Source organism: Gordionus sp. m RMFG-2023, chromosome 4 (assembly GCF_954871325.1).
Source record: "Gordionus sp. m RMFG-2023 chromosome 4, tfGorSpeb1-WG-v2, whole genome shotgun sequence".
Taxonomy (NCBI): Eukaryota; Metazoa; Nematomorpha; class Gordioida; order Chordodea; family Parachordodidae; genus Gordionus; species Gordionus sp. m RMFG-2023.
Genome location: NC_088778.1, coordinates 32,802,469 through 32,946,647, shown reverse-complemented (window position 1 = coordinate 32,946,647; position 144,179 = coordinate 32,802,469). Strand labels below are relative to the sequence as shown.

The window sequence follows — 144,179 nt, the reverse complement described above, 5'->3', positions numbered from 1 at the left end:
ATCTATTTTATACTTCTTTATATTGACTCTAACTTTATGGCCCCATTGAAGTTTTGGCCTTCCTTCTTTACATTTGCCCTTCCAAACTCTCAACTTTATTTTGTAGTTCATAGGCCTTCTCATTGTGTACCCATACCACCTAAGTCTGTTTACCATTAACTTAGTCTTAATGGGCTATTATGAAATTTGGTCATTCATTTATATTTTAAATTTTTTTTATGCAGAGATGTGTTATGCAAGTGATAAAAAAAATAATATTTAAATTATATTGTATGTAAAAATGAAGGAATCCATACTTTAAGTTTGTAATACAATTATTATAATATTTTTAAAATGGAATAATGAAAGAAAGAATAAAAGAAAGAAGGAAAGAAAGAAAGAAAGAAAGAAAGAAAGAAAGAAAGAAAGAAAGAAAGAAAGAAAGAAAGAAAGAAAGAAAGAAAGAAAGAAAGAAAGAAAGAAAGAAAGAAAGAAAGAAAGAAAGAAAGAAAGAAAGAAAGAAAGAAAGAAAGAAAGAAAGAAAGAAAGAAAGAAAGAAAGAAAGAAAGAAAGAAAGAAAGAAAGAAAGAAAGAAAGAAATAAAGAAAAAAAGAAAGAAAGAAAGAAAGAAAGAAAGAAATTAAGAAAGAAAGAAAATTATCAAAATTTAATAAATCTATTTTTTTATTAACAAAAATTTCAAATTCAAGAATATTTAGGTACGTCTAATATACAAAGTGAATATATAATTTAAATATTAGCGTAATTAATAAACAAATATTTTGATATTTCCAAGTTAGTCATTTTCGAAAGGGGGAATCATGCTATACTTTGAATTTAATAATTTTACATTAATAATCCTTAGACCACATAACTATTCAGTTAAAAAAGTGAACATAAATTGAAGTTGTAATGTCATCGGCTGTATTAGATTCGTCTAAATTCCTTCCAATAGATGACTTCAATACATATACACTAAGTCTAACCTTTTATTCATATTTTACTCACATTTTGCGACGTTAATCTGCGGAATATTTTTTGAATCAATTATATTAGGCGCTTTTTTGAATTTTTAAAAGGATTTTATCTAGTCATAATTTTAAACTATATGTCCCTTTACCAAACCCTAATAAATTAAGAGCTAACGGAATTCTCAAGAATTTTAATTAATTTTAATTCATAATTTTTGCATAAGGTAAGGAACACATATCGAAATACAATTTTACAAAAATCAAGTCTCTAAAAAATTTTAATGCACGCTCTAAATGACTCAAATTTTATGTATTGTATACAAAGTTCTAGAGAATTATCAGATTACATCGAATTCTATCAGAACTTAATCATTAAGCTCTCTTTAAAAAATAATAAAATAGATATATCATAGCTAAGCATTCTATTTTAAATGAATATTTAATCATCTTTGAACCCATAGCAAATTAAATATAACATTCGCCTAAAATTTTTATTAAAGATAAAAATGCTACATTTTAAAGATTAAATCCATTTTTTAATTAGAATCAATTGATTTTGACAATATTCCTGAATTAGAAAGTAAAACAATATAAAACTTAATATTTTTATATGCACTTTTTGATATCACTATATAATCTCTAGTTTTGAAATATTTTTCTACATTAAAAACATATAATGTATATGCTAAATCCTTGTAAGCAACATTAAAAATAAGGCAATATAAGGCTGTTTGTATTGCCATAATCAAGACACTAATATATTGCAAATATATTTTAGCTTATTCTAAATATACTGGATAAATCATCTCCGATAAAATTAGAAATTTTAAATAATCCAATTTTTCCAGAAATATACAGTCTATATAGAATATTTACCATATAAATTACTTTTATAATAAATCTTTGAGATAATTTATAAATTTTTGCATTTTTTCACCCTAAGTTCAAATTATAAATTTGGATTAAAGGCAATATACAAATTGGTGAAAATATTATACATAGTAACTAAAGCATTACACATATTGCAAGATTTTTATTGTATGCAAGCTAAATGACAATTAGCAAATTGAAACCTTTCTTAAAATCTGCTTTTTTACCTATCTATTTTAGTCAGATCATCTAGACCAGGTAGGTATTTTTAATTTTAATATTATTAAACTTGAAAATTTATAAGATATCCTATAATAATAACTGTCTATAATAACAAATATAATATAGGATTTAAATAAATATTTTAAATTTTTTTATCTAAGATAATTTTAATTTCTAAAGTAACTGTAGTACTAATAACTCTACCCTATAAATTTCGGGTTAATCGTTCAACTCAAGGAATGTTCATTAGGAGAAAATTTTTTAAATGAATGAAATATATTTAAAATTAAACAAGTAACTGTAGTAAGAACCCTACCCTAAATTTCGGGTTAATCGTTCAACTCAAGGAATGTTCAATAGGAGAAAATTTTTTAATTGAATGAAATATATTTAAAATTAAACAAGTACCTAAAATAACGAGTATTAAAGGTTAGAGATATTTGGTTAAGGTTATTAATAGGTTTTAGAGTTAAGAGTTATTAGACATTTAAAATTGTATACAGCTCATATTGGCAATAAACAGATACAGGATATTATAGTTAGCGACTAAAACATTACACATCTATATTGCAAGATTATTATCGAAGTAATCAAGATAAATGGCAATTTGATAAATTTAAAGTTTTTTTAAATCTGCCTTACATATCTATTTTAGCCGTATATAGTCAACAAGGTATATAATTTTATTTTTTATATCATTATAACTTGTAAATAAATAAATATCCAATAATAATTGTCTGTTATAACGAATAAATATAGGATTTAAATAATCATTTAAAAAATTATCTTTTTAAAATAACTTTAATTTCAAAAGTAATTGTAATTATACCTACCCTTTAAATTTCAGGTTAATCGTTCAACTCAAGAAATGTTTAACTGGAGGAAATTTAATATTTGAATGAACTATATTTAAAATTACACAGGTAACTAATGTAAGGAGTATTAACAGTTAGAGATATTTGGTTATAGTGTTTAAAGGTTTGAGAGTTAGGTATAGATTGGGGTTTAACAAAAATTTAATCCTCTTCATTTATACTGACAGTTCAAGGGATTATGAATTAACGAATAGCTATTTATTTAAATCGGCTTATATTGCAACGATAATTTTCTCAAGTTGAAACATAATTAAATTTCAGACACTTCTTCTAATAACCTTGAGGCATTTAAAATTTATATACTGCTTATATTGGCAATAAACAGATAATACGATAAGATATTAAACTTACCGTCTATTGCAGCATTGCATTACAAGATTTTATCATGACCCGCACTAAATGACAATTTTAAAAATTTAATGAATACACTTTTACTCCATTTTAGACAAATCGATGAATCTCTAATTTCAATATTTATGCTATTATAACTAAGTTTATAAAATCCCAAAAAAATAAATGTCAATCACAAATTTATATAAGGTTTAATTAACATCAAATTCCACCCCCATCTCCCACTTTTGGATTTTTAATGGTTTATGTATTGGACGGATATGCACCGTTTTTAGTTCGAAGAACAAAATGGTGGCCAACTTCACAGCAGCTCCATGATTTTGAATTTAAAAATAAAAAGGGATTTAGGTCAATGTATGCCAGATATTGTTTCATTCGCAAAATTTCTGAAACTCCTCTGCCAAAAAAATTTTGAACCTATTTCAGCGACAATTTATTTATGAATTCCTGCGAACCTTGGGTCTTCAATTCATTAATAATTTTAACCCCGGGTATTTCTTACTGGATTGACTTTAATCTGTTTCAAAATCCTTCAGCCAGAATTAATTATTAAAAATTGGTACCACTATGGCCTTCTTGTGTTTGAAATATTTCATCAGGAGATATGGATAAAAAGAATGATATTTTGGTATATTCAACCACGGTTTTTGATATCTCTTATATTTTTCCAGGTGACAACTTAGTCATCTTTGGGTGATCTTATATAAAGAAACAGGACATATTTTTTAATACTTATCTTTAAAATAAAAGAAAACAAACTTTTGAAACACACATATTATTCCAAGGGTTTTTTTAGGCTTTCAGTTTTAATTTAAATTCCTTTTATATACAAATTATTTACTTTTAATGTAATAATGCAATTTATCAAGGAAAAAGCCAAGGTATTTTTTTAAAAATAATTAGATTTATATAAAATTATCTTTGAGAATGACGGCAAATAATCTAATGATATTTCAAAATTTTCAAGGCGCAAAATTTGAAAGCACGAGAAAAATAAAATATTTATGTGCGTGATATATAGAGATGATGGAAAATACAACAAGCTTTTGATCTATCAATTTTTAAAATTATTTAGAAACAGTAGAATTTTAATCTTAAGAAAAATCAAATTTTATAGGAGATATATTTCAAAAGTATACAGCTATTACATTGTTAATTTCGTTTAATGTTTTGAATTAAATACTCTTATTTTATTCTAATGTCATGTTTAAATAAGCTAATTATTTTTTAAATCAGAGTGTAATATAAAAAGGGTGTGTAGTTTTAATGATTTTGTATCTTGAAAATATATTATAAACGAGCTAACTAGAGATCATTAAGAAATTAACATAAATTTATCAGGGTAGGGATAAGGATTGGAATTAAGTTTTTTATAGATTAAAATTAACCATCTATTTGTAATTATTTTTGTGTATTTATAAAGGAATCATATATTTCTCTCTTTCAACTTTCGCAGTTTTTTTTTTATAAAAAAAATTAAAATTCTATTTTTATTTAATTTCCCCCCACCAACCCCCGTCAATAAAAATAAAAAATTCTAATATATACCATAATCATTTGTTTAATTTGTTTGTTTTTAAGTGGATGAAAAAATGTCAATCATTTTTAAAATATTAGCTTTCTTCCAATGAGGGGAATTGCACGAATTATATTATTTTACTCATTTATTTTTTTTAAAAACAATAAGCGACTTCGAGGAAACCAAGTAAATAATTTATTTTCTTTTATTAAATATAAAATTTTTTGTTCTGGAATTCTCTGTCTTATTTTTATTAAGCTCGACCTTTCTCAATGACACATAATATAATACTTAGCATTCTTTGAACACTAATCAGCTGATGATGCGCCATTTTAGATTCTTTTTATCTATTTATATTTTTCAAAATGGGGGTTTCATCAATCCATATAATCTACAAAAATACTTCATATTATTTACAGTAAGAAAATTTAACACAAATTTAGAAAAAGAATGTAATTTACAAATAAGAAAATTCATATTATAATTATAAATTGTATAAGCTGGAAGTACATAATTAACTAAATATCTTATATGAGGATCTTCTGATAAATGTAAAGCTTCTTGAAAAAAAAAATAATTCCATAACTTTGAATATTCTTCATAGGACTTCAATTAGTGTTTACATGGAATACCCGCCACCGATGTTATCTAAAAAATAAATGTACATTATAATAATATCTTCTAATATAGTATTGAATCTTGGTATTCTATATTGTGATTGAGGATAACAAATTTTATTTTGTTTTACCGCAAACCGGACTTATTTTTTTAAAATAAGTTTTCTTTTTGTTTTCTTTCGGTTCTATTATTTTTTTTTAAATTTTCCTTTTTTTACCTGTCCATTTTAGTCATACCATCTAAACCTGGTAAGTATTTTTAATTTTAATATTATTAAAACTTGAAAATTTATAAGATATCCTATAATAATAACTGACTGTCATAAAAAATAAAATATACGATATAAACAAATATTTTTTAAATATTTTTTAGAAAAACTATATTTTTAAGATAACTTTAATTTTAAAAGTTATTGTAGTAATATATATTTCGGGGTAATCGTTTAACTCATGGAATGTTCAACAGGAGAAAATTTATTATTAATTGAATGAAATATATTTAAAATTAAACAAATATACCTAAAGTAAGGGATATTAGTGCAGAGATATTTAGTTAGGGTTATATAAAGAGTTGAAGATAAGATTAGGGATATAGATTGAGGTTTAAAACTAATAATGACAAGTCAAGGGTTTATGAATAGGCTAATAGATAATTATCTATATCCGCTGCAGTTACGACAGTAATTTTCTTGAGATGGATCATAATCAGATCAGACACTTCTGCTAATAATTTAAGTCATTTAAAATTTATACACTGTTGATATTGATAATAACCAGATAAGAACAAGATATTATACTTAGCGACTTGCGTTGCATTAGAAGATTTTATCAATCAGTAAGCTATAATGCCAATTTTAAAATATTCATAACGTATAACAAATAGAGAATCTTTTATTCTTTTTAATGGAGATTTAAAATAAATTTTATCTTTTGATTTTTGAAATCAAATTTTAAACTTAAATTGCAACGTAAAGATATCCCCCAGATATTGCAATTTTTGTATTTTCCCTAAATTTGTACAATGTATAATTTTTTAACAATTCTATAAGATATTGCTCATATTAATTGATAGCAAGCTTAAAAAATAATTATTTCGGATAATTTTAATTAGAAACGAATGAAAAAATAAATAAATAAGAGAATGAGTTAATTATTCTATTAGAATTATGATCTATTTTTACTCACTCCCGACCCCTTTCATACGTTTGTAAGATATTAGATAACATTGTAGTTTTAAGTCGTTTTTATAATAAGTGTAGTTAGAACAATAATGAGAAAATCTAATGATCAAGGAATGGTTTATTATTATTAAATTTTGGTCATTCTTTTATATTTTATATTTCTTTTATGCAGATATGTGTTATGCAAGTGATAAAAAAAAATATTTAAATTATATTATAAATGAAAATGAAGGAATCCATACCTTAAGTTTATAATACATTTATTACAATATTTTTAGAATGGAATAATGAAAGAAAAAATAAATGAAAGAAATAATAAGAGAAAGAAAGAAAGAAAAAAAAAAGAAAGAAATAAATAAATAAATAAATAAATGAAATAAAGAAAAAAAGATAGAAAGAAAGAAATTAAGAATAAAAGAAAGAAATAAATAAAATTATCATATAATTTTACAAAAATTTTAAACTCAAGATTACTTAGGTATGTCTATATTCTGTAAAAAATAAAAATTATATATAAATGAATATATAATCTTAATATTAGCGTAATTAATAAACAATTATTTTGATATTTTCAAGTTAGTCTTATTTTCGAAAGGGGGAATCATGCTATACTATGATATGAATGTAAAAATTTTACATTAATAATCCTTAAACCACCTGACGATACAGTTATAAAAGTGAACTAAATTGAAGTTGTAATGTCACCGGCTCTATTATATTCGTCTAAATTCCTTCCAATACATGATTTCAATACATATATACTCAGTCTAACCGTTTGTTCATATTTTACGCACAATTTGGGACGTTAATATGCGGAATATTTTTGAATCATTTATATTAGGCGCTTTTTTGAATTTTTAAGAGGATTTTATTTTGTCATAATTTTATTCCAACAATATGTCCCTTTACCAAACATTAAGAAATTAAGAGATAAAGGATCTCAAGAATTTTATCTATTAATTTTAATTCATCATTTTTTAAGGTAAGGAACACATAGCGGAATATATTTTACAAAAATCAAGTCTCTAAAAAATTTTAATGCACGCTCTAAATGACTCAAATTTTATGGATTGTATACAAAGTCCTAGAGAATTATCAGACATAGAATTCTATCAGAGCTTAATCATTGAGCTCTCTATAAAAAATAATAAAATAGATATATCATAGCTAAGCATTCTATTTTAAATGAACATTTAATCATCTTTGAACCCATAGCAAATTAAAAAAAATTTTATTAAAATGCTACATTTTAAATTAAATCTATTTTTTAATTAGGATCAATTGATAGTAGTGCCATTCCATATTTAACAAGTAAAATAATATAAAACTAAAATATTTTATATTCACTTTATGATATCACCATTTAATCTCTAATTTTGAAATATTTTTCTATATTAAAAACTTATAATATAAATGTTACAGCCTTATAAGCAACATTAAAAATTTGTTAATATAAGGCGTTGTGTATTGTCGTAATCACACTAAAATATTGCAAATATATATGTTAGCTTATTCTAAATATACAGGATAATCTTCTCCGATAAAATTAGAAATTTTAAATAATCCAATTTTGACAGAAATGTACAGTCTATATAGAATATGTACCATATAAATCCATATAAATTTCAGGTATTTTTATAATAAATCTTTGGGTAATTTACAAATTTTTACATTTTTTCACACTAAGTTATTTTAATTTAGATTACAGGCAATACACATATCGATGATAATATTATACTTAATAACTAAAACATTTACACATAGTGCAAGAATTTCATCTTAATCTGCAAGCTAAATAACAATTTTAAAAGTAAAAGATTTCTTAAAATTTGCTTTTTACCTATCTATTTTAGTCATAAAAGGTAGCTATTTAAAAATTTTTATTATTATTAAAATTTTATAAGTTATCCTATAATAATAACTGTCTGTAATAATAAATAAAATAGAAAATAATTATTTTTTAAAAAAAATTATTTTTTTTATGATAACTTTAATTTCAAAAGTGATTTTAGTAATAACCTACCCTGTATATTTATCGGGTTAATCGTTTAAATCAAGGAATGTTCAACTGGAGAGTATTTATTAATTGAATGAAATATATTAGAAATTAAACAAATATGCCTAAGGTAAAGAGTATTATAGTTTAGAGATATATTGGTTAAGGTTTTATAAATTTGAGCGATTGGAGTTAGGGATATAGATTGAGGTTTATACTGACAGGTCAAGGGATTATGAATAGGCTAATAGATAATTATATCTACTGGTGTCACGACAGTAATTTTCTTGAGTTAAATCATAATCAAATTTCAGACACTTCTCCCTATAACACTGAGCCATTTAAAATTTCTATACTAGCGGGAATAAACTGATATGATTGGATATTTTACTTAGCGACTAATGCATAGGAATACAAGATATTATCAGGAACTGCAAGATAAATGGAAATAATACGATTATGGGGGTTTTTAAAAATAAAATATACTTTTACATATCCATTTTAGTTAACTGATTTGTATACGAATAGTTGGCTAAAATATTTATGCTATTATAACTAAGTTTTAAAAGTCTCAAAACAATAAATAACAATCACAGGGGTTTAATTAAGGTGCTTATAGCCGCCCCCCCTTCTACTTTTGGATTATAAAGGTTCATCTATTAGTTTGTAAACGAATTGTTGGCTTCAATTTATAATTAAGTTTAAAAAGTTTCAAAACAATAAATGTCAATCACAAATAAATATGGGGTTTAATTACCCCCCTCCCTTACTTTTGAATTTAAACTAAAAAGTATTTAGGTACAATAGGACATAATTTGTATCGTATTCCGTTTAATTCGTTAAATTATCGTTTTTTCCCGATATTAACCGTTAACATTTTTGCGCCTTAAAAATTTATAATGACTCGTCAACATGGTAGGTTTTTAATTTTTATATTATCATAACTTGTAACTTTATAAATATCATATAACAATAATTGTATGCTAACAAATAAATACAGGATTTAAATAATTATTTAAAAAATTTATATTTTTAAGATAACTTTAATTTCAAATCTAATTGAAATATGATGTTACATTGATAATTTTCTTGAGTAAGAATATAATCAAATTTCAGACTTTAAAAAAAACCCAAGCCTGGTCTGAATTATTTTAAAAAAACGCCCAAGCCGGGCCTGAAATATTTTAAAAAAACACCCAAGCCGAGCCTGAATTATTTTAAAAAAACACCCAATCCGCGTTATATTTTTAAAACAGCCTTATTTGAAATCCTTATTATTAGCTATAAAAATCAAAAATAAATATAATTTATTTTTAAAAAAGCCGGGCCGGGCCTAAAATTTTTTACAAAAAACAGAGTCGGGCCTAAAAAAATTTTAAAAAAACAAGCCATAAAAAATCTTTAAAAAACCGGGCCGTGCCTGCAAATGGTACTTAGGCAGGCCTCTGTTATTCTTCTTAAAAAAAGAGAATGTTCTCTCATTAGTTTACTAATAGGAAGAGTTTATAAACCCTTTTAATACATTGGGAATTCAATCTAAAATGTGTTTGAAATAATGCAGAGCATCCATATTTTTTGGGACTATATCAACCATTGTTAATCTTATAAACATAGTTATTAGCTAATAAGGCATCTAAGATACTTTAACATCTTCATAATATAAATCTAACAAATATTTTTTTTTCTATAACCATCTGAAAAAGGTTGAGAAGGCTTTTGTGGAAGTAATATTTGCAGATTAGTAAGTGCTGCATGATGAATTAAAAATTCATTTATTTGGGTTATAAATGTATCTGTATTTAAGATATACTCTTCTACTGATCCTATATTATGTTTTAAGATATGATTATATATCAACGTTTCATATGAGAATCAAATATTGAAACACATTAAATTCATTTAATTTTTTATAAAAGCAAATGAGTATTTTATAATATTTTTATAATTAATATACATTATTTAATTTGTAAATTTGTGAAATAATCATATTAAATTTTTTAAAAATATATTTTTTATTTTCCCAATTAGGCGGTGGCATTTAGGTATTACCAAAATTTCCATTTTTAACTCATTTTTGAATTTAAATATAAAATACGAATTCGTGAAAGAGAATATTGACATTTTAATCTTTCAGCAATCGGTGACTTACTATTGGTTAAATTAAATTTTACTTTAAAAATAAACTCAAATAACTCCACCGGAATTTCAGGGAATTTGACTTGTTATTATGTTTCCAACACAATAGCGTACCATATATTTTAAGGGTTCATATTATTAGTTTGCTAAGAATTAAATATGCCTAAAAAGTCATTTTAAAATAATATTTAGCGTTTTTATTAAAAGAAAATTAAATGGGAGTTCGGAAAAATTTAAGAAAGGTCTAATTCCGGTTATCGGGTTAGACCCGGTTTCACGGGTTTCTTTTCCAGGTTTGAAACTTAGAAGAAATAATATTTAACAAAAAGGTGGCCTATGTTTAAAATTATATATAAAATAAGATTAAATTCCGATGATAATTTTAATGGTATAAAAATTTAAATAATTTAATCCGAATCAATCCAGAACATAATCATTATAATTCATATCTTTTTAATATGGAAAAGTCATTTTCTTTATGGAAGATTTGATAACATTTATACTTAGTTGCTGCTATCTTTGACTAACCAATAAATTTTTAAAATTTTATTTAATGACCTCCGCAAACACGATAGAAGATGTATTACGAAGGTTAATGATGATGCTTACTATCAGGTCAACGTTTAGCAATTTTCTAAATGCCCACCAAATTTGCTAAATACCGACCAAAATTTATTAAAATGTAATAAGACCCTAATTATTTAATATGTTATAACGGAATCACGTGGTCGAGTCCGACCTTCTATATATCATGCCCCCAAGGACGGAACCATTAATTTAGATTAAGAAAAAAAACATAATCACTCCAGGGATTCGCTTACGACGCGTTTGTCGTCTAGTCAATAGAGGCTTTCCAAAAATCACGATTTTTGGAATATATATATTATAAATAATTTTGGTAGTGCCTATCCACATGAAAAATAAAACAAAATACAAATTTGATAGGTAATACCTTAAGGTAGGTAGTAAGCATCATTAACCGTATTACAACGAATATACATATGTTTTATAAGCACGTATCGGATTTTTCTTAAATTTATGGATTGTTGTCCTTACATCAACAATTTTGTTACTTTGCCTCATCAATCTGAATTCAAGGTTTAGCGCTGATTCGCGCTTACTATGGATTTAGGGGTAGACTACACTTTTTATTATAGTGAAATTAAAATTAATAATTGGACAACATTTAATCAATGTATGACCAATTTTAAAATATAATGTTTATCATTACTATTTGATTTTACATAATTCACATAATATTCTAATTATAATTTTTTTTTTAAATTAAAAAATAGATGGAATTAGCGATCTCCAATCAGCAAGATATTAAAGCAAAAATTAATAATTTTAGACTATTTTATTTCGGGGAACAATTGGAATTCTAGGTCAAAAAAAATGATTATTTATTGTATTTCGACCATTCAATATATGTCAAATATCAATATATAATATACAAATAATAATAAATAAAAATAAACTATAACCTATGTATTATATAAGGTTTTGGCTACGCTTGCTCTGATTATGTTTCAGTTTAAAAATTAAAAAAAAACATATTGGAAAAAAAAGAAGTTATAAAAGTAAATTCCTGCAGTGTCTGGCGGAAAAAAATAATCTTTGTTTCAGTCGCTGCTTCGGGACAAATAAAAAAAAAAAATCTTTAGGGACCAAGCTGGAAAATTATTTTATGAAGATCATCAATACGTGCCATGAAATTTGAATATATATATATATGTTAGTATCAATGTGTTATTTTTTATAACACTGAATCATTTTTTGAGCGAGTTTTTTTTTTAAAAAATTTAAAAATCTTATTTTACCGGAAATGCATTCCTTCATGTTTGGAATACCTACCCTCAGAATTTTAGACAATTTTTTTTTATTAACTTTTAAACTTAATTATAATTAATATTAGATTTATCCATATATTTATTTTATAAAAATTACAAATGACTCCAAAGGTTAACGGCAAAATTGTCCACAATTCTGCCGACAGGTATTCCAAATATGACGTCATACATTCCCGGTAAAATCAGATTTGATAAATTTAAAAAAAAACGCGCTCAAAAATGATTTAACGCTAACATATATAAATTTAAACTAACTTCCAAATGTTTGAATAGGATAGGTGTTTTATAGATTATAAAAACTTTAGGCAGACCCCGGATCTTGATAAAAAAAAATTTTTTAAAAAAATAAAAAGGTGCTCAGTCAAATAATTATTTTATTATTTTCCTACACTGCTGAATTATTTGTTAAGCGAATTTTATTTAAATTTAAATTTAAAAATTCTGATTTTGCCGAATATATCTAGTTTGTTGTAAAAATATAATATATAACCAGGGGGGGGGGCAGTAACGCAAATACTTGCATTCAAAATATTCTAAGTACAAAAATACTCTTATATTTTTAGTATTATATTTGAATTAAGAAAATTTATAATATTTATAAAAATTATTTTTGTATTTATTAACGATTTCCCAATTTTAGACTTTACCAAAATATAAAAATTTCCAGAATTGACATTATTTCAGAATGGAAAATTAGAAGAAATATATGTCTGGTTTGCATCAGTTTTAAAATAAAAACTATGAACCGCTTTAAGCGTAATGTGAACTAGTGTTGTTAAAGTAGCGTGCCAATCTTTTTTTCAGTCAGCGGTAGCTTTGGCTATCTACATAAACTCTCTACTAATTTAGAAAGTAGATTTTCTATAATAAATACACTGAGGAATTATTAAAAATATATTTATAATTAATAACATAAAATCGTAATCTCTTTAATTTATATTTTGCAAAATTTAAACTTTTATTTAAAAAATATGCATTATAAATCTAGTTTTCAAAATAATTAAAAAAAATTTAAAATGTCGATAATAGATAGATATTGTTATTAAAAATAATTTTGGTAGAGATCATTATTATAAAAATGTATAATCGAACCATTCATTAAATATCCTAAAAATAAATGTAATGTACAATTGTTTAATATTTTATATATAAGTAACTTATTTAAAATAACACATCAAACCAACAAAATCTTTTATTTCCCAAATATATATCAGTCAATTATATAATCATATGATCAAGAACAAAGAATGATAATTGTTATATATCACTTATTCGAAATCATTTTATAAACGTCTATATCTGTCAATTACCTATCAACAGATATAACAGATCATATCGACATATATAATTTCCCTGGAAAAATGATTGATAATATAGAATATTCTTTTCTTAAATTTGAATAAAAAAATTTTTATTTATAGATAAAAAACAAAAAATTAACACAGGAATTTATTTTTCGATGTAAGATGTGCCAGAAGGTATTGTATTACGATCAAAAAAGAAGCTCCCACTTGCGAAAACATTCAAAGATAATATATCAAACAAATTTAATTTCAATGTGCACCCTAAACCATAATCTTTAAAATAAAATTTTTTGAATTAAAACTATATCTAATAGTTTTTAAGCATGCATGAGTTTATATGAAAGTTAATTTTCTTGACCATATATTAATTGGACTGAATCCCATGTGAAACTTAATCTTTAGATAATGCTCTACCAAATCAGGATACCCTAGAACCAGATCAAAAACGACACTAACTATCGATGATTTTTATGAAATAAATAATATTACTGAAAATCTTCTAAACGTATTTTTTTTTAAAAAAAAATATTTCTTATATATATACAAAATATGTATATTATTTAAAATTATAGTAATATTTTTAATAAATAATTTTATTTGTAAATATTAGTGTTGTTAAACGGCTCGTTTTGAGCATATTTTTAAAAACGGCTAACTCAATATTTTAGCCAGAAAAATATCGCCTAAGACTTGAGATTTCTATAATATATGTATAGACCTTTGTTCCTTCTATAAGCAAAATCTTCAGGCTTGCGTAATATTTTTCTGGATGAAGTATTGAGTTAGTCGTTTTTAAAAATTGGTTCAAAACGAGCAGTTTACGACACTAGTAAAGATACCTAAAAATTATTTTAAGAAAAATTCTAAAGTAGCATAAGAGGATTTTTGATTAGGGCTAGCTAGTAGCTACTATGGGTTAGATGATAATTCATTCATAAAATATTTAAATACAAAATGCATAAATCACCTCAAATATCAAAAATACCAAACAAATTTAATTTTATTACGTAAAACCCGCCATCTAAATTAAGTTCACAATATTTTCCATACCTTAGGGATAAAAAATTTTTTTTTCCTCCACAGAATATAATGTGTCTTTTTATTAATCTTTCTTTACACATTGTAAATTGTTTGGATGAATCTAATATTCAAAAATAAGTGATATTTTATAAACAAATATTAGCAAGGGTTACATGTCAATTTGTAGAATAAAAAAAAATATTTAAAAATTGCAGCGTTTGCATGAACGGGGGGGGGGGGTAGGAACAGTATGCATCCATTTTTCTTGAGGAGGGTAAGGGGTAGGCTTGGGTTAAGATAAATAAAAAAAAAATTGGAGGGGGGGGGGGGTTATCTATTAAATTTTGAGATGAAATAGGACAAAATATATTGCTGTAAAAAATTAATACTTTTATGATAGACTTAATATAATACAATGATATTGCTGATCATAGACCAAATATATACATTACAAATTATGATAGACATTATTTTCCAAATAATACTTTCTGCTTCGGATTAATATATTGTAACATATTATGTGTTATATTATCAGTTACTAATGATTATATATATGGATATTTTATTATGTTTTATAATGTATGATGAGTATGAGTATAATAATTATGTACGATATGCATTTATCCACAATGGAGGAATAAAATGGCAGAAAGCCAATTGTATAATTCATTACCTAAAAAATAACTCTTTTATTAAAAAAAATGGACCCCCATATCCAAATAAATATGCATAATATTAATATGGGATATAAACCCAAACCATTATGTACTCTACTAAAAAGCGAAGTTAGCTTTAAATATATTGCTATATCAGTTGATTATTTCAGTAAATATATTGTAGCCATGCTTTTCAAGAATAAAACAGCAAAATCAGTATAACATTTTCATAATTCGTTATTTTGATCATATGGAAAGGCAAAAGTATCTTAATAAACCCGGACACAAGTTCCAAACGGAATTCGCCCTTAATTTCTACTTGATTAATGAAAAGGATAACTAGCAATGGAAAGTGTCTCATTTACAAAATTTAAAATATTTATAGATGTATAATAAAAGACACCTGGAAAGCAATGTAAACATGATATAAGAAATCTAGGGGTTTATGAAAGAAATTGTTAGCGTGCATTTGGAGAGAATGCGAATTGCAATAAAATTTATCAGGATAATTTTGAATGCGTGATAAATTTTAATTTATCATATCTAGATATTATATGTATTGTATTAAGTTATATTATATATTTTGTAATCTTTAAACACATTTATATATACATATTAAATACTATGAAAATATAAAGTATATATCTGATAAACATTTTTATAAAATGTATTTTAATAAATATAAATGTGAGTTGAGAAAAATTATAAAAGATCTGCCTATATTACAATATACGGTGCTTATAATGGTTCCAAAATTATAAACTAATATTTTATTATATGTTATTTTCAACACTTGATAGGTAAAGTAAAACAAAATAAAGTAAGTGGTCAAATTTTTGCAAACTTTGATATTTTAGACATTTTTTAATTTAATGCAAATATAAAAAATTCTTTTAAAGAGAATAAAGAATTAGTTTTTTGACATAAAAATCTGTTTGATACATCATGCAATATTCATAATTATATCCTTGGTTTAAATTTAAATATCAAATAACCGAAAAATAAAAATTTATATAATAAATGTCAATATAATCAAAAAATATTTTTTATAAATCATAAATGTCAGTATCGCTAAAAATATATTATTTAATCTAAGCAAGTTAGAAATAGATATCAGTCACTAAAATATTATGTTTAATCTATGCACTTCAGGCATAAATGTCAATATCACTAAAATTATTATAAATCTATATGTATGTTAGTTATAAATATCAGTATTACTAAATATGAGTAAATTTATTACGGGGTATAGTATTAAATTTTTTTTAAAATTTTAAGGAGCAGGGCAGAATCGAGCCCTGACTTTGCTTAAAATTTAACGGGACCAGCTGCGCCTGGCATGTTTTTAAAATAATTACATAGGGTCAGGTTGACAAAAAATTTACCCGGCAGGAACGAGCAAATTAAGAAAAAAAAATAAACGGTTCTCAAACGGATAGTCGTTTTTGCAGCTATCTAAATTATATTCTTTCATATAAAATAAAAAATATACTAAAGTTACTAGTAAGATGACTGAAACTCATAAGTTAGATATTTTAAAAGTAGTGGAATATATTTACCATAAAATCCGGTCCTTATATTCGGCATTAGTAAATGATTTAAAATTAAAATATTCCGAATTCCCATGGAATCAATATTCCATTCCAACAGCGTCTGCATGAGCGGGAGGGGTAGGAACAATTTGCATCCTATTTTTTAAAGGGGTCGGCCGCTTAGGATAAATTTTTTGGGGGGTTATCTATTAAATTTTGAGATAAAATAGGACAAAATTTATTGATGTAAAAATTAATAATTTTATTATAGAACTATTATAATACAATTCATCGACCAAATCTATATATTGCAAACAATTATACACATTGTTTTCCAAATAAAACTTTTTGCTATCCTTTTAAATTACATTTAGTTTAGATATTTCAGCAAGCTCATAAAGTTATAATAAATAATGAATTCATTGTAAATAATGGAGGATTTAATTGAATTTATAATCTAAAAAATAAATCCTTTATATTCACAAAATACGATAGTTGGTAGTAGAGATAGATTTATAAATTCTCTGAAAAGAGTATCATTATAATTAAAAAGGTGAAAATAATAATGGGGAAATATCGCCGCCGAAGGTGGCTGGATTTTTTAGTAGGGTAGGTAAAGGTTTTCGAAGGGGGTTTGCATACAGTAAAAATTCTGTCATGTAGACGCTGCATTCCAATACTAGATTATATAATATTATTTGTAATATTTTCTACATTCTTAATATTTTTATTTGTTTTAGTATTATTAATTAATAATTATAATTTAGGTTTGGATTAATTACAATATATTATTAATATTTTAAATGGCCACAAACGTTTGATAATTTAAATATCTTTGTTTTTCGATTTATTTTAAATCACATATGATCGATGCACGCTTATAAAACAAATGTTTATAGGCTTTTAATTTACTCACATAATACCAATTGCTTATTTAAACAAAAGTATTGCATTCAGGAATATATACCATATATAGCGAATTAACATTTATATTAATAAATATGGGAGAGATTGGAGGTATCAGCAGTGAAGCAGGAATTCCTCAGATATTAGTATTCAAGCCAACTATGGAAGAATTTAAGGATTTTAGTAAATATGTCAATTACATGGAAACTTGTGGGGCTCACAAGGCGGGTTTAGCAAAAGTAAAATTTGTATATAAATAGCCTCCTTTATTTGTATTAAATCATTATTTTGTCAATTTTATTTTATAAGCTATTCAATAAGTTGTCTAATTACTAATATGTAAAAATTAAGATTACATTTATTAAATTATAAATCTATGTCATATCCCTACTATCTTGCTACATTCTGAATTTATAAGTAATTTATGGCTTGCCAGATATTCTCTATGGTCAAATATATATTATTTCTCTTAAATAATTACTAAACAAAATAAAATTCTCCAAATTTAAATATTTAATTTTATATTAGCAATAAATCTGTACCATCAATATGGTGTTAAATTGTTCAGTACTATATAAAAATTTTAATATTCAAATTACAAACATAATAAATACATATTTTGTTGGGAGGATTGCCAAACCACCAGAATTAATAAAATATTATTATAGAAATTAGCATGGCCCAATTTGAGAATTTGGTTAACTTTTTCTTTTGCCAGCCTGCCTGTAATGACTTTTCTGTGAAGTAAATATCACAATTTTGTATGATTTAATATTGTACAATGTTCACACCAAAAATATTTTGCCCAGGTTGCCTGGCTCATCTAAGTTCTAGAAAAGGCTAAAAAAATTTTTATTCTATTTTCTGAAACCACAGAAAGCTTTAAAATTGTTAAACTAACTGTTCCATTCAATAAATTTCACAAAATTTTAAATTGTTCAATTTTAACATAGCATTTTCAGCCAGTGCCCAGCTGTTAGCCTTGCTTGCCATTGCAGTTAAATCTTAAAAAAATTATATATTAACTATTACTTTATTTTTCTATGATGCAATGATTTAATAAATCATGATAAGAATTAAAATCATCGATGCATAACTAATATTAATAAATATAACAATTTATATAATTTTAATATTCTTACCTTTACATCAATAATATAAATTATAAAGAAATTTGCAGTTTGAACAAGAACTACGAACCTTGAAAACCTGATAAAATATAGGATTCAGAACTTAGAACACTTCTTAATTTATAGGAACCTCCAGGATCCATTTGAAATCTATATACACCAGATTCTAACCCTTTTGTACCTTATGACAAATTTTGGAATCATAATTTTTTTAAATTGTTTATTTTGTTCATATAAAAAGCCAATTGATTTTTTTTTGGAACTCATATTTTATTACCGAATTTTTTATGTATAAGATGTTATATAAAATGTGAGCCTGCCAATCTATGATTTGTTTGAGGTAAAAATCAAAGATGCAAAAAGTGCACAACAACTTTAGGATCTAGTTTAAGATTTCTTTTGTTTCCATACTTTAATACATAAAAAAAATTAATAAAATAAATTGTTTGGAATATTTTATTACGCAATAATGTACCAAAGATCTCATATGGAATCATAGCTTAACTCTTTATATATGCACTTCTGAATAATTTATTTTTAAAAAAAGATTTTATTGTTTTTTTTCAGGCACAAAAATCTATATAAAATTTATTAAACCAACTATTTTTAAAGGGGATAATTTCATTGTTGATGGCCCATGGTGTCAGTGTCAGTAAAAAAAAACTGTATAAAGTATCTAGATACATGTTACTCTTTATCAGTGGTATTCGATTTAGTCACTCTCTCCTATAAATATTCCCTTCAGATCTATATCTAGAGAAACAACTTCTGACAGACATATAAGGAAATGGGTTAATTCTTTTAAGACTTCCCTTCAAATATTTTTGAAATCCTTTCATACAGAATTTTATTGAACTCGGTCCGATTTCTAAATTTATTTTGCATCAGATCCAACACGAACGGTCAAACAACGCGGGTATGAACCTTAAAAAAATAGTGCCGATATGGAGTTCTAAATACGGTCTTGATTCAGTTTCAAAAAACCCAGCCCTATAGAATACCGACTACTCCCTTAATTTCCATTTCATAAAAAAATGCTTAAAGCCCATTTAAGTGTTCATTCCTACCAATGCTAACCGGCTATTTCGCGCAGAATTATGGGTCCGCAAGTTGGTCCAATAATGGAACAGGGCTTATTTGGGGCAGGCTTGGGACCTATTATAACATTTTAAAATCGCCTTGCCGGTTCGGTTCAGGGATTCTATATTAATATTCCAGAGTCGCCTAGGAATTATGATATTTTTTTTCTTCGAAAGGATAAATGAATTATTCGACTGATTTAAAAAAAGATTTGACCATGGTAAAATTATTGATTTGAGATTTCTATTACAACCCCCCCCCCCACCACCCACCCCATTTTTGTTGCGTCATTTGGAGGGAGGGGGCGTACCCTGCGCTAAAGTCTTACTAAAAAATTTAGAAAACTGTTTTGCCCATTTTGGGATACACAATTGCTTTTACGTTCCATCAATGTTTGAAAATTTAAAATAAAAATGAGCCAACCTCGTTGGAGCTGGAAAGCTAACAGACTTCAACTGACACAAACTATAATTGGCATGAATATGTTATTGATTGACGTTTTAAAGAGTTGTTTAAATTGTGCTTGAAAAAAAATAACGACACATACACCTTTTTAAACGAAATTTTTTTTTGTACGCGACTAGGTTATACCACCACCCCAATGGAAACCCACGCTGAAAGACTACGAAGAATTCGAAGATTTGATTATCCCCACACCCATCTCTCAAATGGTTTCTGGAAAAAATGGGATTTACACCCAATTCAACATTCAAAAGAAACCCATGACTGTTAGGGAATTCAAGAAACTCGCCTTCACAGAAAAGTTTATACCTTCTTTAAATAATAATAATATTAATTTAGTAACTAAAACTCATAAACCAACTCAACGTTTCTGAACCTGTAAACCAAACTTGGACCGATTGGACAACCAATCACCCGGGGTATTTTTGAATTTGTTCGCAAATTTTGCCGTAAAAAAAGGAGCGTTAAAAATTCTCGAACCCAAAACGGTGGGAGGACGGAGGGCGGAGAGGTTAAGAATTTTTGGGAGAGATCAATAGCCGAACCCTAGGGAACTGGTTCATATTTAAGAATCAGAACCCCCTATTGGACATTAAAACTAATTTCGAAAAATATTCATAACTACAGCCATTTTTTTTTAGTTTAGATTATCAGAATTTCGCGGGATTTTGGCCCGAATCGGTTATTTTTTTATTTAAGGATTCCTATTAAATAGGAATACTAGAGTGAGGAAGGGAGGAGGGGGGGGGGTTAAATTTTTTTTTCCCTATAGCCAAATAGTTTTATCGAAAATAAATTTGGGTGATCACCGTTCCACTTCTATTTCGATATTCGCAAAAATAAATTATATGATTCGGTAACCACATTTTTGGGGGGAAATTTAGGAAAATATCGGATCGGCGGAAAAATTTAATAATAATTTTCCTTTAAATATGAGTGAAATATTTATTTCTAAAAAAATGATCATCGAATGACGCTTCTACGTCCCTCTTAGCCAATGAGGAAATTACCCCCCTAACAACACCCCATTCCCCACCGTTCTCCTCTCACTCCCCTAAAAAAAATTTAACTTCCTATTCCACGAAAATTATTTTAAGCCCTATTTGTAAAATTATATTTCCGGTTATAAAATAAATTATTATTGATTAATTGTCAAACATTTATTTCGTAAAAGTTGACAATTTTTTCGGGCAGTTTTTTTTTATCAAGAAATGGACATTAAAAAAAACTAGTGTTGTTAAACGGTTAACTCAATATTGTAGCTAGAAAAATATTGCCTACGCCCTCGAGATCTCATTAATGTTTCCTGGGAACCTTTGTTCCTTCTATGAGCAAAATCTTCAGTTAGGCTTGCTCAATATTTTTTCTGGATGAAATATTGAGTTTTAGTTTAACCACACTAGTAAAGACTAGTGTTGTTTTTTTCTTAATCCTTGGATCAAGTATACCGCAAACGTAATTAGGAAATGATTCCATAATTACAATGTAACTTTTACATTTTTCCAGCATTTTTGTAACGGCTCGATCTGAGCCGATTTTTAAAAGGGGCTAACTCAACATCATAGCCAGGAAAGTATCGCCTAAGCGTCGAGATTTCGCCAGTAGATGTTTCGATCCTATGTTCCATCTATGAGAGAAATCTTTAGACTTGCATAGTATTTTTCTGGATAATCGGCTCAATTTGAGCCGTTTAACAACACTAGGAAAAACTTATCAAAATGGTCAGAATTTAAATTAAATTGGAAGTATATAAATAGAACATTTGGTTAAGTATTTTTTAAAATTTTTTTTGTCAAGTTAGTTATATTAATAATTTAATTTTTCAATATTATTTATGTTTTTTTTTTGGAACATTTGACGTTTAAAATGTGTGCGATGACATCATCGTTCAAATTTTTTTTTTTATCGATTTACCAATGAACCTGTGATTGGTAAGGATGGGAAATAAAAAATGAAATCAGACATATAACCTATTTGCTTTGTATTAGATTTCGAAAAAACTGAGGAATAAATTATTTCCGCCGGCTGTAAAAAAATTTTTTTTTTGGCTAAATAATGGTGAACACATTATGAGGTGGGCTTAATTAATCGCCCTATAGGAACCACGCCAATGGAATTAGCGGAAGAAGCAAGAAATAGGGTGATTATTTAATGTGGATAAAAATATACTGACAATTATTTCCCGGTTATTGCCATTTCAATAGTAGTAGGTAAATTCTAGAAGAAAAAAACGATACTTTTACTCGATAATAAATTTATCGCAAATACAATAATTACCTTAAAAGCTAGAAAACTGGTGTCGTAAAGTGAAAGACAATTGATCAATAAGAAATGCCAGCCTCGACGCCCGAAAAGGCGCCTAGTCAGGAGAAATAATTTTAATCTGGGTTGTGTAAAACTAACATAAAATTTAAGGGCGAAGGGATCTACAATTCGCCACTAATCTTATTTTAAAATTATTTATATAATGTGTATTCCTATCATAATTGCAGGTTTAAAATTATCGTCACACTTGATTTGCTCAATGACAGGTTTAATCTAAAACACTTACGAATCCGGTAATGGATCACATCACATTATTCGATATTTGATATGATAATTCTCATATAATTCAGTGACCTGCAAGCACGGCCCGGGTACATGGGCCGGCCTGGCCGTATTTTAATTTTTTTAAATATACCCGCGCCGGGCCTTATATTTTTAATCGCCGTTATTAGCTATAAAAAAATCAAAAATAAATCCGGCCGGGCCTGAAAATATAAAACCCGGGCTAGCGGAAAAAAATCCGGGCCGGGCTGTGTAAATAGTACCTCTGCAGCTCTCCGATACAATTCATATGCTCGATAACTTAGATTTTAAAAATATATATTTGTATTTAAAACAACTTTCAAAATAAATATCGAAAGTTTTATTTTTTTTTAGTTTATTACAACCCAACTTTGTTTATCTTTTTTTTTTTGACTGTGCCAAAATTATCCATTTTTTTTTTGATTTACTGTTCCAAAAAATAATATCATAGCATTCATGAATTCTGCTGTTGCTTAATTCTTTTATTCTTAATTTCTTTCTTGATAGATATCTTGAGATCTTTTCCTATTTTCGGGAAAAAAAAATGTGGTAAGGACAAAAATTTTTTTTGGGATTGTTTAGTGGTGTTATTTGTTCCCCTTTTTATAATAAATAAATAAAAATATGATTATTTATTTTTATTTCTAAAAAAAAAACAATGCTCAGATATCGAACTCCCGCCTTTTCCGATTACGACGACTTGGAGCGCAAGTACTGGGCCAACGCCCCCTACAATAACGCCATATACGGGGCGGATGTTTCGGGCTCCCTCATGGATAATCCGGCGCACACGGAAGATTGGAACATCAACAAGCTCGGCACCATCCTCGATGACGTGGAAAGAGATTGCCAGGTCAGGATCGAGGGCGTCAATACGGCCTACCTTTATTTCGGTAAGAGTTTTCATTATCACTATTTTTTTGGCCAATGGAAAGAGTCTAAGGATGCTAGACGATGTTAGTGATAAATCACCTATCCTTTAGCTAGCTTCAAAAAAAATACGATTTAGCCAAGTTTTCATCCTCCACTCCCCACCAATTGTTGTCTCAATCATTCAAGCTGAGACTCGACTTGGAGGTTTAAATCATTTTTTTTGGACTAAAAGCTTGCCGCTAGTGTTAAAAAGTCATTTGGGTTGATTTTTAAAATTAGCCCGAATAAGGTTATAACCGAAATAATATTGTGTAAGTAAGGAGATTTTTCTCATAGCTGGCGGCGAGAACGGTTTGAACATCTATTTACTGAATCTTGAGGATTACATAATGTTATCTCGGGCTAAAATCTTAACCGGGCCGTTCTTTAAAAATCGACCCAAATCGGGCTTTTCGACAACACTACTTGCCGCGGTATTCGAATTGGCTCAGAGTTGGGATTTTAGCGAAACCATGAATCCTAAGAAAAATGAATAAAGAAACCTGGAAGGGAAGAGCCTTCCTAACATCTATCAAAAAAAAATTATAAGCAACATTTTTTCGATTCCTCTAGGAGAATAAAAGAGAAAAGAAAGTTGAACAATTTTGTATATTATATAAAAATGTAAAAAAAACAAACTACGAAATGGGAAGGAATGTGGAAGACTTCCTTCGCCTGGCACACCGAAGATATGGACCTTTACAGTGTCAACTACCTCCATTTTGGAATGCCCAAATCTTGGTACGCCGTGCCTCCCAAGTACGCCTCGCGGTTGCAAAGGCTGGCGGAAAATTATTTCACCGCCACGGCTAAGACCTGCAAAGCCTTCCTGCGCCACAAGATGACGCTCGTGAGCCCGCTCGTGCTCAAGAAATACGCCGTGCCTTTCAATAAAGTAAATTTATTTTCTTCTAATATTTCGCAGTCTGAATTTTTTTTTGTTCGGGGGTTATGACTACAATATCTTACTTTTGGGGTATCAATGGGGGCCCCATTGTTTTTTTTTGACAATTATATATTTAGATCATTCTCATATGCCAATAACTTGAGGTTCGTCATCTTTAAGTTGGCACTCGAATCGTATATTTTACGCCATCAATTATGCACATTGAATTAATTAGTTTTTTTATTCTCGGGTAACGGTCCATTTTAGACCGGTAAAAAATAAATAATTTTTTTTTGAAATATTGACCGACCACGGGGCCATTTAAACCGGTCAGTTATTACAGACATATAATTTTTTTTTATTGAATATGCAAATACTTTTTAAAGATAACCCAAGAACCGGGCGAGTTCATGATCACTTTTCCTTACGCCTACCATCAAGGTTATAACCACGGTTTTAACTGCGCAGAATCTACCAATTTCGCCTCCATCAGATGGATAGAGTATGGCAAACGGGCCACTTTAGTATGCTTATTTTATTTATTCACCAAAATTTATATTTTCTCCACCTTCCCCATTAATTTATTGTTTTCTTCAACTCCTCCCCCCAACCCTCACCTCCTTTTTCTATATTCTCTTCTAAGTTATTTTTCGCACCCCTTAGGAACATTCCCACATGGTTAGCCCGAAACGGAGCGTTAGCGTATTTTAATAATAAAATTATTTTTTTAAAAAATCTCTTCTCTTATTAAATTTTAAAAACGTCAATCTTGGAATATTCTGTGGGATCTAGGATTCGAGACAAAGTAAATTAATGATTTTTTTTTAAATCTGTTTTTATTTAACTATAATTATATTATAATACCTAGACTGACGATGTTTTCATAATAATACGTTCGAAAGCGTCGGCGAATGAAAATCAGCTGGACCCGCCATTTTTGGTAACCCATTCTCATGTTGAAAACTATTAAATTGATATCTTTGCTTCCTTAATATCTCGATGACCGGGCTATTCTTTAATAAAGTTTGCGTCAGATATAGGAGCAAATTGGTCTCTCGTTAAAATATTTTAAATAATGACATGGGTAAAAATTGCGTCCCCAGCTGTTTTCGTTGATGTACACTTTTAAATGAATGCATCGTCCTAGGTATTATTATATGATATTGTCCCATTCTCATTTATTTCGTCCGAAGGTTCTCGAAGCTGCCACCATTTTTGTTTTTTAAAAAATGGATAAAACCCCATTTTTTTTTTTGAGAAGGAAAAATCTCTTTTTTATTTGTGTTAGTGCGTGTATGTGTGCGAATACTCATTGACGCACTTATACCACCGCCCCCCCCCTTTTTAGAAACGATTATCAATAAAAAATTTTACTGGAACCAATGGTGTGGCCCATTCACTATATTCAATCGGAATAATAATCCCATACAGTTATTTAGCATTGTAACGTCCATAGATAAATGTATAGGTATATAGTCCGCAAAAGTATCTTGTAGATATTTGGCATCGGTATGCTTTCCCCGAACCCAAGAATTATAATCATAAATCATATTTTTTTAATGCGTGATACACACGTATGTCACCTTTCTTTTTGGAGGTAGATTGATGTCGAGACAGAATTTCAATCATAAAAATAAAATGATAAACATTTTTTTTTTTACTTTGAAAGAACCGATGTGAAACGAATAAAACGCCAAATTTTTTTAACTCATTATATCATGCGTTCTTTAAGTGTTCTTGCAGTTCCGACATGGTTCGCATAGGCATGGACTCATTCGTCAGAAAGTACCAGCCCGAGCGGTACGCCCTGTGGAAAGCCGGTCTAGACACCGGGCCCCACCCAGAGGACCAACCGGCTTACGACGCCTACATAGCCCAGCTTTACGCCGAAATTCTGCCCATGTTCCACGCCAAAATCGGTTATCTCGGTGGTCAAGCCGACGATAGGACAATCAAAGGTTTTTTTTTAAAAAATATATTTTTTTTAATGACGAAAATGAGAGAAAATTTAAATATATGTTAGCGTCAATGTAGTTATTTTTTTTTCCAACTTTAAATCATGTTTCTTGAGAGCGTTTCATTAGATTTGGAAATCCGATTTTGTCGGAAATGAATTCCAGCATGTTTGAGAATCCTAAGAATTTCAGACAATTTTTGCCACGAACCTTTTGAACTTGATTTAATTTATATTAGTTTTTCCGTAGATTATTTTAATGCAAATTATAAATGATTCAAAGGTTAATAACGGCTAAAATGTCTACAATTCAGGTGATAAATATTCGAAACATGGCTGGAATACATTTCTGGTCTAAAATTAGAATTTTTAAATTTGAAATAACGCGCTCAAAAATCGATTTTAAAAGTTGGGAATAACACATTGCCCGCTAACATGTACATAAAATAAAGGCCAAATTAATCGGTTAAAATTTTATTGCCGCTTTAAATGGTTAGGGGGTTGGGGAGGATGTGATATAAGAATCTAACCATCCTTTTTACACCTTGGCCTATAAGTTAAAATTCTAACATGCGGAAGATTTGATAGATATTTAGATTGAAAGTCTCCTAGAAACTAGTTTTTTTGAACTTTTTATTGGACTTGGTAAACGGTTTATGTGGGAGTTCCGGAGTGCTCAAGGCTTTATTAAAACAATGGCACGATAATATTTACTTAGACAGACCATACGTTCATTCACTCAAGATGCTCAACAAAGCATCGTTTAATACAAATCAGCTGCTGGCGCGCCATTTCGATTTCCCTTATTTTTTGAGAATTTTGGTATAAATTTAACACTATTAGCCCTTTTTTATGGACACAACATTTAAATGATCGAATTGTTTGTCTCGGTGGTTGATATTATGTTTGTTGCCTTGAACACGATCAGTTAAATTAACAAAAACAGCTGTTAAACACGGTATTGGATATCGCGGTGCACTCTTGAAACTATATTTGGCGGATGGGACCAGATTTCGCGCATTAATATAAATGCGAATTAAGATTGTCTATATGTAACGTTTTGCATATTTATGCACTTTTTGTATGTTAATTTTTTTTTAACGAAAATCGCCATTTAAAATAATAATAATAAATAATTATTACCCTGGGTAAGGAGAATTATTTTTTAAAAAAACAAGTGATAAAAGATTCATGATATGGAAGAAGAATCTATCATTTATTCACATTATCATATTCTTAATGTATCTGAAGATATTCTTAATGTATCTGAAGTATAATAAATGATAATGCTTTAATTAGAACCATTAATAATTAATATTATCTACCATATCTTATTTATGTCGTCTCAGTATAACGAATGAGATGAGAAAATTAAGGGTATGATCAATATACCCCATTTAGAACTAAGTAATAAGGGGGGATTAGATAGAGCTATTTTAAAATTAAAAACGATTTTAAGTATTATAAGATACAAGAATTACTTGGGTGCAAATTCATTTGTTTAGCATGTGTGAGCATCATACTAAAAAATTGTACATATATTTGAAAGACTTATTTTTTTTTAAAAAAAACAAACAAACTTATTATCGCGTTTAGAAAGTTTAGGACTTAACGGAGGGGACCTAAAGTTAACCCTCAAGCGGTCCAAGAGACACCCGTCTTGTCCGGAAGGCGCTCATAATACATGCTACGTAAGTCAAAATTTTTTATAATTTTTATTATCCAATAAAAAAGAGAAGAGAAATATTACATACGGCGAAATATTTTTCTCACTGTTAGTTCACCATATTTTGGTGACACTAAAATGACACGAAATATTATTGACATTAGAGTAAGTGACAGTAAATCTCTCAGCTCGAGACATTTTTTAAAAAAAGAAGATTGGACGTAGCCTTGAGTCTCAGAAAAAAAGTCTTGATGGCTGATAGGTTGATTCAAAAAAAGGGAAGCTAAAATGGGTTTTTATATTTTTTTAATTTTGCTTTGTTCTCATGGCTTATCAAGCCTTGTTTGGGGTCGGCGCAAGTTAGGTGATTGATATTAGAATTTCGCGGAAAAATAATTTTATTTAACCCAAAAAGGTATAGATATTTTTTTTTCCTCATTAAACTTATATATATATATATATATATATATACTATTCATTAATTTGTTTAAACTGAAAAGTATTATACTTAGCTAATGAGGAAGAAGGCGAAATGTTTCGAATTCTGTAATGCGATCAAACATGAGAAATATTATTGAATTTGGGAGGGGTAAGGAAGGCATTTATTGGCAAAAGTTAGGAGATTGTCCCATAATTTTTAATTGTTAAAGTCATTTGTTTGCGTTAGAAAACTGAACCGACTCCCTGGAAGACTTCTGAAGCCTACTCCCGAGTTTAGTAAAAACCCGTTTTTCTGTATATAATTTGTGAACTCGAGTCGTTTAATTTAAAATTTAAATCGAATAAAAAAATACCTAAAGAAATTTTGAATTTGAAAGCACCTTTTTTTTAACCAATCATGTTGCTTTGCCCACTTTCCCATATCTTATAATATTGGAAGGAAGCAAAAAGTAGATGTCCAAACTAGTGTCTAGCTGACTAAATATTTTACCCAGAAATAAATTGCATAAGCATTGGCAAACCTTTGTGCTATGCTATCTACGAGTAAAATCGTGAAGCGTATATGATGAAAAATATTGAACTTACGTTATCTTTAAAAAAATTGCCCAAATTGATCCATTTTCAGTGTTGCTAATTTTCTCGGTCGTAAAATTTACAACCCAATCTGAGCTGCTTTTACGTTTTTTTTATCTGCGTTTTGCAGAGTTGTTAAAGGATCCTGTATCTAGATATAAAAATGTGGTATCTGTATCTAGATAGATTTTTGATTAAAATCTGTATCTAGATATATTTTAACGATGTATCTGTATCTAGATCCATTTAAAAAGTATCTTTTAACTTTTGAAACGTTCAATTTTTACGCACTTTATAACGTTTTATTTTATACTTATTTCTTTTTTATCATGATTTAGTAAATAATTTTTTTTTCTCCAAATTACTAAAATAATAAAAATAAATAACTATTTAAATTAGAAATATTTTTTTGATAAATAATTATATAATATCTATATATATAAAGTCAGAAAAATATTGTTTCTTGACTAATTTGAATTCCCAAAATCAGAATTACTTTAGAAAATTTAATATTTGGCTAAATGAAAAATAATGATCTAAATCTGGCCTAATTTATCAAACCCGGTCCGGCCCGACCCGAATTTTCAGCTCGATCCCGAAATTATACAAATATAAGAGAGATTTAATTTTTTTTTATTGCCGATCCATTGGGACCGGACTCTCCCATTAAGGGAGAGAGGAGTCGGTTGACCTCCTATTGGACAAATATTTTTATTAGCTATCGATTGACACCTATATTGGTCATATATATTATTGTAGGGTCAAAAAAAAAGACAACTTTTGTAAATAAAATAACAATAAAATTTAAAATCACGTGAGGGCATCGCGATATATCGGTAAGGGCATGGCGCTGAGCTGCATAAATGTTCACTTAAAATATTCGGTGGCGATTCGCTAGTTCGATTCCAACTTCCGGGTGTTCTAGCACTTTCACTTTTTCGCGAAATATATATATAAAAAAAATGCGACATGAAATATTTTTAATATATCATTGGATGGATTTACCCAATAAGATTACTATTAGATTGAATAAATGTGATAGACATTTATTAGCAATTATATATATAAAATCGGCTCAGGAGTCAGCTGAGTTCAGAGTCGAATAAACTCGACTATTTAACAGCACTTAGAAAAGAGTTTGATTAAGAAATTGGTAAGTAAATCTCTGCGGTCTATATTTGCGGGCTAAGAATACGTCTAAAAATGTTGTTAGTGTTTTGTTTGGTGTTTTTGAGATATTTTTGGGATGAAGGGCATCCTTTAGCAAATGGTCTATGCATGTAAAAGTGGGGCTAATACACCACGCTAGCACTGTTTTTTTTTCACGATTTTAATAAATTTTACCAAAGCAACGTTTAGAAACGTCAAATAATGAAGAAACAAAATGGATGCTTTATTATATCGTCTGTGGTCTAGTCGGTTTGCGTTGATCACAGGTCCAATAGACCCACGTGATTCCGATTTAGAAAAATAAACGAGGTCTTATTATACTTTGGCGAAATGATCTATCGCTTATCGCCAGCTTAAACGCGGAGGGTTTAGTTAACCTGAAACTGCTATTACAATGAAGACGTATTCCTTGAGAGGCCATTTTTTTAGAAAAAAATAAAAATAAGAGAAAAACCAAGTGTAAATGATGTATATTCGATTTTTGAAATTTTTCAGCCGCCGGAATCTAGGAAGATAATTCCCGGGAAAAAAAATTCCCTATAAATATATATCCACGAAAAATAAAAATCCTCAAAAAAATCGATTCAGGGAGAATTATATTGTAAGAATCATTATTAGAGATTTTTTTTTCACTTCCGGCCAATTATTTTTCCGCCTCACCCTAATTACGAGCTTGAACATGACGGGTTTAATTAAGGTCCTTTAATGCGAGATTTAATTATTATATCTGATAACGTGTAAACGCGTGTCGAGGTACGGAAATAATGATATAAATCGAATATAAATATGAAGACCGTGGACAATCAAGATCTCAAATCGGGGTTCGGCCCCTCCTCCAAGCGGCAAAATGATGACCAAGAAGATGCGGGCGACATCGTCGCCAACGCCAAAAGTGAGGTTAAAAATAGGGTACCGAAATCGCCGACCAAAAGGAAGATGTTCGCGATCGATGGTGGCCATATTCCAACTGGGCAGATCGAATCCCGTGCTGGCGAAAAGGAAATCAAAGCTAAAAAGTTTTTATTTTGAGATTGTTTTTTTTTTTTAACCCAACCCTAACTCGCTAGAAATAATTTTGTACATTTTTACCGTCCAAGTTCCGTTAATAATTTTTTTTTTTAAAGGAAGGAAAGAAGTCTTAAATTTTTCCCAATTTCCTAAGATTTAAATAAAATAGCAAACCCTAGGCTCGACCCCAGGCCCATAAAAATATTTGGCGCCAATTGTCCGATCCTGTCCTGAGATCTTTTGGGGAGAAAGATTTATCCCGAAGGAGTTTCGTTTTTCTTCTTCTTGGAACCTTTGGATCATTTAGGATTATTTCTTCAATTTATGGTAGATGCTACAAGTGATGAAGCGGATTCTTGAAAGATGAACAAAATTGATTGATATCTTCTTTTAAATTCTTTTTGGTTGGCTTAAATAGATAATCATTTTTTAAAACTATTTTGTAAATGTAAATGTTGAATAAAAATTTCATATATAGGAAAGATAAATCTCCCGTTCCTGTCAGGCACGTGTGTTTTCCGGCCGAAAATTTTGTCGAAACGCCCGACCTTCCGCACGCGTTATCTAACAGCAGTAAAATAGTGTTTAGTAAACCCAAGTTAAAAGTCCCCAACGCGCCTGCGAAGCCGGACACCGGTAAAGAACGTTATTATTATTGCGCGCCAGCTGGTGTTTGCTGAACGGCTAACTCAATTATTTTGTCCAGAAAAAAAATATTACTACGCAAGCCTAAAGATTTTGCTCACAGATGGCACGTTAGGATTGAACATCTGTTGGCGAAATCTCGACGCTTAGGGCGATATTTTCTTGGCTATAATGTTGATTTGCCGGTTTTTACAAATCGGCTTAAATCGAGCCGTTTTAACAACACTAGTTGCAAATCGGTAAAATTACCGTTTGGCTTTAGCTACCATTTTTTAAAAAAAACTCTAACAGCTGTGCTTTTTCGATACTTTTAATTATTCCTCGTTTCGTAAATATTATATAAAAATGTAATTATAAATAACTTACTTATAATCCTGCAAAAAAAGAAGGAATATTTAGAAATTAAAGACAACACTAGTTGCAAATCGGTAAAATTACCGTTTGGCTTTAGCAACCATTTAAAAAAAAAAAACTCTAACAGCTGTGCTTTTTCGATACTTTTAATTATTCCCCGTTTCGTAAAATATTATATAAAAATGTAATTATAAATAACTTACTTATAATCCTAAAAAAAAAAGAAGGAATATTTTTAGAAATTGAAGAAAATAAGAACGCAGACGATAATATAATTTTCAAACGATAAATATCTTCTTCTTTTTTTTAGAAACTTATTCAAAATTTTGAAATCGACGGATGATTAATAAAAAAAAGACAACCTCGATTTAAACAAGGGACGCGTTACGTTTTTTAAGATAATATTTAAAAATTGCGGAAAAACGTGAGCGCTCAATTCGTGCGCGCTTATAAGAAATTTATTTATTTTTCTTATTATGATCGATCTTGTGGCGAGATTCTTTGTAAAAGATTAAAATGGTTTTTAAAAAAAAACTAGAATTTTTATGTGATAATATCAATGAGATAATCAACTTCTCAGCCTATTGGCGATTCCCAGGTTGGTCAGTTAGCTGTCCCTCTGATTTAATCGTTAGGAAATTTTGTAGCAAGGTTCCTGACATCAACCCACTTTAGGTGGTTTTTACATCCCGTCGAGGAGACGGTGATCCTGAGCCAGACCACAGGGAACCTTTTAGACCTCCAGCCCTGCAACGAACCTATCTCGTAAAGAATGATCTAGCTTATGCCCAATTGAGCGGTTAATCGCTAGATGTATTTTTTTAGTCTTCGAAGCAAAATTGAGGTATATTTGGATGTCGCAAATTCCCCCCCCCCTTTATATTTATACAGTATCAGTTTTAGGCATCAAGCATATTTTAAGAATATCCCTTAGTTTTACTAAAGATTTCTCTTCTCAATTAGGTGCACAGATACCATACATTATTGAATAGGTTTCGTGGTGACCTAGACTAGTTAGAAATGGGGAACGTTTTTGAACACCATTTTTTTTAATTCTAATCCTGTGTAGTTTTAATTCAATTTTTTAGTTCGATTGGTAATAAATACAACAACACTGTAAGTCGGTATAGAGTTTAAATAAGAATATTTCGGAGAATGGGGGGGGGGCGGGGGTGGAGGAATATTTTCCCTCTTTTTGAGTTTCTAGAGGTCTGCAATGGGCGGATTTTTAGACCACAAGCCCGCCCGTTAAATATTTTTATTGCTAGGATATTTTAGTAATTAAAAATGAAAGATGAAAAATCAAAAGCTTGGAAACCCGAAATAAAATGCGTTTCCGGTTTTTAGATATTTTACTTTATAAAAGGGCGCTTTGATTTCGGTTCCCGGAAATTCTGTTATTTCCGGTTCTTCTATTTGTTTCTAAGGAGTGCCTATTCCTTGTTAATTATAAGCAATTCAAATTTTTATTTATTCAATATACATATAAATCAATTGTACTCATGTTTTAGTTGAGATTCCTAGAAATTTTGAGAAAGTTTTGGTTTGGTTTTGATTTTTATATTTCATCCGGTTTCGTATCCCCATTTCCGGTAATATATATTTATTTATTGAACCCACTATTTAGAAAAAATCGAGTATAGTATGCCGGATATAACCAAATCCTACAAGCTTAGAGATGATGCCATTTTATACAGGGCCGCCACCCTGGCTCATCCCATCCTTTGGAAACCTTACTTTGAAAGGTTACAAATTAATTTTTTTTTAAAGATTATAATAGAAAACTGTCACAAAAATAACGATTCTTTATTGGGAATAAATAAAATTGTGAGTTATCCTTTTTTTAAAAAAAAAGTAACTGCACATGCGTATGTTTAAAACCCAATCAGTTCTCCTTTATGACATTTGTTAAAAAAAAGTATTTGTTATATAAAACATCTATCCCTTATCAATCAAAATAGCACTCCACCCGCTGACACACCCGACGAAATTCTCGAGGGAAAATTGGACGAAAGTAACAACGATATGGCGCAACTTCGACGGTTCAACACCTGGTTTGCCAGGGGAGGGGCCTGGTGTTCCATTTGTCAATTGCTTAAGCCCATGGATATCTCTAGGTATCACCAATTCAAGGAGACCTTAATCGCCGATGACGTTCTATCGAGCAGCTTCGGAGGACTCAATGCTTCGAGTGGCGGGAAAGTGAATGGTAATGATGGCAAAGTAGGTCTTTTCGCGGGACTCGGAGTCGCGCCTGACAAGGATTTTGGGAAAGTTATTTATCCAGTTATTTTTTTTAAATCGAATATATTATCATTGCATTTTTATTTTCCACCATTTTTTCTATTATAACATTTCGAAAACTTTAAAGTAATATCACTTTGAGTTTTTCAGGCAATTCTTTATTGTTAGAAATTCTTAAAGCAGAATGTCACATATATATAACTAATACACACATGTCGGGAAATTCCCGCAAAATCAATTCATACCCCAAATTTTCTCATTTATTTATTTTGTCATTTTACCGAAGGCCAAAAAGGAAATAGTGGTACGAGGCGAAACGCGATCTTCCGATCTTAAGTTCATGCTGGAAGAAGAGGAACATCCAGAACCTGCACCTAAAATATTGTCCGCAAATAACGCTGACGATAAAAATAAGGTTCCTTTAACCTCCCGCAACAGTTATTACGATACGGCGTTGCCCGATGACGGGAACAAGAATAATACCCATCCGCCAGATCGGGCCCCTATTTTATTACCGGAAGTTTGTTTCGACACCAGACAAATTCAAGATGGCGGCTGCCTGAGTGGTGAAGATGAGGCAGCAATCGCCGGAGCGGATCATTTCATCCACGAAAGAGGAATAACGAAGGCGGAGAATATTAAAGGAGAGGCAGACGATAAAAGGGAAGCAGACTATTTCAACAAAAAAGCCATTGAGGCGAAGGAAGGAGACGATCGTCTGCTGAAGTGTAGAATATGCGCCGTTTCTGTTCATGCTTGTAAGTTGCACTCTTCAAATTATTTTTAAAATAGTTTTAGTGAATTATGACAAATGGGGGGGGGGAATATTTGATTGGCATTATTTAAATTTATTCCCCCATCCATTAAATTCGCAACTTTTAAATTGTCATCTATTCCTAAATGCTGATTGAAAATGTTTACACCCCACCCCCCACCTAACAATCTTCACATATATTTCATTAAATTATAAATGATTGAAATAAAAATTTTATATTTTATCATTTTCAAGTTTGCTATGGCATCCAACTGTCCGCTCTACCTCAGGACCTTACTTTTTGGACTTGTCGCGCGTGCGCGTCTTTACCAAATAATCTTCCCTCGTGTAGCCTTTGCGGGTTGAGGGGCGGCGCCCTGACCTCTACTTTAGACGGGAATAGCTGGTGTCACGTGATTTGCGCCGTTACCCTCCCGGACGTATCTTTCGGTAAAGTGGCAGAACGCCAGGGGGTGCTCGTCGCTTTGAGCGCTTACGATCGCCTGTCGGCGGTAAAATTAATTAATCATTTTTTTAAAAACTATAATCTATAAAATCGAGAGTTATCAGGAAGATTTTTTTTTACAGGGGAAATGTGGAATAAAACAAATTTTTGCAGATAATATATTAAACTAATTCAATGTAATATTTTTTACTATACTTTACACGTGGAGTCATTTAGTTTACTTTTTATATTAATGCCGCCTCATTTATTATTATCACATGCCTGATGTATGATATAATATACAAATTTGGGTTAAAGATTCAACATTTCATAAGAAAGAAAGAAAAAGAAGGAAAGAAATTAATAAATAAAGAGAAAGAAAGATATATATACATATATATCAAATTAATTTTAAAAAAGTTCGATTTTCATCCTAAAATTTGCATACTATATCCATGGCACATGTAAACACCCTTTTTACTTAATTAATATCTTTCGCGGTTTATTAGCTGCTTGATTTATTATTTTATATCTCCATCATGGTTCTCGTCATCCCAGTTCGGGTCCATCAAACTGTGTTCCGGAGCTATGGGGAAAGTTGCTCCAGGGACAATTACCAGAATCGAGAAACTCTGTTGGTCTTAGATTCTAGTTCTGAATTTTTTTTTCTAGACTCTGTCTTCAGAACAAGTTATGGGTTTTAGCTAAAGAAAATTTTTTTAATTAATCTGTGACATTAATTTTTTTTAATTTAATTGAAACTATTTTTTTATTTTTTGAAAAAAATAGATGATTTATAGATTATTTAAAAAAAAAATTTTAACGGATGATTGAATGATTATTTTTATTCTTGCAAATAAATTCGGGATATAAATTGCCGGGGGCATTGGGATTCGTATTCCACCAATGACATATAATAATACCTAGAATGACGATGCATTCATAATAATGCATTTGGAAGCATCGTTGAATACAAATCAGCTGGACCCGCCATTTTGGTAACCCATATAGTAATTATTCTCATTGTTAAAATCTACTATTAAATTGATAACTTTGCTTCCTTATTATCTCGAAGATCCGGCAATTCTTTAATAAAGTTTGCGCCAGACATAGGGAATTGATTGGCCCCTCGTTTAAATTTTTTTAAATAATGATATGATGTAATCAAAATGGTGTCCCCAGCTGTTTTCATTCATCTACACTTTTAATGAACGCATCGTCAGTCTAGGTATTATTATTGTATGTCATCGATTTCCACGCAGCCCGTTTCTAACCCGGACCCGTAAACTCGACAAATTATTTTTTCTGGTTTAGATCCCTAAGACTAAAAGTCGTCATTCTTTTAGCAGTTTATTTAGGATCTTGCTCAGTTCCAGCTTTTTTTAAGGTTTCCTATCTTGTTAATTTTACAAAAAGTGTTCGCGGGAATTATTTGGGAACTAAATGAAATCAAGATTGTGGCGCGATATTTCTCTCTCTAGGCCAACCTCCATTTTGAATATACCCAAAAATTAATATATCCGGAGCGAACCAATTTATTCTTCAAAATCGATTACAATTTAGAAATTTTCGTAAATGAAAATATATTTTTTTTAAAAAAAATAACAATTTAGCCATGCTTCTTTTGCACCAACCAATGCTTTGATCAATCGAATTCGCATATTTCTTCTAACCCTTTTCCCGTTCCGCCCAAGAGCAAGGTTAAACACGAAGATTCTTTGAAACAACTCCCCGCTAAGCCCAAAAGAAAATATACTTTTATTAATAGAACCCCTAAGTCGGTTAGTTCCAAATCCTCCAAGCCGCCAAAAAATATCCATAATAATTCCGGGTTAACTACCACCGCCCATGCCCGCCAATTTAAAGATGGCGCCGTAGCGACCAACGGCAACCAGTCTATCAAATCCGAAATAAATTACGATTCCCTTTCCGCGGCAAATGGTTTTGACGATTTCGATAAAGCCGCCACTCACAGTATTCTTGCATCTTCCGACCTATCCCCGGAATTTACTGGTAACTCGATTGACTCGAATAACGCCAACGATGCGAATCTCGATGATTCTGGCAAGTTCACGAATCATCTGTCCCCTCGCCATAATATTATCGCGACGAGCGAACGCAAAATTCGTGCCAAAAATATTGACCAAAACTGTGAGTAGTTGAACTCGGAAAATATAAGAATATTTAAAATTTTACATTGGGTACATATATAAAAATTGAAGTGCACCCATCTTATTACCTGATAGCATTTTTTTTTTAAAACACAGTGGAAGTTCTATTTTTTTTATACAGGTTATTCTGGATAAGAGTGTCCTCCATCTTACACGATCATGAGCATCTTTGAGTTTAATTTACAGATCAACCGATACCACCATTTTGGCCCATACTCAAACCAGTGCTAACACGATATTAGCCAATACGAATATCGGAGTATCAATTCATCTCTGACTTAATCTGCTCATCCAATGTCGTTGTTCGCCATCGCTACTTTAACCGGTGTCATGTGGTTGTCTTTTAGATATTTTGTTCCCTTTCTTCCTGCGAACAATTTCCTCGCGTTTTTCCGCATTCCATTCCCACCTACCATCTAAGTCTGTTTCTCTTCATAATAGTATCTATTATATCTACTTCCCTCGCTAAAAATCTTGCACTTTGCCTTTTGCAATTACCGTCGAACACAGACCTCTATCCGCGCTCAACAGATCGTCTAAGTAACAAAATTATCTCGCTACTTTCAGATCAATTCCATTTCCGCTGTTTGATGCAGCATCTGCGTAGGCAGTATCGCGTTTCCTTTTCATACTCTGCACAATTCGCTCGTAAACTTCCCCTCGTAACGCTATACTCTTTGCGAACCCAATTCTGGAACAAGCATTCCAATAAATTAGTTTTTTCTATGCTCTTCTAAATTCCTCACCCCCTTCGGCTTTCAGTCAACACTTTTTGCTTGCCTTCATCTTCGAACAGGTGTCAGATAATTTAATTCCACTTTAATTTTCATGCCCATCAATCCGAAATGATCACACACAGGAGTTTCTAAGGTAGTGCTTGATGAACCTTTTTTTGTCACAATCACAACCCTATTGTAAATGAACTCAAGGTAGATACTTAGTTCAACATTATTTGAAATTTATTAATCCCATTAGCTGTTCTGATTACCGTTCATGCCCGCTTGTAAATCTAAATGGCTAGCATCATCCATACATCTTCTACATCCAATTTTTTAAAGACTATCCACTGATTTTTCATGGTACCCTGTCAGATTTCGATTCAACTAATGTTTAATTCCGATTACTTGCCTGATGACTTTTTCTGCATTTGTTTTTAGTGAATTCCCTTTCGGAAGCTTCTTCCTCAGAACTCTCCGACGACCATCAATACCTTCTCCAAAAACTCGATCATTCTTATGAGCTGCACTTAATTTATCATCAATTTCTTTGTAACCCAGGATGACCCCCATTTATTTCCCATTTTGAAGGAATTTTCCTTCACAAAAACAAATTGTACGTCTGAATTCTATCCCGAATTATTCCGCGGCCTTCATCATTTTTTATTTATCGGATCTGAATGGAATGCCATTGAATCACTGGAGAGGGTATATTCTACGAAACACCTTGAAATCTAGTTAAAATTTGATTGTAATAAACAAAATGATTGACATAAAACATAGTATATAAAGCAAAGATCTCCAAGGTTAAAATATTGCATTTGCATGGTACATGAATAATAATAGAAATTCTAAACAATTTGGTCATCACTCCAGTCGGATATGATGATGATTTACCATTCTTCATCCATAACGTTAGTCGATTTCCTTTTTTGCAAAACCTGCAGCAACTTGGAACTAAGATTTATCAGAGCGGTTTGCACATTACTACATCCTGTCTCGTCATCTATTTTTCTATCCCAAGCAAGTATTTCTGTTTCCTCCCTTTGCCAACCCTCTTTTAAACACCTGTCTAATTAACTTTTTTGCATCTTTGCCAATATCCTTCGGCCACCTTCCACCACTACTTCTATTCCTTACACCCATTTCATTGCTTTCTTTTAAATAAGATTCCAGCATAACCTCTGATTGAGTCTTGATAGACACTGGTTAATCGCACATGAAATCTCTCCAAAAGATAGTCGAATCTTAACAAACTTAATGCTGGTGACCTCTATTGCATTAATTCTAACAGTTATTTGGTACTTTTCAAATTCTTGAGTAGGTCGGGGTTTGAGTCGATTTTGATTCGTTATCTTATAAGTCTACTAAAACCCTGATTATGATTTACCAAATATTTCAAATAATATTAAACTTGTTTTAATAGCCTAATGTTATATAAATCAATTTCGCTCAAATCAAAGCTTCTTCAAAAAACTACTCAAAATCCAAAGACGATTTCTTAAATATCGCATCCTCATCAAACAACACAAATATTTCGGTAGGACTAACTCTCCGTTGTTCGGCTTGTCCGTTAACCTTCCATGCCACGTGTGGCTACCTATCGGGTTGCGGATTCGAGATAGCGGATTGGCCCGAGCCGCCGCTTTCCGTCACTTGCATGGACCATTATGCCCCGTTCATAAAAGCCAACATAGCCGCCCCTTTAACCAAGGTAGCCGGCCACTTTTCGTTAGGGAAGGCAGGCGGCCATAGACAAGTAATTTATTATAATATTCTTTAGAAAGGATTTCTAAATAATCATTTATCTTGGGCCCTTAGGAAATATTCCAAGAGGATCAGCTCGTTTACGCCAAGCACAAAAACACTCGCTATTACATGGCCGTGGTGAAACAGACGCGAAGAAATTTATATTACAAATTCGCCTTCGATGACGGTTCCTACTGCGATAACGGATTGCCGCAGGATGTGGAGGTTAAAATAATATTTCATTTATTTACTATATATATAATATATATTTTACAAAGGGGAGAGGGGAGTGCATCGCGCCTATCTTCCCCCCCCCCCATAAGTATCGCGAGTTGGAAATTCGAGGTACATAAGTGTAAGGACCAAGAAGGGGCATATCAAATGTATATGGCATATAGTTAATAAATAGTTGTCGATATGGTATAAAATATGAGCTAAATTATAATGATTAGAGCTACGCGGAGACGGCTCGAAGAAAACCGAACTCCTTGCGGAAAGAATCAATATTTTTTTTTTAAATAATATATACTCGATATATTATATAATGTAAAAGATTTTAGGTTGAGCTTTTCGATTGTGATCTAAAAAAAATAAGAATTTCGTGTTATGTTTCATTTCTTTTACATTTGATTTTTCTTATGATTTTTTTGAGAATTATTATATCATTACGTAATATAACATATAATAAATTAAATTTTGTTTTTAAAATTTTATTTGTCGATTTTTTAGAACTACGACTGTATCGTTAACGGAGCTCCTCCCATGGATTCCGCTATCAAGGTGCGGTGGATAGATGGCAAAGTGTACGGAGCCATTTTTAAGGGCACTAAGCTAGACATTTTTTACAATGTGAGTTTCTTTCTTTTCTTTTTTTTTTAAAAAAAAAATACGTTTAATTAATGTAGATTTGTCCCTTTCGTATTCCTTTTCTCCTTCACTCTTATTTGCTTTGACAAGAGTTTGGATCAGGAACCGAGCCAGATTTAGAAACCAGAACCATCCTCTCAAAAATCTTTCTCTCTTCGGAATCGAAACCAGATCCCCCCCCCTTCTTCTTTTTAGGATTCTAAGGAACTCGTTTCTAACGAAGGCATACAGCCAAATCTTCGAACCCCACGAATCATCAATACTTGATTGGTTCTGAGCATATTTTTTTTTATGAACCTTAATCCTTTTTCAAAATAGTCTAGGCTCCCAACCTCTGTTGCTAACTTCTTTATTTTATCTTTCATTTTTCCCAAATTCCATTATCAGGTTGAATTCGAGGATGGATCTCAATCTCTGCTTAAAGCCATGAACGTCTACCCATCAAATATTGACCTCATACCTGAACGTATTAAAAATAAGATATCTCGCGCAAGTTTACCTCAAAAACAAAATTCTTACTTTTGCTACTGAAGCTAATAAATTTTTGATTTTAAGAAAGAAAGAAAGAAAGAAAGAAAGGATTATAAATATTTTAATCGATAAATAATTATTATGATTTATTTAAAAAACATATTATTCATTATTTATTTTTTTTTAATATAGTTTTATCTTTCCTTGTTAGTTTTGTATAATTTTTGCCGTATTTATTTTTTACGAAGTGTTTTTTTTCTTTCTTCTTCTACAAATCAAAAGCATTTGTTTTATTCCAGGTTACAAAACCATAGAAATGAATGTTGTATTATATAATATAACTATATTTATTAGCAGGCATATTAGTAATAATATTCTCATCCTTATTTTTTTATCAAACCTTATTTTTTTTCTACCAAAATATCGAAAAATTTAATAATTTTGAAAACTTTCATTATAACTTTATCGAAAAAAAAACGCGAAATAAAAGCCTTTTTATTTGTTAAAGAAAAAATTTGAAATTTTTTAAAAAAAACAGGTTTTTGAGGTAACCTAAAAAAATGTATTATTAATATTTATAAATAATTTTTAAAAAAAAAAAAAATAAATGATTATATTTCTTGCATTCATTTTACATTTGTATAAATCATTAATATCTATCTTATAAAACAAAAATTATTTTAAATATTTTGATTATGTTAATAATTTGATTTCTCTTGTACATTTTAATTCTTAATCTATTATAATATTATAAAACATAAATTTTTTTTTAAAATTATTTTGATTATGTTAATAGTTGATATCCTTCTGTACATTTTTTTTTAAAAATTGCATATGTATTATGAATTTAGAAGAAAGCATTATAACAATTTCATTTCGATTTTGTTACTTATAATATAGATATATTTTTTAAAAATATATATATATGGTGTATATTATTGTATTATGTATTATGTGTAAATTTTTGATATCATATATTATCGTTAGAATGAATTTACAATTTATATTTAATATGGAGTATTATATGTAATATTAGATAAATATTTAAATTCTTTTTTTGGCCTATAAGTAGGTAGAAATTAGCCTTCCGTCACAACTATTTTTAGGTCTGGTACAAAAAAGGTTATTGGGCTTTTTCGATGAAAGGCTTTAAAAAAATATATATAAACGAGGAAAAGAAAATAAAAGAATTCTCTTTTTTTTGGCATAAAGTATAATCTTATAAAAATATTTGGAAAAATTTTTGCTTAGGTTACGCTCCAGCCATCATGGTTTGAGCATCGATTAGGGTTAAAGGTTGGCAGGGCTTAGTTAAAAATCTCCACTGAGTATTATAATGTTCTATATACATAATAAAAATAATAGAAGACCATTTAGAAAAATGCCCTATTTTGCATTATTACTAGGCGCGCTCGCTGGTAATGTTTAGAGATTTTGACCGATTTCGATATTGTTGCCCATTACCACCGTAATCAGTTACTGTAACCCGATACCAAAAAAAAATACACATTACATTGTTAGTTGTTGGTTTGGAAGGGAGAAGAAGAAGCAAAAAAATTAAATTTAAATAATTGAAAATCTATATAAAAATGAGAATAATTATTTTATTATTTTTTTTGGATTTCGAATAAAATTATAAAATATCGGTCGATCAATATCTCCGCTAATAATTGGAGATTTTCGCCAAAAATTATCATGCGAGCCTGGAGATTTCTCCTATATGCCAGAAAGATTTTGGACATCTATTAACGAAATCTCGAGATTCGCTTAAAGTTATTATTTTAGCTTAAAATAATGTCGTGATGTTTAACAATACTAGGGTCAACAAAGGCACCATTTGCACGTTTCGGGTCAGCCCGAACTTTTTTTTAAAATTTTTTTAGGTCCGGTCCGGGTATCCGCGCTTTGGGCCGGGTCTGCAGGTCTCTGATATATTTTTTTTGTTAACTCTCCCCCACCCCTTATATAAATTAACTGATTAATATTCAAAATTTTCGCATTGCACCTGACCCGTTGATGTATGGCTATTCATTGATTAAATGTCCATGCAGAAACAGTCATCTGTAGCACCATTTTGTGGCTTTCGATTATTTGATATTAATGTGCATTCATATGCCACAAAATGGCGCTACAGCTGACTCCGATGTATAAACACATTGATGAATCACGAATCTAGTAGTATATATGTTAGCGGGCAATATGTATTTTCTACATTGGGTTATTTTTTTTAACTATATATTATTTTTTTTGTTTTTGGGAGAGCTTTTTTTTAAATTTGTAAATCTGATTCTACCGGAAATTTATGACATCACCTTTAGAATACCTGCCATGAATTTCAGACTATTTTGTCATCAAATTTTGTACTTAATATAATTCACATTAGTTTTTCCATAGATTTTTCATAAATTTATAATTGAATCAAAAATTTGTCTACGATTCATAAGTTAGGTATCCTAAACATGCTTGAAATACATTTCCGGTAAGATCAGATTTTATTTAAAATTTACAAAAAACAACCCTCAAAAAAATGATTCAAAGTTGAAAAAATAACACATTGCCTGGAGAAACATATTGCCGCTAACATACGCTCATCATTAACATTACTATAAGATGATCAAAAAATCCGGGCTCTAAAATAACAAAAATTTAATTCCGGATACTAAATTTCGACCTCAGCACGTTTCTGATAAATTGATTTTCGGATTTAAAAATCAGACCCTTCAGTTTTTGTTTTCCTCAAGTAGAAGGTAGACCATTGAAACTTAGCAAATAAGACCCTTGTTTACTCAGAGATTACTATAGAGTGTTCATTCCTAAGTTGTGAAGCCCTATATGTGGTGGGGTAGCATCTGAATTGGCTTTAAGACGCCAAAATATGACTCCTTTTTATATATCTTATGGCGATTCACTTGATCCTGCTAATCCCCTCGATCTCCTTTTTTTCGGAATATCTATCATCGCGTGTTATCCAATATAATGCCTTAGATATACGAAGAAACGCATTAAATTGGGGAAAGAAATATTCATAGAATTAAGTTCTAATCAAAATAGACTCAATGGTTCTCTAAATAATTTTTTTATATTAAATAGTGTTCAAGGAATAAGGCTAATTCACATCATCAATGAAAACATAAAAACTTAACTCTTGCAAGTTCCTGAAAAAATTAACTGATTGAGCTCTAAACAAGCACCATATTGTCTGAAATTCACAAGGTAAGATACCCTAGAATTCTGGAATAAATATTATATCCTCACATTTTTAAAATGCATGGATGATCTTTCTAAGTATTTTAGATTTTTATAACTTTTATTATAATATGTAAAGGAGGACCAACTAATGCCCCCCCCCCTGGCCATCTAGTAGTTGAAAATTTATAATGATTTAATTAGTAACTTCAAAATATTCGGCAATTTATTATTGAAAAAATTTTTTTTTTAAACCATTTTGATAAATTTTTTTATTCTACGCGAAATGCAACCGTCGAGGCAAATCGGCGATAAAAATATTATATACTACTAGATTGGTGATTCTGTACATTGAATCTAGGAGCCAGCTAGAGTTCTTTTCCATAATTTGGATGTCGACTAAATGATATTATAGATTTTATTTAAGAATCTCATGTGTTGAGAGGATAAATGCTAATGAATCATAAGTTTGTTCATTTCATTTATATACAATTTATTTTTTCATTTTTAAAACAATTAAATATATATATATATATATAAATGTTAAAAAATATAATTTAATTTTAAGAAAGACTTATTTGAGTTTCTAAAAAGGATAGTTACATCTGAAAATATTGATTTGTATGTTCTGTTTGAGAAATAGGAATTTCCTTGTTTTAAATGTTTGCGATTTGATTTTGTGAGCTAAATTTTTTTAAAAGGCTAATTATCAAAGGAGCAAACTGACACTTGTTTTATTTATTTTTATTGTATATTCTAATGGATTTTATGTTAACAATATTAAATCATTGTTTTAATAAATTATTTTTTAAAGATTAATTATTTGAAAGTGCGCTTCTTTTACAAAATATAAGTATAATGAGTTGGGCAGGTATGTTTTCTTTGTAAAATATTTTGCAATCCGAATTAAAAGAACATTTGTTATATAGCGATAACGGTGGTGATAGAAATAACGTTGGTAATTTTTATTTATAATAATTTTATTCTAAAACTAAAAATGATACTAAAAATAAATACAAAATATATAAAAGTGAATCTCGATTAACAACAATCTTGAAAGTTATATAGTATAGTTTTAATTATGTATTGTTATAAATCATTGCTGAACTGTAGAGTTATTTTGGCTTTATATCTATATCGCATTTGGAATTCTGTTTTTTTAATATAAATATTTGAATAATTTAATAATTAATATAATGAAACATTGTTATTTTAAAAAATTAGCTTTATAAAATATATAATCATCATAATCAAATAGAAGAAAGGATTTAATATTTTTTAAAGAACTGTTTAAAATATTATTAAATTCAAAGAAGGCATCATCAGGCAACATGTATCAAATAGGCAAGCAAAGATAACATTTCATTTCATAATCTTTATTGTTATATACAACCATTTTATAGTAATTTTATACTTTATTCATGATTTTGATGAATTATTAAAGTAAAAAAAATATTTTTAAATAGTTGAACATAATCTCACATTTTGCTCTATTAAGAATATTAATAACAGATGGTAAAATGTTTTGTTTCAAAAAAAATAAAAACTTTCAAAGCTAGAAAAAAATCTTAATCCCAACCAACATTGCTCAAATTAGAAGTTTAAACATTACTATGTGACCTACATATTTCATAATGTAAGTAATTAGGAAAACCCAGTGATGTCGCTAAGGGGGGGGGGTGCGCATGGGCTCGAGCCCCCTGGAAAATTTAAATAGTCTCCTGAAGCAAAAAATTTTTTTTAATGGATACTTAACCCCTTGAACTTAAAATAAATTTTTTTGATTGCCCCCTGAGAGATTTCTTTTATAATTCTATTAAGTAAAACATAGATTTAATTTTATTATTTAAAAATTAATAAGACTATCTAAATATTTATTAAATGAATACTATTTTAAATATTAGATTAAATTAATACATATAAATTATATTTTCACTATGCCAGCTAGCAATCAAATTTTGTGTTAAAAATAGAATATCAATATCACTTACTGAAGCTTAATTGACTATTATTATTTAAATTATTTTATAACTCTAATTTAATAAATATAATCATTTATAATTGAAAACTAAAAAATTTAATATTTTAATTAGCAGAGGTCAAAATGACTAATCAACTGTATATTTATTTTAAAATTTTATTATCAATCCTATTCCTAGAAATATATTCAAGGTCCAAATAAATATAATAAAAAGTAAGTAAGTAAACATATAGTTTATAATCCTCTATTATATACAATATTTTATAAAATATTAGATAAAATGCCACTTTTATAGATATATTTGACAGTTATAATTTATTTCAGCTAATATTATAATGAATTTTACTAATAAATGCTTTTGATAATAAATATAGTAACAATTTGCTTTTCTATTAAAATTATATTTAATGTCTTTGACAGACAATATAATTACAATTGCTAAATTATAAATTAATCGTTTGGCTATAATGTACCTTTTTAAAATTAAATAAGTTAGAACTGTAATACCAAACGATATTTAAATTAATAAAATATAATCATTGTTAAATTCTTATTTTTAAAACGCATTAGAAAATTATAATTATTTAAAGTGTATGTTATTTTATAAATAAAGATTATATAAAGTAAAAAAAAATGCGTCCTTATTTTTTTTTTTTATAAATTAGTTTTATCAAAGTCAGATATAAAATAGATGTTTTAACTAAATGGTCTTTAATAAACAAAATTATATGTACTAGGATTCTGTAATGAACTAAACTAGCAAAAATAATTATCAAAAATGAGAAGAAGAAAATTGAGAAATGCTCAAAAAAATAAAGATTAAAAATGACGAGATTGAAAAGATTAGAAATGTATGTAAAAGATTACAATGAAAAAATCATAAAAAGAATATTGTATGTATGATGAAATAAAAACGTAAAGAATTGTTAAAAAATGGACCTAAATTTATAAAATATTTTTAAATATAGAAAAGAATTATCAAAATGAGAAGAAAAATAAATTAAGAGAAGATATAGTAAAAATAAAAGTAAAGATAATCGCAAAAAGTTAGAAATAAATTGAGAAAAGATACAGTAAGAAAAAAAACGTAAAGAAATCGCAAAAATGTAGAAAGAAATTAAGAAGGAATAACAAAAATAAATAAAAGTTTAAGAAAAAATTGACAAAAAATTTTAAAAAATTACGATTTTCCTTTTTTGAATGAGAAACCCTGTATCTAGAGTACATCTTAACTAAAATTATATTTAAACATGTTAGCCAATACTTATTTTAGCCCATTTACGTCAAAAAATTTAAAAAAACTTTAAAAACAACGATTATAACGATTGTCGCCTATCTAGGGTACATTTTCAATGAAATTTTAATTTAACATCTTTACAATATAAATTATATTTTTACATTTTTGTGTTATAAAAATTAGGTATATAATCCCTGAAGCCAAATTCGGGTCCTGAGCCATTTTTAGTTACGACATAAATATTCTTACTAGAATTTTGTTCAAATTAATCAGTAACCCAAAATTTAGCAATTTACCAGATTCTATAAAAAAAAAAATTGAGCAGACCTAGCGTATAGACTTATACGAGCTGACTACACGAGCCGACTAAGCGGGCCGACTACATGCGCCGACTAAGTGAGTCGGCTCATGCTGCTCCTTGATCGTCTTGAGTCGGAGCGAGTCGCAAGTCGTAAGAACTAAACTTTTTAACAACACTACTCAAGGCTTAAATATATTTACACAATTATTTCTTCCAAATATTTCTAATGTTTTTATTTTATCAATTTATCCAACATAATAAATGGATACTAGTTTACATAGTGAGTGTCATGGCTATTACCGCAAATTAACCAGCATCTATTATTTGTGTTGCTATGTAATTTAAGATTATTACTACAACGGCTGAGAGCATATGATTGCATATTTTAGATAAACAATAATGGTCAACCAACAGTGCAGTCGTTTATATATTATATATCATTTAAAATGGATGAGAATCTTTTAGAAATTTAATATCTCACAATAATTTTCTCGATTACTTATCTAGCTTCCATCATGTCATCTAAAAGGAAGCTCTAACCACTTAATAGTTTTATCATTTGGATTGGTCGTTTATGCTCACTTCTTCAATAATTGTTAATTTGGTTTAGGCCTATAAATTTTTCTTTATTAGTCCATTCTATAAATGTGTAAAATGGTAACAGAGAGTTATATTAGTTTGATAAACTTTTTGTCAATTGTAAGTTGCTAAGAACTATATTATTGCATCATGTGGTTTTCAAAAACTATTATCAATTGAGGCATATGTACGAATTAATTAATCTTTTTTTTATCACTTGTAATTCTTTAGACGCAAATTTTTTTTTTATATCAGCAATCGAAAATATTTTACACTGTAATAAATAGATTTTTTTATTATAAAAAAATTTATTTTTAGAAATGTCTCGTATTGTTTTAATTATTTATTATATGCCACTTTATTTTGTATGCATAATTATAATAAATGAGAAAATTAAAATTGAGAGTTGACAAATTTAAAAAAAGTATAATATATTAATATAAAACCCGGCCGCCATAAAAATTTTTTTTAGTTGAACCCCCTGAGATTGCAAAGGCTAACGACACCCCCGGCAAAACCTGTAATTAAATGCATTTTTTTTGGCCGAGTGTTTTGAAGTAACCACGATATTTTGATCCTAAGACACTGATTGTATAGAAATGTCGACTAAAGTGATAGGCACGTTACTGTATTTATTAGAAATAACTTGAGTTACAAATTTTTCGATAGACTTTTAAGTTTTAATCTTTGTAAGTAAAGTAAAAGAAATCAAATAATTTATTTATGTTAGTGACTTGATAAATTTTTTTTAATCTGTTCATATTAACAAATTAGAATACTTCTCTCCTAGGTATTTATAAATTATATGTATATATATATATATATCTAGTGTAGTTATTCGCCGGGGTGGCCTAATGGGTTAGATGTATGCTTAGAAACAGAAGGACGAAGAAGGACGCAGGTTCAATCCTGGTAAGAAGCATAAAGTTTTTATGCGATGACTGATGTGTAGAGACATATGGGTAAGATGAATTTCGGAGCTTAGAGATGACACCCCGGAAGGCCCGTTCAAGATGGTAGCCAAAATAATATTATGCAAGCTACAAGATTTAGCAAATAAATGTCCAAACTTTTCTGACCAGCTATGAGTAAAATCTCCAAGGCCTGCACAATCTTATGTTGGTTATAACTAATCGGATCGTTTTTAAAAACCCACCCTAAACAGGCCTTCTAAACAACTCTCTATATATATGGAATTAAATATATGCTACACTTTGTTTCCTACTTCCTTTTACTTGATTGGATAATCCGACAATTCAATATTTTTAATATAACCAATTAAATTGAAAGGGCACAATACCTCCAAAATAGAATAACATATTAATTAAAAAATAAAATAAAAATAAATAAAATCCACGAATGGAAAAAAAAATTTAAAAAAAATAAACAATTTTAAACAAAAAAATAATAATATAATAATTGATTTTACCATTTTATGCCTCTTTATATCTCGCACATTTTGAAAAATAAATATATATAAATTTTTTAAATAATTTTCTCCCTAACATAAAAATAAAATATATTTATCATGATAATGATGACTTATAAAAAAATTGACAAAAAAAATATGAAAATGAATGCGAAAAATTGACTTTCCCCCTAAAAAATAAATATATGTGACATGCCCCCCATTAATCGAAAACCAAACATAACACTTTAACCACCGGTCTAATTATTGTCCTTTCATCACCTTTGAGTATCCTCTCTTTGTTCGCTGGTAAATGTTGATCCTTTTTTTTCCCATCTGTGACACAGGTGTTGAGTCAAATAATATCCATATCCGCACCTTGGTTTAGTTATCCCATTGAGCACTTCCACGTATTGGATGATGAATCCACTGCTATTATAAAACGCTAATAAAAAATCTCCTATTTTTCCTTTTATTAAACAACGGTCCCTTTCTAGTAGCTGAGGCAATCTACACTATATGTTTTTTATCATCTATTTGATAATTTTTATCTATGAACTAAAAAAAAAATGTAATGAAGAATTTAATGTATTTGATTTTCGCGTTGTGACATTAAATTTATTTTAACCCTTATTCGATATTTCTAATTTAACGTTTATCTATGCAATAAAATTTTAATCATGCTTCAATATTGAAGGTATCGGTAGGTCACACCTCCCACCCATAGATTTAAATTGTAAGGTTTTAAGGTCGGGTTACGTTTCAGAAAAATAATAATTTTATAGAAAATATACGAAAAATAGTTAGTCATTATTTTTTAACAAAAAACCAAATTCAATGGTGACTGATAATGGACCCCCATTTTCAGTGAATTTAAAGAAATATGGCTTATTCTAAAATATAGTTTAAACTCTCCATATCACGTGATATCAACGGGAGAGGTGTGACACACAAACTTTAAAAAGTTTTCTTAGAAAGAGACACCTAACTTGAAAAAAAGAAATAGCTAAATTTTTAACTGCTCAAAGAAAATCTTTCTAATTAAAATTTGTATAGCAAGGTCCGTTAATAGACGGAAACCACAAAACATCGAAGAGGAGTTGTTTGGAAGTTATGTGGAAAGTAAAACAGGTTTTAATATGCAAGAAATTTTATAACCTATTGAATTCCAGCGAAATTTATATAAATAGTTCAGTCTTATGTCATTTGGAGAATACATTCGGATCACTTAAAACCTCGAGTAGCTATGGACATAGATATTTCTCCTGGATTGTGGATCCAGCAACTCAAAAGGAGTTAGATAAGAGAGACGATAATCAAGAAATTCATTGAGAAAAAAACAGAACAAACAAAGCAAAAAAGACAACAACTAGGAAACATTCATAGTTCCTTCGATAGTAGCTTTCCCAACCTCAGAATCTTTATACTTACCTGACAACAAGTTAGGAGACTGACTATAGAAAAAAAAAGATATCCGATATAAATAAGAAAGCGGGAAAAGGTACTTTAAGTCTAATTTTGACACCCTTTTGTTTGTAAAGATAATTTAATTTTAAATTGCTATATTTGTAAAGTTAATTCTTCTTTCTCATCCTATAAAAATTATTTAAGCATCCGTTTTATATTATTATTATTATATAGTTTATGATCCTTTTTTTTTGTTTGTAATTACTTTTTTTGTAATATACTATTATAATATATTTTTTTTAAGAAATAATGTTGCACTTTTCACTTACCCCCCCATATTTTATTCAAATTACAAAGGATTCTTCATAACTATCAACTCCCTCCACCTAACATTTATTTAATCACTTTTTAATTTTTAATGATTACCTTAAATGTTTTAATATCTTGAGATTTCGTATCTCTGGATTTTATATTACTAATACGACATATACAATGTAGAAAGATAATCATAAAATTCCAAGTTTAATCAAGCTAGATATCATAACTTAAAATAACACAAATAGATTAGCAAGTCATAATGTCCTAATTTATAATTAAAAATGTTGAATATAAAAATACATTTTCTTATAAGATACCAAAATACTTAATTTGTTAGAACTTAAAATGGATTTCGATATTTATATTTGAACCCATTAGTAATTATGAGATATTTAAAAGATTAAATTTCTAATAAATTTGTAGGCATTAGCTTTAGGTGTGGTAGTATTGAGATTTGGTTAGATTCATTGGAATTGAATTAGCAAAGTCTGAATCGTAACGATGATATTTTTTTTTACGAATTCCCAAAATAAAAATTATTTTCCTATAACAAAATACAAACAAAAAAAACTCTAAATAATAATATCACATTAAACTCGTATATCTCATGTTTAATCGAAATCAATCATTCAATTAACCAAATAAACATTTAAATATTATTCGAAAATAGTTAATTAAATATTTATTTGAAAATAATATAACAACAAAATTATAACATGACTCTATGATATTATTAATATTGAATGTCTAATAAAAATAATTTTAAGGATAAGGAGGAGATCGAAGTAAAAAAAAACAATTAATATATAATGTGCTAATCAAACAGGCTTTGAAGAATTTTATGAACAATTTTAATGAAGTTAGTAATTAGGTATAACAATTTTATAGATACGAGTGAAGAAAAGTAGTAATAATTGATGTGATCGCCCTAAAGTATAACGCCGTATGCCTCCAAACACTCCATGAATGCGATATATTGGAAATATTATTCAATTACAATAAATAGAAAAAAACATTAATATTAAAAAAGTTTATAAATATTTTTTATTTCATCGATGAAAATTTTTAAAACTTAATTAAGTATTTCAAATTTAAAGAAAAAGGTAAAGAAATGGATACCCTTTTTCCTGTAACCCTTTTATTTCTTCCTGCATTTATCCAAATTTTTTTTTAAAGATCTTAGTTATATCGGGATCGAAGAAGAGATGGACATAAACACCTAACAAAGGATAGCTTAATTTTAGGGCTGCCACTATAAATAAAACACGCCTTGAGTTCCAAGATACATTTTTTATATATGTTATGGACCCGACAAAGAAGATATAGATAATATAGGGTAGATTAAAATACATTATGACCATGCATTGAGCCAATACTAGCTTGTAAAATCTAAAGGAGATTTTAGAACGGTTAGCATTTGCGTTCATCATCATTAGAGATATATCCAAATTTCCTTTTGTTTTCACTGTTTCTCTCTTTATCTCCTTAGTTGGATTCGTAAGACTAATAGGCTTAGGTCGGATCTTCATATTTTGCTTATACATAACCACTATGATGATCACGTTGGCTGCAACGACGATAACTACTGGCAATAAATACATAAAAAATAGCACACACATATCGTACTTGTATCTCCAATTCTTTATTATTGGCCAGCGATAATAAACTATATCCTTGCACTCTGTCATACTGTAATAAGAGTCATTTTGATTGGTTGAACCTATTTGACCATCAAAATTTATGTAATCCAGACAGGCCAATATTATTTTGGAACTGACCGCGTATGGTATGGCTATTAAAATGTTGCAAAGGGTGAAAGATGTCGTGATAATCATAATACGTTTAAAAGTAAAATATGTGTTATACAGGAATGGCATGCATATTATCATACTACGATCGATCACTTGAACGACTGTCATGTAATTGACATTGAAAGAACAAATCTCGTCAAGAGCCAATATAATGTGTGACACATAAAATGCGATTCCATATTTGCCAGTCAATCCTACATTTTTGAACTCCAAAACGGGCCAAAAAATATAATTGACGCATGACACCATGTCAAAATACAAGATGTAATACAAGTAAATGTAATGATGACTTTTTCTCCTCAATCGAAAACTGATTACAAAGTATATGAAGTTACCTAACCATCCCAATGCTAGGTTGAGCGTAATCACGTCCTTGAAAATATGCGCGAATTTATCGTTCTTTAAAAAATTGGAATATTCCGCCATTTTAGCGTATGTTACGGTTAGGTTCTTTGCATTTACTTGATTCAACATATTTAAATTGTTTGATTTATAAAGTATTTTTTTAAAAAAAAATTAATAAAAGTATTTATATCTGTATTTTTGTATTTTTCCCCAATTTATGAAATCGTTAAACTAATTTATTTTTATATTTATTGATAGTCACCTTTTCAATTAATATTAATTTGTAATAACCCCCCCCCCCCAACTGAGTTATCAATTAAATCAGATACGTAAAACTGCATTAGTTTTAAAGATATCTTTAATTAATTTCAAAATTATGTCCCGCTATTTTAGGCGTATAATGTCAATTAGATTTATCGCTTTTGTTTATTAATAAAAAAAATGGTAATTAATAAATTTAGTAATATCACAGCTTTTCCCCCTGCTGAGTTATTGATTGAAATCGATGACGACAATAGGGTTAAGATAACTTATTTTTACAATAGTATTAGTTAGCTTTTCAATTGACGTATACGCTAACTCCATTTGAGTTATGAATTAAAATCTATATTATGATATGGTATTTTTTTTTTAAAACTGTATTTAATTAATATTTGTGTTTATGTATTACGGATAAAAAAATATTAGCTGAATAAAAGGAGGGGCTCATCTTAACCCCTTCCAAGCCACCCCTCTCCCTTTAAAATAGTTATTTTTTTTAAAATATTCTACATTATTTAGAAATATCGCAAAACTATAGTGATAAGAACGATAATCAATTTACAAAATTTCCCGGCTGAAAACGAGTAATCAAAAATTTAAAAATTTTTTTAAAAATGGCTTAAATAAATTAAGTTGTTTAAAATATATTAACACTTCACTTTAATTGGAAAATTTGAAAATATTATAAAATCTCAAATAAATTGTTTATTTGTATTTACAATTATGCAATAAATAAGTATTTAACGAGCAAATGAGGGCATTCTCTATGATATTAGATTCAATTTGATACCATATTCACGAATTTAATACCTTGCGTCCTCATATTATTCAGAAATACGAGACAAAAGTTGTCCTTCTTTATAAAATGTCTATAAAAAATCTTGAGAAATTAAAAATACACACAATCAATCTTCCCCGGTCAAGACATCACAAAAGACCAAATATTTCATTTTCCCAAAAATTGGCAATAAGAAATTATTTTCAATTTTAAAACGTAGAAGAGTTCGAATCAGACGTGAGATCATACTTATCACAAATATTCAAATTCTACTTACCCCCAAAACAACCCGATTAGTATAAACAATGCTGGAAAGATCCAGCAGTACCTAACACCCGAGCTGACCATTTCAAAGTGTACCACGTGTTCATTAGTAGCGAGCACAAGGTCCTCAATGTAAATGAACTTAATAAGATCGAGATATTGATATCTTACTATACTAAAGGTATGCTTTTGTTTGGCGTCTCTAATATTTTCTATACCATGGCTTATATTCACAATTCACAAACCTCCAGCACGAGAGATGACTTTTTGGAATACGCTCTTATGCCGCAATTCTTCGTGTACGTCATGATGTACAGTCAACACGCTATATAATCTTATTTTAATTTAAAAAGGTGTGTTGAAATGATGAAGGAAGAAGGATGTCTTTTACGAGGATTACGATAGATTATTCTTAAGGCGTTACAAGCATCAGTATTACACATTCTCCTCTATGTATATCCAAGAATCTAAGTAATGATAATACAATTCTTAGAATGTGTATGGTGGGCAACAATGAATAATTATATTAGGAATTTTCGGACACGCTTAATATGTGTCATAGTTATGAAAATAAGCTAAAACGATTAATCCAGCTATGTGGGTGGGAGCCGTGGAAAAGACCTCACATTGATTTTGTATGACCTCAATGAAAATCATAGTTGAGGAAAATGATCAGAGATTAAGTTAGTCAGTTCAACAAACGGTTCAGGAACTACATAGTGCTTAAACAATCTATTCGAAGGAATCAGAACCCCAAGTTCAATCGTGACTGATAATTGACACCCCCACCCTCATTTCAAGGCAATTTAAAGATATAATGGCTTATCCTAAAATATATTTTAAACTCGCCATATCATGTGAAATCAATGAGGAAAACGAGAGATGTGACACACAAACTCAGAAAAGTTTCCTTAGAAAGACGCCTAACTCGAAGAAAGAAATAGCTAAATTTTTTATCTGCTCAGAGAAATTCTGCCCATTGAGATTCGTATTGCAAGGGCCGTTAAATAAATAAAAACCACAAAACATTGAAGAGAAGATGTTTGGAGGTTATGTGGAAAATAAAACAGGTTTTATTATTGCAAGAATTTTCAAAACCTGTTGAATTCCAGAAAAAGTCATGTAATAGATCAGTCATATGTCATATTTAATTAAAGAAAATGATGAAATTAGAAAAGACATTTATATCACTTAAAACCTCATCTAGCTATGGGTATAGATATTAGATAGTTAGATAAGAGGGAAGATAATCATGATTTAAAATTTAAAAAAATATGACAGAACAATCAAGGCAAATGGTCATGGATAGGTCAGAAAGGAACCATTCATAGTTTCTTCGATAGTAGCCTTGTCAACCTCAGAATCTTTATCCAACCTGATATCAGGAGACTGACCGTCGAAAATAAGATATCTCGAAATAGCCTAATTTTGACACCCTTTTGTTTGTAAAAATATTTTAATTTTAAGTAGCTATATTCTAAGGTTAATTCTTCCTTCTTATCTTATAATCATATAGTTTATTAAACCCTTTATTTGTTATATGTATGTCCGAGATTATTTTTCTGCAATTTTTATTCATCAGCAAATTTATATCACATGAAAAAGTAATCCAAAATCATAAGCACGTGAGAGGTAATCGATAGTACTAAAAATATTTGTGTCACATACACCTTAGAAATATGTTTGCCATATATATATTTTTTTATTAGAACCAATTAGACCAAAGTTTGAACAATAAAATTGTTCCTATAGCTGATTCCTATGTATGTACATTTAGAATTGCCCAATTAGTATTATACACTATATATCATTGAGGCAAACAAGATAATTCTGATTTAATTATTGAAGCTTATTTTATTTTTTTTTACCCTTTTCAAGAGCGGTTTTTTAGGCTATATTTAAACTTTTATATCACTCATAGTTAGCGTAAATTAGCGGCGAAATTATAAAAAAAAATAGCTGTGATTTTGCAGTCTCGGGCCCGTCAATCTGCGCTAACTGTGAATGAGGGGTTACCCATATACGATATAGAATCTTAAAAAATTAGCCCGTTAAGTTCATTCCGTTCAAAAAATTCTTTTAAATTTACCCTCCCGCCCATCAAATTGTTTTTAAAGATATTTTCAACCCGCGCGTTAACTCTTCCCTGCAGGCCTAGATATGATTGACATTTTTTTTTTAAAAAACCTTAGAAGTTTTGTTAATTATATTCTTATTACATGTTAATTACGTAAGAAACTAAAAATAAAGATATATATATTTTCTAATCTCCTATTGATTTATCATAAAATAAAACAATAAAACAATGTTAAAGGTGGAACATCTTATCACCTAAGTGCTGACGACATTATCTCTCCTCATGCTAAAGCAGAAGGTTAGATTATTATTAGGAAATTTATTTTTAAAAGTAGTGCCTTCTTTAATATCTTTTAACCCAGGACTTTCGGAAGGGAGGGTGAAAGACTTTTAGACGATTATTTTATTCCCCCAATAAATTTTATTTGGATGGTTTTAAAAGTCTACTTATTTTTTTTTTAAATTACTTTTTTTTTTGATCTTCTTAAAAATATATATATATATGTATACTGTCTAAAACCAAATCAATATCTTATATTTCGTGAACCGAAATTGAATCTTCATCTTCGAACCCAATTTAAACAGAACCGGAAAAAACCCCCGGAAAAAAAGATAGAGTGCTCTCATTCACGTTCCAAGTTTCTGGAGGAAATCCAGGCTCAATTCGACGTGTTTGGAATTGAGAATTGCTTCTTGCGACCTCCTTTGATACTACCATTGATATAATTTTTAATTATTTATCCAATATTAATATATTTCCATGGACATTCGCTTATAAATTTATCTATCAATATAATTTATTGCTAGGCTATATAATAAAATATATGAGCAACCTTAAAAGCAATATACATTCAAATTTGTAAAAAAAAAGTAAAACATCAAAACAACATTTACCTTGCTTCACAACCCCCATATATTAATATGATAAGCATCTCTAATAATTTCCCATTACTCTTTGATCTTGGATTCGAAGAAGATCTAGTAAAAGAAATCCTATGTTATATGTGAGAATTTCTAAAAGTGTTATTTATAAGCGTTAAAATTTAAATTTTTTAAAATTTTACTTCCGGTGATTTATTTTTTTATTTCCGGGGTTATTTTTTTCTTCCCATTACCGTCAAATTATTCGACAATAAAAATAAATATGCGTTGTGCCCACAAATTACTAAATATTGATATACTTTTATTATAATGTCGCATCTGACATTTTATTTAATTGAAAAGACGTACCTATATCAGAATTTAAGATATGTTTGCCTCTATCAAAATTTTTAGGATTATATTGATTGATATCTAATCCAATGACATATAATAATACTTAGACAGGACATTAAAAGTGTACATCAATGTAAACAGCTGGGGACGCCATTTTGGTTACCCATATCATTATTAAAAATTTGAAACGAGAGGCCAATTTATTCCTTTGTCTGACGCAAACTTTATTTAGATAATGATCATCAAGATAATAGTTTTTAACATGGGAATTACTATATGGGGTTATCAAAATGGCGGGTCCAGCTGATTTGCATTCAACGACATTTTCAAGCGCATTATTATGAATGTATCGTCAATCTAGGTATTATTATATGTCATTTATCTAATCAGAGTGTTCTACATACGTCATAAGACCTAAGGATGGTAACCTTAAATTGACAAATGCTTTGTGCCAAAGTTAGATGATAATACTGACAACGTGAAAATAAAATATATTGATTTTAGTTAACCCGGAGAAGAATTTTGAATAGGTTGAGTGATTGATTGTTTTATTTTAGTCTAATCATCTATTTGATACATGTTTTTATCAACGGGTAATTTTTGTTTTCAATGACCGCCATTTTCCCCATTTCTATCTTAATCTCCAACAAATTAAGAGTAATATTATATGATGAATAAGGGTTGTTTATGTTAGGAAAATCAAATTATTTGTGTTTAAAAAAATTTAAAATGTTTAGAAAAATGTCGGGTCAAAATTTTTAATTATATTATAAACTTCAATTTTGTAAATAATATATATATATATATATATATTATATAATAATTAATCATAAATATTGGGAAAAAGTTTCGCCGCAATCCAGTATTCAAAGTCAGATTCCTGGATGCTATAGTAGAAGGTTCTTAATTTGCAAATTTATAAAAAGCATATTACGTTAAACCAAACTCAAAATGAAAAGCTTATAAATGGTTTATATTTTTTTATAACAATATCTGTCCAATGGAACAGGCCAGCCTTAAAATAAGTGAAACCTTTATGTATGATGAGTATAATCGAAACATTCAATTTTTATTTTTTTTCCCCCTTTAGCTTTCACCTTTTCTGGTGGTAAGCTCCTTCAACATCTCTCTCCTCTTTATGTTATTCATGCCTATCTCGTTTATCTATTTTATACTTCTTCGTAATGGCTCTAACTTTATGGCCCCATTGAAGTTTTGGCCTTCCTCTTTTACGTTTACCCATCACTTCCGAACTCTCAACTTTATTTCCTATGTAGTTCATAGGCCCTCTCATTGTATGCCCACACCACCTAAGCCTGTTCATCATTATCTTAGTCTTAATGGGCACTACCTTTAAACTTTCTAGTATTCTTGTACTTCGCACCTTATCTTTTCTTGTTACCCCAGCAGCAATCATCCTCAGCATTCTCATCTCCATAGTTTGTAGACTTCTCTCGTCTGATTCTTTGGTTGGTCATGTTTCCGAACTATATAGAATAGTTGGTTGTACTAAGGAACTGTAAATTTTTTCCCTTCAATTTGTGCGGGATTCTTTTGTCAAAGAGCACTTCAGATAAAGTAAATAATCATCGTAATTTTAAAAAATTGTATATTTTCTTTATAATCAAAAACAAACGCCAATCATTTACTAAAGAGTCTCAAGATTCCGCCATATAAAATTTCACTAACATTTTGATAAGCTTTTTCGTAAACAAAAGAATCACGTGATTCAAAAACCATAATCATTTCTTCTCGAAAAAAAAAATATATTGAAAAACGTCCATTATATGTCAATTTACAAATCGACAGTTACAACATAACTTTTCATCTTTTTTTTTTGTCTTGAGTTTTGAACTTTGACCTCCCTAGAGCATAAACATTTAACATATTTCTACAGTTATTATAAATATTTTTTGGAAGTTTTATAGGCATTCCCGGAATTTAGCCAGGGAATATTCATCTTTATTTAAAAAATAAAATGATCGTTTATTTGATGATGGAGTAGAGGGGGGGGTGGAGGGAGGGTGACGTAGGTTTTTAAGGATGATATATTTTTAACCTAAAACAATATTTATGAAAGCCTTAAGAAATATCTTTAAAGCTCACATTACCCCCTACCCCCAAGATACTTCTATAGACATTTCGTGACTTACATAGAACATCATATTACATGTATACTGTCTGTAAATGCGCCTTTGAATATATATATATAAGATTTCTTCTATTTTTTTAAATATTTTTTTTTTAGAAAATTTAGGAAATATTTAGTATGTTGATGAGCCTCCTCTGGTAATTAAATTAAAATACACTGAATTAATATCGGAGTTTGGAGCAGTTTAGACCGGTCCGAACGGCCCCCTAATTCATATATTGATAAATGGCAAATAAGCAGAACCTTTTTTTGCATATCTAATCTAAAATGCGTGACTCGGTCAAATTCTAAGGCCCAATGTGAATCTTATTTTTTTTTTTCAAAAAATAAAAGTTCCATCTTCAAATACCGATCTGAAAATTTTAAAAATTATATTTCTATCGGCCATAACTTATTTTATTTTTTTTAATCCCCGGGTTTTAAACTTGGTTGTGACCGTAAGATGTCAATGGCATAAAATAATACCTGAAGATGCATTCGTTAAAGGTGTACATCAATGAAAACAGCTGGGGACGCCATTTTGGTTACCCATATGATCATTAAAATTTTTTAACGAGAGGCCAATTTATTCCTATGTTTGGCACAAACTTTATTAAAGAAAATTGCCTGATCATCGAGATAATAAGGAAACGAGTTCTCAATCAGTAGTTTTTAAGATGAGAATAATTACTTATATGGGTTACCAAAATGGCGGCTCCAGCTGATTTGCATTTCAACGACGCTTTCAAAATACATTATTATGAATGGATCATCAGTCTAGGTATTATTGGATGTCATTGCGTAGTTGCCAATAATCAATTTTTTTTTCAGGAACATAATTTGGCTAAGCTGCTTTGGAGTTTTCCAAAGTTAAGCGATCTGAAGGTCCTAGGGAATATTCATCTTGAAGGTTTATAAACATAAGATATAAGACCTCAAACAATTATTTTTTTAACTTTAGAATGTATGCCTATGTAATATATCATTACACGATTGCCTTAGTCGAGCATGCGCAATATCCTAAAAAAAAATGTCTCAAATTTAAGATAAATAATTTTACGCATGCGTGAGTTTGATTCGGAAAAACCGGATCATAAAATTTTTTAAAATAAAATTAGCTTATTTAAGGTTCGCAAATAGCACAATTATTGTTTGTAGGCGTTTTAATTTTTTTTTAAAAAAATCTGGTTTTGTCGATATATATAAAAAAAATCCCTATTTTCCTTGGGAAAGAAATTTTCAACCTCCCCCCCCCTTCCCCCACATTTATCTTGTAGATGCCATTAGTTCCGTAAGATAATTTACAATAAAGTTAAAGAATAATATATAAAAGATCAAATTTGCGCTTGTCCTTCTCTTCTCTTCTCTTCTCCACTATTGTTGAATTATACCAATTTATATTATACTACGTATAATAAAAAGGAATTCTATATCATAATCTTTGATATTTCTATTTATCATAACAAAATTGTCCTAAAAGCGTTTGGAAAGCCAGGAACGGACATCTACGCATTGGGGCAGCTCTTTTTAGGTTTTTTTTGTAATTTTACGACTAAATATCATAATTACCTTATAGATACATTTTATTGTTTTGAAAAACGACTAACTTAATATTTTAGCCAGAAAATTATTGTCTAAACCTCAAGATTTCGTAAATGGATGTGCAAATCCTTTGTAGTCCCGCACAATAATTTTCCTTATTGAACTAGTCGTTTGTAAAAATAGGCTCAAAGAGAGTCTTTTAACAACACTAATGCATTTTTATTATTATCATGTTAGTATATATATTCCTTTTCAAATTTGTTTTTTTTTGTTTTGTTTTTAAAAATTAAAAAACATATAATATATTAGACGTATATTGGAAGGAAAGTGAAGTCATCGAGATTTATTACCTTCAATCAAACTATTTATATATTATTTACGTTATCTTTTTTTTGGAGGGAAATTTTTAAAACACATATATACTTTTTAGACTTGTATTGTTTTAGTAAACTTGTGTCATTAAAATTTATTACTTTTACACCATTCATATTTACATTATCATTTAGTGTAGCTAACTCAATATTTTAGCCAGAATAATAGTGCCTAGGTCCAGAGATCTCTAGAATATATGTCTAGACCTTGTTTCTTCTATGAGCAAAATCATCAGGCTTGCGTGATATTTTTCCGGGTGAAATATTGAGTTAGCAGTTCTTAAAAATCGGCTCAAAACGAGCCTTTTAACAACACTAGAAAAAAAAACATTACTTTTAACGTATTATTTAGGAAATTTAAGTCATCAAAATTTATTCTTTTATAACTATTTACATATTTTCGTTATTCTTTGGGAAAAAAATGTTGATTTTTTTTAAAAAATCTTTTTAAAAATAAAATGGGTTAATTATTATAGAACGTTGGCTATTTTTGTATAAATAACTGAATCAATTTACATTTGTTTTCTAGAAATAGAAAAAAATTTTTTATTTGGGTCTAAGAAGTGAGGAGATCGATATTTTGCTCTTGAAAGAGTATGGATTAAAGGGTTCTCAATAATTTCATCTCTCAAAAATAAATAAGCTGGTCTAGAACAAATAGTTTAGTATAAAATATAATAAATTCCATATGTTAGCGTCAATACGTTTTTTTCCCGGGGCAAGTGTGTTATTTTTTCAACTTTAAATCATATTTTGAGCGCGCTATTTAAAAAAAAACTTAGAAAATATGATTTTTACTGGAAATTTCCATCATGCTTGGAATATCTATCTACCTACCCCATGAATTTCAGACAATTTTTTCCAAGAACTTTTAAATTTCATAGTAATTTATTATATAAGTCTCAAAGGTTAATAGCAAAAATTTGTTTACAATTAGTATAGATAAGTATTCCAAACATGATAAAATATATTTTCGGTTAAAATCCTATGATTTTTTAAATTTTTAAAAAAAAACCGACGCTGAAAAAAGTGATTTAAAGTTTGTAAAAATAACACATTGCCGATATTAATTACAAAAAAAGTAATAGCTTATAATGTTAAAATCTAATTTTCTTTTAATTAATTTATCAATTAATTCAGAATTAAGCGGTGTTAATCTCCGATAAATATTTAATTACCTTTTTTTTTCCCTTTCAAATTGATGTTTAAGATATAAGCCTACGAACCAAAGGGGGTTAAAAGAAGCAAAAAATAATGCAAAATGATTTTATTTAAAGAGAGGTTTACATTATATCGTTAATTTTCTTTGTAATCATTATGCCAAAAATAATAATTACCATGTTTATAATCTTTAATATGTAAGACCTGTACGAGTAGGACTTGTGCTAAGGGTTTGACAATTTTTCAAAAATATATGTATCTGAATATATATATAGATACAAAATACACAAAAAAGTATCTGAATATATAATAAAAAAAATACATTTTAAAAATAAGTATTTTAAATATAAATTACTAAAATTACCTACAGGAAAAAAATTAATATTTACAAAGAAAAAATTCAAATATACATATTCTTTTTTTAATGAAAACATTTTGCACAAATAAAAACTTCGACGATTATTTTTTTTTGTCAAGATTCAATATTGCCTTAAGCTTTATTTTCTAATTAAAGATAATAAATTTAGTCTCCATGACCCAACATTGTCCAGATGTAGGATTCAGACTACAGGGTCCACTTCTTAGTTTTATACCACCTTCTACTTTAAGCATACCTACCAATATTGAACTGGAAAATCAAAATTCTTATTTTAGTAGCATCATCTAATGATTTGCATTACAATTTTACTAACTTTTCAGGATAAGTATCAAAGTATCAATATTCAACATGATTCTGCGATACCTAAAAAGTTGAAAATTTAAATTTTCGAAGGATCCAGATTATTGATGGTCTAACACATTCTTGGCCACACACTTCCCCCAACATTATCCAGGCTACCTCGTGGAGCCAGATCAGCAGAACAATCCTTCCTGGTAAACATAATCAAATCAATATTACAAGATTGCAATAATTTGTTATTAAAGATTATTCCAATTACTTTTCACATACTTAAGGTCCCAGAAGACAAAGAATCTCCCACATCAAAATCTATCAAAGATAATTTAATTAAATTTTTTAATAATAATTCAGATATGTATATATCAAAAAATAAAAATCTTTGGCTAAAATTATATCGAAAAAAAATATAAATATTTTTAAATAGCAAGGGTGCTTTAGAAGGTTTTTTTTTTAACATTGAACAAATTTCTCCTGATACAATATAAATTTTTAATGAACTGCTTTCCAGACTTCCGGATAAGGCTAATAACAATATTTTCTCATTATTAAAGACACCTTCAATCAAATTAACCCTAGATGAGGTACTCGAAGCTATTATTCATTTTTATTAGTCTCCGCAGGAGGATTGATTTGTATTGGGACAGTTTGACAATTCTTGCTCTCTGATCCCGGCATTGACTGATCTTCGTAACCTAATAGTTAATGTGGTCTACCCCAACCATTGGTTTCACACTATTCTTTGGAGCAAGACTAATCGTCTTACAGAAGCCAGATCAAGGCATCAGCCCAATTGCTGTAGGTGGAGTTATAGGAAGGATTATCTCAAAAATTATATACAAACATATAAAAAAAGTCTGTTACCAGAATTGCTGTCTCCTAACACCAATTAGGGGTTTGGCATTAAAGCGGGATGCGAAACAGCTAGTCATTCGGCAAGGATTACTTTGGATATCCATGCTTCAGAACACCGCATTCGTAAAACTGTGCATAAAAAAATGTCTTCAATACTTCAAATAGTAATTTTTTTTAATCCAAAGATTCTTAGTGATTTACATATTATTTCAATTATATCCAGGTCAAGCTGTATCCCTACCATATTACGATGTGGCAATCAAACTATCCTTTTCAGCACGAAGAATGCAACAAGGGGGATCCATTGAGTCCACCTTCATACTGCTTAGCTATAAACAACATCATATGAAATAATAAAAACCAATTGTAATCTAGATCTGAACGTCGGGTCTTATCAGTAAAATAATTAAAGCTGTAGATATCATCATTCTAAATTTTCATCAACTAAATTTGTCCTAAAATTAATGAGAAATATATTCAACTACCAATTATTGATCTTTTTTTTCCTCGTGTGATTAAAGATAAAATCTTCGTTCTTGGGTCACCAATTAGGAGGATCTTCATGGATCCAAATTATTTTGATAATCTGATTAATCTTTATTCAAAAATCTCAACAAGCATTTACGTTCCCATCAGGCGTTTCTACAATTCTGCTTTAGATCATTTGGCGAATAAAGTCAACCTTATAAATTTCACCAAAATGCTAACCACTCTACCAACAAAATCTGACGGGTTTTGGGTTAGGATCACTATTACTCCTTGCATTAATTTCATTTATTTCATCTTTATTTTTATAAAAAAAACTAAAAATCTAAATTTTCAAATTAATGTAATCTTCTGAGGACATCGTGCTAAACAATGCTTCGATATGCTGGTCTGCTGAAACATCCTTTGGCGCAATTTATCCCCTTTCTAAATTCACAAAAGGATCGGGATGCTTCAATCGTGTCAGGCTCCTTCTATTATCTACTTTCGAGGAATGAGCTATAGTGGGTAATGTCTAAATATCGGCTAATCTGCCAAATCTTCAAGCGCTTGCCGGAGAAAATCCGTTAATATTAAAGCTTTTTAATTTATATAAGTTTCTTCCAAATTTGAGTTGCTCCCTTTTTAATGCAAAACTCACCGAGACTAAAGTGATAGATTTCAGCTAATAACTTGGTTTAACCGATTTTTTTTAGCCGGCTAAAAAATTGACTTAAGAGGGTAAAAATATAGTAACGACCCGCACTGACGCACAGCGTGTACTAAATCTTCGTTCATTGGTCATGGATAAATCAGGTGACAAATGTTTAAAAGCTTACTCAAGCATACAAATAAGGAATTTAGAAATGATTTGGCTATCAGGCTTGGTTTAGATATATCTCTACCACTAGACTGTAAAAGATGTGGGATTAGTTGATTTTTCTTACTCTTACTCTTACTTTTTCTTTTCTTTTCTTTTCTTTTCTTTTCTTTTCTTTTCTTTTCTTTTCTTTTCTTTTCTTTTTCTTTTCTTTTCTCTTTCTTTTCTTTTCTTTTCTTTTCTTTCTTTCTTTCTTTCTTTCTTTCTTTCTTTCTTTCTTTCTTTCTTTCTTTCTTTCTTTCTTTCTTTCTTTCTTTCTTTCTTTCTTTCTTTCTTTCTTTCTTTCTTTCTTTCTTTCTTTCTTTCTTTCTTTCTTTCTTTCTTTCTTTCTTTCTTTCTTTCTTTCTTTCTTTCTTTCTTTCTTTCTTTCTTTCTTTCTTTCTTTCTTTTCTTTCTTTAATATTATGTAAGTAAGGAAATTTTGCCTATGCAGAAAGGCTTGAACCTCTATTTGCCAAATCTCTATGCTTGCACAATATTATTTTGGCCAAAATCTTAATCTGTTCCCAGAAGCAACACTATGTCCCTAAATCCGAGAGGTGCAAAGATCCATTTCGAAGTATCCTGAACCTTCTTTTTAGCAACTGCTCGACTCTAAAACATCTTATCTCAGTATAATCTGAAAACTATTTTCACTTTCACATCTTTAAATATTACCTCGTGGAGTAAAAAAAGAAAGAAAGGATTTGTTTTTATTAAAACCACTCCTATCTAAATATTTTATCCCGTCCAATAGTATAATTTAAACTTGAAAATTTTCTCGCCTGTTAAATGAGAAAAAATGATATTAATATCAATGGAACTATCTTCATAATCTTCGCAAAACTAATCTGCTAAACACAATCGCTGAAAAAAATAGGGGGTTTGTTACAAAAAATATTTTTAAATTTTCCTAGTGGGGTTAATAAACACTGAAGCGATGAATATAACCTATTTCCAAACTTTTTATAATAAATTCCTTATATTCTTTATATGTTTCCATGTGGTAGTTAGTACTATTACTTTCTAAACTATTCCTAAATTTGTTTTATAACACTTGTGCTACTCAAAATGTTTTATCCACTCCCAAGCCCATTGTCTTGTGCAAATAAAATATTTTTAAACTTTCCTTGAGGACTAAAGGGGGAGAAATAAAAGGACTACCATCAATTTTAAATTTTAACCTATCTATAACTTTTTAAATACATTTTACTTAACAACCGAGACGATATAGTTAGCTTCATTCTAAATAAGCCTATATTTGGTTTATGAAATGAAATTAACAATTCTCTAATACTAACTACCTCATTCATTCATTATCACTCCAGAAATTACACGAATGCAATTTTATCACCCATGAAGGAGTTGAAACGTGTATCATATATTTTCGATAATCTGTAGATCCCATACATGATGATACCTCTATAGGTGGGGGGGAGGGTATTTTTATGATTACGCTGTCTTCGCGTATATTCGTTCTACGGGGTATGTATATAATAGAGCTTGCAAAAAATTGATCCTTTCATTTTAATTTTTAAAAAAAACGTAACGCTTCCCGTCTAATTTGAGGTTACCTTCTTTTTTTTTTATTAATATCCGTCGATTCAAAAAATTTTATAACTAAAAAGAATTTGTCTTTGAAAAATTATATTTTATCGTCTGCCTTTTTATTTACTTTTCTAAAATATTCCATTTTAAGATATTTTTATCGTCTGCCTTTTTATTTACTTAATTTCTTTTTCCTTACATTTTTATATAATATTACAAAACGAAAGAATAGAATAAAAGTATCGAAAAAGCAAACCTATTTGCGTTTTTTTAAATGGCCACTATCGCCAAGCGGTAATTTCAATTCGCGCGATGCCATTTGAAGGGCCGAACGCTCAATTTATGCGCATGCGCACTATTATTTATTAAACTAAAGTATTTATCAGTTAGTAACTAATACATTTAAAAACAAAAAGGTCTTATATATATTTACGTTATATAATGAAAATTTTCTTATGATGTTTAATCGAATTGTTTCCGCTAAGTTTTTAACAACATGAAAACTGATAAGACTTATAAAATGGAAATTCAACAACGTTATATTAGTCAATGTTTAAAAATTTCGACGAATTTTAAAAACGGATTTATCGTAAAATTTCCCAATTGACATCATTACTTAAAAATTATTATGATATAAATTTGTAATTTTTGTACATAAAAAGAAGATAAAACGAAAAAAAACAGAAACAGGATCTAACATGATAAATTTATATTATAAAAAATTATCTTTATTACAAAAAAAAAAATATGATAATTTTAAAAGAAAAAAAAAATGTCATGATTGTTGACAAAACTAAAGATTTCTTATTCAAAATAAAAAAAAATATATATATTATATTAAAGTTTTTTCATTATTATTATTTTATATATTATTATTTATCGTAATTTAATTTTATATATTTTTTGATATTACATCTTAAAAATAAAAATTTTGGCTTTCAAAACTTAATTTATTATATTTAATAAAAAAGACTAATTCTCTAAATTTTTAAAAATATTTTTTTAAATTTCGGAAAATATTGGAAATATTCAATGTCATTGGTAAAATTGTTTTTACAAGGTAAGTTTGTTTGTTTGTTTGTTTTGAAAATTTAATTTTAAATAATTTAATTTTATTTTTTGTTATTATTTAATTTTTCTAAAAAGGTGAAATTTTTGCTCGTAATTTTGTTAGCTTTTTTATTTTTATATTTTCTTTTCTAAAAATTAAGTATTTTGGGTAATCTTATTTTTTTACCTTCTGTATACACTTGGTTTAAATATATATAAATTATTGGAAATTTCTGTTTCAAGTTTTAATCGCGTCATGGACATTTGAACACGGGTCGAACTCGGTTTCAAGACCTAACGGGGTCAAAACATTCGATTCGAAACTAGCCGCCGCGAATGACCAATTCGCTTTAGACTTATTGAAGACTATCCTTGCGACGAAGGCGGGCGATAAAAATGTGATATTCTCTCCTTTTAACATTGTCCAAGTGCTCTCCGTGATTCTCTTGGGATCCAGGGCTGATACCTTCTCCCAATTAGCTCGAGGTCTGCACTACAACGAAACCGTGATCAAAGGTTTGACCGAGGGTAACCAAGATCTGATTCACAAAACCTTAGCTGACGTGACGCGGGCCCTAATAGCGGCTCCTAACGTTACCTTAGAGATTTCGAACGCTCTGTATTCGGATAAGAATTTTCTAGCCAATCCCACCTTCACCCAATCTCTGGCCAATATTTACAAATCGGTGCTCTACAAAAATTTGGATCTAGCTCACGATTCTCGAAATTCTGAAATGGCCATTAATAAGGACATTTCTAAAGCTACCAAAGGTAAAATCGAAAATTTACTGCCGACAGGTTCGTTAGGCGAAGATACGAAGATGGTGGTCACGAGTGCCATCTATTTCAAAGGCGATTGGAAGGATAAATTCGATGACAAGTCAGTAAAAAATAGAATTTTTTTTTTGATTGATTGATTTTATAAATTGCATTTATTTGTTTGTTTTTTTATAACCTCTTACATCTAAACAATGATCATAGACAATTTGGAAATAAATAATTACATGTTAAAACATTTTCTATCGGACATTTTCTACCATGGGGAAGAGTGGGCTGGGGTGATAAGAACGTCAGTGAAATAAAATTTTAATAAAGTTAGCCCAGAGAAGGTAAGAGGTGGGTAGGTTAGGTGGTAGGATATTAGTTCAACTCAAGGAGTGTTCAATTGAAAGATTTTTTTTAATTGGGTGAAATCAATACTGACTTGCACTTGAAGCGTAGTTTAATACAAATCAGCTGGGCCCGCCATTTTTGTAACCCATATAGAAATTATTCCCATCTAAAAAACTATTTAAATTGATAATTTGCTTCTCTATTATCTCGATGATCAGGTAATCCTTTAATAAAGTTTGCGTCAGACATAGGGAACGAATTGGCCTCTCGTTTAAAATTTTTAATAATGATATGGGTAATCAAAATGGAGTCCCCAGCTGTTTTTCATTGATGTACACTTTTAATAAATGCATGGTCAATCTAGGTAATTTTATATGTCATTGGGTGTAAATTATAAACAAGTATTTGAAATGAGATAGGATTTAAGGTAAGAAAATATAGTTTAGGGTTAATTAAAGGTTTCAAAAATATGGGTTAGGGTTAAGATAATATTAAAAAATTGGTTTTTAATAAATTTTTAATCTTTTTTTTAAAATATTTTATATAATAATCCGTCAAATCTGACAGACCATGTGATTATAAATAAACGAATAGAAATTTAAATATATCAGATGGGCTGAGAGGCACTTTTTTTTGAGTTGGATCATAATCGTGAGTAGATGATCGTAGAGAGAACCAATTCACCGATCTTTTAAACAGCCGCTAGCTAGGCCCGATTTAAAAAAAAAAATTTTTAAACCGTCTTGGAATTATTAATTTAGAAGGGTATAAATTTAAAACGCCATTAAATTGAAGTTGTTCTGTTCTTTAGGGATAAATTATATCAAAGAGATAACATGATTATTCTCTATTGAAGTATTAAATAATTGTTTAGATGGGTAATAAATGGGAAAAACTAAAAAGCTTGCCAAAAAAAACTCGGCCGAAAATAAAAACCTGTCAAAAAAGATGAAAACAGCTGGAAAAAATGAAACTTAAAACATGTGTGAATTCCTTCTATATTATTAAGACTTAAGAGAAAAATATAATTAAACATAAAACAAAACAAAACAAAATTTTTTACTATTTCTTTTATATAAATTGGACGAGAAAGACTATTTTGTTGATATATTTAAATTGGATAATACTCAATAAAGCTTTGGATAAAATATTCTGGTGGAAGAATATAGCCAACACAAATGAACTATTTTTAGAATTCTGACTGTTCCATCGGGATACCTCGACAATTATCTAATATGAGAATATTTTATATATTAAGATTATTGATCTGCATCGGGCCTAATATTTCAAGCCCGGTCCGGCCCGATTTTTCTTATAGGCCCGACCCAACCCGAAGGCCGGCTCGCCTCGAAGCCCGTTTGGGCCGGGTACGTGCCGCGTCTTACTTTTGCAGATCCCTAATTTAAATTATATATATATTAATCTAAAAAGCTGAATTTTATATTATTGACCTCAATTTTTTTTTTTAATAATATTTTTTGCTATTGTTTTCTATTTTTTAAAATATCTTGTTTGTTCTGCAATGCTATTCATCATGAGATATATATACGACATTTTCCTTTTTTGAAGATTTAAATCTATTTTCGAATATATCAATCATCTTGTACCAAAAAATTACCATTATATATAAGAATTTTTTTATTGTTTATAAATATCAAGGATCGAGGCCCGGATTTTTTCGATCGAGTTCGGTTTTTATAGATAATAATAGCGATTTAAAATATTCGGTTTTAAAATGCCCGGCTTGTGTATTTTTTTTTAAATTTTAAAACCCGGCCCGGGTATATTTAAAATAATTAAAATGCAGTCCGACCCGTATACCCGTGTGCTTGGGCTAGGCCGGGGCTTTCAGGTTCTCAATATTGATATACTCGCTGTCACTTAAAACTGTCATATGTAATTTACAAAAAATTACAGTCAACAATCTTCATAATGTCATTATAGGTGTTCTCATAAATATGGATGTTTTTTTACTATATTAAAAAATTTCTGTCAAATAATGACTAATAAGCACCCCACCAAATCCTGCTCAGGTCTTCATATTACCTTAAATATTCGTTAATATTTTTTTTTTCACACGAAAAATTTGTGATTACTTTATATTAATTTAAAATTGATATTTAACTCTGTATATTATTATACAACTTTTATAACAAAATTTTATTATATATAAAAAAAATTTACTTTTTGAAACTGGATAAAATTTAAATTTGTATTTGAAACTTTTTACAAGCATTTTTCTTGGCGAAGCATTTATAGAACCATCGAAGCATCTTATAATATATTTAGGCTCTGTCCTAAGTTCGATTTATTTTTGATATATTTGTGTACAGCCTAGGCTAGAGTCCGCGTTGGGCGTGTTTTTCGCCCGCCCAACCAGCCAGCTCATAATTTGAATGGGCATGCTCAGGTTTTTTTTAAAATATCTTCAACATTTGGCGGATGGCGGGCAGGTTGGAAATTTTTTTTTTAAGTAATGGGCGGTTATTTTTCAAGCGAAATGAGCAGAAACAGGCCTTAAATTTATTAAAAATAACAGAGTTGTTAAAGGATCTAGATATAAAAATGTGGTATCTATATCTGTATCTAGATAGATTTTTGATTAAAATATCTGTATCTAGATATTATTTTAGAATGTATCTGTATCTAGATCCATTTAAAAAGTATCTTTTAACAACTCTGAAAAATAATAGTCTTTATTTCATAATATTTCATATTATATATTGTTTAATTAAAAAATACATTTAAATTAATAAATAAATAATAGCCCAAACCAACCATTTAAATAATTTTTAAACATTAGGCGGGGGGGTTAAACAAAATTTATAAATAAATTGGCGGGCTGGCGGATAAAATTTTTTAAAAAGTTATCAGTGAAGCGGGTGGGCTGGTTAAATAAATTTCAAAACAACGAGTAAGCGCGGGCTTTTTGGCTAAAAAGCCGCCCATTGCGGACATCTAGACTAAGCGAAATTGCTTTTGAACCTAGGTCACCATATTTTGACTTTTTAAAGGTTGGGTTTTTTAAATTTTTTTTTCTGTTTGTTTCATTTAATTGTTGCTGGCTGTAAAAAAAAAGGTGTTTATTTTTTAAACATTTATTTCTATCCCTACTATTACGTATACACTTCGTTTTGCTATATTTATATTATGTACAATCTCATTATTTAGAAAAATTAAAATGAGTGACACACTTTAAAAAAAACTAGATTGCCTCTTACTTTTATTTTTGGCTTTTTAATCTAAGCTTAAAATGGCCTGATAAATATAATTATTATTGAATTCATTTTTTTTGTATAACTTCGTCGCGAATGTGTGGTTACGACTCATTTTTTTTGAAAAAAATGCTTGTCAAATCAAAGTCAAATCAACTGCTGACATGTCTGTTTTCCGTAATAATTTTACATTTTAAAATTTTAAACTCAAAAACTATAATTTTTCCAGTTTTTTTTTAAATTTATTTTATAGAAAAAATTCTAATACGAGAAACTAAAATCGCGTTTCACCAGCTTATTTTTCAACGTCCCTTGAGGACGTCAGTTTCTAAGTAAATAACATGATCATTGATTTCTATCTCCCACCCCATCTAAAATAATGAGGAATTACCCCCTCAGAAAATCTTTAACACCCCCCCCCCCCACCACCTCCTAACAAATCAAACTTAGTAAAGAAAGGAATTACAAATCAAAACTACCCTTACTACACACAATTTCCAAAAATTTTATTTAAATGACGATAACGTCTTCATAGCTACCTACCTTCTCCATTTTCAATGGCGATCTGGGCGTCATACATCCCTCCCCATCTCCCCTGGTAGAAGTTCCTGTTGCTATTGAGTATATTATATACTCTAGTAGGATTATAGGCTGAGACCTAATTTATAGTGGCAAACCTTTACGAGAATAAACCATTAAAATAAAGATCCGTATTTTTTTTAATATCCTCAAATAATTTTCTTCAAATTTTTGACCCGAAAAAAGTCCTCAAAACGTTTTTATTAGAGGCTCGAAGTCCTGATTAACTTTCACTTTATATACAACCCTGCCACGCTCATTAAATTTGTTGAAGAATAATTTCAACCCCCCTTCCCCCCCCCCCAAAAAAAATTCAGGCCTCAGATGAACTGCCCTTCCCCACCTACCTCCGTATCTGACATTTATTGGTGTGTGTTCATTAATATAAAAGACTATTTACATATAAATATAATAGTAACTCGGTAATAGAACCCTTCTATCTGGACGACGGTAAAGTGATTGACACGCTCATGATGAAAGATTTTAGGAAAGTACATTATGGGAGGTTCGAGCTTCCTTCCGAATATGTCGACAGTCCCACCATGAAACACCCCCAGTTGGTAGAAACGCTGAGATTGGATTACGCTAACGAAAATTTGGCCATGTACATTATATTACCGGAACGCAACGGGCTCAAATTCTTGGTGGAAGATTTAAGCTGGGAGCTATTGCAGAGTCTGACCAAAATGTACCCGCAAAAGACTTACATAACCCTACCAGTCTTCAAAGTAGATTACGAGCTGGAACTAAAAGAAACGCTGATGAAATTGAACATAAACGACCTATTCGACGCGTAATATATGTAGTATATTATTTATAATATCGAAATTATTCTTCATAATTTTACAGTATATTTTAATATTTATGCAAAATATATATACTCCCTAGAACTAAAGCTGACCTCCGCAAAATGGCTGCTAATCAAGAACTCCTGAAGAATAGTTCCCAAAGGCTCTGTTTGAATAATGTTTATCACAAGGCCCAAATAGAAGTCAACGAAAAGGGAAGTCAAGCCTCCGCGGCCACTGGCGCGGTTATAAGCGCCAAGGCTATATTCCTGCCTCAAAATTTTACCGCTAACCGACCTTTCCTATATTTCATTGCTGACCGAAGAGATTTAAACATACTTTTTATGGGAACATTTATCACACCTCCATCTCCACTCCCTTAGAAATCTAATAATTCGTTTTTTAATAAAAAAAGAAAGAAAAAAACAAATTTCCGTTTAATAATGTTTAGAAAAATATAAATTTGTAAAATTATTATTTCATTTTAAAATCTTTAATCAGCTGATACTATGTCAATCTATAATAGTCATTATTTTTTTAATAAAATTGTTTGCTGGATTTGTATATTTAGTTTAAAATTTTTATATTTTATATTTGCAAATTAAGATAAAAAACGATTCATTGTTTTTTAAAAATAGTGTTTGTTTTAAACGACTCGTTTTTTTAAAAAAAAAAGTCTAATAGTGCGCACAAATTGAGCGTTTCCGTGTTGCCGTATAATTTAATAAAAAAAACGTAACGCGTCCCTCGTTTAAAATTGAGGTTGTTCTTTTTTTTTATTAATTATCCGTTCAATTCAAAATTTTAAATAAGTTTTAAACAACAAATAGCGATTTTTCTTTTGAAGATTATATTAACGTCTGCGTTCTTATTTCTTTAATATCTAAAAATATTCCTTTTTTTATTTTAGGATATATAAGTAAGTTATTTATAATTTCTTTCTTTCTTTCTTTTTTTCTTTCCTTTTATATAATATTTACAAAACGAAGAATAATTAAAAGTATTGAAAAAACAAACCTATTTGCTTCTTTTTTTTAAAAATAAAATAAAATATGGTTGCTAACGCCAAACGGTAATTTTACCAATTTGCCACGAGGACCATTTGAAAGGCATTATTGGTGCCTTGCAATGCAGCGTTTGTAAGGCTCAATTTGTTTCGCCCTATAACTTACTATTTTAAGCCAGAAAGTTTCAATTAATCCTAACCTTTCTAACCATCTATGACCAAAAATCTCCAGACTGGCGTAAGATATTTGGCTAAGGGTTACCTGCCGTTTTTTAAAGACCGAGAAGTTTAACTAAGCTAAGTTTTAAATATGCTTCTCCCTCGATAACTCGAAAATCTCTACCGCTAACAAATTCAACTCGACGGTCATTTCAAGGGCTTGTGCAGGGACCAAAATTTTTTAGGTTCGGTTAATAAAGATGAATATAAAATTAAAAATTCCTTTTTGTTTCGTGGAATTCTGTTTTTTTAATAACACATTTTGAGAAACATTTAGAAGAAAAAACAAATGAGAATCATGAAGTTAGAAATTCATGTTAGAAAATTTTTTTAAATATTTTTTTTTGAAATTTTACAATGGTTTGTTATGTATGTTATGTTTAATAACTAACATGTAAGAATTGCCATTTTTCGAGATATGAAATTATTTTTGTCATTTTGCCAAATGTATTATAAAATAATTATCATAAAATCTTTAATTAAATGAAAAAATTTTGTATCAACCCTTTTAAACGAATAATGAATATATACGAAGCGCGTAATTAATTATAATTTATATTAAAATGGGACATAATAAAAAAATATGTATACAATAAAGATTTTAAAAAAAAATCTAACAATAAAGACCGGGGATGGTATAAAGTAAGTATCCGCATCGGGCCTAATTTTTCAAGGGTCCGACCCGAAAATTTTTTTAAAAAAGTTTTGCCCTAGCTCGACTCGAACTCGATTTTTGTTTTAAAAAAATTTACCGGCCCGGCCCAGCCCGAATTTATTTAAATTTAGAAGATAATTTTTTATAATTGCTCAAAATAAAAGATATTATGTTATTTGTAAGGCGTCTTAGTTTCTATCAATAAAATCCATAAAAAATTCAAAATTGATAAATTTAGATATATTTTAAAAAAAATTCTCTTAAAAAATATTAAGCCCGAACTCGATTAGGTCCGACCAGACTCGAATATCGATCAGGCCGGGCCTACTTTTGCAGATCTCTAATTTAAATTCAAATCATATTTAACCATTAGAACTTGAATAATTGTATTACCCCCCCTCCCCCCCCTCCCTCCCAGCATTCATCGTTTTAGCGCGAATTCGTAGCGTATTTTGAATATACTTCGCTGCTATAATTGAGGGGTTATGCGTCGAGCATATAGACCTGAAAATATTTGATCGGATTTTTCGTAATGATTTTTTTACCCGACGCGGATCGTAAAAAAATATTTAGCGCAATTTGAGCTGCCACTAAAAAAAAATTTCGACCAACTGAGCCCCGTGTATCAGATGTTTATAAATGATACGGTTGCCTTTCTAGTTTCAAATTACTTTTGACAACAGAGAGTTGTTCTTGATCAAATTTTACCCTGAAATTTTGAAATTCTTATCTTATAAGTGTTGTGTTGATTGTCGAGCGTTTACGTTTTGCCGTAATCTTTAAATAAATAAGAAGCGTAACGCGTCCCTCGTTTAAAATTGAAGTTGTTCTTTTTATTAATCATCCGTTCGATTCAAAATTTTAAATATTTTCTAAAAAAAAAAGGATTTTTTCTTTGAAAATTATTATCGTCTGCGTTCTTATTTCTTTAATTTCTAAATATTTCTTTTTTAAGATCATAACTCATAAGTAAGTTATTTATAATTACATTTTTATATATAATTACAAAACGAAGATTTTTTTAAAATGGTTGCTAACGCCAAACGATAATTTTACCAATTCGCACGAGGTCATTTGAAAGGCATTATTTGCGCTTGCAACGCAGGGTTTGAATATTCAAAAATTTTTGATCTTAAAACAAAATCTTCAAAGATTTTTCTGTTCAAAAACAAATCTTTTAAAAACAACTTTTAATATTAATTATTTTATTTTTTTAAACTCTTCGCTTTTAGTTGTTTCTAATTTACCCGTTGGAATTTTTATAAGCCATGCGTCACAAGGGCGTTTTGCCCCGGGGTAAACCACCATTTTACCGACTTCTTCTACGTAACTTGGGAGAAGCTCATCGATGAGACCTCAAAACTCGGGTCATTTGCAGTTTTATCATCATTTTTTTCTAACGATTATTGTAGCAATCTAGATATAAAAATGTGGTATCTGTATCTAAATAGATTTTTGATTAAAATATCGGTATCTAGATCCATTTAAAAAGTATCTTTTAACAACTCTGTTAAAATCCTTTAAATGATCCACTTTATTATACTCATTTAATTTTCATATGTAAGAATAACATGATAATAAAATTAAATTATATTATTTTTTTTTTATTATCCATATATAACGAAAAAAAAATAAAATAAAATAAATTCTCAAATTAAATAATATAAAGATGAAATATAAAGTGGAAAAAATGATAAGAAAATAAGGGAAGAGAAAGTGAAGTCTAGCAAAGATCTGTGGAGAGAAGAACTGCCATTGAAACTTTGATAATTAGCTTTAAAGGATAGCTATATAGCCAGTTCTCTGTGATTGAAAATATACATACACATTAACATGAATTGGAATGACTTAATTCCAAGTAATATACTAAATTCCTGAATCCAAAAATTCTATTTAATGGCCATCCTTTGTCGAGGAATAAAACGGTTTTATATTACGCGAAAAAAAAGGTTATATAACATTTCGATATATTTGTTTTGTTTTAGCCGTTAGCCGAGTTCTTAATCACAACATTTTTTTTATTATACCCACACATGCCCAAAGTTAAAGTAATTAATGTAAGTTCTTCTGTAGCAGACTAGTGCGCTAGAACTGTTATACCCAATGACATGTATAATACCTACTGACCATTCATTCATTAAGATGCATTTTTAAGCGTCGTTAAAAAGCAAATCAGCTGGACCCGCCATTTTTGGTAACACATATAGTAATTATTCTCATTGTTAAAAACTACTATTAAATTGATAACTTTGCTTCCTTATTATCTCGATGATCCGGTTAATTCATTAATAAAGTTTGCATTCAGATATAGGAATAAATTAGGCTCTCGTTTTAAAATTTTAATAATGATTAGTGTAACCAAGATGGCGTCTCCAGCTGATTTGCATTGATGTAACACTTTTAACGAATGAATCGTCAGTCTAGGTATTATATAATGTCATTGGTTATACCTAAGAATATCATACAAGCCTCGAGATTTTGTCCATAGATGACAGTAAGGTTTGAAATAGCTATTAATGAATTCTAGAGGCCCTGTATAACATTTTTTTGGGCTTATCTTATATATTGGTAGTCGTTTTTAAAAAATCGATCCGCTTAGCAACACTTACAGTGTTGGTGCTAAATGAGTGAAATGAATTAAATTTTAGCAATTCACATTGCCTCTATATAATCAATTTATGCGCTTGAAGAATAAACCTTTTCGGGAGCCCTATTAAATTTGAACAATGTTCCAATCGAAAGAAATTTTTCGAAAACTAAGTGATATAAAAAAAAACAAACTATTTACAGTTAATTTCCAGAAATAAAGAGATCGATACTCATTCATCATTCCTCAACTCGTGCTGTTCTTTAGCATGGAAATTCCTGAGTTAAACTACAAAACGTTCCTGGTTACAAGGATGATGAAAATTTTGGAAAAATCTACAATTCTCAATTCCAAAAAAACTAATAAGAAAAAAAAATTTTTTAAATTGGTAAATTTATATTTTATATTTTATATTATTACATATTATATATATCTATTTGATAAAATGAAAATATTTTAACGCGACGTCTAACTCGAGATGATAATATTATTATCCATTATTTTAAGGTATATAGTATATACGAATGAACGCGTACGCTGATTTGAGTGCGTTCCTCCTTTTTTAAACGCGAACATATTCAAATTTTTGTTTTTTTTTTGAGAATTTGCGCATAAAAAATAGATTGGACCTTGTAGTACCTTCTAGAGTTCCTAAATCTTTTTCCGTGTTCCGCCATTATATAAATTTATGCATCCTTTTAGATTTAGAGTGAGAAAAAAAGAAAGAAAGAAAGAAAGAAAGAAAGAAAGAAAGAAATAAATAAATAAATTTAAATAATTTATTATTTAATGGTCGGGCTTAAAATTTGCAATTAACCCCCCTAACCCTTTATTACAACTAAATGCAGTGCAAATCAAGGTTATTATTATTGACATATGAACAAACCATTACAAACCGATGAAAGCTTTTATTTAGTGCGTGCTGGATGTGTTGGGAATTCAAAATATTTATTAGTAGGGGTTAAAAATTTCTATGAGGACTTTAAAATATTAATGCGTCAATATTTGTCTAGTCGAAGCCATGGTATAGGCACTGTGTTCATTTTACTGCTGGTGAGAGTTGTTATCTCGTGTTTCATTTTATTGGGCCATGAATGATTTAGAAATATAATATATTTAAGACTCAAAAATATTGCCATTATCAAAATTTTTCATAATGTTTATTTTAGTCATATTACGCAATCATCAAGATTTCGTTAATGAATATCCAACATTTATGTTTGGCGTAAATATTGTTAACCGTTTCAACAACACTTAGGTCACTCCACTATAGCCCTAAAGCCTGTAGTTAGTCAAGCTTTTAGCCTAAAACTTGAATTAAGCCTCTAAGTTGAGTCTCAGCTTGGAGATTTGATTGGAACCATTTTTTGGTTTAAAAAAATGGCTACACTGTTTTACAGTTGATTAGAGTTAGTTAATTTAGCAACACTAGCCGCTAGGCGTATTACTAGGCAAAATAACCACCATTTTATGAAATTGATATATTCGAAATAGATACTATTTTAAAAATTGTAAATTTTTTAGTTCTTATACAAGTTCATGCTGACTTTTTACTCTTTATTTTTTTAGCATTGTCTTATATAAGAGATTGAAAAACATGAAAATAATGATTGCATTGAGATAAAAATAATAATAATAGATAAAGTAGATTTAGAAATCCTTATCTAAAAAATTTTATGAAAATATTTTTAAAGGTTATTATTTCATAAAATTAAGAAACAATTGAATTTTAAGAGATAAAATTCTCATTTGAATATATATATACAATTAAGGTTACATTAATAATCATAACGGTTAAATGTAAACAATAGCTTTTTTATTTGAAATTTCGCAACTATTTCCATTGTTCCTTTGGTGCGAGTTCCCATTTCGAGAATCTAAGATGAAATACTGAGAACCCATCTATTCTGCCTGACATAGGATGATCAAATTTATTGCACCGAAATGAGAATGGCTGCTAAGAACTTCGTTTATTGAGCCCCTAGGCAACGCTTTAAAATATACTTCGATAACACCCACATCTCCTAAATAGAATTATTGGATCTAGTAGAACAGTTGAAATCGTTTTTTTACATCATTAAAATAACGATTTTGAATTATTTTTTTTAAAAAATTCTCTTCTCTTCTCTTCTCTTCTCTTCTCTTCTCTTCTCTTCTCTTCTCTTCTCTTCTCTTCTCTTCTCTTCTCTTCTCTTCTCTTCTCTTCTCTTCTCTTCTCTTCTCTTCTCTTCTCTTCTCTTCTCTTCTTTTCTTTTCTCTTCGCTTCTCTGGTTTTCAAAATATAATAAATCCACTAAAAAAAATTCAAAAATATACCCTATAAGGAATAAAGTTGATTTTTTTCATCTTTTTCGAAATAATTTAACCTTTATAAGAAAGTCATAATGAAATTATTTTTAGATAATTATAAACATGATAATAATCTTTCTTTTTTTTAAAAAAAAATACATATATTCGTATATTGTAATATATTTTTGTAATAATTAAAATTTAATTAAAATAAATTTCTTTATCGTTTCTGACAAAAAAAAACATGGAAAAATTCTTGAAAATTTTAAGTAAATTAATATTTAACAATTTTCATATCCCTAACAAAAATAATGTATCGGGATACAAATATCCCTTTAAAAAAAATTTGTTGTACATTTATATCTTAATACATTTGTTTTTAAGAAAATGTCATAACATACCCATACATGTATCCGATTAAGGCTAGATTTAAAGTGGGAATCCAATCGGACACGATTTAACAGCTGATCCATTTTTTAAAAAACATCTGTTTACGAGATCAATTTTACGTAGTAATCATTGATTTTGATAAAGGAAGATTGATCTCATTGAAAAGATTTTTCTCAATATCGTTAAGTTATTGAATCGTCTTGCATCGGATCTTGGCTGGACTCTGCTCATAGTTCAGAACAATAGACATAGATGAGTTGGATCTAAAAAATATATTTTATTTCCCTCATGCCTTCTCATATATGATCCTCTAATTAATAGTGTAACTCAATATTTTAGCCAAAAAATTATTGCCTTAGCTTCGAGATTTCGATACCTTTGTTCCTTCTATGAGCAAAATCTTCAGACTTGTGTAATATTTTTCTGGATGAAATATTGAGTTAGCCGTTTAACAACACTACTAATTACAACAAAGCCTAACAACGACTTAAATTCTGATAATAACCATTGTATAATGTATATAAAGAAGCAACATGTGTTTTATTTAAAAATAAATTAAGCAGTACTAGAAATGTTATTATAACACTTTATCTAAATAGAATAAAATAAAAATTTAGTCCTTAATAGTGTTCGAATTTACATGTTGTACTGATTTTTATATAATTCTATAAAATTAAGGTAAATATTATAAATATCTTTAATTTAAGGGGGTGTGTTTATATTTACTTATTTTATTTGAAGGGGTGTTGTGTTTTGATATAGACAAAGGTAATGGGGCCATTCATTGTGTTTGTGTGTCATCTAATTTTAAAAAGAATATTTGTTAAATAATTATACTTCCTAATTAATATCGAATATAACTGGAATAAGTTATTAGGATTGGATATCTGATAACGATTTTTTTTGTCAATATCTAGTCATTTCTCTAAACACTTTATTTTGTATGACTGGCTGCTAATAATAGTTTATTGAATCATACTGATTTTTAGATTATTTTTTAAATTAGATTATGAAAGAATAATAATTTAATGGTTAACAACTTAATTCGGATCAGTAGACATGTGTTTAATAGAGGAAAAAATTGATTGGGAGGAGGAGGGGGGGGGGAGGATTATTAACCAACAAAAAATAGTATCAAATTTATAAAATTTTAAATTAATATGAATAATTTTTTATTGCGACAAAAGCATTATCGGTATTGGTTCTAGGTATCCAAGTAATTAAATGCGATGAAATTGGCGATATCCACCCTGTTACTACTACCAAACTCACGGACACTTTGGCATCAGGGCGCTTAGAAAATATCGGCCAGAAATTCACCTTGCAATTATTGAAATCTTTGCAGGACAAAAATATAGGACATACAAATGGCATCCCCGTTTCGGATCAGAAAAATTTGATATTTTCACCTTTTAACATTATCGATGCTCTGACTCTTTTGTTGCTGGGAGCCGGAGGTGAAACGTTTAAGGAGTTGTTCAAAACTTTACATTACGGAGATGTATTCCGTGGATCGAAGGATATTACTGCCAAAAATCAGGAAATTTTACACACGGCCATTCACGGGGCTATTCGAACTCTTAAAAATTATCGAAATACGACCATAGAGATATCGAACGCGATTTATCCGGAAGAAAGTTTTAAAATCGATCCTACCTTCATCAAAAAAGCCTTCAAATATTACGAGGCGCAGGTCAAGACTTTGAATTACAAATCTCAAGCCGATGCCGGGGTTAAGATCATCAATTCCGAAGTTTCTAAGAATACTAAGGGCTTAATCAAGGACTTATTACCTCGCGGGTCTCTTGATTCGAACACCAAATTAGTCATGGTGAATGCCATTTACTTTAAGAGCGATTGGGATGACCGTTTCGACACAAAGTAAGCGATTTATAAGGCGTTGCGTTTCATAATCATATTGAGAAGGGTGAGAGGAATTTTTATCAAGTCAAAAGATGCAAAATTATAAACCTACTAAGGGTCTGGCCCTTTTCTTTCTTCTCTTCTCCTTTCTTTCTTTCTTTCTTTCTTTCTTTCTTTCTTTCTTTCTTTCTTTCTTTCTTTCTTTCTTTCTTTCTTTATTTCTTCCTTTCTTTCTTACTGTAGGGAGGGGGGTTCTGATTTTCATTTAGTTGAGTTTTTTTATTACAAATAGAATTTTTACTAAATATTAGGTTAACCACTTTACAGGCCTTTACGAGGGACGATGGAATAGTCGAAAATGTTAAAATGATGTTTGGCCACAAGAATGCTCGATACGGTAGCACTAAGATGAAGATGATAGGAGACCTGCCAACTTCTGTTCCAGATCAAGAGATCCAAGTTCTCCGAATGCAATATGCCAATCCCAATTTGGCTATGTTTTTTGTGCTCCCCGAGAAAAATGGATTATCAAATTTGATCAAGGTCTTATCCAGCGAATCACTCTCTTCCCTGATGAAGATGGTCGAAAACACCTTGGTAGATATTACTCTTCCAGTTTTCGAGACAAGATACGATGTCGCCCTCTCCGAGACCCTGAAAAATCTTGGTCTTAGAAACATATTTGAGTATAATTTTAACATACTTTTTAATCTTGATATATAATACTATTGTAGGTTTCTTGATTTAAATAAGGTATTTATTAAGGATGATTTTACAAATTCTTTCTATTTTATAATGGGAGTTCCAATGCAACATGCCCCTCTTTTTACTTTCTTAGAAAGATTAGATACAATTTATTCCCAAATAATTTAAAAACCATTCAATAAAAAAAAAAGTATTTGAAATACATTTTTTTTCCTTGTGTTATTAAATACCAGTTTTTAAAAAACGCGTAGAAACTTTTCTTTCAAAAATAACATAAATATTGGCAATACTATGTTAAAATAATTATAAGTTCATTTATTATATACTATAGGAAGCTTTATAATATATAATATAATAATGTTTAAAAATAATAAATAGCTCCACTGCAGATTTTACTGGTTTGACAGGATCAATTACACCTATCACCGATAAGCTATATGTCAGCGAAATATTTCACAAGGCGGTTATCGAGGTGAACTAAAAAGGAACCGAGGCAGCTGCAGCATCCGGTTCAGTGATAACCTCATATTCCTTACCAATTGTTAGAAAATTTAAAGCCGACAGGCCGTTCTTGTATTTCATCCTGGACACCACTGGTCATGTCTTGTTCATCGGGACTTATATCAAGCAATAATGATCATAATTATATGATATAGCTTGCAAAAAATTTTATCTAATATATATATATATACCTTTTATTGTAGCACATATACTGTTTTGTTATATTAATATTGAATGAAGGTTTTACTTTGATTCAAAAAAAAAACGATTACAAAGGATTACAATTTATAATAAAAAAGAAATATATTTTTAAAAAAAACTTGAGGAAGTAAGTCTTGGCTATGGCATCATGGATTGATATACTATGTGACCCTTCAAATTTCCATTTAAATTCGATGACGTAGGTAAAAAAAAACCTATCCTAGAATCTCCAGAAAGGAAGCGGCGCATTTTCTGGCCTAGTGCTTAGAAGAGATCCCGGGCTCTAAGTTCAAAAGCACCTATTGTGTCAGAAACAATGAGAGTATTAACTTGTTTTTTTGCAAAATGACATGAATAGTTTTACATTTCCAGATACCGCTCTCGGATTGTATTAGTTAGAAATTTATCTAAGGGTGGCATAAGAAATGTCAAAAAAATCGGGGGAGAAGATTTATATCGTTAATTACAATTTTTTAAGAAAAATATTTTGCATATGTTTTTTCTGCTTCACATTTTAGCCTGAATTTAGCATATTTTTGGTGCCTTTAACTTTATGTAAGTACATTTTAAAAAAAAAATTTGCGGAAATGTATTATTTTTTGCGTCCATTTTTCGTCATTTTCCATCTTTGCATCATTTCTCTTTTATGATACCGATCAAATATTAAAAAGAATCATAATCTATATAAATAATCGTGCTATCATATTTATCCAATAGCATTTCTTAATAGGAATATTCATCCAATGATATTCTTTATACCATATATACTTCTAATAATATTTTTCATACCAATATTCATTCAATAGTATTGTGTTTAGACCACTATAACTTTATGTTAGATCGTTTAATAAGTTAGTAGATATGCCCAATATAGGTATCAATAGTTAGCTAATAAAAAAACCTATCCAACTGGTCAGTCTTTTCCATATTAGGTGAGTCTAGGCTTTGGGGTGGGAGGGGTCTCAGAATCATCTATGCTAATATAAAATCTTGATATGGGTATTAAATGAAAGGTAATCAAGATATCTTTTGACATTCATGTTAAATATCAATTTAAGTGGTCGGGTCTAGGTATTGGGGAGAATCAGTAATATTTTTATTAACATAATAAAATTAATATGGGATATCAAATAGAAGAGAATTAAAATATAGTTATTGTTGTATCTGCCTATTTGTAATTGACATTTATGGACGTTTTGTTATTAATATATTTTCTAGAAGATTATTATTGACTTTTAATTTTCTTTGTTTTTAATTTTGTAATCAGGTGATTGAAGTTGTAAATATTAATATGAAGAAAAAATAAAGATAATTTAAACAGGTTTTGTAATATTCATATTTTGATATATATATATATTCATGGGATGTAATATTGGTTTTTGATATTGGTCTGATATGAAATATTTGTATTATATACTAATAGTTTATGAGTATCAAATAGAAGCTAAATTAAAATAAAAAGAGAAAATTCTGATTCTCCACAACATTCTTGAAAGGTCTGTCAGCTGGTTATAATGATAATAATAATACTTATAAAATTCTAATTGAGTGGCTTCCCGTCGCCTTAGAATGATTTTAAATGAGTAGATAGGTGATGGAATAATATGTGAAAAGTATTTGGAAGAATAGCGAATTTTTTTTTTTAAATTTAAATAATGAATTTCAAAAAAAAAAAATAAGAAAAGCTTTCAAAATAATTAGAAGTGTGGGGAAATATGTCATTTTTTCTTTAAAATCATATTTTTAATTATATACCTTCTCTAAGCTCGATCAAATAAATTACAAATTTATTAATTAATATTATCAAATGTATGTGTTCCAAGACACTTTGCTAAAATTAACTAAATTTAGCGAATCTATTAATAGGAATTATAATTAATATCCGTTACAAAATATGATATCTATTATGAATAATAATATCCGTTACAAAAATATGATATCTATTATGAATAATAATATCCGTTACAAAAATATGATATCTATTATGAATAATTTCCGTTACAAAAATATGATATCTATTATGAATAATTTCCGTTACAAAAATATGATATCTATTATGAATAATCTCCGGTACAAAATATGATAGTTTTTACTATCATCTTAATGTATTTAAAAAAAAGAAGTATCCCAACCTAATGTCAATATTTTGCAAACTACCAGATGATATTAAATCCGGAATAACCACGATTTAGATGGGAATACTTTGCGCCTGCGCTATCATGTATTATAATCACGTGAAAAATATATTCCAACTTAAGGAAATCGCTTAGCACAGCTGATATTTTTTAAAATTTTGCCAATTTATCACCGTACCGAAAGATAATCATTACAATCAAAAGACATTTTGATATCTTATTAAATTTTTTATATTATTTTACGGTCCATTCCCCAGACCCAAGTTCTACCGGTTAAGATTAAGAGTAAGTACTTTTAGTTAAAAGATATCTAAATTCGATTTTAATTTGATATCCATATCGATATTTTGTGTTAAGAGACAACGTTAAAAAAAATAAAAATTTAGAAATACATGAAGGTATTACGTAGTGTTGATAAATGGCTCTATTTGAGCCAATTTTTAAAAACGTCTAACTCAAGATTTTAGCCAGAAGAATATTTGCCAAAGCCTCGAGATTTCGCTAATAGATGTCCAAACCTTTGTTTTTTTATTGGCTAAAATATTGAGTTAGCGGTTTTAAAAAAAAATCGGCTTAAATTGGGCCGTTTAACAACACTAGTATTACGCTAAAGCTGGTGATCGACATATGTTCGGTTACCGTATTAAGACGTTAGTTCGATTCCAAACCCCGAATTGTTACCACTCGCGCACAAAATATGTCACCAAATAATGTGGACAAAAAAAAATATGTAACGAAAATGTCGATCGCGACAAAGCTTTTTATTATATACAAAAAAATCTCACTTATTATTTTATATAACACTTCTGTGCAAACGAATTCCTGAGATGTAACTTAAAATAAGTATATAAAAACATGTTTAAAGATGGTTAACTCTATGAAGGTCAGATAAAGATAATATTGTTATTTATGAGCTAATCAAGCATTATAATAAATTTTAAAATTTACAAAAAAAAAAAACTAGCATAATTTTATATAAAAATCCGGTTGATAAAATTGTTAATTAAGATTTAAATCCATTTTATTTAAAAAAATAATTTTTTGCGTTTCGCAAATAGATTTTCCAAGTCTGAGATCGACATAAATACGAAATCAATTTAAAAGAAAGGGAAAAAAAAATTTTAAAGAGATACCACAAGTTTCATCATATATTTTAGTCACAAATAATATAATAACTTTTTCTTTGTGAAATCATGTTAATAGCATTCTTGGTTATCCTTAACGTGTACCTCATTTGCGCCTCTATTCCTGCTGTAAATAGTACTTTGGAATCAACGCAACTAGGAGAGGTTAACCAAAAATTAACTTTTCAATTGCTAAAATCTCTCCATGACAAATATGCTGGCCACAAAAATGATATTCCGATAACGAATCAAAGGAATATTATATTTTCGCCTTTTAACATTGGCCGTGCACTGACCGTTTTAATGTTGGCGGTTGGAGGCCAAACATACAAGGAGTTGTTTAACACTCTACATTATGGAGACATACTTCAGGGATCCTCTGGAATAACTGCTAAAAATCAGGAAATTCTACATTCCGCTGTTCAAAAAGTTACTCAAACTCTAAAAAGCTACCAAAACGTAACCATAGAGATATCTAACGGAATATATCCGAATGAAAAATTTAAAGTTGATCCAATATTTGTTCAAAAAGTGTCTAAATACTATGAAACCCGTGTGCAAGTTCTAAATTACGAATCTCAAGCTGATGCAGCGGTTGTGACAATCAATTCTGATGTTTCAAAGTCTACTAAAGGTTTAATCAAAGATTTATTACCTCCCGGGTCTCTTAATTCAGAAACCAAATTTGTCATGGTGGATACTATCTACTTTAAAAGTAATTGGGGAATTCCTTTTAAACCAGAGTGAGTTTTCTAAACATTATGTTCCAATCGAATTATTTGTTTAATTTTTCAAATATATTTTAAAATATTCTGAGGTATAAATTACAGTTTTCTGTAAATTTTATCAAACGCAGATTCCAAATTTATGCATATTCAAAGTTGGACAAACAAATTTCCAACTTTCCAACAAAAACTTTGCAATTCAGCATAAACATGAAAATATCAACATTTTAATTTAATTTGACTCTAATGTTGTAATAGCATTCGATCAAATACTTGTTTTTTTTTTCATTTAAACTGCAATGCACACCCTATCATTTTGCAAATTGTAAATTTATCAATGAACCATATTAAATGAAATGAATTACCAGGTTAGCAATCTTATTCGCATCTGTTAGGTGTCCTGGAATAGTTTCTTTGTTTAAACATTTTAGTTGAAGCTCTTCTTGGATAATCTATGTCACTGAAGTTTGCGAAATGTCAGTTTCCTGGGAACACTTGACGAATCTCGTTCCATGTGTGCCAAGTCGGTCTCTTAGTGGCTCAATACGAGTATTTCAACAGGATATAATTTTTTATAATATGGGATGTGAGCGGGTCTACCACCTTACAGCACTTTTCATCTTGTAGCATCAATTTTTCCAATCAATCGGTTCAAGGCTGCGATAGGCCAGTTTCTGTTAGGAAATTCCTCGAAAATTTATTTGGCTCCGACCTTCTTCTCTTAAAGTTTTAATTTAAACTCAAGCCATATATTACCCCACAAAAAAAACCATTTTTTTAAAAAAATTTGAATTTTTGTTTACCCATATATGAATGTAGATAACTATAGACGACACTCTTTGATAAAATTTAATTTAAATTTCAGAAAACATTGATTCCTATTTTCCACTCTCAATCTCTATAGTTTATTTTTGAATCATTTTCACCATGCATCAAGTTCGATTGGAACACAGTTTATGAATATACATATAAAACTTTACAACTTATTTTTGATGGGGGGGGGGGTTCGCGAAATCAAAATTAATTAAATATTTTTTATCATTTAATTAGATTAGCATTTTTTTTTGTAACTTAAAAATATTCCTATTTATAAGTAATAGGCTGAATTACTATTCAACTATAGATATTACTACAACTTTTTACTCTACTCAAATTGACTAATTTTCTTATATAGACTAACTTCTGTAAAGGCCTTCACGAGAGATGACGGAAAACGCGAAAAGGTAAAAATGATGCATGGTACTATTAAGGCTCAATATGGCGAAACGCAACTGAAGAAAATTGATGGCAAACCAAGTTCCACGCCAGACCAAAAGATCAAAATTCTCAGAATTCAGTATGCCAATCCCAATTTGGCCATGTTCTTTGTACTTCCGGAACAAAAAGGATTGCCGAATTTGATCAAAGTGCTATCCTTTGAATCCCTAGCTTCACTAATAAAAACTGCAAAGGAAACTTTGGTAGACATTACTTTGCCAATATTTAAAACAAGCTTCGATGTCAAACTTCCTGAGACTCTGAAAAAGCTCGGTCTTAGAAATATATTCGAGTAAATATAGCAAACATTTCCATCTCTAACACTATACTTTATAAATTATATAATAGAAAAAAAATATTTAGATGAAATAATTTTAATATTTATTCGGTAAAGAGAATTATATCAGAGACTTGTAGAGGTACCATTTACAGGGCCCGGCCCGAACCAAATTTTTTTATTCGAGAATTTTTTTAGGCCCGGCCCGGCCCGGGTTTTATATTTTTTAAAACCGACCCGCCCAGCTATTCTTTTAATCAGGTACGGTCCAGCTCGAGTATTTTTTAAAGAAGAATCTCAGACCTCCCGACCCGTAGATTTATAAAAAAATTAAAAAACGGCTTAGCACGGGCACCCGGGGCAGGCTGGCCTAGTCTCTGATTAGAATATAAGATTTAATTGATGATAATTGACAATATTAAACACGATACACCTTTTTTTTCCCCCTATAATGATAAAAAAATTTTTTTATTGTATTTCAATTTTATTTATTATATAATAATAATTAGAGGATCGGCAGATTTTTCCGGCTTAACAGTATCCGATAAATCTTCCGGATTGTGCATTAGCGAAATATTACACAAGGCGGTCATTGAAGTTAACGAAAAAGGAACAGAGGCGGCAGCTGCCACTGGTGTGGTTGCGGGATTGACGTCTATGCGTATTACTGAAAGTTTTACGGCAGACAGACCCTTCCTCTATTTTATACAAGATCTTACAAATGGACATATCTTGTTTATCGGAACTTATATAAAAGTTCAATGATAGATAACACATCTCGCCAAAAAACTAAATCTATTAAATTTATTTAACTTCTAGCTTATTTTGTCAAACAAGAAAGTTTTACTTTTTTTAAAATATAAATTTATATATGCACTTTTGTCAATAATAAAGTAAAAATTTACTTAAATACTATAATATTTCCTATTTCTCTTAGAAAATATATTTAAAAACATACATTTGAATAAAAATATTATATTCTATTATAAATCATAAAATTTAAACAATGAGGCATCCAAATGAGATTATCTTTTAAAATGATAAAATGAAAAATGCTTGTATAAGCAATAATTTAAGGGTAGGACTACTGAATAAAGCAAAGTAAAAATATCCACAGAAATTTTGAATTCGTTAACTAATTAGAAACAACAAGGAGTTTTACTATTACAGTACACCACTAAGGAGTTTAATCTAAATTGAAAATAAAATACTTTTTTTTATATTACAGTTTAAAAGTGAGGTTCCTATTTTCTTTGCATTATAACAAATCTGATTTTGCGAATTTTTAATAACTAATGACAATGTTAAGAAACCCTGAATATATCCATCAAATATATTATCAGGTTATCAAATTATAAGATAATCCCAAAATTGTATTTTAGCCATTGTGCATATTTAAAACATTTTTAAAAATTTTTTAATTTTTATGAAAATTTTATCAAACTTAAAGCTAATTAATTTTTTTAAAATTTACACTATATAGTGAGTCGAATTACAATATTAGAATTAATAAAAAAAATTATCAACGTTTTACAGGTCTCCAAATCTTCAATGGCTTTATATAGCGTCTACGGAATATTTCAACTAAATTTACATTGTTTCGTATTTTTAATGTTGTACGAATAATTTATGGTGTAAATAATAGATATTATTCAAACCCCTTTTATAAAAATTCCTATCACCTTAAATCCTTTTATCAATGGAATAATAAATATAATAGGCAATTCTATTTGGAAATTATAATCAAGGAGGAATGAGTCTAAATTTAATAGGATTTCTTTCAAGAAACAATATGGGAAACCATTCAAAATATATTTTAATAAGTGAATTATTAAAAAGAAAATGAAATCTAGCATTAATCCTGGTTATTTTATACTTTTTCCTCGTGGAGTTTTGGTCTTATTTATAGAATAGTTAAGGAACAGCTGATCTTAATGATTTAGTTTTATAATATAAGAGTCTTTTGATCTAAGGATTCTTATATTTCCATTTAGATTAAATGGGAATGGGAGAATCTCTAAGTTTAAAATTATAAGAAATTCTTTTATTAGTCTTATCATATAAATTTTTTAAAAAAATCTAGGCAATAAATTACGGTTTTTTTTTACTAAAGAAGCCAGAGAATTTTTATATTTGCGCCAAAAATAAATCAAATCGAGATTTTATACACCTTATGGTTCCTTTTTGGGAACTCAATTATAAAATTGTGATAGTTAAATTGTAATCTTCTTTTAAACCCTTTTTTCCTCGAAAAAAATGCGAGTAAAAATTGGCCAATTGATTATTAAAATTTAATCTAATGCGCATGCGGGGAAAAACCTATTAAACTATCGTCTTACCCATAATTAAATTTGAATTTCTAAACATGTCTAGCTATTTTTAATAAAAAACGGCTGAACAGGCAAACCCTTTGCGCCTACTAGCCCTGGTTTACCCTATTTCAGTCTCTCCTGCTATATCAGGAAGAATATACTCATCCACTAAATAGTTCTATATATCGTTTTAGTCGCTTACAATGTACTGCATCATAATAGAAACATGATAATTCCACTGTTTCCGGAAAAAAAAGATCCACATAATTTTATTTTATTATTTACATTTTAGTATCATCTATAGAATGGAACAATAAGTGAATTTTTCTCTTTTTCAAGAGAAAATTTTGTAATTTTTATTCGATAAGAGTGACAGTTAAAGTAGTACCGTAAATTAAAGGGCGCATAAAAAATATATTAAAATAAATTAAACATTAATTATTTACCTCGGTGATCCTAATAGTCTTACAACCAGGGTTGCCTCAAGGATATATATATATTAATTGAGGAGTTTAACACAAATCATCTGTTAGCACGCCATTATCATTTCCCGTGTTAACAAATTTTTTTATTTTATTTTAATAAATTTTAAAATTATTTCATTATAAAAATTTCTATATTGTAGGAATTATTGAAATCTCACTATTCAATTCATATAATTTTTTTTAGTATTCTTGTGTGTATTTTATTTTTATATTATTTTTTCAGAGATCTTTTTTAGTTCACTTTGTTTTGCAATATGCTATGTAAACAAAAGTTTGTCAAAATAAGCATTTTTACATTTAAATTAAATATTTGTATCATATTATATGATTTCATAATATATTTTGACTAGGGATTGATTATTCTAGCCATTTCATGACTATCAGCTGATTGAAGGAGTTCAAAGGAAAGCTAAAAATTGGATTGACTTATATATTGATTTGGTTATTTCAATATAAAAGGTTGTGAAATTATTTTTTAATGAGCAAATAATTGATAGTTAATTAGTGTTAAATATAATAATTATCATTGTAATAATATCTTGTAATAATAATAGATATTATATTTGTTGTGTTATTTTTTCTAATGGATGGACAGTCTAAAACATCCTCCACAAAAAAGGTTAAAATAGCTCCCGTGTATTTTTCATAAGATCCTATTTAGTGAAGTTCGTATTTTGCTAAGCGGTGCCTCTAACACATTTTCGGCCATTAATGCAGAAATGATTAATTCGATCAATTATATTATCTGTGTCTAGGAAATAAAAAATAATTGCTATAAATGTGGCTAGGGTAACAGCTTTAAGAGAAAATAAATTGTCTGGAAGTGACTTCATAATGAATACGCGGGAGACATTTTAGCTTTTTGAGTGACATATAATTTTAGCCCATCATCTTCTAGACATTTTATTCATTTTCACAATAAATATAATATTGATTGATATACAATAATTATTCATTTATAGATTTTAGTAACATTTATTTTATAGATAAAAAGGATGGATCAAAATAGTTCCATGTACCCAAAAAAAAATGAAAATCGCGGCATATAACACCAATAAATCACTCCACTGTTTCTTCTTTAAAAAACTTATTTAAAAAATAGAGCATTTTTTTTTTATTCTTTAAAATAATTAATCTTAATAGAGTCTTATGAGTTCTATAACAACGATCTCCCATAATATCTCGTAGGAATTTAGCAAATTTTTCAGCAAATCATAAATTTTAATGTTAATTATAGCACTTAGTGCAGCAGCTTAGTAAAAAAATCATCTTTTAAGCTGTAATTTTAGTTACAATTTAGTTTTTACAAGTGTATACTTTTACATATTAAGGAAAACTTTGTAGCAATATAAATTTGAAGTTAATAAAATATTTTGAAAAGTATAATATATAAAATTTTAAGTAATTGAGGGATGTTTTCTATATGTTACCCAACATTATTCCTAACTTTAACTCTAAATGTAAATATTATTTTAAAAAATTCAAGAATTATTTATCGGTATGTTAAACAAATTATAGTTAATATTCGAGTTGTGTAATTTTTGATAACGGGAGTTCTTGGTTTCGTGTTTCATATGCCACCATTTGATTATGATATGTTAAATATGGCTATGTATTTCACACCAGTTCTGTATTATCAACAGGAACAGTGCTGTATTGGTAATGATTTCTTGCCAAAAAATAGGTTTGGTATAGTACTATCTTCCAAAGCACCCTGGTTAAAGTAGGGTATATTTTAGGGAACCTGCTGTAATATGACTTCTAAAATTGCCACAAATTTTTTTCCCATTGATGTGTTAAACGTAAGAAACTTGATTTAACTATTAAAAAATAAATAAAATATTATAATCATATTGATATTCAATGGTTTTTATAAATTTTTTTTTGATTAGATATATAATATATAAAAAAACTATTTAACAAAAAAAAAACTATTCTTATCTTCTCTAACAACGAATTTCAGAGATGGACTTTTAAAAAATATATATATATATAACATGTTTCGGATTGTTCATGTATGAAGGTCATATATATTCTATTGTAATTTTTTGATTTAAATGTTATTTTTAAAAAACAATTTTAAAAAGGCTAACATTTTTTTATAAAATCCATGTTTATAATTTTGTTTTAAAATGTTAATTATTAGGACTTAAAAAAATATTTTGCCTTTTCAGAAATAATTTCCCCAAATCTGAGATCGACAAAATATAAATCATTTTCGAAAGAAATCAATTAGGGAAGAGACCACAAACTTCATTATATATTAATCAAACCTTATTAAGAAACCATTTTTTTTTGTGACATTATGTTAATGGCATTCTTTGTTGTCCTTAACGTGAACCTACTTTGCTCCTCAATTCCTGCTGTAAATAGTTTGGAATCAACACAACTAGGAGAGGTTAACCAAAAATTAACTTTTCAATTGCTAAAGTCTCTGCAAGACAAAATTGCTGGCCACAAAAATGATATTCCGATAACGAATCAAACGAATGTGATATTTTCTCCTTTTAACATTGGTCGTTCACTGACACTTTTACTGTTGGCGGTTGGAGGCCAAACGTTTACGGAGCTGTTTAACACTCTACATTATGGAGACATACTTCAGGGATCATCTGGAATGACTGCTAAAAATCAGGAAATTCTACATTCCGTTGTTCAAAAAGTTACTCAAACTCTGAAAAGCTACCAAAACGTAACCATAGAGATATCTAACGGACTCTACCCGAGTGAAAAATTCAAAGTTGATCCAATATTCGTTCAAAAATTGTCTAAATATTATGAGACGCGTGTGCAAACTCTGAATTACGAATCTCAAGCTGATGCGGCGATTGTGAAAATCAATTCAGATGTTTCCGAGTTTAGTAAAGGTTTAATCAAAGACTTATTACCCCCTGGGTCTCTTAGTTCAGGCACCAAAGTTGTATTGGTGGATACTATCCACTTTAATGGTGATTGGAAAATTTCTTTCGAACCAGAGTAAGTTCTTCTATTATACACTGTGTTCAAATTAAAAAAAATTCCATTTTGTTTAACAATAAATCTATCAGTTATAAATAATGCAATAATATTATTAAATATTGCAAATTTTTTTTTAACATTTTGCAAAGCTTAGAAATTTGATATAATTTGATTTAAATTTGATTTAAATTTAAAATTTGATATAAATTTGATAAAAATTTGATAAAAATTTGATATATTGATATAAATTTGATATAAATTTGATATAAATTTGATAAAAATTTGATATAAATTTGATATAAATTTGATAAAAATTTGATATAAATTTGATATAAATAAATTTGATATAAATTTGATAAAAATTGCAATAAACGTTAATAACTTATTCGTCTCTCAATCGTTAAAGTTTTATTGAATTATTTTTATATTTAGTTTATTGTTATTAAAATTATTCGTATTTAAAATAATAGGCTGAATTACTATCTACTTATAAATATGTTTTATTCTAAACAAATAATATATTAATTTGCTTATATAGACTCACTTCTGTAAAGGCTTTTACGAGAGATGACGGAAAACGCGAGGAGGTAAAAATGATGTTTGGTACTAATAAGGCTCAATATGGTGAAACGCAACTAAAGAAAATTGAAGGCAAGCCAAGTTCCACTCCAGATCAAAAGATCAAAATTCTCGGTATTCAGTATGCCAACCCCAATTTGGCCATGTTCTTTGTACTTCCGGAACAAAAAGGATTGCCAAATTTGATCAAAGTGCTATCCTTTGAATCCTTAACCTCTCTAATAAAAACGGCAAAGAAAACTTTGGTAGACATTACTTTGCCAATATTTAAAACAAGCTTCGATGTCACTCTTCCTGAAACTCTAAAAAAGCTCGGTCTTAGAAATATATTCGAGTAAATATAGCAAACATTTCAATCTCCAACACTACTTTATAAATTATATAATAGATCAAATATTTAGATGAAATTATATAATATTTATTCGGTAAAGAAAATTAGAAATATAAGATTTAATTGTTTGATAATTGACAAAAATACACTTTTTTTCTTATTACGATCTAAAATTTATTGTTATTTCGATTTATTTATTATACGATAATTAGAGGAACGGCAGATTTTTCCGGCTTAACAGGATACAATAATTCTTTCGGACTGTGCATTAGCGAAATATTTCACAAGGCGGTTATTGAAGTTAACGAAAAGGGAACTAAGGCAGCAGCTAGCACTGGGGTGGTCATAGGAGATAAATCTTCTTTACCTTCTACCGAAAGTTTTACGGCAGATAGACCATTCCTCTATTTTGTACAAGATCTTCTAAGTGGACATATCTTGTTTATCGGAACTTATATAAAAGTTCAATGATGGAATGAAATAGCTCGCAAAAATATAATCTATTAATTCATTTAGCCTGATTTTAACACCTCGCCTATTTCCCCAAAAAACGAACGTTTACTTTTTTAAAATATAAATTAGATATGCACCTTGTCAAAAAAAATAAAGTAAAAATTTCCATGTTTTCAACTAATTTATAAATTTTAAAATTATTTTATGATACTTTTTCAAAATTTCGGCCAATAATATTTAGATGATTTTACTAATAAATTTTGTGTTTTTTGTAAATTTGTATGAAAAAATTTTGGCAGAAATATTCGCTCTCTCCATTTTTTAAATGTGATTCAAGAAATATCATCTTTCAAAATTGAAAAAGACATTTTAAAAATTTGCTCAAAGTCTAGATTTTTCTAGATCACTAATGGATATATATAACCCACAACATAATCAATATAATAGCAAATTTGTAAAAGCTGTATAGGAACAAAATTTTCTTAGAAATATATAATATTTTAAAATATTTATATATATAATAGGAAAGAACTTAAATATCTATGATATAGATTACAGATTTTTTTAAAATTAAAATTCTAAATTGTACGGCTTAGTATAACCATATTTATCTTCTGTAACTGCCTTCTTACATTTAATTAAAACCTTATTACAATATATTTGAAGTAATTAGATTATTTTGAAAAATAGTAATTATATAGATTATAAAAGTTTTACAAATCAAAGTATGTTCTATCTACAAGCATTTATTATAAATATTACGTGATTGAGAGGTGATTCCGAGGCGTCACTAGCCTTTACAATCCCAGGGGGGTTCGACTAAAAAAATATTATCGGGCTTTTTATATAAAAGATATTTTACATCTTAAAATGAAATTTACTAGCTCTGAACTAATATTCAAAATTTCATATTTTGTCATTTATTATTTATACATTCTAATAACTAGCATATAAAATGATAATTAAAACAATACAAGACATTTGGTAAGCTTATGATAATATTTTTTTAATACAAAATATTTAATCTATTTATTACAGTACAGTATTTAATATTTGCTATTGCAGAATATATATATTATAATTTATAATATCAAAGAAAGAGCATTAAATAATTTGTGATTTATCCTTTATACCTTTATTATATGAATTGTTGCTACCGATAATAAGGCTATAGCATTTTCATCAGAATCCAAACCTATATTTAATTCAATTTTTCATTACATTAGAAAATTTAATACCATAGGAGATATCTTCAGATTGAACCTCACATATATATTTTTATTATATTAAAAATAAATTGTCTGATATAAAAAAAATAGTATCACCTATTTTCTTTCTCTTATCATTTTTGGTTTCAATATTTATTTGTCTCAGAACTACAATTACTTTTCATTTATTATATCTTTTAGCATAGTTTGAAATTGAAAAACTGTATTTTAAATGTATACTTTCTTCAATAACTTTTTCATCGCCTCATCTTCATTTGTCTAAAATATCATCTATATTAATATTACTTCTATTTCCCATTATTTAAAGCTTTCATCCTCAACATCAATATCTCTTCTTTCTTCATTATATCTAATAAATATAAAATTAAATGAGTTAAAGATGTTTTAATTATAATACTTACTTCAACCCTTTCATTGCTCTTTCTTCTTTGTCTAAAATATTATCAACATCAAAATTGTTTCCATTTCCATTTTTTAAAGCATTCATATCAAAATCAATCTTTTCTTTCTTCATTATCTAATAAAAAATAAATGAGTAAAAGATGTCTTCATTAAATATACTTAGAGTTTTAATAACCAAAAGTAGTTTCGATTACTGGTTTGTATCTTAGAAATTTTTTTAGAAAGAGATATAATAAATTAAATCTAAAAATGAGTAATCTAGTTGATTAGTGATTTAGAACTAGGCTAACACAAATCACAATATTAAATTGATTTTATTTTATTTCCAGTCAATAAATAATTATATTTATCTTATTAGGGATATAAAATAATTTAAATGATAAAAATCAATTAAGCTTCACTGTTAATGCTAGATTGATATTAAGTCATTATTGTTACATAAAATATGTTTTATTTGTTATATAACATGTCATATTTATTATCTATTCAATATCCAATTTCAAAAACTAATAGTTCTAAAATATGAAAATAGAATAATTCTAAAATGATAATATACAATGATAATATACATATAAAATTATCATAACTATGAGTGATATTAATATAAATATAATTTATATTATTAATCTAATAATTAAAATAGTACTTATTTAATAAAAATTTATAGTCTTATTCATTTTTTAAAAATAATAAGAATAAATTAAGCTTTACTTTTAATGCTTGATTGATATTTAGACATTATTATTACTTATTATAAATATTTTTATTTGTCATATGATATATCATATTTAATATCCAATTTCAAAAAATAATTCTATAATATGAAAATAGAATGTATAATTCTAAAATAATAACATACATATAAAAATATAAATTATTATAACTCTGAGTGATGTTGATATTCCATATTTAAAACAGAATTTGATTGCAATTGATAACATAGTGAAAATATAATTTATACTATTAATCTAATAATTAAAATAGTACTCATTTAATAAAAATTAATATAGTCTTATTCATTTTTTAAAAATAATAAGAATAATGCTTGATTGATATTTAGACATTATTTTTACTTTTATAAATACTTTTTATTTGTCATATGATATATCATATTTAATATCTATTTAATTTTTCAATTTTAAAAACTAATAATTCTATAATATGAAATAGAATGTATAATTCTAAAATGATAATATACATATAAAAGATATAAACTTATTATAACTACGAGTGATGTTGATATTCCATAGATAACACAGAATTTGATTGCAATTGTTAACATAGTGAAAATATAATTTATACTATTAATCTAATAATTAAAATAGTACTCATTTAATAAAAAAATTTATATAGTCTTATTAATTTTTTAAAAATAATTCAAAACTATATACAATAAAAAATAGTTCAGAGGACTATCAAAATTCTTTCGTTCAGGGGACTATTCAAATTTTTGAGGGAGCCTGAGCCCCTTCATGTATTCCCCAAATGACGCGATTTCTTCTTAAATAATATGCATGCACGCAACATTATTTCTAACTAGATATGAAATATATTAAAGGAAATTTTCCAATTTATTTATCATCTTCCCGTGTTGCGTGAGTGAATTTTTTGGTTTTGTGTTTCATTTAACTTGCAGGCTATGTACTTCCGAATGGTTCTGTATTATCAACAGAACAATTGATTTAAGAAAAAATAAGTTTGGTATACTCTTCTCTTCCTATATTGGCAATGCTGATTAAGCAGTAATTATATTGCTGGACAGGGTAGGGATCCTAGTTTTTAAAACTTATAGGATTGCTAAGAAATGCTTTCTCAGAAAAGTGATTGAAAAGTAATCGACTTGAACACTATGTTTTATTTAACTATTAAAAAAATAAAATAAAATATTATAATCATCGACCTTAAAAGCCTTCAAAAATTATTTTAAGATCTTCCAGATATAATATAAGAGATTATTTAACCGATAAACATGTTTAGCGATGTTTGAGTATATGAATGTCTCATCAAGATAATATTATAATTTTTGAGGGATATCATGCATATAATAAATTTTAATAAAATTTAACAAAAAAAAAACAAGCATATTTTTATAAAAACCGGTTAAGAATTTTGTTAATTAAAATGTTAATCCATTTTATTTAAAAATAATTTTTGCGTTTCACAAATAGATTTTCCAAGTCTGAGATCAACAGAATACGAATCAATTTTGAGATACCACAAGTTTCATGATATATTCAAACAGTATAAAAACTTTTTTGAGAAATTATGTTAATAGCATTCTTTGTTGTCCTTAAGGTGTACCTACTTTACACCTCTATTCCCGCTGTAGATAGTACTTTGGAAACAACAAAGCTAGGAGAGGTTAACCAAAAATTTACTTTTCAATTGCTAAAATCTCTGCAAGACAAAAATGCTGGCCATATAAATGATATTCCGATAACGAATCAAACGAATGTGATATTTTCGCCTTTTAACATTGGTCGTTCATTGACACTTTTACTGTTGGAGGTTTGAGGCCAAACGTTTACGGAGCTGTTTAACACTCTTCTACATTATGGAGACATACTTCAGGGATCCTCAGGAATAACTGCTAAAACTCTAGATTCCGTTGTAAAAAGTTACTCAAACTCTGAAAAGCTACCAAAACGTAACCATAGCGATATCTAACGGACTCTACCCGAGTGAAAAATTTAAAGATGATCCAATACTTGTTCAAAAATTGTCTAAATATTATGAGATGCGTGTGTAAACTCTAAATTACTTGTCTATCTCAAGCTGATGCGGCGATTGTGATAATCAATTCTGATGTTTCAAAGTTCACTAAAGGTTTAATCAAAGACTTATTACCTGCCAGGTCTCTTAATTCAGACACCAAAGTTGTCTTGGTGGATACTATCTACTTTAATAGTAATTGGGGAATTCCTTTTAAACCAGAGTGAGTTCTATAAACTTATGTTCCAAATTAATACTGTCCTTTTTGTTTGGCAATAAATCAATCAATTCCTAAAAAATAATTCAAAATTTTTTTTTTACAGATTGTGACGTATAAATTATCAAAGTTTTCTGCAAATTTCATCAGATGAATAGTAATGCATATTCAAAGTTTGAACAAAGAACTTTCCAATATGAAAAAAAGATTGTACTTTTTTTTTAAAAATAAAACATCAAGATTTCAAATTTAATTTGACTCAAATATTGTAATAGCAATTGATCGGCTCAAACTTGTTTTTCTATCACTGAATTATTGCAAACTCTATCATTTTGTTAGATTAACTTATGGAGTAAATTTTGATAGAACTCACATCTAGTGTTAATAAACGGCTCAGGCTAACTCAATACATTATTAGGAAAAATATTGGCTCATAGGTGACACAAAGATTTGAACGTCTATAAACGAAACCTCGAGGCTTAGAGCATATTTTCTAGCTAAAATATTGAGTTAGCCGTTTAACAACACTATTCAAGTCATCTCATCTTTATTGAAAGCCATTTTTTTAAAATATTATCGATAAAACCAATAAAAACTTTATATTTATGTTAACCATGGATAATTATTTTATTATACTGGTTGTTATATAGCGCAAATTTTTATATGTCGCATTCATTTAATTAACACAATTTATATTAACTTCACTTAATAGTTTCATTTAAATTTTTTAATAGATTTTTTTTATATATAAAGAATAAATTTATTGTATTTTTAGTGTAAAATATTTTATATATAATATATATTTATTAAATAAAAAATTTGTTAAATCTTGTCTAATTCCCTGCCAACCTTAACATTTTTTATATTATATGTATTTTTTAATAAAATCTCTCTCTTCAGAGATTTAAACTTTTTCCCTTATTCTTTAAAGCAAATAATAACTCAAAATTACTGTTTTCTTTTATCTTCAATAAAAAATAATGTTTTAAAGTAGTCATTATTACTTACATATGTTTTGTACTTTAAACATAATTTAGATTTCATTGTTTTTAAAATTTTAAATTTGGGAAATTCGTCCACTTTATCATTAATTATACAAGGCAAATGTTTATTTGTATTGTCTATTCTCTTGATTTTTTTATATTTGTAAGTGTCAAGCTTTAATGATTTGGATTCTATTTTTTTTAAATTTTGTGTATGGGAATTTCATCTATTTTATTTTCACTGATTTTTTCAATATTAAGATTTATATCATTATTTTTACAGTCATAATACTCTTTTAAAATTTCACCATGTTATCTTATGGGTATATTTATATTTTCATCATTTTTATCATTAGATACTAAAATTATTTCAAACGATATTATGTCAACAAAAATTTCCTTTAATTTATAAGTATTAATTATTATGTTTATCAATATTTTTATTTATAATATTTATATCATTACTTTTATAAAATAATTTTAGCCTTTTCAGCAAAACATCTGGAGATTCAAACTCCTCATCTGTCGATATGGCCCTAACTAAGTTAAAGATGTTATCAGGTAAATTAATAGTTAATATGTTGGATAGTTGGAATTTTGTTAAGAATTTATTTCTCTCACAGTCTTTAAAACTGTATTGAATTATATCTTAGAATTGACAGATTTATTGCTAAAATAAAAGGGTAACAGTTCGACTGTGAACACAAATGTGTTAAATAAAATTTTACATAGTATATTTAATGAAGTTTACGGAATCAAATTTATTTAAGTATTTAATATTGCGGGTTAGTGTTATTGTATTTAAGATTATTCATTGTTAAGAATAGGCTGAATGACCATCTATTATAAATATCACTATAATACTCTTTTCTTGACAAATATATATACTAATTTGCTTATATAGACTCACTTTCGTAAAGGTTTTCACGAGAGATGACGGGGAACTCGAAAAGGTTAAAATGATGTATGGTTCTAATAATGCTCAATACGGTGAAACACAACTAAAGAAAATTGAGGAGAAGCCAAGTTTCACTCCAGATCAAACGATCAAAATTGTCAGAATTCAATATGCCAATCCCAATTTGGCCATGTTCTTTGTGCTCCCCGAACAAAAATGATTGTCAAATTTGATCAAAGTGCTATCCTTTGAATCCTTATCTACACTAATAAAAACGGCAAAGGAAATTTGGTAGATATTACTTTGCCAGTATTTAAAACAAACTTCGATGTCACTCTTTCAGAGACGCTAAAAAAAAATCTTGATCTTAGAAATATATTCGAGTAAATATAGCAAACATTTCAATCTTCTAATACTACTTTCCAATTATTTAATAGAAATACTTAGATGAAATACTTAGATGAAATACTTAGATGAAATACTTAGATGAAATACTTAGATGAAATACTTAGATGAAATACTTAGATGAAATACTTAGATGAAATACTTAGATGAAATACTTAGATGAAATACTTAGATGAAATACTTAGATGAAATACTTAGATGAAATACTTAGATGAAATACTTAGATGAAATACTTAGATGAAATACTTAGATGAAATACTTAGATGAAATACTTAGATGAAATACTTAGATGAAATACTTAGATGAAATACTTAGATGAAATACTTAGATGAAATAATTTAATATTTATTTGATAAAGAAAATTAAAATATAAGATTTAATTTGATAATAATTGACTGTACTAAATACAATACACCTTTTTTTTCCTAGTTATTTCAATTTATATATTGTATGATTATTAGAGGATCTGCAGATTTTTCCGGCTTAGCAGGATCCGACAAATCTTCCAGATTGTGCATTAGCGAAATATTTCACAAGGCGGTTATTGAAGTTAACGAAAAAGGGACAGAGGCAGCAGCTCCCTGCTGTGGTTGCGGAAACTTTATCTTTACCTATTACTGAAACTACCGCAGACAGACCCTTCCTCTATTTTATAAAAGATCTTACAAATGGTTATATCTTGTTTATCGGAACTTATATAAAAGTTCAATGGTGGATGGAATAGCTCGCCAAAAACTAATCTATTAAATTTATTTAACTTCTAGCTTATTTTGTCAAACAAGAAAGTTTTACTTTTTTAAATATAAATTTATATATGCACTTTTGTCAATAATAAAGTAAAAATTTACTTATATACTATAATATTTCCTTTTTTTGACTCTTAGAAAAATATATTTTAAAAACATACACATTTAATAAAAAATATTATTTATTTTAAATATTATATTTCTTTTTTAAAATCATAAAATTTAAATGGATCTCCAAATGAGGTTATCTTTAAATTGGTAATATTTTTGGTAAAGCATAATTTAAGTATTAAAAATATGAGGCTACCTGAAAAAAAAACCTTAAAATCAATATATCGACAGATACTTTTTGTATTAGATATTTTTTTTTAGTTACAATTTTAAAGTATCTAAGGCTTTTTTTACTAATACAGAAAAACAATTAAAGAGTTTAATATAATACATTTTTATAATTCTTATTAAAGGCGGCTCCTCCCATTTGTATGAAAAAATGTGGATTTTCTGGAATTTTCATAACTAATTACCTCAATCAAGAAACCATGAATATGTCAGCCAAATATTTTGTATGGTTTTTTAAGTTGCAATACGTATATTATATGGAATTTTAACCATTTTTTTTGAATATATTAATATCATCAAAAATTTTTTTTATAATGATATAATAGACAAAGCTGGAATTACAATATTTTAATATATATAAAATAAAATTATATATGTCGCAAACCTTCTACGATTTTATAAGGTGCCAATAGAAAGTTCTAAACTAGCGTTACGTTGCTTGATGTTTAAAATTTTGTACCAAGAGTTATGCCGATTGAGGTGTACTCCTGCAGTGGCATAGTTTTAATGACCATTCCTCACCCGGTGTATTCTAATCTCTTTAAAAAATAATAAAGAATAAGAAACGCATCTAGGGATTAATTTTACAATTTTCGGTATCTCCGGCGCGGTTAAGGAGATTCTTCCAAAATCTCTTCAAGCTTTAAATATCCAGAAATGTTTTCAATCCACGGGTTATTTGGTCCCACTGAATACTTTCATATACGAAAAAAAAACTTAAATATTCTATATTTCAACAAATGAAGACCCTAATGGGATTCACCAAATTTTACCTGAGATCATTGTGCCACCATAGGTAGTTATAGTTTAATTCCAAGTTCATCTTCTCAAATGGAATTGGTCTTAGTCCAGAGGATATTATCTCCCATTCTATAACTTTCAAATAGACCCCAACTAGAAATGATATAATACAGTCAATTCTAACGCACATAAAAAGATAGGCAGAGACGAAGCCACAAATCTGGAAAACCTCTACTACACAAGCAAAAAAAAGTGGATATAAAGATTGGTTCCAGTGCTAAAATTGTTATTTATGGGTTCCTTGAATCTTATTACCCTTAGAATCATTATTGTACACTAATATCATGTTTTTCATGTGTATAGAAGATGATAGGCTAAATCGTCCTCCAGAAAAGGCTAAAGATCTCCCGCATATTTTTCATGAGGCCACTTCCAGAACATGCCATTTTTTTTTTAAAAAAAATATTTAATTTCAATATCCAATTAATTTTTATTTTTTATTTTTATTTTTATGTACGATACAAATTTGCTAACAAAAAAAAATAATTTTTTTAATGAACGAATTAAAAATAAGATTCCCGAAAATTTCATTTTTTTTAAAAAAAAAAAAATTTTTATTATGCGAAAATAAAAAGATATTCAAATATGTTCAAGGCCGTCCAAGTCCAAATCGTATTCACATATATGTATATAAATCATAATATTAAGAAAAATAAAGGTAGTGATAATTAGTGTTGTTTAAACGGCTCAATTTGGGCTTGATACTAAAAAAACGTTCAAAATCCTTTGGTTCTAAGCAGAGTTGTTAAAGGATCTAGATACAAGTATCTAGAGCCTGTATCTAGATATAAAAATGTGGTATCTGTATCTGTATCTAGATAGATTTTTTATTAAAATATCTGTATCTAGATATTATTTTAGACGATGTATCTGTAGCTGTATCTAGAACCATTTAAAAATTATCTTTTAACAACTCTGGTTCTAAGTAATATTTTGCCCCCAAAAACGGCTAACTCGTTATAATTTTTTTTTCCCAGAAAAAAATATATTATGATGCAAGCCTAAAGATTTTTGCTCTTAGATGGCACATGGGATTGAACATCTGTTGCTGGCTATAATTTTGAGTTAGCCGTTTTTTAAAAATCAGCAAATCAAGCCGTTTAACAACAATAGTGAATCATTCATTCATTCATATTTTATTTTTTATTTAAATTGAGGCAAAATATGCCGCCATAATTAATAATAATATGGATAAAATGACCCCAAAAATATTATGGTTCTCTAATATATAAGAAAAAAAAATTTATAAAAAAAAATAAAAATAAAATAAATTAGTCACATTTTTTAAAATTTATTATAAAAAAATAATTTTCTGCCAAATTAAGGAAAGATTTTGAGGAATTATTGGAAAATAAAGGATAAAATTTCGATGCTTCTTAAATGGATGAGTAAAAATTTAACCGTTCTAATTTTAAGTTTGAGGAATTTTTGAGAAGAAAATTGCCCTAAAAAAAATTCTAGCCGAGTCGGGTCGAGCAATGGTACATCTGCAGGTCTCTGACTATTATATCACGAAGACCCGATGCTCATAATGGCGAGTGATAACTTAATGGTTCTAATCTAATTTGGGACCCTGGAATAGTTTGCCAGAAATAAAAAGCTTCACATTTAAAAAAAATTCATTTATTTTTTTTTTGAAATATATTTACTCTGATCCTAATCCTAAGAATATTTACTAACCTAAACCATATTGGATTCTCTAAGAATATCTCAATTCATTATTATAATCGTCACTAACGGGCTTTATAAAACTTAAAATTAATATACAGTTATCCACTCGTTGGTAAATGCTATAATTTAATATCCTCTTTTGCATCTGCGTATAGTGGATCCTCAAACATGTGTACTCTTCCTTCCTTCCTTTATTCCTTCTTTCTTTCTTTCTTCCTTCCTTCTTTCCTTCCTTCCTTCCTTCCTTCCTTCCTTCCTTCCTTCCTTCCTTCCTTCCTTTTTTTCTTTCTTTTGAAATACTAATCGCAGAGCTCTAATCCGAACATTTTAATAAAAATAAAAAAATAATACTATTCTTATTCGAAGGATTCGACAAATTGAGTATTCGACAATACTTTAATGAGATGGTATTTTTTTAAATTAAGGTCTTAAAAAATTTTTTTTTTTTAAAAACACTTCGAATAGAAATAAAACGATTAAAACGGTGTTTTATTTTTAACATATTATGCAAATAAAGAAGGAAAAGGCAGTTTTTTTTAAAAAAAATATTCCAAATATTAAGTTAATTATTGGCTTTATTTTAATGGCATAAACTAAAAAATTAAAACGAAATATTGTAACATAATAATTATATGTTTTTTAAAAATAATATTCTTTCCTTTCTCTTAAATTTATTTTATTTTATTTTTTTGCCTTGGAATATGGAATATTATGAGATAATTTGTAGTAATATTCGTATTTAAAAAAAAAAATTTTTAATGTCCATTTTAATTTTAATTATTATTTAATATTAAAAAATTTTTTAATGAATACTTAATTTTATATAATATAGAGTTCAATTGTAAGACATAATGAAGATATACTTTTAATTAAAATTTTTAGATATTGTTTTCATTGAATCTTTTATAATTGTAATTTATGTCATTAAGGTTATACCGAAATATTTTTTTCCCCCATTTTATGTAAAAGACACAAGATAAGGTTAAAATGAATGGTGAAAACGGTTGAACGTAGAAGCACTAAATAGGTATTATGCATAATATAATATGTTATTTTGTTATTTGGGTGATATGCTAAACGCGGATGGGTGTAGATTCTACCGTTGTTGCAAGGGTCAGACAAGCTTGTAAGAAGTTCAGTGTCGTCTATTCTTGCAAATAAAAAAAGTCTCTCTGAAGTTAAGGGGGGAAAGTTTACGTAAGCTGGTGAGAAGTTGTTTAGTTTTATGGCGGCGAAACATGGACAATGAAAGCGACTCACGAAGCCATATTAGAAAGAACAGAGACTAGGGTGATTAGATGGATGTGTGGGGTATCTCTGAGAGAGAGAAAAAAATTAGCAAGGAATTGCGAGCAAGATTGGGTATACAAATGATTGGAGTGGTAATGCGACAAAATAGACTAAGATTTTTTGGGCATGTGGAACATATGACTAAAGATGACCGGTTAAAGAGATGCACCTTGATGGAAGTAGGAGGATCAAGACCTACAGGAAGGCCCAAGATGACGTGGACAAATGTGATAGCGGCGGATATGAGAAGCATGAATCTTACAAATATTGATGCTCAGGACCGTCAAAAATGGAAAAGGAAAATTAGAGGGAAAAATGGCCTACCCGGGTGAACCTGGAAATAGCCATAAAACGGAGAAGAAGAAGAAGATTGAATGTTAAGAATCAAAGGAACAACTTCTGTGCGATTATACGTTTTCTAAAATAAAAAGAAATTTTTATTTTTATTCCCTCTCAACTAAGATTTCCCTTCAGGTTTTAAATTATGACCATTTAAAGGGACTACGACATCTAAATTAATTTTTTTTTACTAATAAAGTATTATGGAAAATTGAATTGGGCCTAGAGTGCAACAAAGATTTTCCTAAATTTTTTTAAAATTAAGATCTTTAGAATACTAAGACTGAGACTAATCAAACATTGGAATTTGAAATTGAACTCATTTTATTTCGATTTCTGGCTGAATCTCTTGACTTATCAGAAATTTAAGAAATATTCTGGATAATCAAAACTCTGGAAGTGGTTAAACAATCAATTCCTTTCCTATATTCCGCGCACAGAACCTAATTTATCAGAAAATTTAATTATAAGAAAGTTAAAGTTTTTTTTTGGTTGTTTCCCGGCCTATAGCCCAACGTTTTGTTAACCCATCTAAGCCCATTTTTTGAAGAAAAAGAATAATTGAGGATCTCTTTAACCATTTTTAATCATAATTCTCTTCTAAACATTGAACTTTTATTTAAAAAAATTTTTTTGGGTAATTAAGTTTTCGATAGCGAAATAAATATATTTTAAGTGTTAATAAAGGATTTCAAAACGCGACGTTTTTTTTAAGCCGCCTTATATATTTTTATCCCTATTCATTCCCGTGTGATATTGATATGATACCCGCTTCTAACCATTAATCTGTTAATATTATTAATCCATTTTAAACCACGAAGAAAGTATATTCTAACAATCGAGTTTAATAGACCCTAAAAGTTAAAGAGCACTCTTCCACTAAAACTCAAGTTCTGTCAAATATATCGGAAAAATAGCCTGATTACAGGAAAAAACTACTAAAAAGATTCTAACGGAATTACAGGAGCCTTTTTTTTAACGCAAACGATTAGGTCGGGGTAGAGTTAGCTTAGCCCAAATTTTGGGGTTATAGCTTGCTCCCAATCTTTAAAATATTTAATTCATAAAACTTTTCTCATAGTTGGCACTAAGGTTAGAAACATCTGGTAACGAAATTTCGAGGCTTTAGACAATACTTTATCTGGCTAAAATATCGATTTAGCCATTTCTAAGATATCTGCTCGAATCTAGCCGTTTAACGACACTAACTGTGACAAGACAACTGTATCGCTAATATTGCCAATTTATCTCCTATTTCAAATCTTTCTTGTTTGTTTTTTTAATCTTCTAATATATATACTTCTTCAAAAAATTTTTAATAACTGAAAATCATTTTTTTTTGTATACACTTATCTTATAAAATAAAAACAATGTTTCTTTTTAAAAAAAATGATTAAGATATCGTATAAAAGGAAAAAAAAACCTTTAAAATAAAAATTATATTAAGAATTATATACATTTGTAAATAGAAAAGTTTTAACTTTTTTTACTCTCGGGGGAATAATTTTCCTAGTGGAGCCTTAAAATTAGATATCTCAAAAAATTTCATATATTTTTTTTCGTGATATTTGTTAAATTATTAATTTTTATTTTTCAAAGTTTTCTTTCAATCTTTTCTATTTTGTTTTCGAGTAAATCAAGTTCTCATTATTGAAAAAAAAAAGATGATATTTTTTTTTAATACAAAAAAGTCATTTAGGCCAAGTTTTTTTTTTTTTGTATTTTTCTTTTCTTTTCTTACCTTCCATTTTATTTTATTTATTTTTTTTTGTATTTCAATTACATTTCTTTTATTTCTTTTATTTTCTTTTATTTTCTTTTATTTACTTTTAATTTTATTTATAAATGATTATGGTAGCGGTTTTCCGAAATCTGTTAATGCTCTCACTTTTCTTTTCTTTTCTTTTCTTTTTTTTTAAAAAAAAACTTTTTAAGATGGAATTACGTGATATTTTGAAATGACATACTTTATTTTGCACTTTTGTTAGAATCGGTTTCCTGTTTACATAAACTTTTTGTTTAAAGAAAAGGTGTTCTAGATTTTCCAGTTACAAGCTTATAGGGAGAGGGGATTTTCCTCTTTCTGGTTGCTTCAGCGTTGCGATATACGGTTCCGATTCCGATGACTCCAATCTCACTTATTTTTTATCACGTGTTCTTTCCTTTTAAAACCTTAAGTAGCATTATTTAAAACTAACATTCTCCCAATAGTAGGTAAATTTATCAATAAACATGAATATTAAATAAAGAAAGAGAAGAGAAGAGAAGAGAAGAAGAGAAGAGAAGAGAAGAGAGAAGAGAAGAGATCACCTTTTTATCATTGTAACCCGCTTAGAAGAAGATAGCAAAAATTTATTAAAAAATTCGAGAATTAGACCTTCCATACATCGGTCGCCTGAGAATTATATTGTTCTATATCCACCTTTTTGTCTAAATTGATTTTTTTTTAAACATAAATCAATTTTTTTTTATAGTTATATTCTATTTATACAAACAAAAATTCGAAATATTATATAAAACAAGTTAAATTATAGAAAGAAAGAAAGAAAGAAAGAGATATAATATTGATATTCCTATTATATATAAAATTACATATATATTTTTCATATTATGTAAGTTTTGAGGTTTCATTTTTTGCCATTTTATTTGCTTTTAAAACAGCTTTTCTTTTTGGTTTCAGAATTTAAAGTTTTTTTTTAAAAGCAGCATTTCTAGCATTGAATGGGCCTATCCAATTTAGATCTAATTAGAGAATCAGATGGATTCGAAAATTTATTTGGGCTAAGACTTGACTTTGGGCATATTCCTAAAATAAAACTTTGGATCTAATTGAATGAAAATTTGGATCTTTGAAAGGAAAAAAAAGTTACTCGAAACTGGGTCCGGTCGGAAATGATGAAAAAATTTTTTTAGGATCGTACCTGAAACAAAATAGGCCCTGTGCAAAGGGTCCTCTAGATTAAAAATGGAACAGCAGTTTTCTACTAAGATTTTAATCAGCAAGAAATTTCTAAGGAACTCTAATTCCAACATCATTCTTTAACTTGACATTTCGGTGATTGACATTATACATATTTTCCAAGTGTTTTTTTAAAAAAAAAAAGTTTTTGATATTTCATCGCATTTTAAAATAAAATCTAAACTAGATAAATTTCCCTTTTTTTGATATATATATTTATAAAATATATTTACTATAATAATAAGTAAAAGTATATTATACATAATAATTATAATATTATTCATCGGGAAACAAAAAATCCATTAGCCAGATTAAAATCTATCTTATTTAATATATAAAAACTTTTTTTTTTGAATAAAATTAATTTAATGATATCGTTATTTATTTTATTTCCAGTCAAGAGATTAAGTATTATATCGATAGAAATAGATTTAAATATCAAAAATAATTTTATATATTTTTTTTTATAATATTCTTATAGACTCCCTTAAATAATGTCGTCATTACATTTTTTTTTCTAAAAAAATGGGTATGACTTGGTCTGGGGGGTGGGGATGGAAAGGGAGGCAGGGTTAGGGTTAAGGGTGAGGTTAAGGGTATAGGGTCAGGGAACGAAAAATGAATATTCTGACGAGTATTTTGAAAAGTAAATTTTAGAGGTGTATGTTTTTTTTGTTTGGTTTTAAAAAATTATAGTTTTGGGGACAATCTTATAAAATAGAAGTAATGGTATTGCCAAAAAATAAATTACTTTTAAAAAAAGAAGTAACTGGATTACACTTACAAGTTACATTTTTTTAAAAAAAAGGTAAATTGTAACTGTAGTTAAAATGTTACATTAAAAGATACTTTTTAAAAGGATCTAGATACTTCTAACCCTAACTTAACTCTGACCAATATAATTAAATTTATTTTCAATATAGACAAAATAATTTTACAATTCGTAAATTTTAAATCAATAGGAATCTAAAATGAAATACATGCAATTTAAAATAAAAGAAATAAAAGTATATTGATAAAAAAAAATATATATATATAGGACAAAATGTATAATATTTTATTCGTACTGGGGGGAAAAAAAATGGCGCTTAATAAATTTCTTTTGACTTTAATAAAATTAACTGGTTACTTTTATCGTTACATTCCAAAATATGCAATTAACATTCAGTTACATTAAAAGGTATCTAGTTATAGTTACACTAGAAAATTTAAATATCCTTATTTTTTGAACATTCCTTTATGCACACAATAATTTTTCCAAAATGATGAGTTTAAGTGATTTCTGAAATTTTGAATACGATTATCAATGAGAATATGAATTTTCCTTCCTTTGTAGTTTGCCCTTTAATTTCGGGCTAAAGTTTCTTATTAAAAGGATCGTGATCATTTTTAAAGAAGTTAATTTTTAGGAGGAAATCCTAAAAATTGTTCTATCTGCCGAGTATTATCGAGCAATATAAGATTTGCGACCTAATTTTTTTAAAATAATTAAACCTTTTTCAAAAGGGGGGTAAATATGATTAAATTATTTTTCTGGCATTCCCTTCCTTAATGCTCTGGTAGGATTTCGAAGAAAGAAAGAAAGAGAGAAAGAAAGAAAGAAAGAAAGAAAGAAAGAAAGAAAGAAAGAAAGAAAGAAAGAAAGAAAGAAAGAAAGAAAGAAAGAAAGAAAGAAAGAAAGAAAGAAAGAAAGAAAGAAAGAAAGAAAGAAAGAAAGAAAGAAAGAAAGAAAGAAAGAAAGAAAGACAAAATTATTGCCAATATTAGCCATATATATAACTAAATAGGCCCTAAAGTGGCAATTTAAATCCCAAAAATTTTAAGCTGATAATTGCAATTGAATTATATTATTTTAAAAAATAAATTTATATAAATAATAATATATCTACCTAATAATGGTTATAAAAATTTTTTTTTTAGTTTTTATTGATTAATTAATTAAAATTATCACAGAAATGTGTCAAAAAGAAAATTATACAATAATAATTATATATATATATTCTTAACTAAAATAAGATATTTTTTTTTAAAGTTATTTATATTAATATATATATAAAATATGATTATAATAAGTAATCATTGATTTATAATATAAAATTATTTTTGCTACGTTTTTTATTGCCATTTGCACAGGGTCTCAAAATATAATTTTTCTCTAAAAAAAATTAATATAAAAAATGAAGAATTTTGTTTTTAAAAAAAATTAAATTAACAATTTGAAAAAATTTAAGATAGTATTCTACACAACACTCTTTATAAAAGGTAAAATTATTTATTTATTATAAACAATTATTTTCCTTTTTTTTTTGACTTTTATTTATTATTAGTGGTGTTGAACGGTTATCGTTTTGAGCCGGTTTTTTAAAACCGGCGGTTTACTCACTATTTTATCCGGAAAAAAAAATATTAAGCTCACCTAAAGATTTTGCTTTGCTCATTTTTAGGAAGGAAGAGTTTAGACATATGTCATAGCAAAATCTGGAGACTTAAGGCAGTATTTATTTTTATGGTTAAAATATTGAGTTAGCCTAAGGAAGGGTTTGTCTAGGAATTTATAGAAAGCTCAAAAATTGAGCTTATATATATATATATATATATATATATATCATTCTCTCCAAAACCCGAATTAAAAGATAAATATTATGGTGACCGAAAAAAAAAATGATATTTATTCGGGTATCAGGTCAATTCTGCCAAACCTTTATCGCGAAAGAAACATGGCGAAACCAATTCCGCGAATTTTATTTCCCCGCGGGACATTTATAGCGAAAACAATATCGGGAACCCATTTAACGCGGATTTATTTCTGCGAAATAACTTTAGGGCGAATATATTTTAGCAAACCTCTGTAGCGATCCAGTGATAGCCCTAAACTTTTTATCGCTAACCCAATTAATAACCGAATTTTCTACCGCCAATGTATTCGCGCCAAGTCATTATCGGGAACGCATTATACCGCGAAACAATAAATATATTAACGAATGCATTTACATAAAAAGATTTTTTAAAAAAATATATATTTAATATCAATTTATCTACAAGAGTTCCTTAAATCACAAAACGCATATCATAACAGCCCCCCCCCCACCTACTCTTTCTATGGCTAAGATATATGTTTAGAAAAAGATTTAAAAAAATTTGATTCTTCCTTACGATTTGTAGTGAATGGAGATAATTTTTGATATCCTTGTCTAGATACTGTTCTTGTGGAAAAATTACTCGCCATCTCCTCATGCCATACCCCACTAGAAGTTGAAAACTCAGAGTAATCATGCTTACGCACGTAAAAATAATAATTACTTCTAAGAAATTTCAATTTTTTTTACTTGGAAAAACTTATCAGTAAAACAAAATTACTTTTAAGTCGTTTTAAATTCTGAGTAATTTAGGGTTAATCTACATGTATTGTACTTACTCATTATATAATGGGCTTAAGCTTCGTAATTAGTGCTTGTCAATGTGGCAAACCTCGTGCTTAAGGACTACGTCTTAATATTGGATTCAGATTTCTATCATATTTGTTCAGAAAATATGACCAATATTTTATATCTAAGAAGAAAAAAAATTTCTATAAGGATCGTAAAATCATAAGTTTCAGCCAATAATCAGAGCCATTCAAAATCCGATAAAGACAGTGTCATGAGTAAATGTTATAGTTTTTATTTGTTTAAAGCTTATAGCTCTCTTTTTTTTTTGGTTTTAGCGACTGACGACACTGATTGATAAATTTATGAATATTAAGTATACTCATTCAGGGAATAAATATTGACGCAGCCCCGGATATCGATTTCGCAAGAGAAGAGAAGAAGAAGAAGAAGAGAAGAAGAAGAAGAAGAAGAAGAAGAAGAAGAAGAGAAGAGAAGAGAAGAGAAGAGAAGAGAAGAGAATAGAATAGAATAGAATAGAATAGAATAGAATAGAATAGAATAGAATAGAATAGAATAGAATAGAATAGAATAGAATAGAATAGAATAGAATAGAATAGAATAGAATAGAATAGAATAGAATAGAATAGAATAGAATAGAATAGAATAGAATAGAATAGAATATCGAATAGAATAGAATAGAATATCGAATAGAATATCGAATAGAATATCGAATAGAATATCGAATAGAATATCGAATAGAATATCGAATAGAATATCGAATAGAATATCGAATAGAATATCGAATAGAATATCGAATAGAATATCGAATAGAATATCGAATAGAATATCGAATAGAATATCGAATAGAATATCGAATAGAATATCGAATAGAATATCGAATAGAATATCGAATAGAATATCGAATAGAATATCGAATAGAATATCGAATAGAATATCGAATAGAATATCGAATAGAATATCGAATAGAATATCGAATAGAATATCGAATAGAATATCGAATAGAATATCGAATAGAATATCGAATAGAATATCGAATAGAATATCGAATAGAATATCGAATAGAATATCGAATAGAATATCGAATAGAATATCGAATAGAATATCGAATAGAATATCGAATAGAATATCGAATAGAATATCGAATAGAATATCGAATAGAATATCGAATAGAATATCGAATAGAATATCGAATAGAATATCGAATAGAATATCGAATAGAATATCGAATAGAATATCGAATAGAATATCGAATAGAATATCGAATAGAATATCGAATAGAATATCGAATAGAATATCGAATAGAATATCGAATAGAATATCGAATAGAATATCGAATAGAATATCGAATAGAATATCGAATAGAATATCGAATAGAATATCGAATAGAATATCGAATAGAATAGAATCGAATAGAATATCGAATAGAATAGAATAGAATAGAATAGAATAGAATCGAATAGAATAGAATAGAATCGAATAGAATAGAATAGAATAGAATAGAATAGAATAGAATAGAATAGAATAGAATAGAATAGAATAGAATAGAATAGAATAGAATAGAATAGAATAGAATAGAATAGAATAGAATAGAATAGAATAGAATAGAATAGAATAGAATAGAATAGAATAGAATAGAATAGAATAGAATAGAATAGAATAGAATAGAATAGAATAGAATAGAATAGAATAGAATAGAATAGAATAGAATAGAATAGAATAGAATAGAATAGAATAGAATAGAATAGAATAGAATAGAATAGAATAGAATAGAATAGAATAGAATAGAATAGAATAGAATAGAATAGAATCTTTCTTTCTTTCTTTCTTTCTTTCTTTCTTTCTTTCTTTCTTTCTTTCTTTCTTTCTTTCTTTCTTTCTTTCTTTCTTTCTTTCTTTCTTTCTTTCTTTCTTTCTTTCTTTCTTTCTTTCTTTCTTTCTTTCTTTCTTTCTTTCTTTCTTTCTTTCTTTCTTTCTTTCTTTCTTTCTTTCTTTCTTTCTTTCTTTCTTTCTTTCTTTCTTTCTTTCTTTCTTTCTTTCTTTCTTTCTTTCTTTCTTTCTTTCTTTCTTTCTTTCTTTCTTTCTTTCTTTCTTTCTTTCTTTCTTTCTTTCTTTCTTTCTTTCTTTCTTTCTTCCTTTCTTTCTCCTAATAAGACTCGAGCAAAAAGTATAGGACAAGGATAGCAAAAATTTTTTTTATAAACTAAATCTACGTTTCCATATTCATAAAATAAATAATTTATTAAGGTTTAATATAAAATTAAAAACTCCATCGAATTAAAACACATTCATGATAACTATTTATACTATTATAATTATATTTTTTATCAGTAAGAAAGAAAGAAAGAAAGAAAGAAAGAAAGAAAGAAAGAAAGAAAGAAAGAAAGAAAGAAAGAAAGAAAGAAAGAAAGAAAGAAAGAAAGAAAGAAAGAAGAAAGAAGAATATTAAGCAAGCCTAACTGAAGATTTTGCTCATAGAAGGAACAAAGGTCCTTATATTATCGAAAGCTCGAGGCTTATAGTCAATATCTTTCTGGCTAAAATATCGAGTTAGATTGATGACATTTTTTTTACCTTACACTTTTGTATGTTGGGTGTCTTTTTAAAATTATTATAATTTAATTCATTATTTAGTGCATATAAGTTAGTTATATGTTGCCGAATTCTTTTAAATATTATAAAATATTTTGAAAAAAAATTTGATCATTAAAATGAATTTTACAAAAGATTTTTTTTAAAAAAAAGAAGCCATTTTTAAAATGAAAGGGGAAAAAAAAAATATTCTGAACTTAATCATTCTTTTTTTTTTCTTCGCCATTTTCTTCTAAAATTTGCGAAGCGTGTAGCCGATTTCAACTAAACCGATCTAATAAATTTTAAGTCCAAGGACTGTTGTCAGAAAAGATAGCTTCATCCCAGGAGTGGCGGTAGCGGTGGCGGTAGCGGAGGCGGGGTCGATAGGTTTTCTCCGATTACGCAAGTTCTTTTTTTTTTTGGAAATTCGAATTTTAAATAAAAATTGAAATTTCGAAATCCAAAAAAAAAATTATTAAGAAAATTAAAACTCGCTCTTATAGTTTATTAAAATCTAAAACCGGATATTGATTTTTTTTGCGCATATAAAATCTTTAGCAAATTAATCGGCTCCTGATTGGCGAATCTTGATTAGCCGATCTTGATCGACGTGTTTCCTAAAAAATTATACAATTTCATTGATTATTATAAATGTACTAAGAAATAAAATTCACTCTCCAGGGGCAGACTGGCCATAAGACCAGGTGGGAATTTTGCCCAAGAGGCCGCGAGAAAATGTCGATTTTTGAGGTCGATCAGAGGAAAATATCAAAAAAAAGGCCAATTGGAAAAAAAAGATATTATTATGTTTACATTATTTTCTCTTATCATTTATTTATTTTTTAATGATATCCATATTATTCGAATATCACATTCCTTGAGAATTATGTCGTTTACTATATTTTAATGCATACGTCTCTTGAACGCTATACAACATTACCACGTGTTTCTTTGTTTTTTTTACGCTTCCATTTGAGTTTGAGTAGGATGAAAGCTAAGTTTTGATTTATTAATTATATTAAGGCATTAGCGTTAATGATCAAGCAACCATTTGCCTACAACACATTATTATAATGGCAAAAATAGCGGAAAAGCTTTTCGCACTTACAAAATTACCAAACTCTTCTGGAAATTTTGATATCTTGAGTGAATGCTTTTAAAACATGGAATTCAAATGAGAAATATGGTGGGAGAATCATTTGATGGTGCTGCAAATATGGGGGGTAAAATTGTTGGGTTGCATGCTCTTATTAGACTAGAGGCTCCAGTTGGTGTTAGAGTCACGTATTAAATCTCTGAATAAGTGATTCATGCGATAATATTGAAGGCAAAAATTTATTTGGATTATTGAAAAGTACTAGCAACTTCTTTGGTAAATCATACAAAAGGATGGATGCTTGGGTAAATTAAAATAATTCATCTGGCTAAAATAAGTTGAGAAGGCTGCAAAAAATAGGTGAGACAAGGTGTTGGGCACACGAAAAAGCTCTTAGATGGATATATGGTAAAGAGAGCTTCCTCCCAACAATGATAAGCGTACTTCAATTTATAATAGATAATAAATCATCTGAGGAGAAAACCTCATGAGAAGTGCAGTCTTTGATCGATAAATTTATGTAAATTTAAGAATCTGAGTACAGCTATAATATATTAATAAATTTTTGATGTCATTATATCTTCAAACTAAAAAATTTAAATATTTTATCAGCATGGAAAATGATAGAAGATGCTAAGTTTTCTGTATCATCGATAACTATTACATCAATTCAAAATAAAGCAATAAAAATGGCTTCTAATTTAAAATGAAACACTTTCATATTTATAGCTCCCAAAGAGTATCTGAGTATAAAATACTCTGTAAAAAGATCGAACAGGACGAGCGAAGAGAATATATATAGTGACGGAGGCCAAGATGAACGTCCTCAAGAATCGATTGACGATCAAATTATCAATAGCTTGTCGGAACTATATTTTGCGAATAGTAGCTTATTTTGATGTGCAATATTTGCATCCAAGGCATTTTGATGAAATAAATAGTAAAGGTGTTTCTGAAAAGGCCTTGGAAAATCTGACACAATTTGGCAAATATATTGAGTGTTAAATTACGTAACGAATTTGTGTTCATTTGCCAGTGTATTCAAAGATTTAGTAGCAGGATTAAATGAAACAGACTATGACAATCGTATGTACAAGTGGAGGAGTCATATGAAGAAGATGGAATATTAAAAAAATCATAATAATTCAGAGTGTGATAGATAATAGATGTAACAAGTGTTTAATATGCGTGTGTGAAATTCTTAAAAGATGCAATAAGCATACAAGTGCATACACTAAATTATTTTTGGCATATGAATACATTTTTGTCATTTACGCGAGTTAATTGACAGAGAACATTTAGTATATTAAAAATTATAAAAAAAAAATAGGTGGAGGCTAATATAGACCCAAGAAAAATTACATTTTTAATGATGTCAGCTGATCGAGAGCTATCGGCGCAGATTTGACTAGAAGATATTCTTGTTTAATTTGCACAAAGGTTCTAAGTTAATGAGAGATTTATTAACGCAAAAATTATATATCATCTTAATTCTTGTATTTTAAATCTTATTTGTATCTATTTACAATATGATCGGTGGGTGCCTGATTTTATAAGTGCGGCAATTTATTTGATTTTATATATTGAGTATGTATTTATTATCCTTTTATTAAACACGTCGTGATATATGATTTCATTTTATGGTTGTAATATCGTTGTAAATCTAATATAAAATATATGCAATGAATAATTCTTAGATGTGCGATTTTTTGTAAAATAAAATATATGATTATCGTGTCATACTATATATTCTATTTTTATTAAAAATATAAATCGCTTAAACTTATTTTCAAAAATAAGAGGTAATAAAAATTATGTAATGGGGGCTCATAAAAACATGCCCACGAGGCCGTATATTCGCCAGTCCGCCCCTGCTCACTCTTATAGTTTATTATAATTCTAAAACCGGATATTAATTTTTTACACAAATCAAATCTTAAATTAATCGGTTCCTGATTGGTGAATCTTGATTAGCGGATCTTGATTGACGTGTTTCCGCAAAATTAAGAATTATTTCATTTTTTTTACCACCTTTATTTATTTATTGTTTAGTGTAATAAATATAATTTCATCGATTATAAATGTATTAGGAAATAAAACTCACTCTTATATAAGTAATTATAACCTAAAACCGGATATTAATTTTTTTGCGCCAATCAAATTTTCAGTATAAATTAAACCGGCTCCTGATTGGCGAATCTTGATTAGGACGCGTTTTCCGCAAAATTCAAAATTATTACATTTTTTTTACCAACCTTATATTTATTTAATGTTTTTTAAAGTAATAATCTCATTGGATCAAATTATTATATTCTTCGAGTAAATTCTCTATATTTTCTGGCATTTCCTTCGGTTTATAAAAAATTAAAAATTATATATTACAATTATATTTCAGTCTCATTTCCCTCCCACCCCCACCTCCTTAAGAAATTTTTTTAAAAAAGAAATTAAATATACCAAATAACCAAAATAAATCTGTAATTCTTTAAAAAAATAATTATATTTTTAAAAAAATATATATATAAAATAAATTTCTTAATTGCAAAATCGATATTATCGTAATGTCTAATTTATATTTATTATTGTTTAGGTTTTTTTTTCTTATGTTGGTCATAAATATTGATTTGTCACTTTTTTTTTACCTGTCCAAACTTAAAACCTATTTTTAAATTTCAAAAATAATATTAAAAATTTTTCCGATTTCAAAAAGAATTCAAAAAAAAAAATAAAAAAAATAAAATAAAATAAATATAACTTTTTTGAAAAAGATTTTGAATTGTTTTGTTAATATGTTTATATTTAGATCCGAATTTATTACTCGTTTTAAGGGAGATTATGTAGAGCGAGTTAGCATCTTGATTCTCGATATTGAAAAGTGTCTTAAGATTTATATGATTTTCCTTCCTTCTTTCTTTCTTTCTTTCTTTCTTTCTTTCTTTCTTTCTTTCTTTCTTTCTTTCTTTCTTTCTTTCTTTCTTTCTTTCTTTCTTTCTTTCTTTCTTTCTTTCTTTCTTTCTTTCTTTCTTTCTTTCTTTCTTTCTTTCTTTCTTTCTTTCTTTCTTTCTTTCTTTCTTTCATTCTTTCTTTCTTTCTTTCTTTCTTTCTTTCTTTCTTTCTTTCTTTCTTTCTCCCTACTCGAGTGTCGTTAAACGGCTCGTTCTTGAGCTGACTTTTTTTAAAAAAAAGGGACAACTCAAGATTTCGTCATAAGAAAGATTATCGCGCAAGCCTGAAGATTTTGTTTCGTAGGAAGGAACGAAGGATCAAGGACATATATCATCGAAATTTCGAGACTTCGGCAATATCATTTTCTTAGCTAAAATATTGAAATTAGCCGTTTTTTTCAACAACACTAGCTCAGGACCAGGCTTATATTTTACCCGAAAAACCTCTTCGTATAAAGTTTGTTGCATTTTAAAAGATTTAGGGATGTATATATATATAGAGTTCTCTAAGTTAATATTATATTTATTATTCGGTATCGAATATTGGCATAGCTTCAGAGACCTTCATGGGCCGGGCCGACCCACGACCCGTAGACCCATACTTGGGCCTAAAAAAAAATTTTTACTGTGGGCCTGGGTCGAGCTTGGTCAAAAAATTAAGGACCATGAAGGTCTCTACATAGCTTATAACCTTGCTGACTTAAATGTCAAAAACTAATTCTTTCAAAGATAGGAATATTTTATATAAATCCGATCATAGTATGCCAATGAAATCTAAAACGCTCCATTTTTAATGGCGATTTCTAGGTTTAGCCCAGGTTGACCAGTTTTCCCTCTGATTTTTCTTTCCCATTTTTTTGCACGGTCTGAGCATCAATATTTGTAAGATTATATTTTTCTCATATCCGCCGTTAATTCATATTTATCCACGTCTCAAATTTGGGTGTATATTTTTTGTAGAACAAGACTTTTAGCAAATTCAAGAAAATAGTAAAAAAAAAAATTTATTTCAAACGCGTTTATGGATGCTAAATATTTTTTTTAGGTATAGTGTCCTCGCATAAAATTATCTAGAATTATTTGAGTAAGTAGGCAATCAATGCCAGGAGCTTACCACAGAGCGGGGTTCAAAATATTTAACCAATGGGAAAGCGGTTGACGGGTTAAAGGTAATTTTTTTTTAAACCAATAGGCGAGCGATGTGGGAATTATCAAAACTTTTTTTTATTATTTATTTTCATAATATTTGAATATTATATAAGTTTAAGATACAAAAAAAAAAATTACATATAAATAAATAATAAATAATGATTCCCAAAACTAACCAATCAAATAATTTTAAAATATTTGACGGGCAGGGTAAAACAGATGTTTTATACGAATGAGCCAACGGGTGCGATAATAGGCCTGTGTAAACAATAAACGATTGGTTAAAGCATCCCTTCCTATTATAGACCTCTACTCCTCTATAGACCCCTGGAATATGAAAACCATAACCCCTGATCATCGCTAAAAGCGTAAAGACAAATTAAAATAGAAATCCCTCTCCTGTTTTATTTTAAAAGCATAAATAAATATTATTTTAAAAAAAATATATAGAGATAAATTATATATATAAATATATATATTTATTTTTTAATTGATTTTAAAAAATGTTTTCTTTAAATAATAAATTCCCAAATTCCTTGATCGACAAATTTGGGATCATCGATCCACTAAATCTTTTAATTTTCCTTATTTTCATTTATTTTATTATAATTATTCACTTCTCTCTTCTTTCTTCCTTTTTTTTAAATTAATTTTCATTAATTATTTATAAAAAAAAAACCAAATTTTCTAAATTACAAAATTTTTTATTTTTTTTTTTATTATATTAAATTAAAGTGGTTTCATAAATCAATCTAAGTCTCAAATTCCATAATTGATAAAAAAAATAAAATAATGATAGATAAATTAATCATTTTCAGCTTTCTATTTTCCTCGATACATTCTTTTATGGCCAAATAAGTGGGAGAAAAGGGACAAAAAAAATCATTAAAATTTCTAAGAATTTAAGAATTTTTAGATTATAAAATTCTAAGAATTTAAGAATTTTTAGATTATAAAATTGATTCGCAAAAAGTGGAATTTTAAAGAATCGTTGGTAACGTAATTATAAAGAAAATAAAATTTTTATGATAAATGTCAGAGACCTGTAGAGGTACCATTTGTTCGACCCGGCCCGGTCCGGATTTTTTTTTAAAATTTTTTCGGCCCGGATATTTCAGGCACGGCCCGAATATTTCAGGCCCGGCCCGGATTTTTCAGGCCCGGCCCGGATTTTTTTAAAATATATTTTATTTATTTTTGATTTTTACAGCTAATAATGGCGATTTCAAATATTTGTTTTTATCCGAGCCGGGCCGGGCTCAGGGCTGGGCCTGCAGGTTCTCTGGTAAATTATTAAAATAATTTTTAATTTTAACTATTTTTTTATAAAAAAAAAATATCCTAAATTTAATGATTTTTTTCTTTTTGAGCTTATTTTAATATATTTAAAAAAATAATATTAATTTTTTTGTTAATATATTTTTTTTTATAAAAATAAACTTACAAAATATTTTTAGTATATTAAAATTTAATAATAGTTTAATTAAAAATATTGCTATAAAAAAAATGTTTTTTATCTAATATTTTTTTTCCTTAAATCGATCCACTAAATAAAAAGTATAATAAAAAATAAAATTTAAATTAAATTTTAAAAAATAAAATAAAATAAAATTTTAATTTGTTTTTTTTTATTATTTTTTTAAATTTAAATAAAAAAAAAAATATAAAATTAAAAAATAGATAATTTAATTTTACAAAATTTACAAAAATATAAAAATTAATAAATTTAATTTTTTTTTTTTTAATAAAAAATGGATTTTAATTTCATGAATTTTATAATTTACGGATATAATTTTTAAAAATTAAAAATAATTAATTTTATTATTTTTTTTCTTCACCTTTTCACAAAGTGATTATTACCCAAATATTATCTTTAAAATAATGGGCAGAAAAAATTATTTAAAACTTGATTATGATAAGGTATACCATGTGTATAGACAAATGGGTTTAGTATATACATTGAATTATGGGGAAGAGAGCTAATATTGGATAATGATTTCGCGTTTAAAAGAAATTTCTACAGCAAAACCCTATTTAACATCGAGCTTATTTTGTTTTCAAAATCTAATTATGTGTTAACCTCACACAATAGTCGATTTTGCTAAGCTTTAAACCCCCTTCCCAAAATAATAATGGAAAAATCATTTTTATTATGACCCAAGTTTAGATAATTAGGGATCTATTTACGGAACGGCTTGCTTAGCGCCAGGGTAATCTATCAGCCCTTTGTTCTTCTAATAAAGTTCTATATTCCAAAAAACGGAAGAAGATTGAAATTCAACGTTCATTTTAGGAATTGGCGGTAAATTTTTTTGTAAAATTTTTAATATTTTATCTTATTTTTTTATGGAAATCATAACTTCTTCCTCCTTTTGGAAAGATAAAAAATATATATATATAATTTCAAATTATATTAAAAAATTTTTAATTGGTTTGATTGTTTAAAAATTAGTGTCGTTAAATTTGTCTAACTTTGACCATCTCAATTGTGGTATTGGTCAAGCTTTTAGCCTAAAAAAATTTGATTTTGGGCACTTTAAGTTAAGTCTAGAACTTGAAGGTTTGATTGGAATATTTTCTGGTCAATGTAATTTAAAGGAAAAATATATCTAATCGATGCATATATATATAAAGAAGGGGGGTGGGCTCCTCTAACAGGGCTTTATGATACCATTAGAGTGTTGTTAAACGTACGGCCCGGTTTGAGCCGATATTTAAAAACGGCAAACTCGATATATTATTCAGAAAAATAATAACGCAAGACCTGATGTTTTTTTCTCCATAGATGGCACAAAGATTTGGACATCTATTAGCAAAATCTTTAAGGCATAGGCAATATATATATTTTTCTGGCTAAGCCGTTTAGCAACACTAGAATGCCATTTCTTCAATAAAATTCTATGGAGTAATTAGCAACTGGGTAATCAACATACACAAATAGATGGTATACATCTTATTAATTTAAATCATTTTTTACATTTTAGTCATTGGACGGGAGGAGAAGGGGTCTCGAAGTGATTGGTTTGAGGTGGATCGGGAGAAATCTTCTGTATGGAATGGAAGGAGTGAGGGATGAGATGGTATTCAAAGATGAATGAGTTGGAATAATAAGAAAGATTGCTGTAAGCAAATTTCAAGAGATAAAAAAAAATTTATCATTGAGGGTTTGCTATTTTATATAATTGATTTCCCTGCTGCGATTTAGGCTAAAATTAGGCGCTAATATGATATCTATTTTTTTATAGCGGGAAAGTTTTAGTCCATTTTTTGTCATTTGATTGAAGAAGGAGATAAGAGACTTCCTGTTAAATAAACTATTACCAAACTACATTTTAATCGAGGAGATCATATTCATTGTTCCTTGGTTCCGGGTGGGGGGGGGGGGAGGGAATTAGAGGGGGTTAAGGGAATTCTTCTAGTTGGAATATTCTTAGAATCTTCACTAGAGAATCGCACCAAAAATGAAATAAATTTGCATCTTTTATTCAAGTAGCCCCTACGATTACTTCTAATTTTTACAAACTCTTCAAAAAATTCACAAAAACTAATTTTATATCATATGAATTTCAGAATAATAAGAATATGGGAATATTCATAATTATTATTATAAGGCACAAATATGCTAAAAATAAGAGTCAATAAGAGAGAGAAAATCAAGATCATAAAAAAAATTGTTCCAATTTTGGAACACAGGGGAAAAAACGGGTAGGGGATAAATTCTCTTAAATGACCATAGTCGTAGACTTGACAAACCTATCAACATTTTTATCTGCAGGGCGGTGGTCACTCCCCCACCCCTCCCAAAAAATTTCCCCCAACCCCCTAAACCTGTCTGTCACCCTAAGAAATGGCTTCCCAGAAAAATTTTCACCACCCCCCCACAGATCTTTAAACTTTATTCGCCAGTAGCCATGAATCTAAAGGAAAAAAATACCGAAAGGTCACTTAAATTCAATATGGCTTGAAAAAATGGTAACGTAAAGAAACATTAAATATCGACAATTTTAGTGAACCATCAAGTAAAGGGTAATTCTATTATTTGTGAACGTTATTTGATTTGATACAAATTATATCATCATTACTAAAGCCTCCCTTTTTGTGGGTCCGGTTCCAGTGCCAATAACTAATGCTGCAAGATGAAAATTATAATGTATTCTTCAGGGACCTTTAGTCGCAATGTTTTCAAGACATCCCTGCCAAGAAAATGCATACCTAAAAATTCTAAAATGATGTCATATCTATTATGGAAGAAATGGTGTTCTGGAATCTATAAACTAAGTGAAATGCCATTTTTTTTGTCTTTAATCTGATGAGACAACAGATTCAACAGTTTGTGAAAATTTTGAGTTTAGTTATATTTCGGTATAATTTTTTTTGCGAAAAAATTCAAGAGAATTTTAACAGGAATTATTGATTTAGAGAAGAACCTTTTCTGCTTGAAATTGTAATACAAATTGTATTCTAAAGACAATTTCATTTGATATAATAATAAAGCCAATCATATATTTTTTTTCCTTTTTAGCTTTCACCTTTCCTGGTGGTAAGCTCCTTTCAATATCTCTCTTCACTTTATGTTATTCACGCCTATCTCTTTTATCTAATTTATATTTCTTCGTATTGGCTCTAACTTTATGGCCATATTGAAGTTTTGGCCTTCCTCTTTTACGTTTATTTTCTATATAGTCCATAAACCTTCTCATTGTGTGCCCATACCACCTAAATCTGTTCACCATTATCTTTGTCTTAATAGGTACTACCTTTAAACTTCCTAGTATTCTTGTACCTCGCCTATCCTTTCTTGATACCCCAGCAATCATCCTCAGAATTCTCATCTCCATAGTTTGTAGATTTCTCTCGTCTGATTCTTTGGTTGGCCAAGTTACCGACCTATATAGAATAGTTGGTTGTACTATGGAACTGTAAATTTTTCCCTTCGATTTGTGCAGGATTTTTTTGTCAAAGAGCACTCCAGATAAAGATCTCCACTTTAACCACCCTTGATTAATTTTACTCTTTATCTCTTTCTCTATTGTGCCGTTCGTTTGTTGCAGCTCTCAATTGCCGATATCTGCCATTCATTTATATCAATGCCCTCTGTTTCATCTCCCCCCTATCACCATTATACCCCGTCTTTTCTCTGTTTACTCCTAGTCCCGTGCTTTTATAGGATATTTATCCAACTCTCTAATCTTTCTCTTTCATTTCATCCTTGGATTCGGCAAGTATCACAATATCATCCGCAAATATCATATTCCACGGGACTGTTCGCGGTATATACTGTGATAATACGTCTATCACTGTTAATATATTCATAATTATTTCCATTTAAAAATTTTCTTTTAATTGTCCGACTAATATTTCCAAAAAAAAATATTCTCTCACGACAACCCCCCCCCCGCCGCCTCCCACTCCAAATAAATAGTTGGCCTTCCCAGCTGATAATTCTTGGCTCAGGACCTTGGGACCTCTGCAAATCAATTTTTCACGATAAAAAATTACCCATTTCACAATCAAATTTACTTGATATTTTTATTATTATTATATAAAAAGCTTTTTAAATATTAATTCTTCACAAAAATATTATATGTATATAAAATTTACGTCATATTTCGTAAATGTGTTGACGTCCAAATGTGTTTTTTTCCCCGGAAATGTGTTATTTTTTTCAACCATTCAAATTGAATTTTTTAGCGCGTGTTTTTTTGAAAAAAAAAAAATTTTAATTTTGATTTTACCGGAAAATGTTTTTTTTCTAATCATGTTTAGAAAATACCTACCCTTATGACATTTCGAATAATTTTTTTTGTCACGAACTTTTGAAACTTAATATAATTTATACAATGACATATAATAAAACCTTAGACTGAGGCCGCCAATCATAAGACGCATTAGAAAAGCGTCGTTGAAATGCAAATCAGCTGGACCAGCCATTTTGGTAACCCAAATAAGTAATTATTCTCATGTTCAGAACTACGATTAAATTGATAACTTGCTTCCTTTTGGTAAATTTTGCGTCGGACATAGGGAATAAACTGGCCTTTCATTTAAAATATTTAAATAATGATATGGGTAACCAAAATGGCGTCCCCAGCTGTTTTTCGTTGATGTACGCTTTTAGTGAAGGGCATCTTCAGTCTAGGTATTATTATATGTCATATCTAAAATTCAAATGACAAGGTAATCCTAACATCCTAGAATACATTTCCGGAAAACCCCGAATTTTGAATTTATAAAAAAAAAAAAAGATGGCGCTCAAAAAAATGATTTTTAAAAGTTTAAAAAAAAAAAATAACATATTGCAGGAAGAAGAAGAAAAAACACATTGACACAAAATATACATTTATTTAGTAAATAACACGTGGTTTAGATGGACAGGGCTTTAGAAGTGGTCATAACAAAAAATTTATCATTAAATTCGAGGAGTTCTGATTAAATGGCGTTTACTAGGGTAATTCGAATATGTTACAAGAATTGGCGGTAAAAATTTAAACAAATTCCAAGGAAGGATGGATAACAAAATAGAAGCAAATAAATCGTCAGCCAGATGGAATGCTAATTGGGAATTAACAATGATCTTGGTGATTATCGATCTACTTGATAGACTCCTGTCAATCTATTATGCCGCCTGTCACACGAATTTTTAACATGCACCGTTTAAAAGAATATGACCCCATTTTTAAATGTGACGTATCACCCTGTGATCAAAATAAACAAAAATTAAATGATAGCCAGAGTTGGGAAAATGTGATTTTTAAATTTTTATGACCTTATAAAAATTAAGAATGACAGCCATCAATCCATCGTGTTTCTTATGGGCAGTTTAGTTTATGCGCATCTTATACGTTCAAAGAGATTTTTTATCTTTAGAAAAGATTTAAGACACAATGCTAAATCACTAACTAACACTCTTATATAAAAAAAAACAAACCCTTGCAACACAATTCTATTTACGGGGCTTGTTTGGTATGGGTCTGCGCTATCTGATATGAACGGTCTATATGTAGTGTAAGAACGATTAGAACTAAGCATATTTCGATGCTTTTTAAATGGTTGGAACAGTTTTTTGGAGAAATACAGGATAAATTAGGAGGACTGAAAATAAAAATTATAGATGCCGTAAGTTCCAGGTGATTTGGCATCAGGAACGGTAAAAAGATGCATTTCCGTCAATAATATCTTATTTAATATTATAGATTTTAATTACAATTTAAAATTTATATTAATCGGGGGCTCTTTGTATTCTAATGTATCTTTAAAAAATCAGTTTCAGCAGAAGTATCTGTTGTTTGAAGCCTATGATTATGTCACCGCCTGATTTAAGATTAGAATGAATATATTTTCGCTTTATTTATTTTTATAGTGGGCACAAATTTGATAGCGTTTCAAAACGCGAATAAAAATTTTTAAAAAAAAACTTAAATGCAGCCATGTTTAAATTTGAAGCGTTAATAGTAATTATTATTTTTTTTAATATAAAAACGTCTCAAAATGCTGTCCAATTTAAATGAAGTCCAATTTTGAGAGCACCATTAATCTAGCGAGAGATGACGATATTCCATATTAAATAAAATTTGTTAGGGAATGGGTAATATGTTTCATAAAACTGATATTTTTAAGATTTCCATTGAAAATAATGATAATATATTTAAAAGTTGTAATATTTTTTTTTTTAAAGATTCTATCATTAATTACATATTTTTTTATTATGATAAAAATTAGTGTCGGTAAGCGGCTCGTTTCCCAGGCGATTCTTAAAACGCGGCTAACTCGATATTTTAGCCCAGAAAAATATCGCCTAAGTTTCGAGATTTAGCTAATAGATGCCCAAACCTTTGTTCCTTCTACAAGCAAAATCTTCAGTTAGGCTTGAGTAGTATTATTCTAGATGAGTTGGTCGTTTTTAAAAAATCGGCTCAAAACGTGCCGTTTAACAACACTGAATAAAATAGTATAAACATTTCTCATCCAAATTCGTACCCGAATTATAATAATTGGCTATTCTTTGTGTAAGGGTAAAAAATTCTTCGCTTGAATTTTTTCGGTCTTCGATGTAACGCGGTGTCCTGGATCCTTGAAGAAGAAGGCTAAGGAGTGAGCTTCAAAGGAAGTTTAGCGTTGAAATTTATTTGGTAAAAATAATTGGTTGGAAGGTAAAACAGAAATTTTGGCAGATTTACTTCGTTCTGTTTCGATGGATATACACAGTTAGAATCCCGGGTCGAGAACTAACCGCACTTTTATAGAATCTTGAATAAACCATCAGGACGTTTAGAATCGCATTGCAAAGTCAAGTCGACTCAAGGGTGGAAGGAATTTCCGGCAGGTTTTAAGGCAGCAGATATAGTGTCATTACATTTTGTATATGTCTTAGAAATCGACCTCTATATCGTTTGCGACGTAGGGATTGGCCACCTTTTAAGCCAATCAGAGTCTGGTAAAATTGAAACACGATTATGGTATTATAGCTATATCGCGATTAAGTTTGAGTCCGATGGCACGAGCTACTTCGTCGATTATTAGAAAAAAATCAGGATTACTTGAAGGGAATGGCTTCAAGGAATTCATAACCCATTTTTTGGATGAAGTGGAAAAGAGAAGGTGGAGCCAAATTCTCCTTAGATGGGGAAGGGGTTACGGGGCAGATCGAATATTCAAAGTCATCTAGTTTGTTAGATACAAATATTACTCCCTTTTTAAAGGGGAGCTTTTCTTTTCTTTTATTTTTGAATTTTTGAAGGATGCGGGTCATATCGATATCTAAAGGAAAGCTCAGATACATGAGACCTGTGTTTGTAAAGTGCGAAAAGAGTATCTGACAGATTAGACGTTATTAAGCAAAGATGTTTGAATTCTAAGAATAAGATCTTGCTATTTGGGAGAGCCTAGCATCTTAAGGGGAATGCGAGATAGGAGGTGAGGTTTTTGTGGCAATGAGAAATGTCTTATAGCATTTGGAGTCAGAGATTTTGCGCAGTTTGTAGAGTTATCATGGAATTATATTTTGTAACTGGTATTACTGGTGCACGTAAAGGCAGTAAAGTAGTGGTTCGGTCCTGATTGTGAGATCGATGAAGGAAATGGGTAAAGGTTGGGAATAGATAACAGACATTTTCGATTAAAAGCATTTTAATTTTTTTTTACAGCTGTGGGGTGGCAGGAAAGCGACGTTTAGCGTTTTTGAACCTTTTGGTTCCACAATGGGCAACTTCTGTAGGAATAGTCATGAGAATTAAGGTATATATTAAATTGTTTATTTTTTATAATGTTCCATAATAGGAAATCACGAATATATTATGTATTGTACAATTAATATTAAATTTGTTTTTGGGGAACTTTTTAGTGATAGGAATTATATCCATAAGGTACAATGATTATTTAAGAAAAAAATAAAGAAAGAAAGAAAGAAAAAAAAAACAGAAAGAAAGAAAGAAAGAAAGAAAGAAAAGAAAGAAAGAAAGAAAGAAAGAAAGAAAGAAAAGAAAGAAAGAAAGAAAGAAAGAAAGAAAGAAAGAAAGAAAGAAAGAAAGAAAGAAAGAAAGAAAGAAAGAAAGAAAGAAAGAAAGAAAGAAAGAAAGAAAGAAAGAAAGAAAGAAAGAAAGAAAGAAAGAAAGAAAGAAAGAAAGAAAGAAAGAAAGAAAGAAAGAAAGAAAGAAAGAAAGAAAGAAAGAAAGAAAGAAAGAAAGAAAGAAAGAAAGAAAGAAAGAAAGAAAGAAAGAAAAAGAAAGAAAATCCGGTTAAAAATATTAACCCGATTTCGGTTCAAGTTAAAAAAATTAAGCGGGTTCGGTTCGGGTTTTGTTCAAAATATTCTTTGAACCCAGGGTTGGTTTCGGGTTGAGCTCGTGTTTTAGGGAATATATCGTTAGATAAAATGGGAGCTTAACACTCTGAGATATGGATGCCTTTACCATCGTCGGACGCAGAATATAATCTCAGGCGAACAGCTGAGCTAAGCAGGTGATATATTAATCTCCATTTAATTATTTTAAGCTATATCCCCCTTCTTTTCTTTTTTTTTTAAAATAAATAAATTATTCGAATCAAAGAGTATCCCGATACTTATCGATCGCGATACGATACTCGACTTCAAATTAATGAATTTTTTTAAAAAAAAACAGAGAAAGAAGCCTTCAAAGAAAAATTTTAAGAACAAAACACAAATTAATCTCAATAAATTATCCCGTATAATTAGTTCCTCTAAAAAAAAATGCGAAAACAATAATTAATAACGAAAAATTTGGTGTTACTATACATACATAATTTATGATTTCAATATATTTATTTTTTATTTTAACAAATGAAATTTTTTTTAATATATATTTCTTATTATTTTTTTTAAATTGATGGCTCTTCGCGTCACGTGACTGACCACTCTAAAAAAAAAAAATTTGTAAAGTCGATATAGATAAATTTACCGGTTAAAAATGATTAAATATTATTTTTATAAATTTACTAGGCGCTCTTGCGCATGATCGTAATTACTTAGTCGACCAAACCAAGTGTAGGAATCTAAAGATCCCAGAAAAGGATGAAAATGAGGATCAAATGTGTAATTCCGATGAATACGGGAAATGGATAAAATATGTGATATTCCATTTAATATATCCCCTTGATACATTTAATCAACCACGCACTGTTAATAATTTTCTTTAGAGGCAACATTCGAAAGGATCTCTGCTTTAAACGCTAAAATAAATTGATATTATAAGTTTTTTCAGCCCTAGAAGTTGTACAAAAGCATATAAGGTTTCTTTTGGATTTGGAAAACCCGGTCTGTGAAGTTGGCGGATACGACTTGAGGAATTAACAAAACCGATGCCAATATTTAGAGTCTCAATCGATCCTAATTGATCTTCAAACCAGACATTAGCGGAAAGATTAATGAGTTGTAAGCAAAATAAAGGAAAGTGTAGAAATTCTGAAGCTGACGGAACGAGCCCGTTATTTGATCCTAATTGTTGATCTTCTATCCGGACAGCTGCGGAATAAACCGTTACTGAGTTATGAGCAAGATAAAAAAAAGGTTTGGCACCAGCTAGAGCACTCTTCTACTTCTTCACTTTTTATATATACTTATTTTAGGTCTAAATAGTAGAGATTCTATGAAGATAGATATTCTGAAAATATCCAAAGAACGAGCAAGGATGCAGGTTTAAAAAAAAATAAAATTATCGATCCATATTTTAAAAAACTAAGCACAGGGAATTTGTTTTACCATCCGAAATTCCCCCTTTTAACCCCAATTTATCTTTTTAGAATTTGGTTTAACTTCGTAACGCTAACCCTTTATCACGCGATACTTTAATCGCGACGACATTTCGTAACGCGGATATTTTATATATTTAGGCTCCTATGTTTAAATTTTGATTAATTTTTTTTATCGAAAAATAATATTTGTTTCCTCAAAATTTTGGTTATCAAAAGAAAGGAGAAAAATTTTAGGAATTCAAACCAATTTCCGGCAAAATATTATATTACAAAACCCCGGGAGCAACTGATCAGATAAATCCGGGCCGGACCATAAAACGACAAACCAAATCTAAAATTTTGTCACGTGACACGAATGGACATTTTTGAATAGTATTTTACAAATATTTGTCTCCTCAAAAATTTACTTTATTTAAGAAAAGTAAAAAACATTGTGAAGTTAAAGCAAATGTATGTTCAGTTCAGATATAAAGGGGCTTAAAAATGCAAACCCAATGTAGGTCCTCCATACATCGACTTCCAATCTGCGATAGCAATACTTTTAATGGTGATGCCAAATATGGCCGCGCTGCGCGCTGAAGAGATCTTTGGCATCATCAAAATATCGAGCATAGATTACGCTTCTATATTTCTACCAAAACCAAAGGATCCAACTTTCGTTACATCAGAATCTCTCTAGAAGAATTGCTATGATCTGATTTTGAACCAGGAAACCATAAAATAATTAATGAGTAGTGATCTCCATATGAGCTGCTTAGGGGAATTTTCTAAATTAGATTTATGGATATGTGATATAATATTCTAAAAATTATATCAATCTAAAGATTACTTCTGTCTATATATAATCCCCTTTTCGGTCCTTGCCTACGTTCTAAAGGAGGATGCTGGCATCTGTGTTCGATAATTTAGCAGTTCCAACCTTCTTTACTACCTTGAGAAAACCTGTATCTTCGAGGAAGTTAGAAATTCTAGCAAAAATATTTTTATAACATGGAAGCGCGAACTAATTTTACCGTTCATCTCTATGTCAGATTTGTATAAAACAAATATAATTTCTATGTTGGATGGTAGGTATGGTATAGCCAGGAATAACTAATTGTGTTGAAAAGCTAGTAATTCAATCTCTTTTCAGGAATTTTTTTCACTTTACTCTTAAGTGAATATATTTGGAGGAAACAAATCTTTTATTTAGGATAAAAGTGTAACACAAACTTTCAAAATGTCCATCTTATGTTTTACGTTATAAAGTTGTCAATATTAGTTCGTTTTATGGTCCGGCCTGGATTTACAAAAAAAATTCGTTATTTTAAATAATTTTGGTTTTTAAGAAAAATTATAAAATTTGATCAGAGAAATATTAATGATTCATTAATTTGAAAAGGTGATTAAATATAGCTTGATGAAACGTCAAGTGATAAAATGTCATGATAAGGTGTCAAGTGACGAAATGTCCTTCTTTACATAGTGTCGCAATCATGAAGTGTCATCGCGATAAACGTTATAGTTAAGTTTCGAACGAAATGACGGGAGGCGAACTTTTCTTATGTTTATTAATAAGCAATAATAAAAATAATACCGGGATAGGGATTGGAAGGAAAAGGAATATAAACAAACTAATATGTTAACCGAAAAGAGTTGACCGGTTTTTCAATATCGGTTTTCAGTATTCGACAATTCACTTTAGGGTTTTTAACAGTTAATTTATTTTATTTTTTTACACATTTTGACTTCGAAAAGGCCGTATATATACACGTATTAAATAAAGATATATATAATATATAACAGAAGTGCGATCCATTTTTACTAATGACTATCACTAATTTATATTAACAACGTGTTCCTATCTCCCTATCTCTCTATATAAATATATTTTGCATAATTAATTATTTATTATATACCAAAAATTCTTTCAGTCCTTACATTTTCTGTTAATAATCTATTTTTATTTTTTTTGTTACCATTAACTTAATACTCACTTATGTTTTAATAAAATTTTGTTAGATAACTTATAATTAATTATCGATTTTTTTATTTAACGAAAAAGGGTCTAGTTTGTATTTTATTTAATAAGTAATTTGATACTTTATAATATCACACATTATCTTTCTTTGGCTTACGGACTTCTCTCATTGGCTAGTTTTTTAGAGTTTTTTTTTAGATTGAGTGACACCACGTCAAATCCTTTCATAGAAAATATCGTATACCACGCCCACGCATAGTGTTGTTTTTTAAAACGGCTGACTTCAATAATTCATCCAGAAAAATACCAAACAACCCTGAAGATTTTTGCTCGTAGAAAGAACAACAAATGTCTACATAATATTAACGAAATCTAGAAGCTTAGGCAATTTTCGCAACGAGCCCTTATACAACACTAGAATTTAGGTTAGCGGGGCGGTAAACTATTGGGCCAACAGGGGGTCGCGGGTCTTATAAGTACATTTATGGCTTCCTATCCTATCCCTTCTCAGCGCAATTCGTAAACATTTCCCAAAATTCTCTTTTTTTTCATATATAATTTCCAAAAACGGAATTTAAAAGTTAGGAAAGGAAAGGAAAGGAAAGGAAAGGAAAGGAAAGGAAAGGAAAAGGAAAGGAAAGGAAAGGAAAGGAAAGGAAAAGGAAAGGAAAGGAAAGGAAAGAGAGAAGGAAAGGAAAGGAAAGGAAAGGAAAGGAAAGGAAAGGAAAGGAAAGGAAAGGAAAGGAAAGGAAAGGAAAGGAAAGGAAAGGAAAGGAAAGGAAAAGGAAAGGAAAGGAAAGGAAAGGAAAGGAAAGGAAAGGAAAGGAAAGGAAAGGAAAGGAAAGGAAAGGAAAGGAAAGGAAAGGAAAGGAAAAGGAAAGTTTTTTTCAATATTCCCCGTATTCTTTACGCACTTCGCTCAACTGCCATATTTAAATTCCCCATTCCACTTGGAGTTTATGATAATGGGATCAAAATCCTTATCGAAAACATTCTAAATCTTAAATTCGATGAAATTGTTGGACACAAGCTTCTTTACCCACAAAGATGGGAGGTCTGGGCTTCAGATCTCCATCCGATCTCGCCTTAACGGCCTTTATATCCAGTTGCCTACTAACTAAAAACATAATAAATCCCAATTCTTTAAAACCCTACTCTTCTTTTAATGATGAATCATCGAATGGAGGACACGAATTTCTGCGGATCACCCTCTTCCTGAATCTAATAAGCAGAAGGACTGGGATAGGCCTATTACTGCACTCTGCGTTGAATCACTCCTTTCCAGAATGCAATTATCTGACCGTCCCTTATTCTCTTCTTTGCTTAATGGTTCAGGCCATGAGTTTCTCGAGGCCATTCCGTCTATTAATCTGCAACTACAACTAAATAAAAACGAGCTCCCACATGCAATCGGTATCCGTTTAAATTGCCTTATTACCCAACCCCACATATGTTCAGGTTGCGGCTCCGCAGTTTTGGGCAATGGAAGACATAGTCTTCATTGTCGCTCATGTAAAAGTCGAATTGTAAGACATAATCTATGCAATTCGATCATTCTTAGAGCTCTTAGATCTGCTCAAATCCCCTCCACTCTTGAACCATCCGGTCTTTTCAGATCTGATGGAAAACGGCCTGACGGTATTTCGCAAATTCCTTGGAAGCGCGGTCAATTCCTGGTCTGAGACTATTCTTGTATTGATCCACTCGCTCCATCAAATCAAACAGTCAATATACTCGAGAAAAAGGAGACACTCAAAATAGCGAAATATTCCGAAATCTCTCAAGAATATATTTTCATCCCCATTATTTCCACTACCCTTACTACTTTTGGGAAATATGCCTTATCCTTTTTCAAGGAACTCGGCTCCCACATTCGTCAACTAACCGGTGAACCCCGCGAGGGCTTCTTCTTAAGGCAAAGGCTCTCCATCGCAATACACAAGGCTAATTATATTAGCTTCATAAGCAGTCTCTCCCCACAAGATTATCCTTCCTAACCTCAATATATTTTTTTTTATTTTTTTTTAACACCGTCACTCCAATACTATATTTATTTATTTTTTTAAAATGTTTTTTTTATATGTATATAAATATATATACAAATATAATTATTTAATAGAATTACTTTATAATTGTATATGTTAGCGGCAAATGTGCTTTTTTTCCAGCGAAAATAAATTTATTATCATTTAAATTAGTTATTTATTGGTGAGAACAAATTTTAATGAGGATGTGTCATTTATTCAACTTTAAATCATTATTTTTGAGGCGCGATTTTTTTTCTTCCTAAATTTAAAAAATCTGATTTTACCGGAAATACGTTCCGGTCATGTTTGGAATCCTCATCTTATTAATCTTAGACAATTTTTGCTGTTAACCTTTTTGAATCCCTATATAATTTGCATAATACAATTTTTGGGAAAATCTAATATAACAAATAAAGTTCGTAGCTAAAATTATCTGGACATTTATAGGCTAGGTATTCCAAACATGATGGGAATAACATATCCGCAAAAATCAAATTTTTCAATTTTTTTTTTTTTTAAAAAGTGGCGCAAAAAAATGATTTTAAAGTTGGAAAAAAAAATCACACATTATCTGAAAAAACCGGTTCTCATGCCGACTTTTCTTGACTCATTTCCTATCGGCCATATTGTTGAGGACACTAACATATACATATATATATTCTTATTTTATTATATTACCTTTATATTTAAGGTTATGTCTGAACCCAATTTCGCAAATTTCAATATTAAATTAAAAAATTTTTGATTTTGAAACGCGTCCTAAATGTATCTAGAGGAACGGGGACGGAGCGGGGCTGGGGGGGGGGCGGGGGTTGGACGCAAAAATAGGACATTTTTTTTTACAAAATTTTTGGAAGAGGGGGTGGTGAATATAAACTTCCCTATCATGATCCCCCAAATGGCCCTTCTTCCTTAATATTTTGTTTTTTTTTTCAGTAACATGCTGTCCTTTTTTCGAAAAATTTAGTAAATTTAGTGCCATTTTCTAGTTTAATTGAGCATTGAAAAATGCCAAGCGTTTGATAAAGGACATCATATATTTGGGGGAAAAAAAGGCACCCTATGATTAAGAATGATATAAATTAGCTTATAAATACCTGATCCAGTCTCGAAAGTGCAAGAGTGATAATTTTATCTCCCTATCTTTTAGGGCCTCTAAGAAACAAATTAATAATAATAATAATAGAATATTATATTAAATAATAATTTTTTTTTAGGTTCCAACGACTTCAACAAGACAAAGACGATTCACGAACTCATTGATTCTAGATATTCTACGTACACGTATGTGGAGCATGCACGCATTTTTTCTTGATTTTCTGTGTGTATTCTTGGGTTAATGATATGTTCCAATATTTTTGACTAAAAAAGAAAATTCTCTTATCAAAAAAAAATATATAAAATAAATACAAATATTATTGCTTGAGAATACACCTAGATAACAATGTAACAAATCAAAATCATCATTCATATCCGAAATTTGAAATGTTTTGACAAAATATATGCATAATTAGCGCAAAACAAATATATGCCATCTATGAAGTCAATCGATGGTCCACTTCCTAGCGGAAAAAAAACCGATTTAATACTATCATATTTCAAATTATATAAAATTATGTTACCTTAATAATACAAATATTATGAGCAATTTGAAATTAGTAACGTGTGAAGTCCTCTTTTAAAAGAATTTATGGGGGATTCCAGAAACAGTTTTTTTTTCATTAAAAAAGTGCAAAAAATTTTATGTATACAACATAATACATTGTTCTAAAATGTTGTGCGATTCACTTTAGGTGGTTTATTTATTAGTTTAACTTTTCTGTCCTTTTTTTTTAATTTTAGATCTGGTGTCAGAAGCCTGAAACTCTCAGAACTAGTACTGTTAAACGGCTCATTTTGAGCCGATACGCAAGCCTGAAGATTTTGTTTGTAGAGGGAACATAGGTTTTGACATCTATTAGCAAAATCTTGAGGCTCAGGCAATATTTTTCTGGCTAAAATATTGAGTTAGAGCCGTTTTTAAAAATCGGCTCAAAACGAGTCGAACTACACTTCTCAGAACCTCAACCAATTTAAATAGCATATAACACTTGCTTTCTCAAATTTTTGGGGCTAGAACTCTTAGTAAAAAAATTTTTAAATTACCAAAAAAATGTGTCGTAGAATGCTTAGAATACAATTCTCGCGATTTGTTGGTTATTTTGAGCATTCTAGAATGCATTCCCGACACTGAATTAATTTTGCTAAATCTAGATTCTCTCAGAAGAACCGCCATTCTAATTAATTGTAAACAAAATAATAATTCTTGGATATACATCCATTAATTTGCTATATCCCTTTTCCTCGATATTTTCATTTATGGGGGGGGGGGGGGGGGGCTTTAGATATAACAACCCATTTTCTGAAATAACTTAGGAAGATAATTTTCAAAGAATCACGACTTTTTTCTAATTTTTAAAAAACTTTCGAGCTGATTATACCTTCGGATCTAAATCTTGGTCGCAGAAAAACCTAGTAATACGTGGCGAATTCCCAAAATCCTTCAATTTTAAAACAATAATTGGCGCCAATTTTTAAATTTGTAAAATTTTTTAATTTTAATCGGAAATGTATTCCAAATCAAATGTATTTTTCAATTTACATAAAAATTTATATTAAAGATTAATAAAATAAATTTCCTTAATCTTGAGGATGTAAATTTTATTTAATTTCCTTTATAAGAAAAATTTTTTTTTTGGTTAAATATATTTTATAATAAATATATTTTTTAATTAGAGATAAAAATTGGTTTAAAAATTTTTATATTAAAAAAATATATATACACTATCATATTTTTAACTCCTCGCGAAAAAAAAAGAAATTTAATCTATTAAATGTTTTACATATTTTTTTAGATTAATATTTGTAATACTTTATTTTAAAAAAAAATATATATAAGTTGAAAAATTATCATTTTTTAACGAAGTTGGTGGCTACAAGTTTTAGGTTTTATTTTTTAAAGTTAAATAGTATATTTTTGAGAGATTATGAAAATTAGATAAAACCAAAATAATAATTAAAAATAATTATTTTTAGTTTTTTTAAATATATATATATGTTTAAATATAAAATCTTGTTAGAATTATATATTATTATTTTTATACATTTGTTAAAATTATATTTTAAGTAATAATAAAAAAAAATATAATGAGATAAAAGTATTAGTACTATAATTACCATTAATGCTATTTATAATACTTTTTTTTAAAAAATAGGATTGTATTTTTTAAATTAGAAGTAAGGTAAAAAAAAAAAATTTTTTTTATTAAAATATAATAATTGTATATTTACGTTTATTATATCATGTTTTTTTAAATATAAAAAAATTCTTCAATCGATACAAAAAAAAAGATACAAATTAAAGAAGTTTACTAAGGTAAGATATATTAGTATAAACATAAACAATGTGTTCAGAAAATTGTGCGAAATACCTAGCATTTGGCCAATGTTGTAAAGATTCGATATGGGCGGCATTGTCTGGGATTAGTGTTGTTAAAAAACCCAATTTGGGTCAATTTCTTTCAAAACGGCAAGATTTAAGATTTTAGCTAAATATAATGTAAAGCAGAGATTTGGCAAATAGATGTCCCAAGCATTTCTGCCAGCTATGAGTAAAATCTTTAAGACTATATACATAATGTTTAATCTGGTTATGATCTTGATCGGGCCGGTTTTTAAAACCGACCTGAATCGAGTTTTTTTAACAACACTATCCGGTATTATCGCTAGTGATTGATCGTATAAATTTTTTATATTTAAAGATTCTTTCAAATTTATTTGATTTCTATTTATCATTTATTAAATTCTCGAGATGAGCCCACAATTCAGATATATAGAACTAATAGTTTTAAACATCTGGTACACACATAAAACAATTATAATTCTCTAGATGATGCTTAAAAAATCTATATTAGGTGGCTAAACATTGCCCGAGATTATATTGTACATGCCATTGTCATGCAAATTTACTAGTTACTATTA

The 144,179-nt window shown here is 28.7% G+C and overlaps 5 protein-coding genes and 2 long non-coding RNA genes across 7 annotated transcripts; 5 read left to right on the top strand and 2 right to left on the bottom strand.

Moving 5' to 3' along the window:
- The first annotated feature begins 17,931 nt into the window (after positions 1-17,931).
- Positions 17,932-42,311, top strand: LOC135928855 (uncharacterized). Its single transcript, XM_065465319.1, has 18 exons — positions 17,932-18,224; positions 20,780-20,958; positions 23,892-24,118; positions 24,791-25,032; positions 25,410-25,547; positions 26,756-26,981; positions 28,574-28,668; positions 31,620-31,843; positions 32,314-32,471; positions 34,462-34,579; positions 34,796-35,120; positions 35,365-35,836; positions 36,088-36,344; positions 37,891-38,428; positions 40,628-40,923; positions 40,986-41,138; positions 41,643-41,762; positions 42,168-42,311. The coding sequence occupies exons 1-18, from the start codon at positions 18,081-18,083 to the stop codon at positions 42,309-42,311; spliced, it is 4,056 nt and encodes a 1,351-aa protein (XP_065321391.1). The 5' UTR covers positions 17,932-18,080.
- A 27,614-nt stretch (positions 42,312-69,925) lies between these two features.
- LOC135928854 (uncharacterized) lies at positions 69,926-92,605 on the top strand. The gene is made up of 7 exons (XM_065465318.1): positions 69,926-70,086; positions 70,320-70,956; positions 75,399-75,776; positions 75,872-76,151; positions 89,504-90,189; positions 91,346-91,720; positions 92,215-92,605. Exons 1-7 carry the CDS (start codon positions 70,059-70,061, stop codon positions 92,468-92,470), a joined length of 2,640 nt encoding a protein of 879 aa, XP_065321390.1. The 5' UTR covers positions 69,926-70,058; the 3' UTR covers positions 92,471-92,605.
- On the bottom strand, positions 82,017-85,527 carry LOC135928888 (uncharacterized). Its single transcript, XR_010572392.1, has 4 exons — positions 85,082-85,527; positions 83,644-83,718; positions 82,929-83,180; positions 82,017-82,262 (listed from the first exon to the last, which is right to left on the bottom strand). It is a non-coding gene; the product is annotated as an uncharacterized LOC135928888 (long non-coding RNA).
- Positions 82,722-86,255, top strand: LOC135928887 (leukocyte elastase inhibitor-like). The gene is made up of 4 exons (XM_065465346.1): positions 82,722-82,796; positions 84,105-84,798; positions 85,092-85,466; positions 85,864-86,255. The coding sequence occupies exons 1-4, from the start codon at positions 82,772-82,774 to the stop codon at positions 85,964-85,966; spliced, it is 1,197 nt and encodes a 398-aa protein (XP_065321418.1). The 5' UTR covers positions 82,722-82,771; the 3' UTR covers positions 85,967-86,255.
- A 4,028-nt stretch (positions 92,606-96,633) lies between the features above and the next one.
- On the top strand, positions 96,634-99,099 carry LOC135928886 (serpin B4-like). Its single transcript, XM_065465345.1, has 3 exons — positions 96,634-97,478; positions 97,999-98,373; positions 98,583-99,099. Exons 1-3 carry the CDS (start codon positions 96,808-96,810, stop codon positions 98,839-98,841), a joined length of 1,305 nt encoding a protein of 434 aa, XP_065321417.1. The 5' UTR covers positions 96,634-96,807; the 3' UTR covers positions 98,842-99,099.
- Positions 99,100-99,811: 712 nt separating this feature from the next.
- LOC135928885 (uncharacterized) lies at positions 99,812-100,402 on the bottom strand. Its single transcript, XR_010572391.1, has 3 exons — positions 100,272-100,402; positions 100,062-100,225; positions 99,812-100,018 (listed from the first exon to the last, which is right to left on the bottom strand). It is a non-coding gene; the product is annotated as an uncharacterized LOC135928885 (long non-coding RNA).
- A 2,317-nt stretch (positions 100,403-102,719) lies between these two features.
- LOC135928853 (leukocyte elastase inhibitor-like) lies at positions 102,720-106,290 on the top strand. The gene is made up of 5 exons (XM_065465317.1): positions 102,720-102,962; positions 103,271-103,389; positions 104,851-104,910; positions 105,271-105,456; positions 106,131-106,290. The coding sequence occupies exons 1-5, from the start codon at positions 102,720-102,722 to the stop codon at positions 106,288-106,290; spliced, it is 768 nt and encodes a 255-aa protein (XP_065321389.1).
- Positions 106,291-144,179: the final 37,889 nt, after the last annotated feature.

Bases quoted from the DNA above. Each gene is read 5' to 3' on its own strand.
- LOC135928855 (XM_065465319.1), top strand. From the start codon at position 18,081: ATGGGAGAGATTGGAGGTATCAGCAGTGAAGCAGGAATTCCTCAGATA. The intron at 32,472-34,461 runs GTAAAGAACGTT...CCCACTATTTAG, and splicing joins GCCTGCGAAGCCGGACACCG to AAAAAATCGAGTATAGTATG. The intron at 40,924-40,985 runs GTAATTTATTAT...TTGGGCCCTTAG, and splicing joins AGGCAGGCGGCCATAGACAA to GAAATATTCCAAGAGGATCA.
- LOC135928854 (XM_065465318.1), top strand. From the start codon at position 70,059: ATGTCATTGGTAAAATTGTTTTTACAAG. The intron at 70,087-70,319 runs GTAAGTTTGTTT...TTCTGTTTCAAG, and splicing joins GGTAAAATTGTTTTTACAAG to TTTTAATCGCGTCATGGACA. The intron at 70,957-75,398 runs GTCAGTAAAAAA...TAAATATAATAG, and splicing joins AAGGATAAATTCGATGACAA to TAACTCGGTAATAGAACCCT.
- LOC135928886 (XM_065465345.1), top strand. From the start codon at position 96,808: ATGTTAATGGCATTCTTTGTTGTCCTTAACGTGAACCTACTTTGCTCC. The intron at 97,479-97,998 runs GTAAGTTCTTCT...TTGCTTATATAG, and splicing joins AAAATTTCTTTCGAACCAGA to ACTCACTTCTGTAAAGGCTT. The intron at 98,374-98,582 runs GTAAATATAGCA...TACGATAATTAG, and splicing joins GGTCTTAGAAATATATTCGA to AGGAACGGCAGATTTTTCCG.
- LOC135928887 (XM_065465346.1), top strand. From the start codon at position 82,772: ATGGAAAAATTCTTGAAAATTTTAA. The intron at 84,799-85,091 runs GTAAGCGATTTA...ACTAAATATTAG, and splicing joins GATGACCGTTTCGACACAAA to GTTAACCACTTTACAGGCCT. The intron at 85,467-85,863 runs GTATAATTTTAA...AATAATAAATAG, and splicing joins GGTCTTAGAAACATATTTGA to CTCCACTGCAGATTTTACTG.
- LOC135928853 (XM_065465317.1), top strand. From the start codon at position 102,720: ATGTTAATAGCATTCTTTGTTGTCCTTAAGGTGTACCTACTTTACACC. The intron at 103,390-104,850 runs GTGAGTTCTATA...AAATAATTTTAG, and splicing joins GGAATTCCTTTTAAACCAGA to CCTTTTCAGCAAAACATCTG. The intron at 104,911-105,270 runs GTTAAAGATGTT...TTGCTTATATAG, and splicing joins GTCGATATGGCCCTAACTAA to ACTCACTTTCGTAAAGGTTT.